Source organism: Crinia signifera, chromosome 2 (genome assembly GCF_055691185.1).
Source record: "Crinia signifera chromosome 2, ASM5569118v1, whole genome shotgun sequence".
NCBI classification, from domain to species: domain Eukaryota; kingdom Metazoa; phylum Chordata; class Amphibia; order Anura; family Myobatrachidae; genus Crinia; species Crinia signifera.
This window is the reverse complement of record NC_139218.1, coordinates 359,903,912-360,048,090: the sequence shown is the minus strand read 5'-3', so window position 1 is coordinate 360,048,090 and position 144,179 is coordinate 359,903,912. Positions and strand designations below refer to the sequence as shown.

At 44.6% G+C, this 144,179-nt stretch overlaps 2 protein-coding genes across 2 annotated transcripts; both read right to left on the bottom strand.

Annotated features, from left to right (window-relative positions):
* Positions 1–55,470: 55,470 nt before the first annotated feature.
* On the bottom strand, positions 55,471–111,069 carry USP12 (ubiquitin specific peptidase 12). Its single transcript, XM_083169876.1, has 9 exons — positions 110,912–111,069; positions 78,658–78,738; positions 74,889–75,102; positions 72,926–73,155; positions 68,469–68,545; positions 64,397–64,480; positions 62,176–62,373; positions 61,331–61,409; positions 55,471–57,577 (listed from the first exon to the last, which is right to left on the bottom strand). Exons 1-9 carry the CDS (start codon positions 110,957–110,959, stop codon positions 57,476–57,478), a joined length of 1,113 nt encoding a protein of 370 aa, XP_083026002.1. The 5' UTR covers positions 110,960–111,069; the 3' UTR covers positions 55,471–57,475.
* A 6,239-nt stretch (positions 111,070–117,308) lies between these two features.
* Positions 117,309–119,110, bottom strand: LOC146059189 (uncharacterized). Its single transcript, XM_083171313.1, has 2 exons — positions 118,767–119,110; positions 117,309–117,716 (listed from the first exon to the last, which is right to left on the bottom strand). Exons 1-2 carry the CDS (start codon positions 118,963–118,965, stop codon positions 117,607–117,609), a joined length of 309 nt encoding a protein of 102 aa, XP_083027439.1. The 5' UTR covers positions 118,966–119,110; the 3' UTR covers positions 117,309–117,606.
* Between the last annotated feature and the right edge of the window lie 25,069 nt (positions 119,111–144,179).

Here is a 144,179-nt window from a genome sequence, read left to right as displayed (position 1 = left end):
GTACCCGTGTGTACACACCATAAGTCAAATACCAATATATAATTATTTATTAATAATAATAATAATAATAACAATAGCAATAATAACAACAATAATAATCACCATATATTATTTCTAGAAGGTGATTTTTGGTGACGACCCCTTTTCTCCCATCATACTTAACCAATATCAATAAATGAGGTACCATTTTAAAGATTAAGTTCGCCGCTTCTGACGAGTTGTTCATTTACAATTGCACAATGTATTGTTTGTTTAACCCTTTGAGTGCCGAGTGAATTTGTCAAAATAGGTGTGAAAATTGCCTAAGCAAACATTTTTATACATCATAATGACCTGCAATGTTTCCCTTATATGGGAAATATAATCTTTTTTGAATGTTTGATTTGATTTTATATAACAAATGCGAGCGACGCTGCCATTTTTAGCGGATATTTTGAACATCTCTCACAGAGCTGCTGGCACTCAAAGGGTTAATCTTCGAAGTTGACCATTGACTTTTGGCCCATTTTTGCACGGGCCATCTAGTAATAATATAATATTTATTATAATATTTATTACGAAATATAAGCTCTTTTTAATTGGAGAGAGAAAGAAAACCTGACCTGATTGAGCAAAATGAGTTCTATTTCTAAATGCACTAAATATGATAGCTATGAAAACCTTAGAAAACCTTGAAAAAAGACCAGTGTCATTTACAGCTTTTTTCTGTATTATAAGATGTTTTTCTTGCTTATTGTATTTTTTTTTCTTTTTAATATACTGTATATTACTACTATTTCGAGCATGCAGAGATTTATGTATTATCATTTTGATTTCATTATTTAATGGATATATACAGTGGCGGTTTTTACCTATGGGCTGCAGGGCTGCAGCCCCCCCCCCCCCCCCAGGTAAAATCCGCCACTGTAGTGAAGCCAAATGCAGTCTGTGAGATTGAACTGGCTTCACTGTGACTGGCAGTGACTTCCTATTGGAAGTCCGACCTGCCAGTCACAAAGGCAGTCCCATTGGGAGGTGTTACCTCCCTCCGGGACGCCTTGCTGCAGGCTGCCGTGCAAAAACAGCAAATGCGCATGCGCTGGTCCCGGTGCCTGTAACTCATATTGTACAGGCGCCGGGACCATGATTACTTCTATGGGCTGCTGCCGAAGCAGCCCATAGAAGCTGCCCATATGCGCAGTACATATGTTTCTACTGCACATGCGCCAGTCATCATAGGACAGGCGCCGGGGACCTGAAGGCAGCTGCGGTGACAGGGGGAGGGGGGTGCCTGCGGCCAGAGGCAGCCTCCCTCCCTGAAAGAGGTAGGAGCCGCCACTGGATATATATAATAATGACTGAGCCTCATGTTTATAAAGATCAGGCTGTCTGAGGTATGAGCACATCCGGAAGCTAATATTGTTAGAGTGTATATATGCAGTATATATGTGATATGATCTAAGCTCAGAACAAACATCTTAAAACCTATTTTATTTGTTCAAGCGATTAATACTTACATCTAATGACTCTATAAAACCTTACAGACACAAGAACTGAGGGAGTTTATAAAATGATCCTTTATAGCCTTATTAGTCAATTTAATTGTCGTTTACTAAAGTGAATCTGAGTGTTTGGTGTAATCTGCCAGTGAAATGTTTTACAAGTGTGTGGACACTTTACGATCTTTATCCACACACAAGTGTTAGATTATAGGCATATTGACGATAAAGGAGCCAAGTGAATGGCTGCTTAGACAACCCTGCTAATATCTGTTTTACTGCACAGTAAAGGTCTATTGCTCTCATTTTGACCATAATCTTCTGTTGATAATGTGTAGGAAACAAGCTCATTATAATGGTAATAGATGACATCCTATTTACTATAATAAAACTAATTACATTGACGAAACACACAGAGCTGTACATAGCGCTAGTCTTCTATCTACTCCGCCGCTCACTTACATATAATACTTGGTTGTATTTCCATGTAGCCAATCAGTAATGACCATTTCTATGGTGTCTGTTACTCCTAAATTCACATACAATTCTCCATTCAATAAAATGATTAAAGAACCCTCTGTCACAACACAAAAGACTTGAGTTTCCTTTTGGACATCATTACAGATATGACTGTATACTCCTATATATGCCATATTAAGTATATAGCAGTAGTATTGTTGTGAGTTGCAACCACAGTTCACAGCGCTGATATAATTAAACAAATAGTGCAAAAAAAAAAACATGAAAAATTGTGCAATATCTGAATCAGAGGTGCACAACAATAAGAAAGGAGACTTCCCTCATATGTATCCAATCAAAGGAAAAGATGAGTTCTTCTGTTCTTTTTCAATGAAGAAGAAATTTTCTCAAAATACGAGGTCTGATGTTTCAGTGAAAGTTCCAGATTTTTCATAAAAATGTGATAAAAACACAATGTGTAATACAGTTTAGAATAAAGTGAATTCCAAATGAAAAATTGACTCTGTTTCTTTAAGTGTTGAACAAAAGGGCATACCCCACTCACGTAAATCAGATGCAAATATTGTATCAAAAGGTTTCTTTTAAGTTGTGAATCATTAGCGATCTGCTTCAGAGGGGCGTACCTCTACTAACATCAATAATACATAGTATGGGCTTATAAAGGTTTCTTTTAGCTTCTTCCTTCTCAGTAATATTAGGATTGTGGGCATACCCCGACTCACTCTCTAATGGATTTTTAGACTCCCATAAAGGTATCTTTATTAGGCCCTTATTCAGATCTGATCACAGTACAAATTTGTTCTCAAAATGGGCAAAACCATGTGCACTGCAGGTGGGGCAAATGTAACATGTGCAGAGAGAGTTAGATTTGGGTGAGTTATTTTGTTTCTGTGCGGGGTAAATACTGGCTCCATTATTTTTACACTTAAAATGTAAATTTAAATTTCAACACACCGCACCAAAATCTAACTCTCTCTGCACATCTTACATCTGCCCCACCTGCAGTGCACATGGTTTTGCCCATTTTGAGAACAAATTTGTACTGCGATCAGATCTGAATAAGGACCTTAGATCGCTGCAGGTGATGTACTTTAGATGAATTTCACTTTGTGTATCACTGTTATGCGGTAACTGATGTATTAGCGTACCCTCACTCACATCTAAACTAGCAGGAGGACACATAAAGGTATCTTTATGTTAGTAGACCAAGAAGAACCCCCATAGAAAAAGGCATATCACACTCACAATGTTTAGGGCTGGAACCAAACACATCAAGGTATCTTTGTATCCTAATCCCCCTGTATTGTAACAGGCTTGGATCTCCCGGTGGAAGTTTATGAAGAATCCAAAAAGAAAAAAGAATTTGGTGTGTACGAAAAATCTATTCACAAAAAGTCCAAAGTTGGACTACTGGGACATACAATACAAAATTTCATAAAAGTTAAATGCAGTAAAAAGATTAAAAAATAGAGAGAAAATAAAAACTGCAAAATGAACCCCAAGCCCGGAGGCAACATAAAGATCCGGACAGGATGAAAGGTGAAAGTGTCCAACGTTACCTCCGTGGCTTGTATAGGTTCAAAGTGCAAACAGTCCCCTGGTGTCACTGATAAATGTGATGCTAAAAGCCTAAGGTCACGCTAAAAAACCTATGAAGAGCTAGATCACCAGTGCTTGGATAAGATGTTATCTCAAAGCGCCGGCAGAAGGGAGACCCGCTACTAACATGGGTCCAGCCTGCGGTGTGAACAGGGTTTCAAGGTGCTATGTCCTGGCTGTGACATGGCTTGAAACCACTTTCAGTGACCCAGGGCAGACCCAAGTTATTGGTGGAAAATGGATATTATGCAGAAGGTTCAATGACTGCCTTTGATGTTTTTTTAAAAACGTTTTCTTGTGCTTCAATTAAATATTTTTTCTCGTTTATTGGTTTTCATTATTTTTATGTTTTCCTTGTGGCCAGTCAAGGAAGGTGTCTGCTTGTTAAAATCCTTAAAGCTGTCAGGTTGCACAAACAATCTATATGTCTGCTTTGTGGTGTTTTTGACCTTGGCTACACATTGTGATTTAATTTCATATCCGCTTGCCCTGACCTTATTTATTTATTTATTATTTATTTACAGTTTCTTATATAGCGCAGCAGATTCCGTTGCGCTTTACAATAGTAGACAGTGATAAAACAAACTGGGTAACAACAGACAGACTTGGAGGAAGGAGGGCCCTGCTGCAAGCCTACAATCTATAGGGATATAGGAGGGAAACACAAGGACAGGCACCAGTAATAGCATAGCGGTCCCACCAAACTGCATGTCCAGACGAAAAGCTATATAATACATAAGTTCCTCAGAGGGTTATACGACCTTGGCTACACATTTCGATTTCATTTGATATCCACCTGCCCTGACCTTGGCTTGTACATTGACTTTATTTACACTTTCTTTTGTGTTCTGTCACCTTTTTAATTGCTTGTCAGTGGTCCTCTAGTAAGATTCCTATGGGGTAAGAATATTGTTAACATAAGCATCCACTATGTCATAATCCTGGTGCATGGTTGTGTTAATACCATATGTCGGTCTCATAATTATTTGATCCAAATGCACCGAGAATGATCCCACTGGTAGTCAGTGCATTTATTTATGTATTTATTTACAGTTTCTTATGTAGTGCAGTTTCTTATGTAGTGCACCAAATTCCAGTGGGTAATAACAGGCAGATATAGAGGTAGGAAGGCCCTGCTCACAAGCTTACAATCTGTAGTCCACAATCGTGCATCACCATAAATTTCAGAGAATATTCAAAGCAAATTCAAGCACAGGTTTTTGACAAGCACCAAGCCTCATGTAACTGAGCAGGGCTGCAGGAGTTCATGTCCACACATTATTGCTACTAAATCTGGTAGCCTCACCCGTATTATGTTACAAATTGGTACAGGGGTGTTTGCTGGTACAGTCCATTAAAAAACTGTATTGTACTGGCCAAACCGATACATGATGTGGCATGATGATATACCAAACCCGCAAGTAAAAATACATATACACCTCTGTACAGAGCTCCTGCACCGCTGGTCCCCCCAATATTGCATGGGATGATTTGGATACAGCCATGCTGACATAACTGTATGCAGGTGGCTAAAGACTGTGGTAGAGGAAATATATACACTGGCATGCACTGCCAAGTACAGGCATATCCACAACACTTTCTGAAATTCAATGTGAGAGGTGACTTGTAACTGCACCCAAGTCGGCCAGGAGGACATGCTGATATTTGTGGTTCGACCAAAGTTAGATAACCACATGTTAGCTACTTCTACTGTATAGAATTCTGCAGATCAATCATTTATTTACATGAGAAAATCCACTAAAGGCAATATAGTGCTGTCATATGTTTTCATGCATAGTTTTCATGCTAAATAAATACTACAGTACAGTAATGAGAATTTTTGTGCTTTTTACTATAAACCAGAGAAAATATTTTGTTTGCATCTCAGCCTTTGATGTTATTTTTTTTGCTGTCCTGTGAAATTTACAGATGACAATGACCGTGGAAAAGTACACAGCATAAAAAAATAATAATCTTCGTTCATGTCTTCATCATGAAGGTAAAAAGTCATCCTAGGATTTGGCAACTTCTTATCCACCTGATCTGAGCCCTGTTGTAAATCCAGGGTGTAAATCTGTTCTTTGATCCTTTGTCAACAGCACAAGAAAGCTGGAGACAGATGTCACCACCCTATGTCAGCAATGCTGCACCCTGGAGCCCATAAACATTTATGGCCCCAGCAATAAACTCTGATTACAGAAACACTGCAAAGATCTCTGCTCTTGAATGATATCCAGGTTTCTGTTATATAAAGACCATGTTAGGGTTATCAAATTAGAAGAGGTTCAGTCTCCAGCACAACACTATTTGGGTCTCCAAAACTACTGGCAATGGTCATAGAGAACTGATACCTGTTGGCCCAAGGCGCAAACAGAAGCAAATGGGCTCCATACTTGCGACAGAACGGGTGTGGTATAATTGACCGACAGTCGGGATTCCGACAGTCATTACTCAGACGTCGGAATCCCGACAGCACGGCGGGGGGAGCGCAATGAAGCCCCTTGTGGGCTCGCTGCGCTCACCACGCTGCAGGGACGGTGGCGAGCTGCGCTGCGCTCGCCACCTATTTTATTATCCCTCTATGGGGGTCGTGGACCCCCATGAGGGAGCAGTCGGAATTCCGACGTCGGAGTAATGACTGTCGGAATCCCGACTGTGGGGAGCCGTCCAGCACCCCTACAGAACATATTCATAATAATAAACTGTAACGAATGTAGAGGTATTTATCACTGATGGATCACAGCTGTATCCCTCTGCACTGTAGACATGCAGGGCTGTTGATACATCTGTGGGGCCTGGGTACTGAAGGGGTGTGGCTAACTTTGGGAGGTGTGGTCACATCAGCTCTAGAATAAATATAAAGTGAACAAAATGTGATTGCTACTCCCACACTCCTCTTTGTGCCCCTGTAGATGTGGTAAACCGGAATGACCAGGCCAGGAACCCCTTTACCTTGCACTCTGTACTTCCCGTCTTCGTCTCTTCTTAACGGACACTGGACAAGAACCAGACCAAGCAAACGGTGCAACAGGGTTTATTTAAGATTAACTAGGATACTTGAGGTCGGGTAGCGGTAGGGCTACCTATAACATAGATTACACTAAAAGGGGTGCACCGTAATATGACACAGCAGATTTACAAGAAATAAATAAGGCACATCTGGATGTCGGAGTACCGACTTACTCTACAGCATAATATGATCACTTTTAGGTCTAAACAAACCTAATATCAATCAAGCACAGTTATCACTTTGCAGCAATATAGGATAATTGGCAATCACAATAACTCATACTTTACTTTGAACAATTCTATGCTTACTGGGTACCCAGGCTTCCAACATGACCTACTGTCTCTGAGACAGACCTGTGCACGAGGGTTTACAGTTCACTAGAGGTCTCTAGTCTTCACTGCGCAGTATTTGTGAAACTTAGAACCGTCCTCCATGGTCCGAAGGGCAAACGTTGGGTTGGGCAATGTCCCGGATAGAAAGGGAAAAAACGGTACTCTTCCTTATAGATCAAAAGGTAGTAACACTATCAAGTTTACACCACAAGGTGGCGCAGTGAGCCTGTGGGCTTCCAAGGTCTTTAATTTCAACTTGGTTTCAAAGCACTTGGATCTCACAACTCAGATGGGGAGTAATGCAGTCTCTCACTTATTACTATGTCGGGAGCCCAAATGTGGCTCTAGGTGGAGGAGCTATAATGTCTTCAGTAAAACACGGGAGTCAGTAGCGCTTTCCTATTTATCACTGTATCCGGATCCCCAATGTGACTTGGGCTATCTGAGTTCCTTCAGCCAGTGGACTTTGTGGCCGAGCCTGGTATGCCTCACAGTTCTCAGCCTATACAGGGAGGCTGCTATAAAGACAGTCAATTATTTCCTCCCCAAACTGCAATTGAAGGGCTAATGGGCGGAGGCCCTGTTAAAGATAGGGCACTAAGGTGAGGGACCTAGCTCTGGATGGGAGTCTGAACCAAGGGGTCCTGTTCAGGTCGTCTATAGGGCCCTTCAGGCACCTCAGCGGTCAGTGCAGTACTCACAGTTGCCCAGGTCTGCTCAGTGATGCTGGGGGCTGCTGCTGTGCTGCCGCGTCTCCCTCTGTTGGTGTCGGGCTGGGCTGTCAATCACCGCCGGCTGTTTCTTTTGTACTGAGCTGGGCGGCTCTCACTAGCGTGGCTCTGCACGCTGTCTGGGCTCCATCTACAGCCCCGCACCCCTCTCCAGCTGGGCTCCACTTTGGCTTGCGCTCGCCACGCTGGGGAGTGCCGGGTGTCTGGCACTGCGGCGCTGGGTCTCCAGTCTTCGGCTCCCGCGGCTCCGGTTCGCCTGGCTGACGTCACACAGGCGCCGGCGTCTCACCCGCCCGCCTGTCACACACGGCCGCTGGTCTGCTCTGCTGCTACACGCCCGGGCTCTCTCTCTTCGGCAGCTCTCGGGCGCGCTGCCTGCCTCCCCCTTTCAGGTAATTGCGCTTCTCTCTGGCTCTCCTTCGCGCCACACCTCACTCCTCCTCCTCAGCTTCGCGCTCTTTCTTTTTACCTAATCACTGGGCACCCTTTCTTAGCCTTATCCTTGCTGGTATGTCCCTCTGCGCTGCGTGCCGTGTTTGCAGGGTGGTTGCCTAGCAACCCCCTGTAGTCTCTGTAAATAGGGCTGCACTGGCCACCAATATAAACATTGGGCAAACAAAGGGAACCCCAGGGTTTCTGGGGTGTCACATGTCCCCCTGCTCGAATGATGCCAGTCCCCGGGCATCAATTTAAGGGTAGTGAAAGTTCTGAATAATAGTCCCGAACCTGAAGGTAAGGACCTAAATGTCCTTGCAGAAATGGGCCATATACAGCATCACGTATTTACAAGTCTTAACACTGTACACAAATTTACATTCTATATCGGACTGGTAACACCCCTTTCGGGTATCGCTCAGACCTCCTAACTTTCAAAGCGGCCCTTCGACTGCGCCCTAGATCACAGCATGCGGTCTACACTGAGCACGTGGTGCCCCTTTTCCACTCTTTCTGGACCTGTTGATGGCCTGTTGTATCATGCACACGAATTCTTCTCCTGTGATTGTCGTGTACTCCTGGTCTGTACCAGTTTTCTCTTCCATGGGACGGGTTTCGGCCTTTTCAGCTGTGTTGGTGATTTCCGTAGTGACCTTTGCTTTGGGCGGTGGCACAGTTGGCTTTGGGCTTTCGGGTTCCAATGGCTCTATTTTCTCTGCCATGGTCATGTGGGCCACCACTTCAAGGCATCTCTTCCGTTCGGCAGTACTGGCACCTGTCTGCTGTAGAGCTGCTGTGTGGTCATCCGTATCTACCATTCTTGAGGGGTACCTGTGTTCGGTTCCTGACCTCACTTCTTTCGGTTGGGCTTTGGCCTTCTCGACTTCTTTTGGGGTTTCCACAGGGAAATTAGGTTGAGGCGGTGGCCTAGTGGGTTCTGGTGATCGTGGCATCTGGTCAGGCCGGGAATGATTACTGATGGGTCGGTCAATCTCACCACAAACATCCTGCGACCTTCTCCTCTTCAGGTGGGGCTGACCATATGGCTGGTGCATGAAGCGTCGATGCTGACTGTGGATAGTTGCATATCTGCTGCCTCTTACTGCAGCACCACCGGGGCCTGTTACGTTGGTTGCCTTGACACCTCTCTTTCCATTGGTCACTTCGAATTCGACCCATTCTCCTTTTTCCAGGCTTCGGAAGTATTTGTTCCTAGGGGTCTTCTGGATACCGGTGTAGTGCACGTATACGGTCTTCCTGTTATCTGCCCTTATGAAGCCATAGCCACGTGCTACACTGAACCACGATACCTGGCCGGTCACTCTTCTTGCTTTGACTCGTCGATCCTCAGTGTTACGTGGTCTTTTCGCCGTGGTCTGACTTTGCATGAGCTCTGGCGGACTGATTGATGGATCTTGTATAAAGCGGGGCCACCAGTTTTGTTTCCGCGGACCTAGTAGTGGGTCTCTTCCCGAGGGTCGGTCCTCCTCCTCGGGGCCTCCTCGTTTAAAGTATTCTGATGACAATTTTCTTCAAAATGTCCGCTCTGTTGGCATCTTTGGCATATCGGCATACCCTCTTCATCAAACTGATCGATTGAGCCTCCTCCCGATTCTCTGACCGTGCTCCAACGTGGTCGGCTTCCTCTCTCCCTTCGCGGGCGCCACTCATTATGTCTGGCTTCGCTCTGCTCCAGCCTTTGTTCCATTCTGGCGATGTTTAGGGCCAGTTCTGTGAGCTTGCTGTTAATGGCGGACAGTGGGTCTGGGCCTGCTGGCGATTGCGCCTCTTGAAGTACTGTTCTCTTCTTTACACTACCAGGTCCCTGGCGTCTGGCTTCCCAGTGATCCTCAGTCTCTTCTTCTTCCGCCGTAGCGCCTTCTTCCGGCTCCTCATTCTGGACTTTTTCCAGCACTTGCAGTGCCGATTCCTTGAGTTCCTCAAATGTGCAGCCTTGTTCTTGCCGCTTTATCATTCGGAGTTGGGCGCGGGTGGTCTCTTCTCTTGCCCCTTCTACGAAGAGGTCTATCAGCATTTCATCCGCTAATCGTACTTCTCTCGGGTCTGCGGCTTGTACTGCCTTCATGGCCTCGTGTAATGCCAGTGCGAAATCACGCAATGATTCTCCCTGTTTCTGCTTCCTGGCATATAACCTGCTCTTCAGGACTGGCACAGTTTTGGCATCGAAGATCTTTGCCAGTTTTTTCAATATCTTGTCCGCCGTCTCCTTGTCGCCTTCTGACCATGATTTGACTTCTCTCAGGGCGGACCCTCTCAGTTGCGCCAGCAATATTTCTTTGCTTTGCTGTTCGTTTAGTTGGTATAGGGTGAACGTCGAATTCATGCGGTCCTTGAATGCCTTAAAAGTGCTTGTGCCTTTCGTCCGTGTATCTCCTGAGAATGTGAGGAGCCATGTGGCCCCGAAGTAGTAGGGCATCGTGATCTGTGCCGCCGCTGCCTTCGGCGGTTCTTTGTCTCCCGGTAGTGGTGGGAGACGTCTGCGGGGTGATGGTGTTGGAGTACCGGCTTCCGACATTTTCCGGTCCTGTTCGTGGACGCCAAAATTAGATGTGGTAAACCGGAATGACCAGGCCAGGAACCCCTTTACCTTGCACTCTGTACTTCCCGTCTTCGTCTCTTCTTAACGGACACTGGACAAGAACCAGACCAAGCAAACGGTGCAACAGGGTTTATTTAAGATTAACTAGGATACTTGAGGTCGGGTAGCGGTAGGGCTACCTATAACATAGATTACACTAAAAGGGGTGCACCGTAATATGACACAGCAGATTTACAAGAAATAAATAAGGCACATCTGGATGTCGGAGTACCGACTTACTCTACAGCATAATATGATCACTTTTAGGTCTAAACAAACCTAATATCAATCAAGCACAGTTATCACTTTGCAGCAATATAGGATAATTGGCAATCACAATAACTCATACTTTACTTTGAACAATTCTATGCTTACTGGGTACCCAGGCTTCCAACATGACCTACTGTCTCTGAGACAGACCTGTGCACGAGGGTTTACAGTTCACTAGAGGTCTCTAGTCTTCACTGCGCAGTATTTGTGAAACTTAGAACCGTCCTCCATGGTCCGAAGGGCAAACGTTGGGTTGGGCAATGTCCCGGATAGAAAGGGAAAAAACGGTACTCTTCCTTATAGATCAAAAGGTAGTAACACTATCAAGTTTACACCACAAGGTGGCGCAGTGAGCCTGTGGGCTTCCAAGGTCTTTAATTTCAACTTGGTTTCAAAGCACTTGGATCTCACAACTCAGATGGGGAGTAATGCAGTCTCTCACTTATTACTATGTCGGGAGCCCAAATGTGGCTCTAGGTGGAGGAGCTATAATGTCTTCAGTAAAACACGGGAGTCAGTAGCGCTTTCCTATTTATCACTGTATCCGGATCCCCAATGTGACTTGGGCTATCTGAGTTCCTTCAGCCAGTGGACTTTGTGGCCGAGCCTGGTATGCCTCACAGTTCTCAGCCTATACAGGGAGGCTGCTATAAAGACAGTCAATTATTTCCTCCCCAAACTGCAATTGAAGGGCTAATGGGCGGAGGCCCTGTTAAAGATAGGGCACTAAGGTGAGGGACCTAGCTCTGGATGGGAGTCTGAACCAAGGGGTCCTGTTCAGGTCGTCTATAGGGCCCTTCAGGCACCTCAGCGGTCAGTGCAGTACTCACAGTTGCCCAGGTCTGCTCAGTGATGCTGGGGGCTGCTGCTGTGCTGCCGCGTCTCCCTCTGTTGGTGTCGGGCTGGGCTGTCAATCACCGCCGGCTGTTTCTTTTGTACTGAGCTGGGCGGCTCTCACTAGCGTGGCTCTGCACGCTGTCTGGGCTCCATCTACAGCCCCGCACCCCTCTCCAGCTGGGCTCCACTTTGGCTTGCGCTCGCCACGCTGGGGAGTGCCGGGTGTCTGGCACTGCGGCGCTGGGTCTCCAGTCTTCGGCTCCCGCGGCTCCGGTTCGCCTGGCTGACGTCACACAGGCGCCGGCGTCTCACCCGCCCGCCTGTCACACACGGCCGCTGGTCTGCTCTGCTGCTACACGCCCGGGCTCTCTCTCTTCGGCAGCTCTCGGGCGCGCTGCCTGCCTCCCCCTTTCAGGTAATTGCGCTTCTCTCTGGCTCTCCTTCGCGCCACACCTCACTCCTCCTCCTCAGCTTCGCGCTCTTTCTTTTTACCCAATCACTGGGCACCCTTTCTTAGCCTTATCCTTGCTGGTATGTCCCTCTGCGCTGCGTGCCGTGTTTGCAGGGTGGTTGCCTAGCAACCCCCTGTAGTCTCTGTAAATAGGGCTGCACTGGCCACCAATATAAACATTGGGCAAACAAAGGGAACCCCAGGGTTTCTGGGGTGTCACATAGATATGGGCATATGGTTTGAGAAGCAAGGTGGCGGTTCGCTTCCTCTCCAAAAAAATAATACCAGAGCTGCCAGTCATTGTACTTAGTCAAGGGGCGCAGTGCGACTGCCATACAGGGTTACCATGGGCAGTGTCAGGGTAGAGATAATAGGCCAGATGTACTAAGCTTGAAAAATGATAAAATGGAGAGTGTTAAACCACCAGCCAATCAGATCCTAACTGACATGATACATGCTGTGTTGTAAAAAATTACAGTTATGAGCTGATTTGTTGGTGATTTATCACTCTCTAGTTTATCACTTTTCGAGGCTTAAGGCCCCCATACACTATGCAATTTGGGCCCGATTTCACCTGATTCAGATGCATCGGGCAGTGAAATCGGGCCAAATCGCATGTCTAGACACCCAGTCTGACCCGATGCGCGGTCCCGTGTGCATCGGATCGTAGTTGGGAGGTCGGACCGGCTGCACATAAGATTTGCTAAATCTCTCTGTGCGGTGGCTAGCGGGGGACACAGCGGTGGCAGACGTCGGTGAGCAGGGAGCTGTCAGTGCTCCAAGCAGGTGGAGGGAGCAGGGGACGCTGCGAGGTGGCTGGTGGGGGACGCTGCTAGTAGGGCGCTCAGCCAATCACAGGCTGCCCATTCATTGTATGGGCTTTTTTTTCCCCCAGCACTGACAGCTCCCGGCTCCCCCTGCCGAACTCTCCGTTACTGCCGCCTCTGTGTTCCCCTGCCTGCTGCCTCTGACCTAATAGCAGCGTCCCCCGCCAGCCGCCTTGCAGGATCCCCCGCCCGCCACCTTGATGTCCGCCACCCCCCTGCTTCCTCCACCTTGCAGCTCCCGTGTAGTTGTATATGATAAATCACATGCGATTTATCATATGCAAAACTTGGCACATCAAGTGCCTAATCGTGTGTCCCCCTCCCTAGGAGCTTCAGGGGAAACCAGATCCGACTTGTCCCTAGGACAAGTCGGAATAATGTATAGGGCCTTTAGTACATCTCACCCAATATCTGTATGCCGTGATGCATACAACAACATATATGGCCATATCTGTATGTACAGTAGGTAGGTGGTGTGGCAGGCAAGTCCAGCTCCCCCTGGTGGTGGCTCCATCCACCAATCAGCATGCTCACAGCCACTCACTGTCTGTCTGCAGGCTGGGAGGAAGGCATGGAATGCTGCCTCGGACTGTGTGTAAGTCACAATCAGAGGGGCCAGGCTGCATTCTCTACTCACCTACCAGGAAGCACCAGAGGCACAAGCCTAAGAGGCATGCATCCAAATGTGCTTGGGTGAATATAAAATAAAATTGGTGTTGGTCCGAGATTGTACTCTTGGGTGTATTTCTCCTTTTTTTAAACTTTGAGATTCACTAAAGCCAAGCATGGTCGCAAAATCATGATTTTAACGGCAAAACAAGGCTGTAGAGGCAAATAGAAGTCAATGCAACATCTATAGAAAATAATATAACACAGAGATTTGTATATTTGATTTGCCCTTGTCTTACACTGCTCTGGGCCCCTATGCTTGTGGGGCCCCTGGGCAGTAGCAAACTCAGCCCAGTGGGAAAGGCAGTTCTGAGCACTGCTGCTGTCAACAGATGACTTTGGATGGTATTGAAAATCCTGGTGCATACCGCATAGTGGGCAGGATGCACTAACACAAAAATGCGGTAAAACCCCTGTTATCAGGATTTTTACCGCTTTTTGGAATGCACTTAAACCTGATCGCCAGATTACCATGAGAGGGGGTTTCGCTAGCAAAAGCTGACGATACCCCATAGAAGCCTATGGGCTTCTTATCATGACCCACACCGACCCCCACCGCTCTGCAACGATGCACACACCCCCCACCTGAGTCCGGGTAGCTTCCTGCTGTGCTGTCCGGACCAGTGACCCCCTCCTCCCTAGCCCCGTATTTCTACTTCCGGGTGCAGGGAGGAAGAGCTCTCTGAGTCCCTGGCCTGCAACAGCAGCAGCCGGGTAAGGGAGGAGGGGGAGCCGCCGGGGGCCCACTGCCACATCGCCGGGTGCATCGCAAATGGCAGCTCTTAACGCAAGAGCTGTCCTTTGCCTTAATAATCGCAAATGTTAGTGCATATGCGATAATTATCTTTGCGGTAGCCGTCGATGTGCGGCGGAGAGGGGTTGCGGATGATAGTGCATCCCGCCGAGTGTGTGGTGTGGGCATCCCTGGACCCCCCCTGGGTGCACCATGCACACTGCACCCATTATAGATGTGCTCACCCCTATTTCATGCCTTGTATCCGTCTTTTTAGCAATATAATAATTAGTGATTTTGTTGTGGGGGGATAGAACTCGTCTGTGTGCATTTTACTGTAGGCAGTAAATTCTTTCTTCATTATTATCTTTAACTATGTTCGATTTGTCGTCATTACAATGAATTCATTTCATTTAATTCCATTCATAAGCAATTTCATCATTTAACATAACAATATCATCTTATGCAGGTTGTCTATCATTATTCAGTTTCCACAAGGTGACACATATAATGACTTCATTCATTTCCACACTGATATAGCATCATTTCTATAATTACTTCCGCCTACACCAGAACATTGATCTGATTACCAGTATTATTACTCCTATATACTCTATATACCACTGGTTTTATATTTATTGTTGTATAAAGGCCTAATTCAGAGATGTACGATATGTACGATATTATTGATATGATTACAGCTGGGTACACATCAGGGCAATGTGTTCCCAGCTGACCTGCTGACTGTCCACATAGAGCCTCCTTCAGGTTGGGACGTTAGCTTCCGAGTTCGGTCCAGTGACCGATGTTGCTGGTCTGCGCATGTGTATAGGCGAAAATACGTATTTGTGCAAACCCGATGTGCGAACGCCTTCGCCGAGCATCGCACTGGCCCAGGCGTTCACATAGACGGGGGTGGGAAGGATGCAGATAGTGGGCTGTCGCATGAGAACACTAAGCATTTTCTGGAAATGCCCAAAAAATGGTGGGTGCACCCAGGAATACGCCGGGTTTCCCCATGTGAACACAGGCGTGTTGAAGCCCGCTCAAGGTGGATGGATGATGTCACATGACGTCAGCTTCCGCTCCGAATTCGGCCATGTCTGTGGCATATAAAAGACAGTCCAGACTTTGGTCGGTGACCATCCAAAGAGTTTTAGCTTGTACGGCCGCATCCAAATGTATGTGTAATGACCACATCCACTTGCATGCATATGTGGTCATTCACTTGGTGAAGGGGATCGTTGGCTCGCCCGACGGGCGGTGGTTACCAGCTTAGTAAGCAGCAAATTTACCTGCTTACTGAGCCAACCTGAATCAGGCCCATATTGTGCTGCCTGGTATGATGGTTTTATGAACCATGCCATGCCGCATCAATGGAGAAATCGAGGATTAAAGGGGCACTAAAACATTACAAGTGGTAATGGTTAGTACCATACTTGCCTGCCCTACCAGAATGGCCAGCAGGGTCCTGAAAATCGGGTTCCCCTCCCGGTCCCCCAGGAAGGTGGGTAAGTCTCCACATGTTGTTACTAATCTGGTACATTGTATTGTTAAGTATTTTTCAAGAAGCCGAGACCATCCACAGCCCTAAACATGGGCTACTACCACTACATTCCCGGCTGGGTCCTTCATACCCAAGTCTGACACTGCTTAGGGAATCTGTGTGGTCTTGCATACCTCCTAACTGTCACGATTACAGCGGGACAGTCCCGATTTTCAGGTCTGTCCCGCTGTCCCACCCGTGGCAAGCATTGTCCCGCTGCGGGGTTGGCAGTTAGGAGACCCCCCAATCTACGCACAGCGTCTTTTCTCGTATGAAAATGAGGTCGCGGCTAATTAGCATAAGCTGCACCCTCATTTGCATACGCCCCACCCCCTTTTCGGGCGCTCGTGCGGCTTCGACGCGTGAGTGTCCCTATTTCCCCAACACAGAAGTTGGGAGGTATGGTCTTGTGGTTAGGCGTGGACACGAGGGAAGGGTAATTGTTGTAGTAGCATACAGGGCTTCCGACAGGGGGCTGCTGTGGGTACAGATGTCCTGGGCCCCGGCCTCTGGAAGGGCCCGTGCAGCTCATTTTGCCCACCGCCCTCCTCCGACTGCCTCCTCTGTGATGCCTGCGCTGCGCTCTGTGCACTGAACGAAGCACTGGCTTCTTCAATACAGGACGCCAGAGGGGCAATTAAAATGCTGCACCGTCTTTTGAGCCAATCAGAGCTCGCGTACCGTTAGCCAATCAGATCGGCTGCCGGTACACGAGCTCCGACTGGCTCACCAGCTGCATTGAAGAAGCTTGTGCTTCGGGACCTGCAGGGGATGATGGAGCAGGAGATGGGGAAATCCACCCCGGGCCCCAAAATTCCTAGTGGCAACCTGGTAGCATACAAGTTATAGTAGTAGACACCAGTAGGATACAGATACAGCAGACAGGTGATTGGTACAGTGAGCAGTGTCAGAGGTGTTTGTACAGCCATACTCTCAGTTATACACTCAGTGGATCTGAATGATCAGTAGGTTAACTCCAACTGGTCAGCAGAGTCAAAAGGTAGGCAGTTCATAAGGTCCACATGTTCAAAAGATCGACATGACAATGGTTGACACTAGTGATGACTCCAGAGTTGGGCTGTGGCACAGTCCAAAGTTGCCAAACCAACTGCCACCCCATACACTGCCAAACATCGAAGTGACCATTTCTATACTAACATTTTGACCATTTGTAACCATCGACCTTGCCTGCTATCTATTGACCCTGCCAAAATTTGGACCTTTTCGACCATTTTGTGTTGACCTGTCTTTTTTTGACTGTAGATTTATTGAATCCTACTCATGTATGAGATTAGTAGTACAGCAATGTACAGGATACTTGCAGGATACAACACAGAGTTAGGAGTGCATCCATGTCCCACTGTGGCATGCAAACACAGTACATCTTGGTAAAGGAGAAGTCTTCAGTTACAGAGCGCTCCTGGCAATAACAGTAGCGCACTTCATATATCAACGGTAATAAAAATCCACATCTCCATTTAAAACTTATTTTAATAGAGTGGCACTCTAAAGAGAGAGACATCATTGAATAAATACTGTACATTTAATGCACCCTTATTAGAATAGGAGGAGGAAGAGGAAAAAGAGAAGGAGGAGGGAGAGTGAAAAGAGGAGGAGAAAGAAGGAGGATGATAGGGAGGAGGATGAAAGCAGTAGCGCACACAGGGGGGTTTCTGAGTACTCTATAGGACAGAGATGCCTTCTGCCAGCATTTGTGATATGAGTGCAGCATCCAAAGCCGCAACATCTGATCCACCATTGGGTTGGAAAACCAGCTTGGGAAGTTTCGGGGAGCAGCCCTCCTAGAGGTGGGGTCTGTTGAATGGGTGGAATCTCTACTCATAGGGCCTGCTTCTGAGCTTGATTCAGTTGCAGCCATTCTTGTGTCCTTTCCTGCAGTTTTGTCTGTGTCTTTATGCTAATTCCACTACAAAGGTCTTAACTGGTATCATGGGCGGATTGGGAATTCAAAGTGGCCCTGAAAAGATTTCCAAAAATTGTTCTCCTTACATGTTCAATTTGCCAGCCTAACACCTTCTACCCATAACAGTGTGCCACCCTCTTCCCCCTAATACACCCACGCCATCAGTCTGTCATCCTCTACCTTTTAGGCACAGGTGGCCCCACGGGCGTGTTGGCCTACTGAGAAACCTCCCTGTTGGCCAACCGCTTTCGTTACCAATCTGCCTCTGACATTGTGACTGATGATATTGGAAGCATCAGTCATCTCAGTAAGCTTAAGATTACTCAGAATAACCACCAGACCTTCTCAACTGGGTCCAGGAAGTTTGCATCCAAAGATGCAGACCCTGTCATCACCACTTCCATTTTCGTAATTGCTTGCTAGCTGCACCTAACCCCAAACACTTGCAGGAAGAAAAAATAGTTCTTCACAATTTTTTCAGCTGTTATTTTTTCTGTACTATCCTATAAGGTCACCCGAAAAAATAGAATTTTCTCTTGAAAACGCCGCCAGCCGTTTTCAAAGGCCACAGCCCCGATTTCGCTCGAAAATGGGGCTGCTTTCAGAGATTTGGTTTTGCCTGCCTGGGGCAGGTAAAGCAAAATCCCTGATAAGCCACGGCTCACACCGGTTTATTGGGTCTTATTGGATTAGGGCTAATTGGATAACCCCCAGCAAGACATTTACCTGTGGATTTGTGACATTTGACAGAGGTAACAGATGGCCAGTCCGGCCCTGACTGACTCCCTAGAAATTAAGGGAGTGTCTTTTATTGCTTTATTATTGAATTTTGGGCTATAATTCATTCACAAGTGACGCTAAATCCATCCATTTATCTATTTGCTATCTGAGGTACCCAGCGTTGTTTGGATTTGGTTGTGCAATTACCATTATTGGAACTTTATCCTTCTCTTGTTTTAAGCTTGACAGGTCTTCCAACAGTCCCAGGAGGTGACCGCCAATTGTCATTTTTTTTATGGGGTTCTGCCTGTAGCCATAATCCCCAGACTTTCTCTGAGCAGCAATTTTTTTTTCAATGTTTTGGGGGTCAATGGCTTTGCCTTTTCCAGTATCTGTCGAATTTTGTAAAAAATGTTTGGTATTTTTTGGAACTTTGTTATTGTTTTACTATTTTTGGGGGGGTTTTGGGGGTATTTTTTGCGAGTCTCAGCTGCTTTTGCTGCTGCCTTTCTTTTAGCATCAGAGATTGATTTAGTTAAGGTGGCATTGTAGCTCACCTGAACTCTCAACCCTCCCAATTTTGCTTCCCAAAACAATTGCCACCCCTCTGTGAAGTTTTCATCAACTTTGTAATATTTATGCAACTTTGTCATATCTTGCTTCCCTGACCCACTTTCTGCAGTGGCTGGACCACTTTTCGGTTTCCCGGGACCCCCATGGGGTCAGGATTGGGGGTCTAAATGGCCGTAAACCTAATCTGGACCAATTAAAGCCACCTTGTGTTGGTTTCGTCCAAATCGGACCAACAGCGTCCAAATGCATACCGTACAAACAAATAACAAACGACAAATATGTAAGAGATTGATATAGTACCAGCATATTCCATTGTGGGTGACAATTGGGAACAAACAGTTTAAAACCTGGGAAATAACAGACAGGTAAAAGGGCCTTACTCACAAACTTACACTGTATAGCACACAATCTACACAACAGCCTAGTCTGGGTTGAATATAACACTACGCAGGGAGTTGAGATAGAAATTTGAAGCAACATTAATCATTAACAGAACTATCACAAACACCTCTGCTGTCATGTTTACAATCTGCTAATACTATGTATGGCATCTTGGGTGGTGGCAGGAGTTCCAGGATAAGCTCAGGTCAAAGTTTTACTGTTTTTACTTGAGTAGTATTCAGGAAATATATGTTTTGCATATTTTTTCATCTTTGTAATGAGCATGCATGCAATGTATGTTGAAGCTGATTTCTATAATCATTTAGGTGCATATATTTTAAAGGTCATGTTTCTCAGAATCTACATCTCCGATGTGGATGGGATATGATGAATTTGACACAATTTGCATTGCAATATTTGAATATATTGCATTATTGGGTAAAAGCTATTTCCCTGTGACTCCCCTCGCTACAATTATCACTGAATTTTTTTGAAAAAAATTCTAGTAATAATGCGTCTGTGAATGCTCACCCACCCCCCCCCCTTCCCATTACGACGTGCGGTGTGAAAGGGCCTTCAGAAAATTCCAGGGTCCAGCAACCCGGCATTCTGACCCAGGTTAAAAGAAGGGTTAATCTAGGGGCGGTCCCAGGTTGCTGTGTAGTGTGAACCGGTAACCTGGGTTGAGTGACCGTGGTCCCAGTCACACTATAGGGAGGAGGCAGCATCAACTCCAAGTACTGCATCCCCCCCCCACCCCCCTGATGATGCGCCGTCGCTCCGCCCCGCGCCCCAATGATTATTTCCAGGTTGCTGTGGGGAGACCTTGCATCGCAAATGTCGGGTCGCACCCGGGACGGACCCGTGTCCAAATCCCAGGTGCGATCAGCATTTGTGCTGTGAAAGGGGTATTATTGTGGCAGTTCATGTCCCAGAAGCTGGACCTTGTAGTTTAAATACAGCCATAGAGCTCCCATTCTCTGGCATTGTATTAGCCAACCTGTGTTATGCTGGTACTTGTAGTTCCTGCTGGAGAGCAGGTGATGAATACGTAAACATTGCTTTTTGGACAACCTTTGGACACAATTTCCATAGATGGTAATGCTCTAATATTATGCAGCAGATTTGAGTCAGCTAAAACGAAATACTAAAGGTCCATACACACGTGGCGATTATGCCCAGTGTGTATGGACATCAGTCAGTAATCGCTATCATCGCTGGGGGTAAAGCCGCTCAGTGCATACACACTGAGCCACTTTTCCCCTGCCCACCACTGTCAGTGGGGGGCGAACGGCTTTCCATAGTGCAGCGATATGCAAAGTCATCCACAAAGCCGCTTATCTGCTGGTAATACCAGCAGATGAACAACTTTCCCGGCAATGATGCGAAGCGCGCATCACCGCTCACCGCCAAGCCGTACACACTGGGCGGCTTTGAGCTGAAACCCACTCAAAACACCAAGTTTGAATGGCTTTCTGCTCAAAATCACCCAGTGTGCTGTGTATGGGCTGTATCACTAGGCTTTAAGAAGCTACTATAAAGATGGTAATAATCTTAACCCCTTCCCGACATTTGACGTACATTTACGTCATGGTCGGGAAGCACTTCCCGACACATGGCGTAAATGTACGTCATGGATTTAAACTGTCACCGCGTCTATAGACGCGGTGACAGTTTCAACATGTCTGCTGTCCCTGACAGCAGACATGTCCGTGCATGCCCAGGGGGGGCTGCGATGCCGCCCCCCCGTCGGCGATCGCTGTGATTGGCTGTTCAGTGTGAACAGCCAATTACAGCGTTTTCCTGTGTCACCGGCGAATAACGTTCGCCGGTGACACGGGATCAGAGGTGATTGGTGCTGTAAAGTACAGCACCAATCACCGCGGGGTGTAAGGGTGACACTGGTGTCACCCCACCTCACCCCGCCCGCCCCCAAAGGCCGTGATTGGTCCGTCGGACCGACGGACCAATCACAGCCAAGGAGGGGGATTTAAACTAACGGTGACTGCACTGCAGACGCCATTCCGGTCTGGAATAGCGTGCAGTGCGGTCACCGTACCCCCCTGCCGCCATACTGACCAGAACCTTGCTCCATACTTGCTCCATACTTACCTGATCGCTGCTTCATCACTGCTTCCTGGATCCTGTTGCTACTTGTGCCTTCCTGTGAAATTGTGCTGCTGCAGTGTACTAGCTAGATAGAGAGATAGATAGAGAGAGAGATAGAGAGATAGAGAGAGATAGAGAGAGATAGAGAGAGATAGAGAGAGATAGAGAGAGAGATAGTGTCAGAGAGTGCTATATTTTGTGCTGCTGCAGTGTGATATAGTTATAGATAGAGAGAGAGAGATAGAGAGAGAGATAGATAGAGAGGCCTAGTGACAGAGTGCTATATTTTGTGCTGCTGCAGTGTGATAGTTATAGAGAGATAGAGAGAGATAGAGAGAGAGAGATAGAGAGAGAGATAGTGTCAGAGAGTGCTATATTTTGTGCTGCTGCAGTGTGATATAGTTATAGATAGAGAGAGAGAGATAGAGAGAGAGAGATAGATAGAGAGGCCTAGTGACAGAGTGCTATATTTTGTGCTGCTGCAGTGTGATAGTTATAGAGAGATAGAGAGAGAGAGATAGAGAGAGATAGTGACAGATTGTGCTATATATTTTTTATATAACTGACTGCTGCCCCCTCCTTTTGTGCTGATCAGTATAAATTAACTGATCAGCAACTTTTTGGGGGCGCAGGTTTTTTTTTATATATAGATATACCTGTCAGTGCTGCTGCTGCAGTGTCATAGAGTGATAGATAGTGAGAGATAGAGAGATAGAGGGAGATAGTGACAGAGAGTGATAGAGAGTGCTAAATTTTGTGTCTGCTGCCCCCGCCTTTTGTGCTGATCACTATATCTGAGGTGATCAGCAACTTTTTTGGGGGTACAGAGGTTTTTTTTTTTTTATATATATACCTGTCAGTTGCACCAAAGGTTGTGCACCTGCTGCACCTCACTGGTAATCAGTGTCGCATCACTGATCACCTTTTTTTTTTGTGTGTGTGCTGTGGGGTCTTTTTTTAATTTTTTTTTTACACACACTGTGATTTTGTGGGTGTCCTGTGGCCGCTGTGCGCTGATCAGTGACGTACATCACTGATCATCTTTTTCGGCACAGGGTTGATCTATTTTTTTTTTTTTTTTATCAAATTCCTGTTGCCTTTGAGCGCTGTTCAGTGACAGACGTTACTGACCAACATCTGTGCTCAATTTTTGGCGCAGGACCTTTTTTTTTTTTTTTAACCCCTTAAATTTTTTATTTTTAACCCCTTCATTTTTTTTTTTTTTATTGGTATAAAGTATTTTTTTTTTTCTGCACCACATACACACTACACACTACATACCCCCCGGATTGAAATAAAGTTTGTACCCCCCCCTACACTATACACGTGTTGAAACATTTCACTACCAGTAACACAAAAATAAAAATGGCATCCCAAATGTCCTCCCAAATGTCCTCCCAAATGTCCTCCCAGTCATCCAGGAGAATGTATTCAGTGGAGGAGGCATATGCCATGCTTGCTTCTGACTCTGACACAGCCAGTGATGCAAGCGGGGAATTTGAAGGATTCGCCTTAAGCTCCTCTTCCTCCTCTGGTGATGAGGGACCCCCTCAAAGACGCCCCCGTAGAGCAGCTGAGACCCCCCCCCCAATAATTGATCTCGTATGGACCCCACCACCAGACAATTTTGAGCCCCAGGTTCCTGAGTTTTTGGCCATGCCAGGAATCCAATTTGATTCCACAGGTCTCAGAGAAATTGACTTTTTCAAATTATTTTTCTCTGATGATTTTATAAATTTAATGGTGGACCAAACTAATTTATATGCCCAGCAGTTTATTGCTCAAAACCCCACGTCATCATTTGCTAGGTGGACCCCTGTAGATGCAGTAGAGATGATGACGTTTTGGGGTCTGGTGTTTCATATGGGCATAGTAAAAAAGCCAGAAATTAGGCAATATTGGAGTACAGATGTTCTGTACAGTACTCCATTTTACCGTATGGCCATGACCCGGACTCGATTTGAGACAATTCTTAAATTTATACATTACACCGATAATGCACAGTGCCCACCCAGAGATGATCCCACCTTTGACCGGCTATTCAAAGTCAGGCCGGTCATTGATCATTTCAGTGCCAAATTTGAAGAGGTGTACATCCCTGAAAAATTTATTTGTATCGACGAGTCCCTTATACATTTTAAAGGAAGGGTTAAATTCCGCCAGTACCTTCCCAGTAAGAGGGCAAGGTATGGCATAAAAATGTATAAACTGTGTGAAAGCACCTCAGGGTACACCTACAGGTTTAGGGTTTATGAAGGGAAGGATTCAAGAATTGAACCGCCAGAATGCCCCCCCTCCCTCGTAGGTGTTAGTGGGAAAATTGTCTGGGATTTAGTGCACCCCTTCCTGGATAAAGGTTATCACCTCTATGTGGATAACTTTTACACCAGCATCCCCCTGTTTAAGGCCCTTGGTTCAAGAGGTACAGCAGCTTGCGGTACTGTGCGCAAGAACCAAAGAGGCCTCCCAAAAACGCACATTGCCCAAGTAATGAGAAGGGGTGAAAGCAGGGGAATATGCAACGAAAATATGTTGTTGGTCAAATATAAGGACAAGAGGGATGTCCTTATACTGACAACAATTCACGGAGACAGTACCACCTCCGTCCCTGTACGAGGTACCAGTACCCACACCTCAAAACCTAATTGTATCCTGGATTACAATAGGTACATGGGCGGAGTGGATCTTTCAGATCAGGTACTGAAGCCGTACAGTGCCCTGCGGAAAACAAAAATCTGGTACAAGAAGGTGGCCGTGTATATCATCCAGATGGCACTGTATAACGCTTACGTGCTATTCCGTTCTACCGGCCAGAGGGGGACATTTATGCACTTTCAAGAGGAAGTCATAAAGGGCCTAATATTTGGGAACCAGCAGGCAGAGGGCCCCAGTACTTCTAGTACTGGCCCCCGTATTGTACCAGGGCAGCATTTTCCTGATGAAATCCCCTCCACTGGAAAAAAGGGCAGGACACAAAAAAGGTGCAAAGTTTGCTATAAAAAGGGAATAAGAAAGCAAACTATTTTCCAGTGTGACACTTGCCCCGACAAACCCGGCCTATGTATAAAGGAGTGTTTTAAAATATACCACACATCTATGGAATATTAGGTTCATAATTTCACCGTGCTTCGGGGGTCTTGCTAATGCCACATAGCACCCACCATTCATTCCACCAGAATCTGAGCCGCAAAATCCAAAAATCACTCCTTCCCTTCTGAGTCCTGCCATGCACCCAACTGGTATTTTTTGGTCACATGTGAGGCATTGCCGTACTCGGGAGAAATTGGGGCACAGATTTTGGGGTGCTTTGTCTCCTTCATTCCTTGTGAAAATGAAAAATTTTGAGCCAGAACTGCATTTTTGTGTAAAAAAATGTAATTTTTCATGTTCACTGCCCACTTGTATCAAAATTGGTGAAACCCCTGGGGGTTTGAAATGTACACTATACCCCTAGATGAATTCCCTGAGGGGTGTAGTTTTCAAAATGGGGTGACTTGTGGGGGGGTTCCACTGTATTGGTGCTTGGGGGGTCTTGCTAATGCGACATAGCACCCACCAAAATTCCACCAGAATCTGAGCTGCAAAATCCAAAAATCACTCCTTCCGTTCTGAGTCCTGCCATGCACCCAACTGGTATTTTTTGGTCACATGTGAGGCATTGCCGTACTCGGGAGAAATTGGGGCACAGATTTTGGGGTGCTTTTTCTCCTTCATACCTTCTGAAAATGAAAAATTTCGAGCCAGAACTGCATTTTTGTGTAAAAAATGTAATTTTTCATTTTCACTGCCCACTTGTATCAAAATTGGTGAAACCCCTGGGGGTTTGAAATGTACACTATACCCCTAGATGAATTCCCTGAGGGGTGTAGTTTTCAAAATGGGGTGACTTGTGGGGGGGTTCCACTGTATTGGTGCTTGGGGGGTCTTGCTAATGCGACATAGCACCCACCAAAATTCCACCAGAATCTGAGCCGCAAAATCCAAAAATCACTCCTTCCGTTCTGAGTCCTGCCATGCACCCAACTGGTATTTTTTGGTCACATGTGAGGCATTTCCGTACTCGGGAGAAATTGGGGCACATATTTTGGGGTGCTTTTTCTCCTTCATACCTTCTGAAAATGAAAAATTTTGAGCCAGAACTGCATTTTTGTGTAAAAAAATGTAATTTTTCATTTTCACTGCCCACTTGTATCAAAATTGGTGAAACCCCTGGGGGTTTGAAATGTACACTATACCCCTAGATGAATTCCCTGAGGGGTGTACTTTGCAAAATGGGGTGACTTGTGGGGGGGTTCCACTGTATTGGTGCAACATAGCACCCACCATTCATTCCACCAGAATCTGTGCTGCAAAATCCAAAAATCACTCCTTCCCTTCTGAGTCCTGCCATGCACCCAACTGGTATTTTTTGGTCACATGTGAGGCATTGCCGTACTCGGGAGAAATTGGGGCACAGATTTTGGGGTGCTTTTTCTCCTTCATACCTTCTGAAAATGAAAAATTTTGAGCCAGAACTGCATTTTTGTGTAAAAAAATGTAATTTTTCATTTTCACTGCCCACTTGTATCAAAATTGGTGAAACCCCTGGGGGTTTGAAATGTACACTATACCCCTAGATGAATTCCCTGAGGGGTGTAGTTTGCAAAATGGGGTGACTTGTGGGGGGGTTCCACTGTATTGGTGCTTGGGGGGTCTTGCTAATGCGACATAGCACCCACCAAAATTCCACCAGAATCTGAGCTGCAAAATCCAAAAATCACTCCTTCCCTTCTGAGTCCTGCCATGCACCCAACTGGTATTTTTTGGTCACATGTGAGGCATTGCCGTACTCGGGAGAAATTGGGGCACAGATTTTGGGGTGCTTTGTCTCCTTCATACCTTCTGAAAATGACAAATTTGGAGCCAGAACTGCATTTTTGTGTAAAAAAAATAATTTTTCATTTTCACTGCCCAGTTGTACCACAATTGGTGAAACCCCTGGGGGTTTGAAATGTACACTATACCCCTAGATGAATTCCCTGAGGGGTGTAGTTTGCAAAATGGGGTCACTTGTGGGGGGGTTCCTAACTTTTAGCATCTTATGGTGCCTTGAAACCTACATGGTGCCTAAAAAATAATCTCATAAAAAGGAGGCTCCAAAATCAAGTAGGTGCTCCTTCTATTATGAAGCCTGTGGTTTGGTCACCGTGCACACTAGGGCCACATATAGGATATTTATGAAAACAAAAGAATTGGGGGAATCAATTTTTAGTCACATTTCTCTAGTAAAATGTACTGTGTTCCTTATAAAAATGTATTAAAATTGCAAATCTGCAAAAAAAAAGAAATTTTGAAATTTCACCTACACTTTGTTTTAATTCCTGTGAAACACCTAAAGGGTTAACAAACTTCCAAAATGCTGTTTTGAATACTGTGAGGGGTGCAGTTTTTGAAATGGCATCATTTATGGGGGTGTCTCACATACAAGTCCCTCAAAGTCACATCAGAACTGAACTGGTCCCTAAAAAAATCAGTGTTTGAAATTTTCTTGAAAATTTGAGAATTTGCTATTCATATTGTAAGCCTCCTAGTGTCCCAAAAAATTAAAAGGAAGTTGAAATAATGATGGAAACATAAAGTAGACATATGGTCTATGTTAGTTATTCACTATTTTGAGTGGTAAGATTATTTGTCTCACAAGCAGAAAATTTAACATTTTGCAAATCGCTAAATTTTCCATTTTTTCACGAGATTTTGGTATTTTTCACAAAAAAACACAGACTGTATCGACCCAAATTTACCACTAATTTGAAGTACAATGTGTCACGAAAAAACAATCTCAAAACCACTGGGATAAGTAAAAGCAAAAAAAAGTTATCCCCACTTAAGTGAGACATGTCAGATTTGAAAAAAAGGGCTCTGTCAGGAACGCAAAAACTGGCTCTGTCAGGAAGGGGTTAAAATACAGAAGATTATGAGATTTTACAATTAGATTTTTTGATAAAATAGAAGTCTTAAATGTTTTATTGTGAAGGACACATGGATAAATACAGAGGTTTATTTTTGTATTGTAGGATTAGATTTCTTTTGTCTTGGACCATTTTCATTTGGATATGAAATTCCGTTTATAAATCCTACTACATGTCCTATAAAAGTTATATGTATTTGCTTTAGAGATTATATAACTTCTTTATTGCTCAGGTTACTTACAGTGTAAATAACCTGTAGTACCTAATCATTCCTGTGCATGGGCCAGACTGAGACAAGCAAGCATTTAATAGTCTGCTGCACGGTAAGTATAAAAAGGGAATATTTTGCAAACAATAAAAATTACATTTCTAAGAAGTAAAATCATTATTCACCAAAAACAGATTTTACTACAGGGTAAGCTGTGCAACTACATATCCCAGCATGCCACAGTTTTGCTGTTAGGGCATGCTAAACTGCAGTAGAGCATGCTGGAATTATGTGCCTCATAACATACATGTCTCCAGGGCCGGACTGGGACCAAAAATCGTCCCTGGCATTTTGAGCACACAGGCCCACCTGCTATGAGCAAGTAAGGAGAAAATCAACCCAGCTGGTCATCGGCCATTCTGGCATTTGCCAGAAGAGCCAGATGGCCAGTCCGGCCCTGCATACCTCCCATCTAAAAGCACCAATGGTGGGAGCTATTCTCATACACACATTCACGTTATGGTAGGGGATTACCCAATGCTCCAAGAGTTGCTTCACAGCTTCTCCCACATCATCCATTCTCTACTATTCAGCTATACAGCGCAACAGTGACAGAGTGTTCCCCCACCCCACTTCCTGGTATACAAGCCCCCTCCTCCTCTGAGCAGGGCCCCGCCCTCTCCGGGGACTACTTAGCAGTGGGCACCTGGTAAACATAAATTGCAATGACGGCCCCCACAGGGCTACACTGCCCTTATTACAGCCCTGCCCCAGATCTCCACATAAAAATAGGCCCAACCTCATGACTGTAAGGTGACTATATGGTCAACCATGAACCAAAATTATGCCATTTTTCTCCTGTTATGTATTTCAGGAAACATTGGAGTTGATTGAGGAATGTACATTTTGAAATCATGTGATGGGCTCCTCCAATCATAGCTCAGAACATGCTCCTCTCACCCCTCAGCAGAGTCTCATTCTCAAAAGAATTATTTCCCAATAGTACATTGCACCAGTAGCTGCAGGACTTCATTACATTGCTTCCACCAGCACTTCAAAACAGCCTTGATGACAGACCAGCAAGCAGCTGCATGTCAACTTGCACCCTACTAGAGCAACAAGCACCATAGGCCATACCATCCTGTGATAGAAGGTGTGGCCACAAAGCATTGGGACCCACAGGGTTTCCCCCCTCCCCCTCCAAATCCCTAATGGTCCAATCCAATCCACCCTGCTCCCAGTGCTTGGCCTGTCATCTGACATTGACTAAACTGGAAATTAGCCAAGGGAAAACTAATTTCTGATGTGGGCAGCTGTGCCACCATTAGTTCCCAGAGGTCCTGGTGCAGTGCACCTGCTGCACCACTAGTAATTCCAATAGGGCATGGTGGGATTTCTCCTAGAGGGCGGGACATACTAAAGGAAAAATGCAATATAACTGGTTTTACCACATTTTTAAATATAATAATACCTGGCAGACGCGTTTTCTGGCAACCTATGGGCTTCTTGATGCCGCCACCACTCCCGGTCATACGTCCTTCTCCCCCTAGAAAACACAGCCAGAGGTCATTCTGGGTGGTGGAGGAGAAAGGGCAAAGGGCTTCTACTTCCTGGCCAGAGAGAGCCCGGGGATGTGACGGAGACCCCCGCACACCACATCACAGGTATCACAGAGGCCTCTGTCACCACACTGCGATGTTGATCGAATATGTTAGTACATATGTGATCAACATTGGTGCAAGGGGCAGCCCACGCTTCTAGGTGCCACATTCACAATCTCTTTTCACAATCTCTCCATATATGGAAATAGACACACCCTGTGAGTAGAGCATGACACGCCCTCTCAAGGGGTGCCGTGCAAAATTCGGTACTTGTTTAGGTTCATGGCGGCAGATAAATCGCATGCGATTGCATCACATGCAATGCAATCGGATGCGATTTGATGCAATTTTGTACCTATTCATAACCCCACTATCCACTATGCATGGAGTTGATTTTATATAGTGTGGCGAGCCACCGAGCCACCGAGCCCGAAGTGTGGCGAGCGTAGCCAGCCCCGTGAGGGGACGTGGATTACTTTACATCTATTCCGTGTCCCCTTGCGGGGCTCACTGCGCTCGGCATGTAATACATGTAAAGTGATCTGTGGCCGCTCGCCACGCTTCGGGCTCGGTGGCTCGCTCCGCTCGCCACACTATATAAAATCAACTTCATGCGTAGTGGATAGTGGGGTTATAAACAGGTACAAAATTGCATCAAATCGCATCCGATCGCATCGCATGCGATATATCTGCCGCCGTGAAAATAAACAAGTACCCAAAATTCTACTACCAACAATAATCTCCCTGAAACTAGTTTTCAAAAAGTAGGCAAGTATGGTTTGGGTTAGGTTGCAGGGCAGGGAGTTAGATTTAGGCGTTGGGGTACAAGGGTCAGAGTTAGGCTGCGGGAGGAGGAGGGTTTGGGTTAGGCTTCGGGGGAGGAGGGCTAGGGTTAGGCTGCGGGGAGGGAGGGTGAACTTCTGTTTCCTTGGGAGCAGGGTGGATGGAGGATCAGCATAAAGAGAGAAGGTTCTTTAGCATTTCTCTGTACGATGAGGCAGGAATACTAACCACAACAATACCATGCTTACATACATCCATCAGTAATATATTTGGTAGTTACATGTCTATTAGGTTTTGTGTCTCTGCCTTACTATGAAATATTTCATTTTTATTTTATTTTAATGAGGAGTAGGAATTCACTGTTATAGTTTACTGTGTATTTATTATGTGGAGGATTAAATAGAACTGGCGCCTTTCACACATGTGTACATACATTAAACGAGTCACAAGCTTGTATAGGCCAACCAATAACATACAAACTTCTCTATTAATGTCAGAGGCGCCTGCCAGTCTGAAACCTGTTACATATTTATCTTGTCCCTTTAACTAGCAGCTAGAAAATGTTCCGGTCCTCTGATAAACAGAAGTGATCACTGCAGCAGTGTAAATAGCCACCTCTCACGTGTCGGTGTGAAAGCGGAGGAATTATGGCTGTACATGTCGATGAAGGAATGACTGCGCCCATAAACACTCTCGTCGCACGTACCACAAGCTTTCAGTCAATATTATCTTACCTGAGGGCAGGGTGCTTTCATTTTATTAGTTGTTAGATTTATTTAATTATTTTTAATAGTTTTTCATTTCACTTGGGAGATATGTACATTAATTAGCAACACGATTAGTCTAATCACATTTGATTTGAGTTATGGTACTGAAAGTGCCAACAACCTCTGGCACCCAGAGGCAATCTATGTCTCTCCAGTTTATGACATGTCCTGCCAACAATGGTAACCTCTACAATGATATATCAGAAGCTGAAATAGGATGCAATTTCCCTTGAACTCCCCCTGGACTTTCCTGGGAGTGATTCCAGACAATTTGGTCCTTTGGAGTAATTTTTTGCATAAGATATTTCGGTACTTGTTTCCTAGAACGGCCACAACGATTTAGATCGTTGTGGTCGTAAGATAAAAAATCGGATCGATCGCATCGCATGCGATTTGGTCGCATACGATGCGACCGATCCGATCTGCCGATTTTTCACCCAATTTTTTTTTTTTTTACACCAGATTTGTTTAAATTGCCCCCCCAAATGTTAATAAGTGTGCTAGACCCCACGATAGACGTGAACCCGAAGCGTGGCGAGCGCAGCGAGCCCGCGAGGGGCGGCGGTGCGCGTCCTCCGACCTTTTCATTTCCCTACTATCCACTAGGGCGTGGAGTGAGAATATAATAGTGTGGCGAGCGCAGCGAGCCACCGAGCCCGAAGCGTGGCGAGCGCAGCGAGCCCCGCGAGGGGACGCGTCTAACTTCACAGGTATACGCGTCCCCTCGCGGGGCTCGCTGCGCTCGCCACGCTTCGGGCTCGGTGGCTCGCTGCGCTCGCCACACTATTATATTCTCACTCCACGCCCTAGTGGATAGTAGGGGAATGAAAAGGTCGGAGGACGCGCACCGCCGCCCCTCGCGGGCTCGCTGCGCTCGCCACGCTTCGGGTTCACGTCTATCGTGGGGTCATGGCGGGCACATAAAAAATGTGAAATGGGTCATATTGGCCCATTTCACCTTTTTTATCATTTTTCCCTATGTGAGATGGACTTAATCAAGTCCATCTCATCTTGTGCCATTATAATGGCACAAGACCGACCGATTTCAATGTTAAAAGATTTTTTAACATTGAAGTCTATGGAAAAATCGGGTCAATCGGTCGGTCGCATCGCGGCCGATTTTAATTGGTCGCGACCGACCGATTGACCCGATTTCTGTCAATCAAAGTGAAAAAATTGTAAAAAATCGGCCACATCGTGAGGATCGTGTCCCTTAATTAAGAGCCACGATCACTCACGATTGTGGCCGTTCTAGGAAACAAGTACCGATATTTCTCATGCGATTGATTAAGCTGAGATAAATCACATGAGATATAGCTTATGGTATACAATTGTACCAAAAAATATATCTGATGGGCTGGACTGGAAACATCAGTCAAACTTCCTGCAATATTTCACATATGATATATCGCATGCGCAAAAAGCACTCCTTTTTTCATCTGATTCCATATGACTCTGATAAACCACAGGTGCAGTACGACCAACCTTGGGGCTCCTATGTGACACTCACGGGACCGCGCATCAGATCGGATCGGATGGAAAACATAAATGATGTGGCACTTTTTAGATGATATATTAGGAATGGCCATCGACCATCGATGATTAGAAATCATCAATGGTTTATGGCTGATGTCGAATAGTTTTGACATTAATGGGGGAGAACCAGATGGTTTCCCACTATCGATGCCAAGCTTAACTGAATAGTTTTGTTTTTCTTTTTTCATCAAGGGGCCGGGACACTGAGCATAGCTCCGCCCCCAACATCTGTGAAGCCACGCCCCCATATTTTGATTGGCCCACAGGCCAATCTTTCAAAGCAAATGGATGAACATCGATATGTAAAAAAACATCTTATATATTCATACTTGGTCAGTTACACTTTTGCAAGAAGGCAACAATGGCCATCCCTACAATATATCATCCCGAAACTTCAAAATCGGATGAAATCGTGCAAAATAGTTTTAGTGTATGGAGGCCTTGACCCTCTAGCATCTCTGAAACTACATGCCTATGGGATGCCTCAGTTTTTGCAGAAAATGCTGGGTCTTCAAGTTCCCCAGTGCTTGAACAGATCTCTTCAGAGCTTTCACAAACTTTAATATGTTTTATAAAGTTTAGAATAACTATACCTCATCTTAAATATAAAAATGTTCTATTTAACTGGTTCAATATATCCTGACTATGGTGCATATTCTTTATGCTAATTATCGGGGGTTGGGTAATGAAATTTAGCAGTGCTTAGTCTGTCCTAGACCAGTGATGGCTAACCTTGACACTCCAGCTGTTGTTGAACTACACATCCCAGCTTGCCCTGCTACAGTTTTACTATCTGGCCATGCTAAAACTGATGCAGAGCATGCTGAGATGTGTAGTTCAACAGCAGCTGGAGTGTCAAGGTTGGCTATCACTGTCCTAGACAGTGCTACTTTGCATTAGTGGACCCTGTGGGGAAGGTGCCTTCCATTGCAGAGAGATCTGAACGGATCCATTTCCGCAACTGGGACTCCTTCCTATAGGGAAGTAGCGGGGTGACATCATTAAGGTATGTGGGAGGGGCATACAATCTTACAGGAGGTGGGGATACACCCGATTAATCGTGAGCCTCCCACAACTCCCGGGAGAGTAGGTAAGTAAGTATGACCAATAATCTCTTGCTTATTGGATTACTACACTATACTGAGACAGTAGCATTTAAGGTTACGATTTATTTTTAGGAATAACTCATTATCTAAAAAATCCCCAAACTAATCTTTTTCCTATTGAAATAGTGTTTTAGGATATAGCCATGCCCACCATGAGACATTTTCAGCCCTGGTATGAATTTACCATATGGGGGGAGGGGTTGGTGTTAATGCCATGTTGGGTATATTGAAGCCTTTCCATAAGTGTAGCTTTAGGTGACATGGTCACTAAGGGGTAGATGTATGGAAGCAGTGATAAGGAAGGAGACGTGAGCCAGAGGAGAAGTGGCCCATGGCAACCAATCAGCTGCTCTGTATAATTTTATATTATGCAAATTATAGATGTTACTTCAGTGCTGATTGGTTGCCATGGGCCACTTCTCCTATGGCTCACTTCTCCTCCCTTACCACTGCTTCATACCCCTAATTGTTTGGCAGAACCCAGCCCTGATACTTTGTACTTTGCAGATGAGTGATTAGGACTTAATCGGGCCCTATATTCTTTATTCAAACAACATGTCTTCAAACAACAAGTCACGCGCCCCACCAGGGAAGGGCGTACCCTTGACCGCTGCTACACCACCCTTAAGTCTGCCTTATGGTCAATCCCCCGTGCTGCACTTGGACTATCTGACCACTGCCTCGTCCACCTACTCCCTACCTATATGCAAAAGTTGAGAGCGGTTAAGCCTGTCGTCAAGACAGTTAAGAAATGGACTAACGAGGCTAAGCCGAAACTCCTGTCCTGCCTCGACTGCACGGACTGGGGGGTCTTTGAAGCCTCGGCAACTGACCTGAATGACCTGACTGACACAGTCACATCCTACATAAGCTACTGTGAGGACATGTGTATACCCACCAAGAGCTACCGCATCTTCAACAACAACAAGCCTTGGTTCAACGCCCAGCTCAGCCAAAGAGGAGGCCTACAGCAGTGGTGATAGAGCACAATACAACCGAGCCAGAAACTCCCTAACAAAAGAAATCAGGCTTGCAAAAAAGTGGTTCTCTGACAAGCTGACAAATGACCTGTCCACTAATGACCCTGTACCTGTGTGGAAAGGAATGCAATCTATAACCAGCTACAAGAAAACACCCAAACCCACCGCCATGTACCAAGAACTAGCTGATAAGCTGAACAACTTCTATTGCAGGTTTGAAAAAGTAGTCCACTGTGAACCAAACCATACCCTCTGTGCTGTCCCAGATGTCGACAGCCAATCCAGGTCACCCAAGCAGAGGTGGAGGAGATGTTCAAGAGGGCTAAACCAAGGAAAGCACCAGGTCCTGATGGGGGTGTCACCATCTGGCCTAAGAGTATGCGTGGGTACGCAAGGTTCCCTTCTGCCTTAAAAGCTCCACTATTGTTCCGGTCCCCAAGAAATCCACAGAATCTTCTGCTCCTCTTCTACTCCACGATTGTGGAGTCTGTACTGTGCTCCTCAATACTGGTCTGGTGCGGCTCCGCCAGCGAGAGCGACAAATGCAGAGTCCAAAAGGTAGTCAGAACTGCGGAGAACATAATCAGAACTGCGGAGAAGATAATCAGGATGGACCTTCCCTCTGTCCAGGACCTGTACCTTAGTGTGTGGTAGTATACCTGCGCACTGAGTGAGTAGGACCTGTACCTGTCCAGAGCAAAAAAGCGGGCAACGAAGATAGTCAAGGACCAACTACACCCTGGCCATGGCTTGTTTAACCTGCTGCCATCAGGCAGACGCTACAGGGCTATTCCCACCAGAAGCCTAAAAAGTTTCTTTCCTCAAGCGGTTCACCTGTTGACACGTGAATTCATTAACACCTCACTGTCTAGTCGCGCCATAACCCTTTGCACATAATCTAACACGGTGTCCCCTCGGAATAACTTTCTGTATGACTGTACATGTTCCCCCACCTGTTTTTATTGTTTATTGTTTATACTGTATGCTGTTTACTTGTTACCCACCTGGCTGCTGCACAGCAAACAGAAAACATATTCCTAGCATACGCAAGTATACCTGGCCAATAAAGCTGATTCTGATTTGTGTCTATTTCAGCACATTTTTGTGAGTTTTCTGAGTACTGTAGTTGCTGTAACCATTGGTGTGTGTAAGGTAAAGCAATAAGACAGAAGGATAAGGTTCATATGTCAACGTAGGAGAATGTCCTTTCTGTTATTGTTAGGCAAGTTCTATTGTTGTGGTTGGTAGAAACTTGAGTACAAAACAGATTTCTTGTTTTAAATTCCTTATGGGTTCTTGGACTGCCCCAAAAGGTCATAGGCATTGTCCTTGAGGGAAAGCTGTCACGGTACTTGTTTCCTAGCACGGCGCCACCGGTTTTGATTGTATCCATCGGGTCTGAAAAATCGGGTCGATCGCATGCCAACCAAATCGCATGCGATTCGATCGACCCGATTTTTACATTGGAATCAATGTAAAATGTTCCCTGAGACTTGATTTTACATTGATTTCAATGTAAAAAGCCCCAAAACTCCCCATTTTAATACCAAACCCCCCCTCATGTTTCAAATGCCCCCCGCCCCATTGTTAACGCCACCCCACTATTGACGCCAACCCGAAGCGTGGCGAGCCCGCGAGGGGCGGCGGTACGGGTCCTCCGACCTTTTCATACCCCTACTATCCACGTCGGCGTGGAGTTGATCTTATATAGTGTGGCGAGCGCAGCGAGCCACCGAGCCCGAAGCGTGGTGAGCGTAGCGAGCCCCGCGAGGGAACGCGGATACCTTCACAGGTATCCGCGTCCCCTCGCGGGCTTCACAGGTATTCGCGGCTGCTCGCCGCGCTTTGGGCTCGGTGGCTCGCTGCACTCGCCACACTATATAAAATCAACTCCACGCCGACGTGGATAGTAGGGGTATGAAAAGGTCGGAGGACGCGTACCACCGCCGCTCGCCACGCTTCGGGTTGGCGTCAATAGTGGGGTGGCGTTAACAATGGGGGGGGGGGCATTACACATACTTTTTAACCATATTCAATGTGAAATGGGCCATATTGGCCCATTTCACATTGTCACCTATGTAAAATCGGGTTGATCGCGTTGATCGCATCGCGGGCCTATGGGAAAATCGCGTTGATCGCATCGGTCGCATCGCGGCCCCTTATTAGGGGCCACGATGGACGCGATCAACCCGATTTTGTCTTTCACCACCAAATTAGCTGGTGATTGACACAAAATCGGGTCCATCGCGTTGATTGTATGCCTTAAGTGCCTTAAAGTTAAGGCATACAATCAACGAGATGGGCGCCGTGCTAGGAAACAAGTACCGCTGTCACAAATGGATATTATTTTCATAGGGGTGGGGCTAAAATTACCTGATTAGCACAGAATTGTGTCATTAGGCCCCGCCCTCATTCCACAGCGACTGCAGATTCCCTGCATGTAGTGGGAAGTGGGCAGAATGTGGGTGGGGTGCTTACTATTCTGGTGCAGGATAAGTGTCTCCTGTAGGAACATGGAGAGTAAGAGGTATGGTTGTAGGGCATATTTTTTTTTTTATTTTTTTTACTAAAATAATATGAAACACACATTCTAACATTATTTAATATCACCAAAATGAATTAATTGGCAATTGAAGCAGAATTTGCTAAATTTTCCTACAAGGGCTGGAAAATTGCATTTTAGCAGTCATCAGATTACTTTTCCTGTACTTCTAATGGAAAATGTAATCTGATAAAATTTACTAAAATAAAATAGTTTAAAAATACTGGATGAAGGATAATAACGTCATCTTTAAATGGCTTTATATAGGCTTATTCCAGCTCTACGACTATTGCACTGCTCTGGCAGGCAGAGCAGAGCGGAGCTCAGAGCCTGTAACTGTGATCACTGAAAAAATAAATTGTTAAATAAGACAATAATAAAATAAAACTTACCTGCAGACTGCCCCAGCTCCTTCACTCTCTGACCCCATTCAGCTTACCTATGCCTGTGAACTGAGATGCTGTGAAACACCTGGCCAGCATCTCAGATTACCGGGTCACAGAGCAGGGCCTAGTGATCAGGTGTCCAGAGTCACAGAGGAGCTCACTTAAACACCTGAGGTAAGTGTTAGCTTAGTGGGGGAGATTTGGGAGAAGAGGGGGCTTTTTTTTCAGTGGCACCTGCGCAGTCTCAGGGTATTTTTTGCAAAAAGATTCCCAGAGAAGTGAAGGCAAGTTCATGGGGACTGTTATGCCAAGTTTTGTCTCCCTGTATTGTTCCTTTGTACGGCGCTGCGAAACACTTGTGGCGCCTTATAAATAAAATTATAATAATAATAATAATAATGGGGACAGAGCTTTCTCACAAGCTATGTCCCTGTATGCTATAACTTATCAGAGACAGATTTACACCTTAATGGGGCCCTAGGCAGGATGGGAGTGGTATACCGCACCGACAGTAGGGATTCTGACAGTCATTAGGGCAATGTTGGAATCCCGACTGCCCTTACTCATACAGTGGGGCAACAAAGCCCCTTGCAGGCTCACTGTGCTCGCCACCTAATGTAATGACCGTCAGAATCCCGACTCTTGGGATCCGGCACCTGGCAAGATACTGGTTTTCCATTTGATCCACTGATTAAAATATATATTTAATGGTATATTAGCCCATTAAATTTAAATTGCATTGTAATATCCCCCCCCCCCCCAAAAAAAAAAGTAGGCATACATACATGGGGGGTGATTATTCAGACCTGATCACTGCTCTTGTTAAATTGCAGAGCCCTGTGATCAGCTATATGCTGCTCAGACAGAGTGAAATCCTGCCCAGTGCCAGCCTGCGAATGGCTTAGCACGGCCTGCAAAAAGTACCTGGAATGTCGATTATCTGCAACAAATTCAGTAGCCACTCACCAGTGGCGTAACTACAAAAATCGCCCCCCCCCCCCCCCCATGCCACCGCCCATGTCCCCCTGTGCCTTACCCTCCGCTGCAGGGTCTTTGGGGCTATTGTTACGGCACTGCCACTCACCATCGAATGGTTTTTCCAGTGTGAGCAGTCTGTGTATAGCCTGGGACTTCCTCAGCTGCTGCTATAGAAGCAGTCGGATTAGGGCCAGAGCTGATATCACATGACTTCCCCTTATACGCCTGTACACTGCTGCGTCTTCCCTGACACTCCCATAAAATGACTTTCTGTCAATCAACCTGCGTATGGCCAGTGAGAAAATAATTTTCAGGATTTTATCCATGGGACGGTCTTGTCCATGTGCGTTACAATCCGTATGCATGTGCAGTCTAGCGATAATCGCCTGACCCACTATTTGAAGCTGTGCAATCAAGTCTGAATAACCCCCATAGTTTTATACATGTCCAATTATCCAAACTACCCTTGGTCCCAACTAGTATGGGTATTCAGAGTTCTAGGGGTACATTTACTATAGGTAAAGGAAGAAAAGAGGTGATGTTGCCCATAGCAACCAATCAGATTCCATCTATCATTTCTCCCTTGTTTCCTAGTAAATGATATACACAATGTAATTGGTTGCTATGAGTGACATCACCTCTGCTCATAGCAGGTTTTTTTCAAAATTCATATTTGAAGGCTGCAGTTAACACTAATGACCACTAGATGCCAGTATTCGCTTGTACAGTACAGAATTCTACATTTACATTCCTAGTTTGAGTTATAAAATTGGTGTACAGCTCTTACTTTACTTAGAAACATACCTAATAATTTGGGTGTATCTCAATCAAAACATATTGTTACAACAGTATAACACGAGATAAAGGTACAATCTGTAAAATGAAATTCATAATACAGTATAACCAGATCTACAATGCAACATTAGAGGAGACTATAGTTTGTATCTCAATTGATAGCAGTAATTATTAGTGTTGTCATACTGTGGAGCATGCCAGTGATTACATGCAGTGACTTCATGTCCTGTGGGATGGTGGGGGAGCAGGGTCAGACTGTGGGGGATCACTATGCTGTGTGGGGATTCTGCATCATCAGGCATCACACAATTCTGAGGCATCTCCTGATGTCTGTGTTGGCGGCTTTTATTAGATAAACTCAATCTGACAAATTGTTCATTTTCATATCTATAAAACACCATTGTTCTCTGCCTTTCCTGCATACGTACACTCATTCTCCCCCTCCTCCCAGGGTCTCTGTTGCTACGGTCGCTCACATCATTGATAAAATGTTTCCCCGGAAGACAATGGTGAGCAATCATGTACACAGAGAAACATGGCACCGTTATTGTGGCCTACTGTCTGACCATATACTCACTCCATGTTCATTATCATTGTGTTGGTGTGGTGTGTGGGTGTGTGTGTGTGTGTGTGTGTGTGTGGGGGTGTGTCAGTGTGCGCGCAGTTGCTGAGCCGTATGAGATGGTTCCTTGGGGGCATCTTTATTCCATAATTGCCGACCCTCCCTGAGTGACCCTGGAGGCTTACAGAAACCAGGTGGCCCACACAGCTCCCCAGAATGGTGCAACAAACAGAACATAGCAGAGCTTTGAATCAATCTATCTACAAGGGAATGCTGAATAAAAGCACTTTACTTACACAATAAATAAATACAATACATATACATCATTGAATAAGGTACTTGTGTACTAGCACGGCGCCCACGATATTTGGTCGCACAACTTTTAATCACATCGATTCGCATGACATGGCATACACCCGATGCACTGCGATGCGATTTAAAATTGTATAAGCCCCCTATACGATGTTAAATTGTATAAGCCCCCTAATGGGGGCTTACAATGTTAAATGCACACCCACGCCACCCCCACTGCTAAGGCATCTATCTATACATTTATTAGGTTTGAACCTTAACACACCCTTTAAGCTATCTTAACTAAAAATAACTCACGCTGACACAATAAAGACACGGACACCAAAGCATTTAGATAGAAAGGTCATATGTATATTTATTACGTGGTATGACCCCTCTTCGTAAAGGGATGGCAATAAGGCGCCACGTAATATCCAGCTCTAGTCACATTAAAATGGCGGTGACTTAAACGTCCCAACTAACCGATATTAACATGGTGACGACTGAGACGTCCCATCTTACTAAGGCACAACCTAATGCTGGGAAGTTTCACCACTACTTATCTGGCCGGTGTGGACACTCCAGTGAAGAAGTGCCCAAATTGTCCCCCGCAAAGGCAGGACACACCTGCCGTCTTTTCCAGGGGCAGTGCCTCCCAACCCCCTCTCATGCCACAAGTGACCGCTGGACCGTGACGCCCTACCGCCACCGCCAGGCTCTAAGAGACAAACTTAGTGGGCTTTAAGAGCCACCGCATGCCACCCAACCTCAAGGAGGTCCACCTTGATCGCCAAAATGACTGAAATGCCCTTCGTCTGGCACAAATCGTTCCCTCCCAGGTGAATTACCACTCAAAATAATAGGGGCAGCAAACCGGACCACTTAAGACCCCTGACTCCGAACCACCTCACTAAACGTCCACCGGACAATTCGAAAGCTTTCCTAGCCACTGGGTGCCGTTCGGCCTAAAATACAAACGAATGGCCTACTACCCACATCTGTCCTGGGGGTATTGAAGGGGAAGCTGAAAGAAAAAGGTCCTAACATCAGTAAGTTATACATTGCAATGATTAGTACGGCAAGTAAGTTAGTACAATGGACCCAAGTGAAGTTGAAAACTTCCGGGGGGGGCGCGCCTGTCCCGGAGCTTCTGGGATCGGGCATGGATGGGCGGGCGGAAGTGACGCTGGCCGCGTCAAAGGCCTGCGCCAGCTGCTGTACAGTGGCGTAGGCCACACGCGGCGGCTGGAGGCCGACTAACGCTGGCAGAGGGGGACCGGGGGCCGCCCGGAACCGGGCCAGATCCCGGTGCATCCGGATCAGGCGTGGGGTGCCAGATGCCAGGCAGGGGAGTCCTGGGCAGGGAAAGAGGTGGCCAGCGGGCTGGGAGCCCCTGACGTGGACGGAGGGCCAGGGGGAGGCACTGCAAGATCCTGGGAGGGGAAGGCCAGGGGGGAGGCAGGAGCAGAAAGTCCACTGGTGAACTGGAGGGGGATGTAATCATCCAGGAAATGGCGGGGGGAGCAGAGCGGCATGGACGGGACATGGTAAATGATCAAGGGACTCAAATATATGGTGTAGAGACAGGCAATTAGCTGAGGATGAGCTTTGCAACGGTGACTGCTCGACTGCAAGCTGAAAGAACTTCTGCAAGAGGAAGTACTTCCTGTAAGGACCTGCCTATATACTCCTCTCCTAAGCTCAGGCCCCTAAGCTCACCCATAGTCTATCAACAAAACTGAAACCAACTTGAAACAACTAGCAGTCATTAACTCCTTCCTGCAAACCCAAAAATGTAAGCCTCTTACAGGGGCAAACGCAGGATTTCTAAAGGGGGGTTTCCAGATGGGATGCGGTCATGATGCCAGCATTCACTTTACCGACTTCAGCATCCCAGCTGCCATAAAAACAATGGCACTAGAACTTCAAAGCGCTCAGAATGCTGATGCCAGAATATCGACAGCCCTCATCCAGAGCATGTATGCTGAGGTGGGTTAGGGTCAGGCCGATGAAGGGGGGTTAGGTTTAGGTTCGGGGGGGGGGGTGACGACTTACGGTTAGATTGTGCAGAGGGAGTTAGGTGCTTACAAGGTGAGGTTGTGGATAGGCTGCAGGAAGCCGCCCTGCCTGGATTCTTCGTATCAGGATGTTGTATTGATCCCTCTGTGCAGGGTAAATACTGGCTGCATTATTTTTACACTGAAATTTAGATTTCAGTTTCAACACACCCCACCCAAATGTAACTCTCTCTGCACATGTTACATCTGCCCCACCTGCAGTGCACATGGTTTTGTCCATTTTCCAAACAAATTTGGACTGCAATCAAAGGGCCAAAGTGTGTCCGGGTTTTTGCCTTCTGGTTAAAACCGGTGTGTGTGTGTGAAACAGTCCTAAGACCATGTGGTCCAGGATGCCACAAGTTTATAGTTCAATATGTTAAATTCACAGTAACGAAAGAAAACTACGTTCCACCATTGAGTATGCAAACAACAACTTCCTGTTACAACATTTGTCCAATCATAGACATAGTTCTCCTCATTAGCCTCATACTCCCAACAAGCAAAACTGCTCCCTTGACCAGAGACCCCCACTATTTGCTAATGGTAGGGATGCTAATCGATGAATCGAAATCAATGGTTTATGGCCGATGTACAATAATTTTGCCACCAATGTTGGAGAACCAGATGTTTCCCCTCATCGATGTCAAGCATAAACTAATAGTTTTTTTTCCTTTTTTCACAAAGGAGCTGGAACACAGAGCATAGCTACGCCTCCCCACACCTGTGAAGCCCTACCCTATGTTTTGATTGGCCCACAGGCCAATCAGTCAAAGAAAATGGATGACCATCAATAAGTAAAAACATTGAGGGTCATCCACTGCATAGTATGCCACTATCGATGGCCAGTTGCACTTTTGCTATCGATGGCAATGGCATCGATGGCCATCTCCAATGCTTACTCCCTCTAGCACTGCACTGAATTATCTCCTCTCATTTACAATGCTGTAGTTAGCACCTCCTCTTTCCATTATTGTTGACCTGGTAATGGCCAATGAAGACAAAGACCCAAAGAACTCCAGAACCATGGCCTTGCAATGAACACTCACATATCTGCTACCTGATGGGCGGCTGGTGAGTAAAAGTAGAACTGGAACTAGTGTTATAGAAGCAGTGGTATTGTGTTTGAGGGCAGCTATATATGTCCAAGCTTTCTGTCCTATGAATTTAAACCTCCCAGAAAAATCTCGGTTTCAGCCTCAGACTAAGCTAATCCGTGCTCACACCTGCATGAGTGTGATGATAAAAGCCTGTCAACCTGGACAGAATGTCTCTCAATTACTTGGGGAGAAAGCTGCTGTCTTGCAGAGAGACGCCATTACTACCTGGAGCGATTGCTGTGTTGAACTGAGCTGGTGAGCGGGATTGTGGGTCCTTCTCACAGATGGAAAGGGAAACCATGTGTATAATTAGTGCACAGATGGGTTAGGATTTAGGTTGTGGCAATAGCTAATGCAAATACCCTGGACTGGCATATTCCTATATGACCTTCTAAGGAAAGTGCCCCGTCTACCCCAGGAGACAACATACCTACCCGTTCTGCTTTCAGTAGTCATATCCAGTTCAGCTGTCAGCATTTTGACTACATTACAGTGTGTGCCTGTCATCGCTGACAGTACAGTAGCTCACACTGCTTCCTCATAGGAGATTACACTGATGTTCCAGAGATTTTCCAATTCTACAGAGTAGGCTACGTAGGCTGAGGAAGTGTTGGTGTTTCCTCGGTTCTTCCCTACATAAACAGTGCAGGGCAGTTCTGCTGACGTGGCTTTGTGTCTGAGCTTTGTTTAAAGGATCTCTCTGAAGTTAGTCAGACATTCTATTACTCGGTTGACGTAAAGCTCTTTATAGTAATTCATTAGCAGAGAGATCCTGAAAACATGCCACAGAAATATTTACAGACAAAATAATACAAGAGTACAATGTTGGTGGCAGCCCCTTTCCCTCTCTTGTTTAATTACAGGACATAAAGAATGTGCGGCATTTTCTGCTACCGGTATGTGTTTGCAATAAATCTGTATTGAAATGCTTGAGGATGGAACAGTGAGAACATTCCATGTTTTATATCAGCATAAGCTCAATGCCCCCCTATGCTGACTATATCAACATACAATGAATAAAGACACATTACATCATACAAATTCCTTTCATGGCATTTCAGGGAGATTTTGAAAGCAATAGCTACTGTATGAGCGCAGCAGTAAACAAAATGTGTAGTGGTGCGTCTGAGAGTTGTGTTAGGAGATGCCCAGCTGCAGAGGTAGTGTTAGCCAAGCAGGAACAGCCACCGTGAGCCAATCATGGCTTGCCGTGTCATAGTTCTGCCCACTAACACCAGGACCGTAACTGGGGGGGGGGGGTTGGGGGGTCACACGCACAGGGCACTGGAGGGTAGGGGCGCTGTCAGGTACGGGGACAGCCAGCGGAGGTCCGGTGACAGGCAGCGGGGTTCCAGGTAGCCGCTATAGCGGCAGCTTGACTCCGTCCGTCTCTCCTACTAGCGCGGCGGCGGGAAGCGCTGGTGATGACTTTGAAAAGACTTACCGGACGCTGATTGGCTGAATTCAGCCAATCAGCGTCCGGCAAGTCTTTTCAAAGTCATCACCAGCGCTTCTCGCCGCCGTGCTAGTAGGAGAGACGGACGGAGTCAAGCTGCCGCTACAGCGGCTACACCAGTCCCCAGAACCCCGCTGCCTGTCCCCGTATGTTGTCAGCGGGGGGAGGGGGGGGGGGTCGCCAGGGGCAAGGCGGTCATTTGCCCCCCCTCCCCCGGGGAAGGCACCAAATGACTGCCTCGGCCCGGGCGCCGGAAACCCTAATTTCGGCCCTGCTAACAACGTCTTATATTAGATGCCGCCTAGCTGGAGTCAGAGCACACTGCACAGTCCAAAGGGGAGAGGGAGCAGTAAAGAGCTCCTGAAGAGATGAAGAGCTCCAGCAGCCGCAGAAGAGGCCAAAAGGCATAGGGATCAAGCCAGAAGATGCAGGAAAGTGGCAGTGGAATGGCTCCTGGTGGCAGGAGCCATTCCTTGTGTATGCCTTGCTTCGTTATTGTATTTAAATGTATGTTTTGGACCAGCGCTCCCCATTGTTTTTCTTTTCCTACATTTGTTTTAGGCCTATATTCTACTTCGTTTTGTGGGTAGCAGAAGGTCACTGCAGGTAATTTGACATTATTGACCGGCCTTATCTGCCCCAAGTATTTATTCAAAAAAAAGTGCAGACAATTAACAAAATAAATAATAATAATTCATAAATAAAAACTCATAAAAACTCATACTGATATGAAATGTAAAAAAAACAAAATGTTCTAAGCAAAGAAACAAAACCATTAAGGAAATCAGAAATATAATTAAAATGGACAAAGCCCATCTACTAAATGTAATATTATAATAAAGAAGCAAAACTCAAAGAATAATTAGCTCCCTTTATGGACATAGTTAAGTAATGGAAAAAGTTATATCCTGTTTAAAATGACGTAGTCTATGAGCCTTTCATTTTCACTGAGGTACAATGTACCTCAGTAACCTAGACCGAAGAGAACATAACCAACAAATATACAATTTTTATTATAGTAGTTATATAAAGTTACTTATACTCCTTTCAGACTTACGACCCATTTAGAGTGCCGGGTCATTTTGCCGGGAGCAGCCTGGCCCTCTTTCACACTGAACAGCAAATTACAATGTAAAAAAGTGTTAACCCGGTAATTTGCTGAATAACATTTTTTTTCTGTGTAAAAGTGTCAACCCGGGTCATAAATCATGGGTCCTCGACCCTGGTTAATTCCATGGATAATTGGATACCTAAGCCTAATGCAGCCCACACACGCACCGATGCCGGCGGTGCGATGCTGTACGATGGGGTGCGCGCTCCCGTGGCACCTCATCGTACAGTACAAAAACTAGCACAGCATCGCATCGCAAGCACATCGTATGCACAAGGCATACGATGCGATGCTGTGTGTGCTAGTTAAGCCCACAACGCACGCTGGAATCGGTGCGTGTGTGGGCTGCATTAGAGAGATATACACTTAACAGAGATACAGTTGCCAGCCAATCAGCTCCTTTAATATTTCAAACACAGCCTGTAACATGGCAGTTAGGAGGGTATCCGGTGGCCGGATCTACGATATCTCATATTATGGTTGACCATGCTTAGTCGAAGCCGTCTATTTAGCCCCTACGTCTAGATCGACAGTAACGGAAGTTAAATGCCAGCATTAGAGCGAAGGGAGAATGATTGATGGTCACATGAGTTTTGCACGTTTCTTTGGTGCCGAATGTCACGGGTCGACTTGGTTCATACTTTACCATTCATGTGAACATAGAGTGAAATTATAATAGTGTACCGAGTGTAGTAGGGCACGTGCCAGAAGCATGGCGTGGCCAGCGAGCTATGCGAGGGGACACTGTGCACATATACAGTGTCCAAGGGGACCCCTGTGACATTCGGCACCAAAAAAAAACACGGAAAACTCATGTCTCTAACACTAGTGTCTAACTTCCGTTACTGTCGATCAGACGTTGTGGATTATCTTTAGGCATCTAACTAGGCCGGTTCCACTAAGGGTGGTCGACCATAACAGGGTTGGTCCAGACAGCTTTGATCCAGGTGGTACTTTATATCTCTCCAAGCAGTACCTAGATATTCGTAGGCCCCATAGAAAAAGTTTGTAAGGGCCCCCTATTTAGCAACTGATGGTGATAAATGTATGTAAAACATATTACTTAGACAGCAAATATTGGCCCCCTTCAGCTCTGGGCCCCATAGCAGCTGCACCCCTTGCACCTATGGTAGTTACGCCCTTGTCTCCAAGGCATAGTACATAGACTCGTTAATGAGCTTGCCTGTCAATGTTCAAAGCAAAACAAAATATCTATAAAACCTCCTTGATCTCAGTGATCATGTTTCCTCAGAAATGAGAGACTGATCCTGATTCGCTGTATCTCTGTTATGTAGATAGCCTCAGGACATTACGTTAGTTTGTGTAGGGTACTCTGGGAATTCCATCTCATACAGATGCTTTTTTATTCTTAGCCAATGGAGGGTCGGATTGTAGATATAAACTTACTGATTTAAACCTTGTTATTTCTGGTGAAGGTAGGCCTAACCCCAAAGGATTCTGCATCAGTCATAAAGTCGATCACATCTCCATCTTGAAAGGTTCCAAATCTAAATGGTTCCGGTTGATCTTCATTGATCAACAGTCACTAGGTGGACACCAAAAGTCAACATGCACTAGGTCAACATTCGCAAAAGTTCAGCATGCATTAGATGGTGTCAGTAAGGGGGTTATTCTAGTCCATTCTTTCTGACAAAATCCTTCTTAGATGGACAAAACCATGTGCACTGCGGGTGGGGCAGATGTAACTTGTGCAGAGAGAATTAGATTAGAGTACATGAATTGCCTCACAAAAATCTATGTATTCTTTTTTATTTCATCACATATAGATGTATGTGCAGTATTCGCCACTGAGCACACGTTACTGAAACCTGAGTTACTGCATTGTGAAATTATTAATTTTCACACTGCTCCTTTGAAATGTTTTACTAAATTTGAATATGAGGAAGGTTTCCCAGTTGCAACTGATTGGTTGAAGTCATCACTGTCAGCGTTTAAGGTGCCCATACATGCATCGATCTCGGCGGTGTGATCTGTGCTTTGAGGTGCGCGCTCCCGTGGCACATCGTCACACAGTACAAAAAATGTGCTGCTCAGACTTTTTGTACTTGCTTTTCATCGCATTGCTTCGTATTGCATGCACACGGCATGCACACGGCATGCACTACGAAGCAATGCTATTTTAGCCCAGAACGCACCCTGGGATCGGTGCGTGTATGGGCACCTTAACACTTCCTCCAGGGTCTGAGGTACAGTAGCACTCAGCTCTGCAAGAGGCCCATCAGGGGCATAACTAACTATTTTGCGCCCCCCCGTCGCACGTTTTTTCGGCGCCCCCCCACCCCCGCACACACCTAACCTGCCCCCCCCCCTTCTTACCCCTACCTGCGGTCTGCGTCTCGCCCGGCTCTCTGCTGGGACCTGCCTGACCGTCACGGTTCCGGCCGGGTCCTGCTGCTACAATGAAAACTGACTCTTAGAAAATGGCTGCCCCCATACTGCAGACAGAAAACTGTCTGCAGTATGGGGGAAACCATTTTCTTATTGTCAGTTTTCATTGCAGCAGGAGCCGGCCGGGACCGTGACGGTCAGGCAGGTCCCTGAAGAGAGCCGGGCGAGATGCAGACCGCGGGTAACTATAGCCCCGCAGCCCCCCGGCGGCGCCCCCAATTTCTCTGCGCCCCCCGCCACCACGGGGGCTGCGGAGCTATAGTTACGCCACTGAGGCCCATCATTTGTACTTCTAGATCTTCTGCTCCTTTGTGGTAATGCTGGGTACACATTATACCATTTTCATGAAAGATAGGCATGGTAACGATATTGTTAACAATGTCATCGTGTATATCATCCACTGGCTACCCACTATATCGTTAGCAATGTGAACTCTTGCGGTTTAACAATAACCGCTACAGTATGAGCAGGCAGTGACTGCATGTTCAGCGAGTGCCACGTGACATCACTGAACAATAGTCAACGATATAATTCAGTGTTTAACTACAGGTAGGTATTTTCTGTGGCGTTAACAATATCGGCAGTGCCGCATATTGTATCATGCAGGCATGTCCAAACGATGGCCCTCCAGCTGTTGTGAAACTACAAGTCCCATCATGCTTTACCACAGTTTTGCTATTAGGGAATGCTAAAACTATGGTAAGGCATGATGGGATATGTAGTTTTACAACAGCTGGAGGGTCATCGTTTGGACGTGCCTGGTATAGTGTGTACGGTGATTAAGAAAGGAAGTTCTCACAAGAATCCATACTGGGTAAGTGAGTCATTGGGCAAACTACATAACCAGCAGCAACACTTCATGGATAATGCATGAAAGCAACTATTCTCCCCAGATAAGTTTATGCCATGCAGCAGCTTAGGGGATTCTATTATTTTCTTATTTGGTTTAGAAAAAATAAATTCTACATAATTTACAATTATTTATTCTCTACACATCTTATTTAACGTTAAATACAGTATTAAAGCCATAAATGTCAGATATTGAGATATTATATATCTATACACATTATATACTGTATATAATAGCAGGTAAATAATACCCCTTTTACATCGCCGCAAAACCCCGGGTCTTCAGTGGGTCAGCGGCAGTGTAAATGGGACATGCTGTGTCCCTTTACACGGGACTTCTACCCAGTTCTTGACCTGGGTAGAGGTCTTAACCTGGGTAGAACACGGCTAGGACCTGGGTAGAGGGCAGTGCAAATGGGTATGCCTAGTCATCCAACCCAGCTCTCATTTACATCAATGAGGGACGTGCAACCTGCGGACCACAGTGTCCGCAGGTTGGACGTGGGGGCACAGGCAGCCTGCGCTGCTGTCTGCTAAACTCTGCAGACAGCAGCGGAAGAGGTGAATGGATGCCTGTGTGCGGCATCCATTCAAGGGCTGGGGGTGCACAGGGGCGACCGGCGGTCCCGGCAGGGATGACCGCGATCCTGGCGCTTGGAGATAATGTCATCTCCAAGCGCCACCTAGGTCTACACTGCGGGTGGGCACCGCAGTGTAAACAGTGTAAATCCCAGAATGGGATTTTTGGTGTAAAAGGGGTATTAATAATCCCTTATTATTCTGTGTTTCAGCATTTGCAGACACCAGTTATGAAAACAAAGCACTTAAAATGCCTTCCAATAATAGTCCACCGCCTAAACCATGTATTATATATACTGTAGGCTTACTATGTATATCACTATACCAGGACACTCATGAAGAACACAGGTTCTGTGGCTAACTAAACCCTGGTAAAACGCATCCTTCAGGTCAGCCAGCCAAAGAATCTGTGTCCCAGTTTAGTAGTAGTACGTTTATTTATAAGGCGCCACAAAGTGTCCGCAGCGCCGTACAGTTTAAAGGGATAGCTATGGAAAGCCTAATATATATAATTATGGCACCACAATATCATCAGGATATGGAAGCCAGCATCATACAAGTATCATCTGGCTTAATGCCAGCAGCGGATATCCCTGCATGGAGGCGTTAAAATCCCTAGATGAACCAAGGAGTTAATATCTGCCAGCATACATATAGCTGCCCAGTAACGCCTTAATCTGATGGGATTACCACCATCCTAAATCATAATTATATTTGTATATAGATTACTGTACATTCCATATAAAACACAGCCTGGATGAGGGGAGCTTGCAGTCCAGTGCATAAGGCCACAGCACTTTTGGCTCCTGAACATGGTTGCACCCACAGGCATGGACTCTACTACTCATGCTTTGTGATGGGTAATCAGTCATCTACTCTTTATCCTGCTCGCACTCTCTCTTTACAGGGTTGGGGAGATACTAGTCAGAGCCAGGGCTGGCCCCAAGTGACCACTAGTCAGAATAACGCTGTACTGAACAGAAGGGACTTTCTTTAGCAGCTCATATAGAGCAGGCGAGTATGGATCATTCGGTCGACCCAAGAAAGGTCTAAACTTTTTCGGTCGACAGGCAGAAGAAGGTTGACAATGCAGAAGGTCACCATGTAGTTTTTTTATTTTTTAGGTGTCTAGATGTAGACATCTAGTTCTGGACACTGTCTAAGTGTATGGCAGCCGCTCGCTATGCTCCGGCACACTATTCTATTCTCCCTCCATGCCCTAGTGGAGAGTAGGGCATGAACTACCGTCTGTTCTGGAACCACAGTGGGGAAAAAATAAAACGTGCCGATCTTCCGCTGGTCGACCCAAGGACCCTGTTGACCTTACGACCGCATCCTGAGGGGACTAGATAACATTTTTGGATACTACAGGTAGAATAATATATGGAAATCAGCCAACCCGCTTCCAGAGTTGCCTACAGGTTTTCCTATAATAGATGTTAAAGCCGGTGTTGTACAAGGTTTTGGTACTAAGAAACAGGTTCCATTAAAGATCATATTCAGGGTTCTATTTGACTTTCATGCCTCAAATTCCAACAAGAGCACAATATAAATATTAGCATTATGTTCCATATGCAATAGTCTGTGAGAGGAGGTGTGGAGCAGGGGAATCCTCAAGTCCTAATCCCGGATGTTTAGTCTCTTTTACAATAACATTCCATATAAGATCATGATAATTAGCCTGACCTACTTTAATTGCCTTTTCACCTCACACGATTATCTCATCTTTAGTGTCTGTGTTCGTCACCGCTTCCCAGTAACTTATTATGGTGACTGGAGTTTGTTATACGCTGTTGGCAACGAACGATGTTCTGTCACTGCTGTCCGAACAAGAAGTTCCTCTGATGTGTATTCCAGGCTGTGACCATTCTGCATTTACTGAAGTATTCCAGCACACATACCTCTGGCAGCCACAGGCTGAACTCTGGGGGAACAGATCATAAAAAAAAGATAGCTATCTATATATAATATAGCTAGATATGGGTGCAATATTGTGCAGGACCACATTGCTTAAATAACGAATTAATTAATTTTGGCTTAGAGCCGAATTAAGGGACCCCATTTTGCTGCAAGTCTTAAGGTGCCAATACACTATTGCGATGTATCGCAGCAGTATATGGGCCATCTGACCACTGGACCACTCTGATACATCGCATGTGCTTCTTTCACATGTGATGTATCGTATGCGACCACTCCGCACCATTGGGAGGGTGGCAGAGTCGGAGGTCGGACAGGCAGCTCAGGTGCGTGCATCGGACCTGAGGGGGGCATCAAACACATCTGATTTGGGACAATTTCTCAGCCCGATCCCTTGGGATCCGGTGAAATCAGCCCAAATCAGACAAGTGTATGGGCACCTTTACTCTACCACCCAGGATTCTAAACATAGCAATTGCTATAATTTTAGAATTAGACTTTAGGTATGCTAACTGCTTTAAAGCTCTTAAGGGGGGCTTTTAAGTGGGACCGTCAACAGGCATATCTGCTGCACTTGTATCAGCCATGTTCTTGGGTATTTTAATTCACAAACAATGCTATGACCTACATGCGGATTGTTAAATGCTTTTCCTAAGTCCTGTGCACAGGTGAGGAACAGTGTTTGCATTAAGCAAAGGGTAGCAGATGGATAAACAGAATATGGGCATTGACTTGTTCTTGGAGCCTCCCCTATATTCGTGAAATACAAACAATTCGTTATCATTTCGGAGCACAGTACCTTTAAAAAAAAAAAAAAAAACTGGTGCCAGAAAATAAGTACAGTGATGCGCAGCAATTTCCTAGTAGAGTTACAACTAAAAGACTCTGATTAGGTCATCTAACCTGTATACACATACCTGCGCAGTCTTCAGTTTGTGGCTTTATATTTTTTTAAACTAAATTAAGATTTCATAAAAAACAAAACAAAAAAAAACATTCCATCGTCTGTTTTAGGACTTCGGATGACATATTGTGTAACGCTAAACCGAAAATACAGCTCTTAACCATTTGAGTTCTAACATCGCGGAGAGATGTTCAAAATGTCCGCTAAAAATGCCAGCGTCGCTCACGTTTGTTATATAACTTCAAATAAAAAAATGTTGTGCAAAAAGAGATTTCCTATATAAAAATGTAGACATTACAGGTCATTATGAGGAATAAAAAGGTTTGCTTGGGAATTGTCACACCTATTATGACAAATTCACTTGGCACTCAAAGAGTTAAACATACACTTTTGTAATTAAAAAGTAAAGAACTCGGAAGATGTAAGAGACACTGGTATACGGATGTGAGTGTACCTCTCCGTTTTACACTGGGCCTTGCTGTTCATGCACAATCCTGGGAGGAAAGCATTGATGTTCCGGATGCTTGTATCAATCACTAGGCATTTAAAAAGTGTCTGTGTGTGTGTGGTTTTGTGCGTGTTAGCAAGTCAAAGGGTAAATTTATTAAAGCTTCTAAAAATGAACACAGGATCTGATTGGTCTCTATTGGCATCACCACTTGTCAATCATTTTCTACGATGCAATATTCTCTCTTTTCATTTTAAGAAGTTTTTGCAAATTTACCCCCAACAGTTGTTCAGTTTGTTACCCACAGATGTTAATAATGGTGGTATTTATAAAATCATGGAGTTTGGAGCTGATTGTTTCTTGCTTTTTTCTCTTGGGGAAGGTAGTCATGGTTTTTTTTTTTTACTGTTTTTTGAGCCGACATGTGCCCGACAGACGGTATTTCATGCCCTACCATCCACTAGGACGTGGTGAGAGTATAAAATAGTGTGCCCAAAGCATGGCGAGCGTATGCAGTGTTACGTTTTAGTGTTCATATTGACTGTGTCGACATTCGGGTGAAAAAAAAATGATGTCGACTTTTTCCATTGTTGTCCTTACCCATGTCAACATAATGACCCCGTCGACCTAATGATCCATACCCTCTCTCTCCATGCTTTGAGAAATAATCACATTGCATGCAATACCCATTGACTGAAGCAATTCTGGATCAAGGAAACAAGTACACGGGAGTTTGTGTTGTTTACACTTTTATTTCTTTAGAACAGGAAATCATAACACCACAACAGGTTATTTCAAGCAAGCCCTTTAATACACCCGCCAAACATCTATAAATCTGTATCAAAAGTGCAACGTTTTATAATTTATAGGTTGTTTAATACATCTAGTATGTTAACAAATAACATACATTATTTAATAAAATTCTTGTTTCCAATATACAAAATAATGAACTGCTGTTCAAATCAACAATTATAGTTACACAGCAATCAGATCCACTATTTACAACTGAAAATTCCCCCATCTTGACTACCCCTAAAAAATATTTCTATAATGCTTCATATGTTGGTCATTTTGCTTGGTTAATATAATTATTTGAATTATTTATTTTTCTTATAAATTGCTAAAATTTCAAGAATTTAATTTTCAGCTGCACTAGAAGTAAAAATTAATGTATTCAGAACCATCACCTCATAATTCGTACAAAACAGACATTTATGAAATGGGCTGCAAATATGAAGTTACAAAAAAAAAAATCCTATGAACAATTAAAAAAAAAAAAATGTGTACTCTCACTGTTAAACTATAAAACATGTCCGATAACAAACCTTGGCTTTTTAATTGTATAAATAAAACTATGATTTAGGAATACAAAGAACTGTCAGTTAATTAAAAAAATAAAATGTTACTCCATAGTGGCATAGGGTACAGAGCAGGATTAGGTTTGTCTGAACATATAGCGTAAGGTGGCCATTTTGAATCACACAACGTAAGTCTACTTCAAACTCTGGCAAGCTACAACACAAAATTCTCTATATAAATGGATCTAAAAAAAAAAAACTTTACATAAATGTAACAAAATAATGACAGAAGTACAGTATATGTAACCAAATGAATTTAGGTAATTCATTTAGTTACATATATACACTGTATAATACACAGCCTGGATGGATACAGACAGAGTATTCTCAATAAGAGTTGTTTTGTATAGAAGACCTACAAACATTTATGGACATAGCCCAGAAAACGGGTATCTGCATAATGTGTAAGTAATCCAAATGGTCCAACTTTTTTGTATTTTTGCACAATTTTTATAATTGTATTTTTATGTGTGACTATGTTATTGTTCATTTGCCAAATGTTGAAATATATAACAGGGCAGAGGTAGTAAGCCTTGGAGAAAGAGAAAGTCCCAACCAGCTCCTAACTGTCACTTTTTAAACAGCTTGTAACATGACAGCTAGAAGCTTATTGACTGGTAATTTCTCTCTCCAATGCTCAGTACATATGCACCCCAGCATATCTGCTGATATATACTGCACATTATTAAAGCGGACCAGTGTTCAAGGTGATGTCTCAATTCAAGCACCTTAAATACAAAAAAAACCACTGTCACGTGACTATCAATATAGTATTGATAATATCAATTACATATAGGGAAAAGTTGCGTGCATTAAAAGTCAGGTTATGTGAAGGAATTCTTTGTGATCAGACTAGCTATGTATGTATGTATGTATGTATGTATGTATGTATGTATGTATGTATGTATGTATGCTTTTATACAAAACAACGTGTGCATTAGATTTAGTAACCACTTAACAGCACAAATTCACAGGTAGTGTATTATACAAGTATCTTGTATTTCAACATCAGCCATGGTTTTCTCTACTAAAATAAAAAAAAAATTAAAAGGGGAAAGAAAATCTTTTAAGGGGGGGGGGGGGGGGGGGGGCAGGAAAGCCAAGGTTTTCTATGTTTTCGAGCATCTCCATGTTCAAATTACAGCTAGTTCTAACCTTCGCAGAACTGGTAAATGCCCCCCTCACAACATTAACTGGACTAAAACATCTGTGTAATCTAAGTGAATTATTGAACCAGAAACTTACAGGTACTGTTCCTGAGCCACTATAAAAGTCTTACTCTAGGTTATATAAAGCATGTGAATAGCAGCAGTGACCTATATTTAGGATCCAGTTGTACTCTCTAACAGCCAACTGGCTTCACTGTTCTCTTACGGTAGAAAATGTTTTTTCTTTAGTAAATACGGCCTTCTATTCTCAAATAGGCCTAAATAGGATTTATTTACAAAACAATCTTTAAAAAAACTATGGTTTAAAGTCTCCCCACAACATGGAAATAAAGGAATGGTAAAGCAGGATGACAAAGATCGATTGCCAACACTTTAGCAACACATTCACCCACTTTTCCAGTTACATTCAGTCACTGTCAGACAATACCACAAGAGGCATGAATACACAGGTAACAAACACACAGGAAAAGAAAAAAAGAAAAAAACACACATGACACTTCATACTCTGGAAACTATGTGGTGTGGTCATTACTATATTACATCTTACCCTAAAATGAAAATACAAATTTGGAAATTCCTTATTAGCTGTTCTTTATATTGGTTATAAAGAAATGTCCTGGTGGGGAAAAAAAAAATGTAGACACTGCAAAAAAAAGTGGCATCATTTCAAATGTGTTTTCCAACATGTGCCAGCATCGAATACACTCAAAAACCCAGGTGGTAGGGAACCTTAAAACACTTTCCCCCGTCTTATCCACCAATGACTGTCTAAGAACAGTGACAGTATTTAGTCAAAAGCTGGAGGAATGAAGGTTGCCAACACCTGCATTCAGTAACCAATAAAGCATCGTATTAGCATCTTGCAATTATAGGGTATGTCATTGGACTAGAACAATCTTAAAACAAAGCACACGTTACTAAAGAGTGAATTGCTTTCCATCATCCGTGGTACTCTCTACAGAACATCCCACTGAATTCTCGCTGTATATTTTGTTTGTGTTGCATATCATGACTGTTAGTCACGTTCCTCTGGTTGTACAAGACCGGCATTCTCGGACCAATAAATTAAACACATTACAAATTTACAATTTAGTGAATAATATATTTTGTTTCTAGAAGCAATGATTTTTGTTTTCTTTTAGCCAATTGCAGACACTAAGAAAGCCAACATCTGTGACCGTGAAAACAAATGAAAGATAATCCTTGATGACCATCAGACCCCCCCAAACAACAGAGGAATAACGGCTGCTGGATATTGTTCCCAAATGTATCATCCGTGTCTACTCTGTAAGCTTCTCCAACTGACTAAAAGATTCAAATGCGACTTTCTCTCCTCTCAAAGAAAAAGGCAATTGCGGTTGCTGGGCGCAAATATATATATAAATATATATTTTTATATTCTCTATTATTCTTTTTTTTTTTAGTTTTTTTTAGGTTTTTAGAATTTAGCATGTCTTTCACTTCTGCTTGTTGCGTGGTCAGTGTGACAATGCCCAGGCTCCTGTCCACGTCTCTGCAAGTGTCCTCCACATAACTACAGCTAGATAAAATAAAAAGGATTGTGGTGAATGACTGGAAGTCCGACCCAACTATTAGTACAGACCGTCTCGGTTCACGTTTAGCAGTATAAGTAGTAGTGATGGGACTGTATGGTGAGCGTGATTCCTGAGAGCAAATTAATCAATTATCGTGATATGAGTGTCTTTGTCTCCTTTATCCGTGTTCTTTGCTTCAGCGTGTGCAAACTGCGCTAATGCCCCCCTGAGCTCCCGCTTCTCCTTTTTATTTGATTTTTTTCCTCCTGTCTCTAGTTTGTTAGATTTATATATACATATATCTAGACATAGATATATATAATCAGTGCTTTCTCCTCGTTCCAAGTGTCCAGAGAAGAAGTGAGGCAGAATGTATGTCTTTGTCACAATTCTCATTCAGTCTCGAGACTGGTAGAAGAGAATATACCCAGATTCAGAGTTCTTGGAGATGTCCGACGTCAACCCGTAGAATTCTTCAATAGCTTGTGCATCAATCTTCTGCATAAACAGATAACATGAATTATACAACACCTTTAGAAGAAAAAGTGTATACTTATAGCAGTACAAAGTACAGGGGAGATAAAGAGTAACTACGATCTGATGGGTGGGTTACTAACTGCACAAATGAATTAATAGAACTAAACGTCTCCATTGTGCCCTCCCCCTCTGTATGTTGAACTGTACTAGGACTATTTTCTTTATTTAGTCATCAACCTTTACTGCCTGTTGCCTACCATCCATTTGCTTACACCGGGCATGTCCAAACTATGGCCCTCCAGCTGTTGTGAAACTACAAGTCCTATCATGCCTTGCCACAGTTTTGCTATAAGGGAATGCTAAAACTATGGCAAGGCATGATGGGATGTGCAGTTTCACAACAGCTGGAGGGCCACAGTTTGGACATGACTGGCTTACACCCCTGGGAACATATTTTCTTGTATATACTTCATATATTTATAAAATAGCATGGTATAATGTCAAAAAACATGATTCTGAACCTTAGATGACAGTGCAATATTGCCCAATGACCATACAAACCCAACTGTAAAGAACAAAAAGTAGGGTGTCCCCGCCTCACTTGCCGTTGACATTTTTTGGTCAAAAATATGTATGTCTATTTTATTTATCTACGCTATTATCCAGCTAAATATTTATTTATGAAAAATAATTCAAATTTAACAGCCTATTCTGAACAATTTTTTCCTCATATTTGGTATAGGTTTCACCCTATTTTGTCAAAGCGGGTGGCATTTTTTAAGATAGATATACCACTCTTGTGTGTGAGGTTGTGCTCTAATATATGCAAACCTTCGGTGGGATGAACTTAAAGGCATGTGTTAGAAGAACGCAACCACACACACCCAAGAGTGGTACTGTAGGTCTCATAGCCTCCAACATGACCCATTCCACCAGTTACAAAATGCTCTGTTTCTGGATTCCATGCCATTGGTGGCCCCAGATGGGGATGCACCACAGTTCGGAATTCAAATAGCGGAGCCACACTAACCACCTCTGCCACACCAGAGCACAATGACAGTTGGTGTGGCTAATCCATTTGAATTTTGAACTGTGCTGAAGCCCCAACTCTGGACCTATCATTGGCAAGGAAGTCCAAGAACAGTTTGTACCTCATGGAATAAGTTAACAGATATATAAAAATGTCCCAGATGTATAACCATAGTGGGGATTAGTCATTTCAATATTAAGGCAGGCATATGAATGATAAATTGTTGCCATGTTCTATCCCAGTGGTGCCCAAACTGTGGACCTAGGCACCCTTGGGTGTCTTGGGACCATTGCAGGGGTGCCTTGGGTTGGTGGTTCAGGAGCAATGCAAATTATTTATAGTCATTGTAATAGGCAAAACCAGTGCTTGTGGCTGTCAATCAAACTATGTGAACAAACATAAGTGTGTCCTGTCCCTACCACATAATTAAACCCAAGGATGACCAACACAATTTATTTAATTTAAGATTTTTTTTTCTACATTTTTCAATAAAATTCTATCCTAGATGTGCCGTGAGTCCCTGTTCTATCCCCATAAATCCACTTTTAATTAGGAAAACATCGCTGCTATTTTAGACCTGTCCTGTTAATTAGAATAGGTCAATAAAGGTTTTTGTGGAGGGAGCAAACACAAAAAGAAATAAACCCAGCAGGTGCCGGGATAGTAGTGTGGAAATATACTATATTTCTATTAGTATTGTAAATGTTATTAATTTACTTAAGGTATTTTATGTGATCATTTGTTTGGTCATTTATCAGCACTTCAGGCTGTAGATAATCTGCGGACCCATCTGCAGAGCTAGCACACAAGCCCCAAATGCCAGGTCACCATGGTAACTAACAAAATGGCCCCTGGTGTTTCTATTTGACATCAGCACAATGTGTACCATATAATGAGCATGAGGAGGAATGACACACTCTATCGGCCCTGTGGGCCTTCATACATGGTACTGCTCACCACTGTGTGGAGAATACATACTTCTAGCTCCCGTGTGTCTTGCTTTTTCCAAGGCAAGTCATTAAGACACATTGCTCATTTTGCTTTAAGGCATATTCTGTACAATATAATTTTCAAAAGAGTCAGCACCGGTTTTGGATACTATTCTTGTCATCAGCAGCCAAAAGAAATTTGGCTTTTATGACACATTTTAAATTAACAGGGTGAACATTTCTCCCTATCTTGTAAATAGGATTTCTTCTGCCAACAATTTACCACTATTTTGGGTTTAATTGTGCCCGATATATATAGGTTTCGGGCACCCAATCAGCTACAAGGATCCCCAGATCCTGGTCACTAAGCGATTCCTTACATACCAAATCAAAAGTTTGGTCTACCAATGCCCTAATGGGCACCAACATCCTAATTCATGGGTTTGCACTGAAAGTGGCCTGCCACGTCTTCTGACTCCAAAAGACAGCCCTCTGAGAGACACACAAGATGGAAGCACAATATCTATGTAAGCATGTAATAAACCCAGAGTCAGATAAACATTCCATTCCCCAAAGGCATAGCAAGCAAATTCACTCAATATTACACAACAGTATAATATGTACAACGGTCTCCCTACCCGCATCTTGATGCCCAACCAATACACACCATTCTATTCAAAAAATGTCAGCCCTCCCTTTCCCAAGATGCTCTGACCAATTTTAATTCTCTTGGAGAATAAGCCGCAATGTAAAAAGCTGATCAAGGCTCCCCTGAAAGCTAATGCTGGGTACACACTAGGCCAGTGATGGCTAATCTTGACGCTCCAGCTGTTGTTGAACTACATATCCCAGCATGCCCTGCTACAGTTTTACTATTTGGTCATACTAAAATTGATGCAGGGCATGTTGGGATGTGCAGTTCAACATGATAAGTAAGTGCACCCACACTTGATGATCATCGTCCCGAAGGCCATTTCCATGTGTCTGCAAAGTTGTGATGTCAGTCAACAAGTGTACATACAGCACCTGTATACACAGCAGGATGCTGCAGGGCCACCACAATATGCTCGAAAGACATCGGTCATAGGGTAGCCTTCTCATTAGAACCGATGCTTGCATTGCAACCCTCAAGGCCACAAGTATCCAGTAGACCACAGACCAAGGACAGCTACTACTCAAGCATGGCCATCTCAGGACACAATCCTACTCCACCAAAGTGGGGATGGATGAATGTATCCTCCAATACCCTTTTGCTTCAAAATCATGTATTTCACAATCAACCGTGATATTTGCCTCTATTACAATTCAAAATATTACCCTTCCCCTTACCTTTCTAGACGGACATTCTCATTGGCTTCCTACTCCTATTTAATACACATATACATTTTGTAGAAGTCACTTCTGAATACTAGGACTCTCTATAGATTAATCAAAGTGGTGGAACCGGTCACCTGTATATAATTAGATAATGACCAGGGGTAATGTCATCCATTGCGAAAGCATATGTTTGTGTGGAACCTTGCTCATTTGGTTTTAGGATTTATCAATGACCCAGTGATTAGATCCAACTTATACTACACCAACACGAAAAGCTTCCCAAACACTGCTAAATCAACCAAGATGAGCATAGGAACAATACGAATGCTACAAGGTACGTTCATGTCAGATACGACTTACACTAGATAGAGTATATTGCTCTGTATCTGAGATCAATGAGCCAAGATAATCAAACACCATTTTATTCTGGCAAAATGAAAATGTTTTTCTTGTTACCCCTGAAATGAGAATAATCAGCACCGGCGGCCGGTAACTCACCTCTACGATGTCGTCATCAAACAGTAGCCAAAAGTCATGACTCTTCACTATTGCAATATAATGTCCTCTGTTTGGACCACTGTAAAAAAAAAAAAAAAAAAAATAGAACGCACTTTTTTATAATAAACATAATGTAAATATCATTGTTTATTTATATGGTGCCACAAGGGTTCTGCGGAACCTAACAAAATAAATGAGAAAAAACAGGAATATTAATTACAGTAAAAGGGATTTTAGATGGTTCTGGTTGATCGACCTACAGTGTCTAGATCAATGCTGGGCAACACCGGCCCTCCAGATGTTGATGAACTACACATCCCAGGATGCTTTGCATTAGTTTTGCTATGTGGCCATGCTGAAACTGATGCAAGGCATGCTGGGATGTGTAGTTCATCAACATCTGGAGGGCCGGTGTTGCCCAGCCCTGCTCTTGATAGACAGTCAATGGATCTACCCCAAAAGGTTGACCGGGTGAAAAAGGTCAACATGAAAGAGGTCGATGGGATGGAAAGGGTCAACATTGAAAAGGTAGACAGGGTGAAAAAAGGTCGACATGAGAGGTCAACACAGGGTGAAAAAAGGTCAACAGGTTTTTCGCGATTTTTTTTTTAAGCCGGCTTGCTCTTATTTTTACCATGCATGTCGGCACAGAGAACATAATAGTGTGCTGAGTGTAGTGATGCACCGACCCCAAAGCATGGCAGCAAAGCGCCATCGTTCAGAAGGGCCAAAATGAACGAAAATGGTCAAAAAAATTGTACAGTGTGTATGCACCTTAAGACAAAGCCATGCTTAGTGCATTATAGCATCGGTACAGCATTAATAGTCTCATTTCCTGAACTTGCCTTCCACAGTGGACAACCACAGCTACGAGATCATACATTCTGTCTGGGTTGGTGGCATCGCCCGATGTGTTAAAAAGCCTTAGCTCTAAAGGAAACACAACTCTGTACGAGAGCTTCGTATATCGATGCAGCTGATCCATGTATTTGAACCTCTTTAGATGGAGAGCTAAAATCATAGGAAGCTTTTTTACTTTCATCCTAAAACAAACAGAATAAAGTGGCATTTAATAATGGGTTGTGATTTCAGCATAAAGATTATATCATACAGCAACACGTGGGAAGTGGATGACAGTTTCTAAATGGCGTCTTTCAATTGAAAAGAAAAGAAAACAATCACATTAGAAGATATTAAAAAGTTTGGTTTTGTATTTTGTTCCTTTGAATAAATTTGTATGTCAATTAAAAAGCTAAAATTAAACAAAAGTAAAGTTCAGAGGGATACAGTTTATTTTAATGAAGCATCAAACCTTTCTTTGTTAAGAAGACAGAAGATCCTTTGTGGTATTAATCTGAGTAGTTGCTGTAGAACAATTAGTCCCCTAATTACACAAGCAATACGTGATGGTAATGTCACTGCCGCAGAGCATCGACTCAGATAGATACGCAAGAATATGCAAACCAAACAGTTATATAGGTCTCTGTCACTAAATTAGTAAAAGGAGACACTTATGTGTCCTGCGTATTGGTTCCCAGAAGAAGCCTGTAAGTCAGGCATATCCAAACTGTGGCCCTCCACCTGTTGTGAAACTACACATGATCCCAGCATGCCTTGCCATAGTTTTAGCATTCCCTAATAGCAAAACTGTGGCAAGGCATGATGGGACTTGTAGTTTCACAACAGCTGGATGGCCAAAGTTTGGACATTCCTGCTGTAAGTGCTTTGTGAACCAGCAGATTACACAGGACCAGAAAGTGATCAGATGACTCTACCACTTTCCTGATCTCTGTCTAACATAGAACAGATTATTCCTTAGTCTACAGAACACTTTCCATTTAATTTGGTAGGATAACAGCATAAAGACATTTATAGACAGTAAGATTTGGACCTGTCGTATCCCCTGGACTGCTGCTACTTACCCTGTATAATTGGCTCAGGTTCGTGTTTGGAGGAGGCGAGTCCTCACACCCATTCTGCATGTCAGTCCCAGGACAGTGCCTTGAGTGCTAATATGTAGAATAGTAATTTTGGTCCCATTGTAGGTTTGGCCCAAGTCTCCCCTGCTATACTCATAGGCCAGTGCTTCTCACTCTGTCCCTCCTCCATTGCTGTGGTGTCGGATGTGCCGGAGGGGGGGGGCTCACTACTACACCACATGCCGGAGATGAAATAGGTCATATCGAAAGATTACATACAGTCAGATCCATAAATATTGGGACATTGACACAATTCTCATGTTTTGAGCTCTATACACCACCACAATGGATTTAAAATGAACCAAACAAGATTTAACTGCAGACTTTCACCTTTAATTTGTGGGTAAATACATCCAAATAAAAAATCCAACGGATTCTATATTTGCTCCCACTTTTTAAGGGACCAAAAGTAAAAGGGACACACTAAACAATCCTAAATAAAACTTTCACTTTTTAATACTTTGTCCATACATACATACACTTGTCCATGAAATAGCTTTTGAGTCCATTGTCCCATTACTTTTGGTCCCTTGAAAAGTGGGAGGCACATATAGAAACCGTTGTAATTCCTACACCGTTGCCCTGATTTGGATGTAATACCCTCAAATTCAAGCTGAAAGTCTGCAGTTAAAGCACATCTCGTTGGGTTCATTTCAATTCCATTGTGAGGGTGTATAGAGCCCAAAATATGAGAACTGTAAATGCTTCTATGATGTTTTAAACTGAATTATCTTTTCAGAATGATTTATACAAGTACAGTATAGCATACACTATGCCATATAGTTTTCCAATAATAAATAAACTAATATTAGGGCTAATAAAGCAATCTTCCCCTTAAGTTCTATACACACTGGGCGATTTGGAGCTGAAAGCGGCTCCGAAGCCGCGCAGTGTGTTTGGGGCACGTGATGAGCGGTGAGCGCTGATGCTCGCCGACCACCGCCGTTCATTTGCTGGTATTACCTGCAGAGATGGGATGGATGGCTTTCCATAGTGTCCTGCGACGGAAAGTCGTCCACGCACCGGGGAAAATCGCTATGTGTATAAACTATAGCAAAGAAGAACATTGAGCGGTTCGGTTATTTACCTTTTGTGTGCTTCCTGTTTACTGCGACATTCTTCACAGTAATATTTGTATTCACTACAAAGGGTTTCTGTGTTGCTAAAACCCCTAAAAAATATAAATGAAAAAAGTATATAAGGTTAATAAGGAATGGAGGATCACACAAAACCAGGGCCAGGTTTAAAGCACGTGGTAATACACTGCCTATAAAGAGTATTCTTTTTCGAATACAAAGGTTTTAGTTTTAAATAACTGTAACAAATGAAAGAAGAAACCACCACAGTTAACCTATACTACAACTGACAGGAACCCCAGGTCCCGGGCCCTAGGCTTCTATTCTCCTGGGTATGGTTGATGGATGTCGTCTGCTGAATGAGTTCTGTCTGAGTAAATTACAATTTGCTCAAAGTAAAACAATTGTAAGGCCACAAACTGGCTGACAAAATCTGCACGTATCGTTTTATTACCTAAAAATATACATAGTATAACATTAATGTACACATTTGCCTGTTTGCTATTTTCAGTTTCATCAAAGATGGGATTTAAAGGATCCTTTCTAAATGCAATTAAACTACAATCTGACTTCCCTGGGAACAGATCACACTGTATATACATACAATTTCAAACCTAGAATTTGATGATAGATAAGAACCACATGGCCCAGATAGTCTGCCCTAAACATATGCAAGCTCACAATCCAGGGTGGATTTTTTTTTGTTTTGTTTTTTCGTTGGGAGCCATTTAACCTACCAGTATATTTTTGGAAGAAACCTGCAGTACCTGGAGCAAACCCACACAGGTACGGAAAGTATATACAAACTCTGCACAGTTAGGGCTGTGGTGGGAACTGAACTGACAAGACTATTTTTCTATTCGATTTACACTACATGGGAGCGCGCATTGGGATCGAATCTGTCAAATGTAGAAAAACCATTCGATTTTCTATTCAATTTTGCTTCTATATGCAAAAATGAATAGAAAAATAGTGCATATCTCGCTGTGTGTACCCTCTATAAGACTCAATATTTTTAGATTTTATCAATTTTTTTGTATGTTAATAAAAACACCTAATTAATATATTTTGGGAGAAAATACCTTTTATATTTGCAAGTTCTAACTCTCCATTAAGAGGTCTGTGAGTGAGGGAGATAACAAATGGAAGAGATTCTATCTGCACCATCCGGGTACATTCTATAGCTGTGGATTATTGCTGATCAGTGTACGATTTATCATAGTGGACAGATTTGATATCTTTCGAGATGGCATTATTGTACCAAGATTTCCAACAAAGCTAAGTAATCTAAACCAGGCTTGCCTACTCTCCCGCATTCAGCAGGAGGCTCACTACTTTTGCCTGAGCCTCCCACTGCCCCGCAATCCCCCTCAGCCCTTCCAGTTTTTGTGACCCCTATATTGCAATCCAGACTGCGCGTGCGCGCATGTCCGGAAATGGCAGGGGTCGGGGTGCACAGGGAGGTCACAGCCTTCCACCGTGGGGTTGTGGGTAGCGTGGGTCGAGCTGCTGTGTGTGCTTACAGGAAGTCACTGCTGCATCAGGAGGAGCTGGAGAGCTGGCAGCCGGGGCTCTGTTTAACTAAAGCTGGCCCCACCCACCACACACAGAGCAGGATCTGGGCTGGCTCCGTGCATCTGCAGATCAGGCCAGCCCTGCTCCTCTCCCTGCTGAGCTGCCTCCCTCACCACGCTGCCGCATCCCTGCATCTCCAAAGAAGAAGCAACACAGAAAGGTATAGACTTGGGGAGGGAGGGTTCTGCTTAATGTAAGGGGGGCTGTGTGTAATATAGTGTGTATAGGCTGTAATAGGGAAGGGGGGTGACTGCATGTACTTTGTGTATAGTGGTGTGTGTACTGAGAATAAAATGGGGGCTATGTGTATTGTAATATGGGGGGCTGTGTGCTATGTTATATCGTTTTGTGTGTGTGCTAAGAGTAATATGGGGGAAGTGTGTATTGTAATGGGGGGGGGGGTGCGGTGTATAGTGTAATATAGTGGTGCATGTACTGGGTGTAATATGAGGGGGCTGTGTAATGTATTATAGTGGTGTGTGTACTGGGTGTAATATGGGGGGCTGTATATAGTGTAATATAGTGGTGTGTGCACTGGGTGTAATGTGGGGGGGGGCTGTATATAGTGTAATATAGTAGTGCGTGCACTGGGTGTAATATGAGGGGGCTGTGTAATGTATTATAGTGGTGTGTGTACTGGGTGTAATATGGGGGAGCTGTATATAGTGTAATATAGTAGTGTGTGCACAGGGTGTAATGTGGGGGGGCTGTCTATAGTGGTGTGTGTACTGGGTGTAATATGGGGGGCTGTATATAGTGTAATATAGTAGTGTGTGCACAGGGTGTAATGTGGGGGGGGGGGGCTGTATATAGTGTAATATAGTGGTGTGTGCACTGGGTGTAATATGGGGGGGAATGAGCCATCTGCTGCCTCGCACTTTAGTTTTAGTGTATTGCTCCCCTAAAATACGGACTTGCAGATGCGCAAGTCCAGAATGCCTGGGGAGGGAGGAGTGGTGCCTGCATGAGCAATGTCATGCGCTGGTGTCATGACTGCCACCGCTATGTTCTGGGTAGCTGTTGCCGCAGCATATGGGAGTGGAATGGTTTGCGTGTGCAGAGCGCCTGGCAGGCCCGTCAGCAATTTTACAAGCGGCAGGAGAACAGGTGCTATGTTAAACTGAGCTGCTGATTCATGTTTCTGATCTGTTTTGTTCTGCAGTGGACCCCTGCAGTGAATTGGAATCTGTCGCAGCCAATTCTCGCTGGCTGTGTTCCTGGGACCAGCCTCGGACGCAGCCGCTGCAGTAGAACACAGATCAGCAGGACAGTAAGTGCTCACCAAGCAATTGTAAGGTAGGTAAAGGTAGTGCTAGAACCCTTAAGCCCTGAGCACATGGATCTCCTGCGCCCTGTATGGGAAGCGGGTGGGCAGCTGACACCCGCCGATGTCAGCTGCCCGCACGCCGCACCTGCGTCACCGGTGAATTACCATGGGAACGCCCATGAAATGCTGGGTGTTCCCATGGGTGCGATCACAGCCCGCCACCCCATGTTCCCCACTCGCTGCAGAAAATTCTACCCGCTCAAATCTCCCTGAAAATTATTTTCAAAAGTAGGCAAGTATGACCTAAACTAAGGCAATTAGATGAAACCAACCTGTCTTCAAAGTTAAGATAATTAATGTCTATGGGCAGTATTCAATATAAAATATCGCCGTGTGCAGCGAATACTGTTTAGGATTCGCTGCACACTCGCTGTGTTCCGGAGGGCTGGCTGCCACTCGCTCTCCCTGTATTCAATGTCGGAGGGGCGAGTTGCCCCTCGCGGCGAATCTTAACCCCTGCAGCGGACGAGCGTCCGCGGCAGTGAGCCGTGGGACGGTGGCAGGAAGGGAGAGTGAAGTCTCCCTGCCTGCCCCAGAACTTTTGTGGAGGGGAGGAGGGCTCCCCGGGACCCAGGCAGCAAAAGCTGCCCCCCCCCCAGAGCCAGCAGGGGACCGGGTATAGTCACTGTTCCCGATCATGCATATGTAATGATCGGGTGCAGTGAATATATGAATATCTAATGAGCGGCTCGGCTACCATGTGTAAAAAAAAATATATATATATATATTTTTTTTTTATTCAAATAGCATGCCCCTTCACAGAATAAAATTCCTGATTTTTTGACACCAAAATTAAAACAAAATTTTTTTATTTAAAAAGTTCACATTTCACTTCTCCATGAAAAGATGGAGAATTGCTACACGGAGAGACACGGCGAAAATCACTCAGAAAGACGGCGAGAAGTGCACATTGAATAGGGTTGCTCGCTTTTTGAGAGCAAAAGTCTCCATCCAACGCGAGAAAAGCACAAACTCGCCATAAAACATGGCAAATTTTTCTCATTGAATACTGCCCTATGAAGAGGATCAATGTCTACAATGTAAAATATATATCACAATAATTAGATGGCACTACTGTCTGTGTAAAATTAGTTCTGCTGAGTAATAAAAGACATCCATGCGAGTGAATGCACGGGCAAACGTTTGTTGTAAATCTAAATTAAAATAAATGCAATAATTACCTTAAACAATGAGTAATCGATGTATTTTGTTCAACATCAACGGAAAGATCTAAAAAGTCCTCATCTTTACTGCTTATCTGTGGAAATAAGAAACAGAACTTTGTTTTACATTTATTTTGCTTTCCCCGGACAATATTTAGCTCATTTGTGAAGGCATAGTTTTGCGAAATGGGTTAGGTCTTCGTAGGATTAGGCTTCCTGATCTTTAATTCTGGTTAATTCTAGCATAGAATACGCTCCTCAACGCAAAGTAAAGATTTTTTAGCATTTTGGCCATGAGCATGACCTGTTCTGTCAGAGGGCGAATGGGTCCTGCGGCACCGGATGCAGGATGACATCAAACGGTCATGGATCCACAGTCTGTAACCATTTCGGGGGGAGTTAACTGGCCCCGTTTGGGAGAATGGAGGAGTGTTGACGCCGTTGGTGGTATGAATCAGCTTGCATATTCTCAGAGATATCCAGGCACTTGGCTATTACTTGTAGTTTTTCTCATCTTTTGCATGTCTAACTTTACCTCACTTAGAATATTCTCTGGTCTTTTTCATAGCTTTTCTTTAGATACACAGAACGTCCAATGTTATAATAAAAATCTATTCGGTTTCATCACACAAAGAGACTAATTGAAAGCCAATAGATAAGGCAACTTCGTCTAGGTAAACTTGGAGCTTCCACAACACAGCGGTGACATACTACGAGCAAGCTTCATATTCAAGATATAAAAACAAAACCTGCAGACAAATGACAGGAGTGTGACTTTACTTTGAGCTCACAAATTTGAAATAAAAATAGTATTTGATAAAGGCTCCAACCATACGGTGAAACGCGTTAGCCTGGGCTAAGACGGGTGCCTTGGATCAGACCAGCTCAATAATCCTGTTATACCAAAAATTGTCTGTAGTGCAACTGATTGTTGTAAAACAACAGAGCACTGGCCGCAAGTCCTGGATAAGAGCAGCCAGTGGGACGTACATGTGGACCACCATCGGCTGATTGCACTCACGGGTGATTCTAGGTCCATCATGCAGACAGCTGCTACTGGGCTGAATCCCCAGTGATCCATTCACGGTGTCCGCTCTACAAGCTCACAATAATACATTGCTTATAGGGTGTGGGGCAAAAGAAGTGAACATTGGATATTGTACTCTATAGACCAGTAATTCACTCATACATATAAGCTGAAAAGCTCTGCGCAGAGGTACCTTCGTGGTAAAGGGGCATAAACACAGTGCAATATGAACTACCGATATGGACTATATAGTCCATACTGGTAAAAAACATAGCACATATTGCACCAAGTATATATATCGCTTGTGATGGATGCCGATGTGCGTGCGCCGGTAATACAAAAAAAAAAACAGACTGTGCAGAAAGCTCAATATATGACTAGAAAGTGCACAATATACTGCATATCAGTACGTGTGTGTACAGAAGTGACCAACAAAACAGGAGAAATGGGTATTTAGGCAGCGCGAGAAACTGGGTGTTCAGTTATATACAATCAAAATAGCCAATTGTGACTATGTATAAATAAAACTATATTTAATAAAAATAGACAAAAAAAGAATAAGGAATAAAATACATATAGATTATATACACTTGCAGGTGAATTATAAGATGCCAATGGCTAGTAAATCCTAATTTACTAACAGACACTTTGCACTCCATGATTTTATAAGGTTAGTAGGTAGTCCGTCAGGGGTTAATCATATATCTGTCCCCAGTCTCTGGTTAGTAAAGACAGTCCGTTTAGTTCATAATAGCACAATAGCCTTTTCTATATAACCTCTGTTATCGTATCTGGTATCGTCATTACGTTGGTGTAAAACAGATAAAAACAAGGGGGAATAAGCCTCCAGATTCTAACACCAGCGGTCTCCAATCCGCTTTGAACTCAGCAGTAAAATGTTTATACTTGTAAATCACCAGCCGGTGTGTATAATCTATGTGTATATTATTGACTGTATATTTTATTCCTTTTTTGTCTATTTTTATTAAATATAGTCTTATTGATACATTGTCGCGATTGGCTATTTTGATTGTATATAACTGAACACCCAGTTTTGAGCGCTGCATAAATACTCATGTCTTCTGTTTTTAACCACTGGGGATTGAGTACCCCCATCTAGACGGCAGCTGAAGCGGGCCAGATCCCCCTAGCGCTTAAGGGGTGAAATTTAATAGGATGAGAGAAGCAGAAAGTGAGAGATTTGGTAAGAAATCTCCATGTATTTTTTTTAAAGCAGCAATAATTTGCACTGCAATGCCAGTTTGATTTTGCAGTGTAAATGATTGCCGCTTTAAAAAAAACCTGGAGATATCTTACCAAATCTCTCACTTTCTGAATCTCTCATCCTATTACATTTCACCCAACATTTTCACATTTTTGTGACCGATAAAAGCCTGCGATATTCGGTCAACGCTGTCTAGGTCAACCGTCGACCACTATTGGGTCAACAGTCAATAGGTCGACACGTGAAAAAAGTCGAAATGCATTAGGTCCACAAGGTCAAAAGGTCGACATGAGTTTTTTTTTACCAACTTGTTCATACTTTACTATTCCAGTGGACACAGAGGGAGAATATAATAGCGTGCTCAGCTATGACTAGCGCAGTGAGCCATGCGGTACACTTATGTGGTATCCAAGTCGACAGACCCCCAAAACCCATGAAAAACTCATGTCGGTCCTTTACGCCATGTTGACCTAAGGCATATCAAAGTTTATGTGTCGATGTTATGACTGTCGACCAATAGTGATTGAACTTTTGACTGTCGGCATGACAGCCCATACCCTAAAATACCAACCCTGCATTTAAATGAGCTATTTCTAGTATAGTCAAAATCAGCCAAAGCCAAAATTGAAAGTGTATGCACCTAAAGGAGAGTGCCCCGGATTACATAGAACACAATCCGCTAATAGTGTTCACTCTAGGAGTGACACCGGGCAGGGCGCTGGGGGGCAGACCGGGCACACTGACGTCACAGCTGGGGGCGTGCCCGGGCCGCCGCCGTCATGAAGGGGGCGTGCTTGGGCCGCCATTGTCATCAAAGGGGGCGGGCCCGGCCCATCCGAATACACAGTGCTGCCGGGGAAGCGCCAGGCATCGCCGTCAACGGCGACGCTGGGCTTCCCCGTGAGGCTGTTTTAGCGGGGCGCTGCGAGACGGGCAGGGTGCATTTTGCCCTTTAAAAATCGGGCAGGGCGCAGCGCCCCGCTAAAACAGCCTAGCGGGAACACTAGCTAAAATCAGTTCTAGAACACTAACTGGTGCCAATAATGAGGACATACAGCTTTACGGATACAACTCAATGGGGTAAATGTATGAAGCTCGGAGAAGTTGTATCTTTCCCCATAAAGAACGTTATGTGCAAGGTGATAATGCACCAACCAATCAGCTCCAAACTGTCAATTTACATATTGGAGCTGATTGGCTAGTGCATTATCACCTTGCACATGACGATCTTTATGGGGATGGATACCACTTATCCAAGCTTCATACACTTTACCCCTCTATTCTGAAAAGGCATCACTCTGATCTCAAGGAGACCGCTCTGATCACACATCCCAGTCACCATAGTGACTGTGGTATAATGCAGCTTTTATTAGAAATCCCACATTCTATTGTATCTGCAGTCAATACATTTTATATTGTACATTTATCAGAGTTTTCAATTACGTTTGGGCTATTTTCATTGTTAAAATTTCAGTATACAGCACAGATCCCACCACTGTTTTTGTCTGTCTCCACAGCGTTATTCGTAATACCGAGAAATGAATACTATTGCAAGCTACTATATGTACACACTGGTGTCTGGGCATCAGCTAGAGCACACGTGCCTGCTGTCTAATCAGGTGTGTATCCCACACTCTGCTATATGTACACACTGGTGTCTGGGCATCAGCTAGAGCACACGTGCCTGCTGTCTAATCAGGTGTGTATCCCACACTCTGCTATATGTACACACTGGTGTCTGGGCATCAGCTAGAGCACACGTGCCTGCTGTCTAATCAGGTGTGTATCCCACACTCTGCTATATGTACACACTGGTGTCTGGGCATCAGCTAGAGCACACGTGCCTGCTGTCTAATCAGGTGTGTATCCCACACTCTGCTATATGTACACACTGGTGTCTGGGCATCAGCTAGAGCACACGTGCCTGCTGTCTAATCAGGTGTGTATCCCACACTCTGCTCTGTAATAGAGCAGTCTACTGTGATGAGACCACATGGGGAGCGGATTCAAATTGGTATGAACATTTCCGTTCCATCTTATATTCACATGCACTTCATTAAAAAAAAATATATATATATATATATATTTTTTTTTTAAGTGAATCTGTATTTTAAAGAGACTGTATAGGATTGTTGAAGCCCAGCAATACTATAGAGAGAAAAAATAAAAACAAATCACACAAACTAAACGGAAGAAATGGCGGTAAAACCAGACGACCCTTACCGTCTCACATGTAAGACATCTGGTTTCATTAGTTAAAGTTCCCTGAAAGATCTCATGAACCCAGGTGGGGTCTGGCGTGCTGTTATTGTTCTCATTGTCAATGCTCCCGTTGGGTATCCGCCCATTTTGTTTCTCTTGTTTCCGCTCTTCTTGTAAAATATCCGCTATCGTGTTGAGCAGATAGTTTAAGAATTCGTGAGCATCCTGCTGCATGTAGTTGTCGAACAGTTCTGAAAAAGAAATAGCGTTTTACTACGTACTCTACATCCATGGTAGCAGCCAGGAAGCCGCACTACAAAACCTCACACTGGTATCGCTTGTGCAATTATTTGGGAGGTTATGGGTTCCTAGGGAGAATAATATGTCACCGATACATGTCCTTGTGGTTTACAACACTCACCTTGGATATAGAATGTAAATGTGCCACGTTTTAAGCCTTTCCATCTATGCAACATTTTGATCTTACCATAGATAACCGCCTGTCATTGCATAACAGTTTTTAGAAAGGTTTGTTGCACCCTTTCACATAGCAAAAATAACCAGAGTCGATCCGGGTGTCTGTGTGCGGTGTGAAAAGGCCCTTTTCAATTTTCCAGGTCCATCAGCGGCGAATTCCGACCCGGGTTAAAAGAATGGTTAATCCCGGGTCAGAGGCGTGGTGCTGTGCAGTGTGAACGGGTAACCCAGGCTGAGCGACATATGTAGTCACCGAGAAGTGGTAAACATAATTGGGTTCCAGTGTGGGGTTAAACCGTGTCTAGGTTAACTGTCAATAGCTTGATCCCATATGGTCAACATGATTCGTTGACATCAAAATGGTCGACACAAATGAAACACAGGTTTTTTGGGAATTTTCTTCATGTTTTTCCTGATTTACTAACCAGGTGTACTGTGATTGGGAATAAGTAAACTGTGGCAAACGTTGCAAGCCCTTGAGGATACAAATTTCCAGTTATTGTTCTTAGATTTGACCCCCCCCCCCCATGGTATGAACTTTTTGTACGTGTTGACCTTTTCCACTACCTTTTGACCTCACCCATTGTCTACCTTGCACCTGTTGACCTAATGCATTGTCCACCATATGGTTTCCATCTTTCTATCTAGGCAGAGCTTTTGTACCTGTAAAATCAGCGCCATACTATGAACAGTTGGACCCACAGAGAAATGCGCTTAGCACGGTGACAAGTGATGAACGACTGAGAATTTAAAGCCAACTACATCTATTTTACAATAAACTCCCATAACTCAGTAGTAGACACAACACATTTCACATCATGACATTTGCTGGAAACAGCAGCGTTGTAGATAGAACAGATGTGTACATCGCACAACCGCAGCAGGCTCTGATTACAGTGATAATCACCATTCTGCCTCGGCTGCAGCCAAAACCCAAATTCCATGTTTGAAGCTCATAATTGTATTATAAACATGCACTAGACGGAGCCTTGCAGTCCAAGATCCACTCGGAAACCACATGCTTCTACCAGGAAAGGTGAAACAGGGACACAAAAGGTGGTAGAATGAAAATGTCCAGAATAGTATACTGTAAACAGGCAGCGCTAGTCACCCTTCTGCTCCACGGGAGGTTTCTGTCCTCCCTGAACTTGCCTTAGGACACTGGGGCAGGGACTGCTGTGAATGTTCAACTATTCTCTGTAAAGCGCTGCGGAATATGTGTGCGCTATATAAGAAACTGATAATAAATAAATAATAAATGCAGAATGCTCATTACACAGCTCGCATATGACATTCGGTTTTCCTTTAATACCATTTCTAATTGTATAGTCTGCGAGTGTTACCAGTACGTCATGCATAGTCCCTACTGAAAACCAGCAGCTAGCTGAATACGCCCCATCACATGTGGTTTTGATGTAAAATGGACATTAGTAATGAATGTGGTTTACCCATCAGTTCTGTGCATTATGTCTGATGTACAGGTGTACTTATAAATAACAGTATTTACCATTTTCTTTGCGTAACCGGGTAATAAACTTCTTTGGAGGGATCACACCGACCTTCTTCTTCTGTGTGGCTATGCTGTGGAAGAGATCAGCTAGGCAGGTCAGGAGATTCTCCTTCTTTCTAGGTTGGCTTTTGTAGGAGAGAACTTTTTCCCGAAAAGGACGACAAAAATAAAGTGCTTGTAGGACAGAGTTGCAGTAGCAGGTGTTCCCAAACTGAGGAGGAAAATGAGAGGGGCAGAAAATCATTCCATGTCATCAGTGACTTCCAGTGTCCTACACACGAAACAGTGTTCTAGTCCTGCTGCCAGACCCAGATATCAGCATACTTTACTTATATTTACTCATGAACAGAAACACTGCGGTGAGGAACACCTTTACAGAAGAATCTCCCTATGTTATCACAATCGCTGAGGGCGTGCGTGCCAGTCACATAATTTATAAATAACGAGGTAAAAGCCTGTCAAAATGACAGCTTAGTCCCGATCTGCTCCTACCTCCAATACCGGTCTTCACCGCCCCCTCTCTCCATATCCAGCAAGTTTAAAACATATAATTTTGTTTTCACTTTCTGTTAAGGAGTAATATGGTCAGTCGAGTGGCCTCTAGTGGTCACTGGTGGTACTTCACCTAAAAAAAAAAAAAGGCTAGGCTGATTTAGCCTTTTCGATACTTGTGTATTATCAAGGCGCCCAATTAGCAGGGGTGCCGGACGGCTCCCCGACAGTCGGAATTCCGACAGTCATTACTCCGACATCGGTATCCCGACTGCTCCCTCGTGGGGGTCCACGACCACCATTGAGGGAGAATAAAATGTGGCGAGCGCAGCGTTCCCCACGCTGTGCAGTCAGGATTCCGACGTCTGACTAATGACTGTCGGAATCCCGACTGTCGGGTAATTATACCACACCCATTAGCAGACATAAGCTAGTGTAGGGAAATGGCATTGCATGGGCCGTTGTAGTGGCATGTGATGCAATTTTTTTTACTAATTTATTAACTGCTCTTATGGCCCCAGGGGATCACATAGCATCGCACCTCCCGCAAAATCGCATGGGACGGCGATACCTGGACGCGTACCCATTTTTTTAAGCTTTCTATCCCGATTTGATGCCGATGCACACTCCCAGGACAGCACAAATCGAAACCCAGATAGACAGGGCAGCAATGACTATATATTGCAAATCTAATGCAGATAGCATGAATTGTATGTAAATAGCACATGAGTTAGCAAAGATTGCATAGCAAGTTGAATAGCAAAGGAATCTCACCGTGTGTACACACCATTATAGACTCGATTGCTATGCAATCTTTGCTAACTCATGCTATTTACATACCATTCATACTATCTTCATTAAATCTGCACTATATAGTCATTGCTGCACTGTCTATTTGGCTTTTCGATTTCAGCTGAATGGGAGCGCGCATCGGATCGGGCTAGAAACATGATCTATCTCCATTTGATGTCTATGCAATCCCGATTCGATTTTGACTATATAGTCAAAATCGAATGTCAATTTGTACCGTGTGTACATAGCATTAGTCGAACTGCAAAGGAATCTAACTGTGTGTAGACACTTACAATTTTAGGTCATATTTATTAAACAGAACATTAGTTTATTTTCTTTTATAAGCTGATTTTAAATGTTCATACAAAAAGGAGGGACCTTGGTGCTAAATATAAGATGCATGTGGTTAAGGTGATAGGTCTGCAGTCTCCCGCTGATGCGGTAAATGGATTTCTAGCCTAAAACGCAGACAGCCATTTGTAATGGAAGATAATGGCATAGCGGGGGAACAATTTAGGTAGGTGAAAGATCTATACATAGAAAAACAAATTTAGCAGCTAAAAGAAAAACACTCTAAATATGATTTAAAAAAAAACAAACAGCGTCAGGCAACTTCGTTCTGCAATTGAAGCGATCATTTGAAATATTCAGTAAATATATAGGCAACCTCAAAAGAATTAAAAAAAGACAACTATGTAGATATTCTGTTATTCCATGCAATATATGCCCCCTCTGTTCCGTGTCGTATGGGTCCTTATTGTGTGGACAGAAACGTACAGCAAACCCAGGCCAGCAGGACATCTGACCAACTTCCGAGCAATTACCAGCGTCCAATAATAGTCCAATCTGATTACTGGGCATGGGGTAGTTTTGGGAATGCATAAACGGCAGTATTGGGCCAGTTGGCAGATGTGTGCGGTCACACTACACAAGCTCATCCAACATGATCTGTGTCATGAATCATCCAATTTGTACATCATCTATGACAGGGATGGGGAACCTATGGCCCTCCAGCTGTTGCTGGAATACACATCCCAGCATGCACCGCTACAGTTTTGCTATTTGGCGATGCTAAAACTGTGGCAAAGCATTCTGGGATGTGTATTTCAACAACAGCTGGAGGGCCGAAGGTTCCCCCATCCCTGATCTATGAGAATCTGCAAGACATTCGCTGTATTCTATGACTGTTTTCGTATTTACAAAACCGATTCAAGTCAAAAACTTTAATATTGATTTAGGAGGCTCCTAAACTGAGAATTTAGCGGCATTTACTACAGAATAAAACAAAAAAACATGTGTTTCCTGTTCTATAACCTTTGAACATGTGACCATAGGCTGATTTTACACTTGCATTAGAACAGAGACTCCAGTGACACTACATTTCAATTGTGAACACATTCAATGTGCATGTACAGTGCACTGAGATATAACAGGAGCTGCCAAACCACAGCCCAAATGCAGACTGTGCCCTGCTGCAGTCTGGCCCATAACACTGTCTGGGATTCCTTCAGAATGGGGGACACTTCTTTAGAGACTTGGGAGTAGCATAAATTCTTTGCAAAGCAGTGATGGCCGTTAGCTATTTTATCAGCATAGAACTCATAGCTGGGAGGAGAGCGGATAATATTTTCTTTTTCTTAACATGGTATTCCAAGATAAAGGTTTGGACACCACTGACCTACTGTATATACTGTTGCAATTAATGCAAGAAATAGAACAGGCATAAAAAAAAAAAAAAAACAATAAAGGCTGCAACACAGTTTACATTGCACACTGCATTTTCTATTTATTACAAATGGGAGTGGACTTGGAAAATTTCCTTTGATGTTCTCTCTGTTTGCCTTAAAAACCACACTACAGCATGTAATCTCTACTGGACATGGCCAGTTGCCTTTTGAATGACACTACAGTGCCTTTGTTTTTGATATGTGTGTAATGTAAAGCTATTTTTAGTGAGATACTGACACCAAGCCGTTTTAGAGGCGATAGAAAAACCATTGCTCGTGCATGCACATCTAATGAGGCAGCAACTGAATGGCGGGCGAGGGGTCAATTGTTTAAATGCTCTGCGATGTTCCGCCGTGCCGTTCACATCCCTAAGAATTGTGGTAGCACAACATCCCTAAATCTGCTACGAACCTGAATGGGGTGCAAAGGAGAATTGCCACTGTTGGTAGCCAAAAGTTGCCGGTCTACCACAGCACTTGGCAGACATTGCAGAGAATTAAACGCCCTGTAATATGATGTACTGAAAGCAGTCACTGATGCCCAATGGTGGTGGGATATGGCTGCTGGCTACAGCTGTGCTGGTATACAGAATTCATATATCGCACGTCTTCCCTGTCCACTGCAAACTATTTGTGTTGGGGGTGGGTTCCGAAGAGTCTGCATTTGTTCTAATTCAGCAGTCTGTACAGAATGTGTTCCAGAAGTTAGAACTTTAATGTGTGCAGAAGTACAATGGAAAAAGAGAACTACTTACATTTACTAAACCAAAATAGTGCTCATTCACTGGAAACTGTTCCGGACCAATCTCTTTCTCTAAAGCCGAGGCATTGGCGCCCTGGAGAGGAGTGAGGGAGAAATCGGTTATAGGGGACAGTCATAGTACAACCATAAAGTAAGCGGAACAAGTAACCAATCACGCGCAGAACAGGCATTTCTTTATTTTCCCAGTACCAAAAGCTGGTAAGAACTGCTGCAACTTGTTGTTCATCAACAGCTAAAGAACCCCACGCGTTCATTGCAAGTACCCTATCGAGTCACACTGCTCATTTGCTTCTGACGAGAGAGATGTGGGATAAAACACTTAAGCAGCACGCAGATCGGCTTAATTATCATGCACACAGCAAGAGGGCAATTGCAACACAAGCGCTGTAACAGCCATTGATGTGTCTCCCGCTGTGACAGCAAAAATGCTCAAGAGATGGGAGAGCACTGTAACATTTTAAGAGCTTCACATTTCTTTTGCGTTCTGCTAAGCAGTCACGGATCAAAACTGCTCTGGATGAGTCTCTTTTGAACTCTCGCTGATGTATGCTGCTGGGCTGTCTAGACATATCCCACTAACATGGCCGTCCGAGCCGCTCCCTAGAACCAGTCAGTTCACGTTGTGACCAGGAGGAGAGAACTGAAACATGAAATTGTATATGAAGTCGACGTGTAACAGTACAGAGAGAAGCAGCAGGATTTACTCGGGAAGTTTCTGAACTACAACACAAGTGATGCACAATGCCGCTGGACCCGTGTCTCTCTCTCCCCCTATGCTGCAAGTATAGGACTGGGCAGGGTTTTGGGGCACATGGGCCTGTTCTAAAACACATAGCTATTAAAAGTGGCACTGTATGGATTAGCAAAGTTGCCATACCTACAAACTGGCAAAGAGGGTGGGGGGGGGGGGGGGGGGGACATGTCCTACAAACTGGCAAAGAGGGTGGGGGGGGGGGGGGACATGTACCAGTGAAAACTGGTCTGAAAGGGTTTCCCTAAATATTGTTTCAAGTTAAAAAACGGCTTTTTAAAGCTGCTAAATGCTTATTGGCCGAATTCTGCTTCTGAGCCATTTCTAAAGGTACATTAAAGTGACACTGTACATATTCAATTTACAGTTGTAGTGATTATTTATTAAGTCAGTGTGATGCTGTGTACACATGGTGAGATTTAACATTAGATTTTGACTATATAGTCAAAATCACATTGGGATTGCTTATATATCGCATGGTGATCAAACAGGCAAATCTTATGTGCAGCCCGTCCGACCTCCCAACTCCGATCCGATGCGCACAGGACCGTCTATATGTGCGATTTGGGCCGATTTCACGGCCCGATTCATCCAAATCGGGTGAAATTGTGCCCAAATTGCATAGTGTATGGGGTCCTTAAGAGCTGCAAATCTTCCAGTATTCCATGATTTTGTAAATAAAAACCATTCTGGATGCCAATCACTTGCTTTCTTGACCCACAGTGGATGCGGCCTGCGCGGAGCCAGCCAACCACCAAACAGCCTATCCCAACAAATAAAGACAACCTTGTGTTTTACCAATGGCAGAATAGAGAAGCAGCTGCTTAGCCTCAGTACTCTGGATGTAACACTTTCTGTATTGTGTGGGGCTGACACTCAAACGTGTGATTAGCAGGATGAGGGAGATCAGCCATATTTAATGTCATCCCGCCAGATCGCTCTTACTAATGTTTCTGGGGGGATTCTGCGTTCAACAACATGGCATCGCCAGCAACGTCCCCAGATTGGGTATGGGATATTGAGTCGACCAAATTAAGGTCGACATACATTTGAATCGACCACTGAAGGTCAACAGGCCTTGGGTCGACACAGGCAAAAGCTTGACATGCCCAAGGTTGTCAGGGCCAAAGGTCGACACAAGCATTAGGTCGACAATGGGAAGGTCGACGTGGGTTTTTCACGGTTTTGTCCTGATTGTGGATAGACACCGTATCGGTGCACCATGCTTCCGCCACGGTGTCTTGCTATCCTCGGCACACGATTATATTCTCCCACCACGCTCTAGTGGATGGTGTCGGCACATGTTGGCTCAAAAAAAGTGAAAGACCCATGTGGACCTTCTTTCGACCTTAGGCATGTTGACCTTTTGTCTGTCGACCCAACGACCATATATCCCCAGATTGAGCAGCATGTACAAACAACTGGGGCTGTTGCTACTACACAGCAGCCTTAACCTGCACAGCACAGGCCCATACGGCTGCATACACAACTGTGTGAATTCAGGCTCAGAGTGGGCAGTACCAGAATGTTAACACCGCAGCAACTTGTACCTTTCACGGTTAATTAGCTTGATACCACCGAGTGCAGTCTCATATGTACTTTAGAAAAAGGAGTAACATCTTTACTGGGAACAAGTAGCGAAATAATGCAGAATGGCAGAAAGGACTCATTAAGCCGATAAGGTCTTTTTCAAGATACTAACCTCATATGACAAAGTAATGAGATCCCAATGGAAATGCCATAATTACTAACCATCTGTTTACCTCAAGCCAACTCCTTTATAAAATAAGCTACAACACGACATTACATGTACTGCGCAGTAAAAATGACAGAATACAAAACCACAAAATAAATAGAATCTAAAAAAACAGATTACAGCATTAAACATTAAAACATTGCTTGCTCTCCAGACATTGGCCCTAACTCTGGTTGGCGCGGTAAGCCGAGACGCTCGCAGCTTACCAAGCAGTTGTTGCGCCACACAACCGAATCGCAAATAGCAGGATCCTGTCATTGGGGCAGATGTATTAAGCCTAAACAATAGATAAATGCAAGGGTGATAAGGAGAGATAAACGTCCAGCCAATCAGCTCCTTACTGACTTTTTTCAAACACAGCCTGTAACATGGCAGTTGGCAGGTGATTGGCTGGACGTTTATCTCTCTTTATCACCCTTGGATTTATCTCTTGTTAAGGCTTAATACATCTGCCCCAATGCCCTATGTGTGGGAAGATCAGTGTTCTAGTAGTTGGGGAAATGGATTTCTCTATAAGGTGTGCCTTAATTTTCAGAAAAACGTTCATATCCCCTTTCACACTGCAGCTATAACACTGTATTTTGCGGATTTCAAAACCGTTATAGCTGCAGTGTGAAAGCGCCGGTTTTAAATTACTGTTTCAGGAAAACTTGTAATTCAAAATGGTTAAAAAGAAAGATCCTACAAGGTTCAGACCTGTTATGTTTGCAGTGTGAATGGGTCTGAACCAGTATTTAGTACCCCACATCGGTCCTCCCCTCCCCTGGTACCTGGGAGCCTGCTGTGGGGACCCCCCTCTCTCCCTGCCAGCAGCTGGCTCAGGACACCGGGCAGGAGAGGGGCGCACCGGATCTACTGCTGTGAACCCGAACCACTTGTTGGAGCTGCACTTACTAAGGGATTACACCCGGACCCCTGCCCTGATTTGCGGGCGTGTATGGCTTTCTATGGGTGAAACGGATTGAATCTGAAAGGTACATAAACTGTACTGAAACGTTAATATACCGTTTAGTACATGCAATGTGAATGGTGTTTAACTGGCTCAGATCCGTTTTGAGAAACATTTACAATACTGGGTCTAAAGAAGGTTTGCATTGTGAAATCAGTATCAGATTGCTGTATAAACCTGCAATCGGTCTCATTTCCCTCTTTGCCAGTTTCCATCCTTGGCTCAAAATCAAGATTACTGCAAAGCAATATAACACATTGAAACCAAAACATACAGTTCCTTGTTATGCACAAGGATTTCTGAACATGATACAAAAAAGAAACATGCGGACTGAGTACAGACAAGGGACAATAGTGTCCAACTGCTCCTTAGTTCTATCTTTCTTCTACGGCTGTATAAATATTACGTGTATGGGGATAGCTGGCTTGCGGTGTGGATTTTTGATCTGATAGACTTTATGGCACACTGCTCACAATTTAGTTTTGCTATAACACCATGGATAACTTGCAATGCTTCTTCTGTCACGTGTTTACTATGTGGGAGATTTAACTGAGAGTGAAGTTTAACAAGGATATCGTGCTCCTCATTCCTGAAGTATAAAAAATTTAATTAAAAAGCTTTTAATTAAAAAAAAAAAAACTTCTGAGCAAGCACAAGGGCTGCTGGGAAATGTAGTATTTGAATTGTGCACCTGCAACCTTGACTTTGTATGCAGTACATAAAGGTCTCCGCATGGTCATACCTCTTAATTGGTGTGCACCCCAGGACCCCGCCCCTGTACACCTAATGCTGTGTATTTACATACACAATAGAAGGCTAAAGACCCCTTCTGCCTGGTGGTAGCACCCACGCCCATCTGTCCTCTAGATTTGTTTAAATTAGGTTCCTGACATTTTTTAGACTGCATGCAGCACATTGGATTATCAGATGGGGGGTACATTTCTGGGTTGCGGGCACCCCTGGACTGCTGTGGCTGTGTGGCCTCAGGAGCAACACAGATTAACACTTATTTCCATATTCACTTTCATCCCTATTGTGTGTTTTGTTTCAATGGAACTCATTTCCCGACTTTACCTCTCACGACTTTATCTCTCATTTTGTTACCGCTCACTTACCCCTGCTATTTTTTAGCAGCCTCTACCACTAACCTATCCTCACTTTTTTCACTATATATTTTCTTCACTCTTGTGTTGCCCTGGGGTCACTCAGCTGTTTCATTTTGGGGTGCCCTGTGACTTGCCCGACTAATGAGGTCACCTGGACGCGGTGGGCAAGCTGTTACTTATGGCCATAACTATGCGAAGAACCTCTCTAAAAATGCTACATTTTATTGCAACGTTTATTATTAAGGAATTGGGGAGTTTGAATTGTGCACCTGCAACCTTGACTTGCATGCAGTACTACTGAAAGGTCTCCGCATAGTCGCACCTCTCAATTGGTGTGCACCCCAGGACCCCACCCCTGAATAGTTTTCCCAGCAGCAAGCTCCAGTGGAGATTATTCTACTTTTTTTATGTGAAGGGGGGGAGGGGGGCAATAACACACCCTGGTGATTACTAACAGACAGTCATACACACTTGCAGACATACTGTTAGGTATAAGATGCACTTTGGAAGATGAGTAATTACAGACTAATTAGGCTGATTGGAAACTTCCAATTATTTAATCATTATTTAGGGAGAGGAAATAGGGTGCCAGAGCAAGCACTGGTGCATGAAAAAAAAAAACACATATCAGTCCTGCAGGGTTCACACACTGTGGGGTTTAGTGAAGTTCCGACCGGCAACTGAATTCCTATGTATGAATGTATGTATGTAAGAAGATCAGATTAAGGAACAGTTGAAAAAATGTTCGGGATCAGTGGGATCCTGGAATTTGGGCCAAAAAATGCGGGGATTTGAATTATGGGATTGGAGACTCCAATCCTGGGAATTACGGAATTAAACTACATATGTGCAGTTGTGCCAGGCGGTAATGAGCACTAACATACTTGGCTGAGACGCTGCCCGGCTCGGGAAGCATTGGTGTATTTGGCGCTTAGACGGGCAGCCATAGAAACAGACAGGGCAAGCAGCCAATCTGGGAAGTGGCTGCAATAGCAGTTACTGACTGGCTGCCGGGCGGCACTATATTTGAAGTGAGGCCCGTCAAATAGTAAGTGCCACGTACACACTACCTACATGCACCCTGCCTGTTTTCCCCACACTTCCATCTATTCCCACCCTACCTCATTGTTCCTTGCACCCTTCCTTACTGCTCCCTACACTGACACTCCGTAGCTACTCCCTACACCCCTTCCTCACTGTTCAATCCCGAATCCTGAGTTTAAAAAAAAAAAAACATGGCCTGGAATTGGCCACCTTCACATGACTGATACATTATTTCAATGGAGGCAAATTAAAAATTAGGGTTATGTCCCCTCACGCAACACGAGGCAGCACCTTCCCAATTGCATTGTGACATTTAATCGAGCAACTCTTAAACCTTTAGATTAATTGTGGCGAGAAGCAGGTGACCCACAGAGGGCCAAAAGCAGCGAGCACGAGAGGTGAAGGGGTAATGGATAAAATAAGTGTTTGGACGGCCAGAACTAATGAAGGAATGATTTCCTCGAATAAACAAATCCCTTAAGAGTTTAGGTGATGAGGCTTTCTCTGGTTATTAAAAAAAAGAGATCTGCTGTCAGACTGTATGTGATCAGATATGCAGAGAGCTGGAATGAGGAGGAAACAATTGTGTACGTCCATTTGGAAGGGGAAGTTCATGATTAAGGAATTAATAAATGAATAGAATGCGATAATCTGGAAGACCTTGGGAAGGAAATAAAGGTTCATTTAGAAAGAGCTGATATGAAGGACAAAGCAGAAATATTTGGATGTCTTGATTTAAAACATCTACAGCAGTACTTGAAGGGTTAAATGATGAATAAATGCAGCTTGAAAACTTACTGACGATGGTAGTTCTATAGACTGTAGTAAAGCTGGTTCCAATGAAATACATTTGATTTAGATGTGGTTGGAGGTGCTATAGCTGCTGCTTAAGGCCCCATCCAGTAGTGCGATACGGCACTTACCATGCGATTCCGACGCATTGTTGCATTGGATCGCATGAAAAGGGTCATATCACAGGTCCTTCTCCTGCGATTTCAATGTGATCCTGTGTGCCTCGCATCAGACAGAATGCTAAGAATATTTATCACGGCCCTTGCTTGGATCACATAGGAAACATCGGGGCAGATGTATTAAGCCTGGAGAAGAGATAAACTCTAGATAAAGTGAGAGGAGATAAAGCACCAAATGAACTGTGTTTGAAAATGACAGTTTGGAGCTGATTGGCTGCTGCGTTATCTCCTTTCACTTTATCTCCTCTCCATGCCTAATACATCTGCCCTACAGTATGCAAAAGGACTGCATACAATGTACCATATGCAACCCATAGTTGGTGGGGTATCGCATGTGACACCTTCCACTAGTGGATGGGGCCTTTACATGCTACCAATACAGTAGTGCAGCAAGAGGCGTCTGGTATAAGTATTGCATTAGTGATACCTGCTACACCCGAGGACGCAGCACCGGATCAACCTGTTACTCCATCAGCCGCCTGTGTCAACCATGGGCTGCAGATCCAACAAAGAGGACAGGAAATCTCCATCCTCTGACAGAGATCCTGCTTCCGTAATTTGCGGTATGGGTCCAGTGAACATTAGTGCTTTGCGGCACGTCTGTCATGACCTTAATCATGCCTAAAATCAAAATAATTTACGATTTAAACAGAAATGTTGCCCAAGTACAGCCCTTACTAATTTCTCTATGATACAGGAGAAGCTAATCGGTGCATTGATTCTGAACACTGTGAGGAGGTAAAGGAGAAAACCCTAGAGTACAGGTCTTCTACCTATGGCCCTCCAGATGTTGTGGAACTGCATGTCCCAGCATGCCCTGACAGTTTTGGCATGCTCTTATAGGAAAAAATGCGGCAATGCATGTTGGAACATGTAGTTTCACAACATCTGGAGGGCCACAGGTTGAAGACCCATGCCCTAGAGGCTACCAGGTAATAATGACCATAGGAAAACCAGAGAGAGAATTGCTTTGGGTGGGGGCAGGATGAATGAAGCCAAGGCGACTGGTAAGGCCGGCAGTGTATCTGTAGCCTGGTCCATCTGATGGCGGTTGGTGCTGCGACGATATGGGGCGTATTCAGGTTTTTCCTTCGCTCCCAACCCTATGGGTGCAATTTAAACCGCACACTCCAAGTTTGTTTAATGGACAGGCACACTGCAATATGTGGAACTGGTATCTCAGAATGTGGTTACTATGACCCCCATGTCCAATAACAAATATATCCTCTATTGGCCAGCATTTCCAGCCATTATCCTACCGCCCTAATGTGTTTAGAGTAGACCCAATGTGGACACGGAAACTCACTGTGTGTGGGCGGCAAAAGCAATGATAGAATTTGTCTACAGTTTCCGATACGTCTATAATTAGAAGGTAAATTGGGAAGACCATTGCTAATATCACCTCTCTGTGCAGCAGTTTCCAGGATTACAGGCTGCATGACGACACAGCGGGGTCCTACCTGACCAGCATGCTGCTTAGAACCAGTTCAGGTACTTGTTTCCTAGCACGGCCACAACGATTTAGATCGTTGTGGTCGTAAGATAAAAAATCGGATCGATCGCATCGCATGCGATTTGGTCGCATACGATGCGACCGATCCGATCGACCGATTTTTCACCCGATTTTTTTTTTTTTTCACCTGATTATTTTTAATTGCCCCCCCAAATGTTACTAAGTGGGCTAGACCCCACGATAGACGTCAACCCGAAGCGTGGCGAGCGCAGCGAGCCCGCGAGGGGCGGCGGTGCGCGTCCTCCGACCTTTTCATTCCCCTACTATCCACTAGGGCGTGGAGTGAGAATAGAATAGTGTGGCGAGCGCAGCGAGCCACCGAGCCCGAAGCGTGGCGAGCGCCGCGAGGGGACGCGTATAACTTCACAGGTATACGCGTCCCCTCGCGGGGCTCGCTGCGCTCGCCACGCTTCGGGCTCGGTGGCTCGCTGCGCTCGCCACACTATTCTATTCTCACTCCACGCCCTAGTGGATAGTAGGGGAATGAAAAGGTCGGAGGACGCGCACCGCCGCCCCTCGCGGGCTCGCTGCGCTCGCCACGCTTCGGGTTGACGTCTATCGTGGGGTCATGGCGGGCACATAAAAAATGTGAAATGGGTCATATTGGCCCATTTCACCTTTTTTATCATTTTTCCCTATGTGAGATGGACTTAATCAAGTCCATCTCATCTTGTGCCATTATAATGGCACAAGACCGACAAGATCCTCCCGATTTCAATGTTAAAAGATTTTTTAACATTGAAGTCTATGGAAAAATCGGGTCAATCGGTCGGTCGCATCGCGGCCGATTTTAATTGGTCGCGACCGACCGATTGACCCGATTTCTGTCAATCAAAGGGAAAAAATTGAAAAAAATCGGCCACATCGTGAGGATCGTGTCCCTTAATTAAGAGCCACGATCACTCACGATTGTGGCCGTTCTAGGAAACAAGTACCCCACTTCCATCGTGCCTTCAGTTCTAACCTGTACGCACAGCTCTGTGCTTTCCCAATCTAGTCAGTTCTGGATTTATCTTGCTGTGCTTACTGTTATACATCGGAAAATTACAGTCATTTTCTAATAGCTGCACCTGACTGACACCATTACGCAACAGTCAGTAATAGCCAGGACTGTGCATGTCACACAAAGCATATAACAGGGCAGCCCAATATTCTCCATGGTCCATCAGAGTGCAGCTTTCTCATTGGCTAATACAGAAGATAAAGAGAGCTACAGAACAGACACCGGGGTAAGAGGGAAACCATGCTCAGGGGCTGACATTGGTGCACCAGTAACAAAAATAATATTTACCAAAGGTCAAATTAGCAGAATATGATTTGTTAAATTAACATTGATCTGGTTTCCAGTGATCGGGCTGGAAAACAATCTTGTGAAACCAATGGAGTGCAATCTGCCGCTTACTGGGTCCGATTCAGAGATGGACGTAGTAGCTACAACCGCTGCCTTTTTGTGTGCACAAGCTGTGCCAATATATGCTAATGATTTGCTGCGGAGTCGGAGGATGCAGCATCAGGTCATGCATGTAAAAATCAGACAGACAGAGTAAAGCCCCATATACATATACACACACACACACACACTACATGAGTCCATGGCTGATGTGGATATTGGCGGGGCCAGGAACCCGGCTGGGTGCCAGCATCGGTAAGTGCATACATACTTACCGATGCCTGGGGGAAAAGAGCAGCGGCAGGGGGAGCGTTGAGGGTCATGCTGCAGCCCGTTGTAAATGATGTGGAGTGTACACACTAGGGTATATTGTACACAATAGCGCTCAGAAAGTCCTTTCTTGTAAACAATATCAGCTAGTGTGTATGGGGCTTAATCCTGACATGCAAAGTACAGATCCAGTACATGCACATATCAGCAACCATCAAAGCTGTATGTATGTATGTATGTATGTATGTATGTATGTATGTGTGTGCCCATACACTATGCAACTTCTCCCCTCGGATAAGTCTCTTCCAATCCCTTTCCAGCCGGGCAGCAGTATTGCATGCAGTGCTTCTGTATGCGATGTATCACTTGATCCCCTTTCCCTGTGGCCAGGAGGGGTCTGACTCCGAGATCTTACATGCAGCAAGTATGATCTCCGGCTCCGATCTTATGCGCACAGGACCACACATCAGATCTGATGTCACGCACATGCTATTTGGGCCGATTTCACCCCATTTCTCGGGCCAATACACCATAATTGGGTGAAATCGGGCACAAATGTATATGGGGGCCCTTAAGTCATCGGGTTGGTTAGCACACATCTCTCACGAGGCCCATAATGCATCAGCCTATCGGTCAATGCGACAGGATGACCTTCTCTTTGTGAGAAGGTAAAATGTTACAATGACAAATCAAAGTTAAAAGAAAAATTCTAATTAGCAGAATAGTACAGGCAATAAAGACGGGAAAACATGAACATTGCCTCGATATGATCACCATGACCAGGAATAGCCCAAACTGACTTTCAGGAACACCTACATATATCTGCCGATCACATTAGCACGCCCTGTGTAATTTGCCTACACCAGCTGCGCTTCAGGTGGTCCGTTCAGTCTAATTTAGTGTTTCTCAAACTCGGTCCCCAGGACCCCACACAGTTCATGTTTTCCAGGAAACCCGGCAGGTGCACAGGTGCATTCAATACTCTCCGACACTTTTTAAAAGATCCACAGGTGGAGCTAATTATTTCACTTGATTCTGTGAGGAGACCTGCAAAACATGCACTGTGTGGGGTCCCGAGGACCGACTTTGAGAACTTATGGTTTAATTGATCCTGAGGTTTAATTGATCCTGAGGTTTTATGAAGTCACCTGTGCTCAGGTATTGCGAAGCTTAAAACTTGGACTTTTAGGTTAGGGGACACTGTTATAGAGAGGTTTTTAAAGTTTAAATAATGTAGAGTAAAAATCTGCTCTATGATTTAAAAGGTGGACACAAATGAGGTCTATCTCCTGGCATTAACATGCTACTATATATCTCTAATATTGCAACATTGTTATAGTTATTACATTCTAAAGGGGCATACACGGAGTGATTTTGTGCTCTTTTCTAAGCAATCTGACTAGATTGCTTAGAAAGTAAGCATAGATCTCTGCGTTTACAATGCACGGTCCCGCATGTCACTATCGGCTGCTAACTAAAGGGGCATACACACGTAGAGATCTGTGCTAAGCAATTTTGCCAAGCAATTTTTCTGGTGTCAAGACCTCCCATGGAGAGCACATACACACGCAGACATTTGTGCTAAGCAATTTTGCTTAATCAAAAAAAGGCAGGGTAGTGGTTCAGAATGAGAGATTGCGATCAGTATCTCTCATTCTGTACACACAGACAGATTTGCAGTCATTTGCTAAGCAATTTGATTAGATTGTGACTGCATGCACTTGGAACATACACAGAGAGATCCGTGCTTCTAGTCAGATTGCTTAGAAAATAGCACAAATTTGCTCCGTGTGTACACCCCTTTAGTCAGTGCATGCAGTCAAAGTCTAGTCAAATTGCTTAGCAAGTGACTGCAAATCTCTGTGTGTACAGAATGAGATATACTGATCGCAATCTCTCATTCTGAAACACTACCCAGCCTTTTTTTGCTTAAGCAAAATCGCTTAGCACAAATCTCTGCATGTGTATGTGCATCCCATGGGAGATCTGGACACCAGGAAATCACCTATCCTAAATAGCTTAGCACAGATCTCTACATATTTATGCTTCTTAAGGGGTAAACGGTCTAATTCTGGCTTTTATTGGATCATGTATCAGCCAATAACACAAAAAAAAAAAATGATCCCGTCCCAATGAATAACATAAAAGTATAGTATAAGAAGCATGCAAAATCCTAACACCCCCCCCCCCCCCAAAAAAAAAAAAACACTATATTACTATCACAAAACGTCTGTTTCATTGGGCACAGGGGAATTTGAACTTATAGAGGGTACACACGGTGATATCTGCACTATTTTTCTATTCGATTTTGCTTAATCGAAAAGAAAATCGAATGGGCATCAAATGGTCTTTCTACAGTCGATGCAGATTCGATCCCAATGCGCGCTTGGCAGGCAAGACTATATAGTACAGATCTGTATTATATAGTCAAATTGAATGCATTTTGTGTACCATTCGATTCCAAGCAAACGCAGCGTGTGTACCCACTATTAGATCAAATCTGCTAATCTTCCTCTGCACTCAGTAAAACCTTCATTCCTTAATAGTGTTCATTCTAGCACCCGCCATTTTTGAAAACCCATGCAGTTCCTGTTCCCTGCCTGGGGAGTCGCTGTCTGCTGGTTTCTCTACTTAAACCCCGTACACAAGGTGAGATATTGGCTAATGGACAATTTTGACTTATAGAGGGTACACACGATGAGATATGAACTATTTTTCTATTCAATTTTGCTTATAGAAGCAAAACTGAATAGAAAAATCGAATGGGCATCGAATGGTTTCTCTACATTCGATCCCAATGTGCGCTCCCATGTAGCGTACATCCAAAATCAAAATAGTCTTGTCAGGCAAGTATATATACAGTACAGATTTGTTTTATATAGTACTATTCGATTTGATCCCAATTTGATCAATCGGGATCGAATTGCAAGCAAAATTGCAACGCGTGTACCCACTATAAGTGATTTGGTCTAACTAATGATGGTCTATTAACATGCAGACTAATTAGCACTACCATAGGAACCAATGCTAGCCTTTGTTATGTTTAACTAGTCATCCGTTAATATATTGCATTACACCAGAACAAAAAAGGGACAATGCCCTTAAAGTCTCTTTAAAAAAAAATTCAAAACCAGTAAAAAAAAAAAAAAAAAAATAATGAGACAATTTGGAATTGTTTGTGTAATGTGCAATTTACCCCCGAACACATCATAGATGGGGATACGAGGATGTTACAGCGGCTGAATCTTGAAATACCTCCGTAACAGCCACATTATCTTTATATCCCTACAGAATTCTCATCCGGTAAATACACCCACTACATTCTACTGTAACATATCCACTGTTATATAGAGAAATAAATACATTGAGAGATTAGACAGGAAAATCACTTTGTGTAAATGTTGTGCATTGTGTAAGGCAGTTAGGAGCCAGCCATGCTCCTCTAAAACGTTGTTGAAAGACAGTTCCAAAACAAAATATAAAAACCTTTTCCCCGCTATAAATAGTGCATTAGAATTCCTGTGCCCCAAAGTGCATATGCAGAATAATCAACTATATAAAGAAACGATCGTTTGCACAGAATGCCGCTGAGAGCTTGCGGGAGATGTCAAACTTGCTAAAGAGTGAAGAAGTTGCCCATAGCAACCAGCTCTAGCTAGAATTTATGAAGTAGAGTATAGGCTATGGGCCAGCTGCACCAAGCTTCAAAAGGGATACAATGAAGAGTGATAGACAGCCAGCCAGTCAGATCCAACCAATCAGCTCCTGCCTGACATTTTTCAAACACAGTCTATGACATGCATAGACTGTGTTTGAAAAATGTCAGGCAGGAGCTGATTGGTTGGTTGTTTATCACTCTCTATTTTATCACTTTTGAAGATTAATGCATCTGGCCCTATAAATCAGATTCAGCTTTATTTGGCCAGGTATACTTGCGTATACTAGTAATTAGTTTTGGATTGCTGTGCAACAGCCAGGATAGGAACAAGTAAAACATTGGCAGTACAGATATACTGTATATCACACATACAGATATGCCTATACTGATAGGGAGTAACAAGACATTGGTTCCCCTGGCACACTGAATAGTTTTAGCAACCAATCTTGAACACTACATGATAATAGAATTCAGAGATATTGGTTACATATACCTGCGCAGGTGTATGATATGCCCCCACCGCACCCCACACCACTGTTACCCTAAATTGGGTTTACAACCAGTATTAACCCCTCCCTTGCATGCACCTGAGTAATATTACTGAACTAATTTGAGCATCTACCACTATCTGTATGTATGTTGTTAGAGGCAGAAAGGAGCTTGCATTAGGAGGAGATGTGGGTCCTGATATGCCACATGGAGTAGTCTGGGGTTGCTCCAAGGTAGGTAGCTCTTAGTTCAGATATACCAAGTAAGGAGCCATTATCATGTGGCTCCTTACTGACTAATTGTAAACCCAATTTAGGGTAACAGTGGTGTGGGGTGCGGTGCCCCCGGACTGGTTGGGCTGGGTGGCTTTAGTGCGGAAATGCCCTTACATACTATTAACACTTTTCCCTCACTAACACTATCGATCTCTTATTTTAATTACATTTCATTTATTTCTCTCTTTATGTATAGCTTCGGCATCCTATCACTAATTATTAACACTTAGTACAGGTTGAGTATCCCGTATCCGAATATCCGTTATCCGAATTATTCCGAAAACCATACTTTCCAGAAAGTGAAATTTTATTTATTTTGTTTACTAAAAACTCACTTTTGTACATTTGTAACAGCACTACTGAGGACATGATATGTAACTGCCACTATATGTACAAGAAAATGATTGCTTGGCATTCAAATTCAATATCTGAGATAGTACACAAATTTTGTTTCATGTTTTGAAACCTTGTTTTTTGAACAAATAAAATATATTTGTGTGTATTTTATGCGGTAATAAAATATATTTGTGTTTATTTTATGTGTTTATACAGCATAAATGCAAGATACTTAAAAATACATCATTGAAATATTAAAATATTCCGAAATACGGAATAATTCGTTATCCAAAATTCTCCTGGTCCCGAGCATTTTGGATACGGGATACTCAACCTGTATATCACTGGCATGCCGCACTGGGCCTCCTAGCTTATGATAGTTTTTGGGGTGCCACACCCTGCACCTAGATATAGCGCTAGGGACCCCCAATATACAGAGAAGCCTTGACGTGGCTTGGGGGCATATCATACACCTGCGCAGGTATATGTAACCAATATCTCTGAATTCTATTATCATGTAGTGTTCAAGATTGGTTGCTAAAACTATTCAGTGTGCCGGGGGAACCAATGTCTTGTTACTTACTAAGTATTAACCCCTCCCTTGCATGCACCTGAAAAGTTTTACTGAACTAATTTGAGCATCTACCACAATCTGTATGTATACTGATAGGGACACAGACATGGGGAACATATATTTGATGAGCTGCACAGCACCCAGGCAGCCAATCAGCAGCGCCACTGAAGTCGTTGCAACAGCCAGCTAGGTAAACAATAAAAAAAAAAAAACAGTACAGATATGGAACATTACAGGGGAGACACAGGGTACATATTTTAGGCTGTGTGGCACAGAACCTGGGCAGCCATCTGCGGCGCCACTCACAGGGCAGCAGTGAAAAGGCTCAAACAGGCCAGCGTGGATGGGTCCAGAGGCTGTCATTCTGTGGGGCTGAGGGAACACTATAGACTCTATCTTGCGATCTGAAGGGTCCTTTAAGGAAGCGGCCCCTAGGACTGGCAACGTTGTTTTCTTTGACAGCCTGGATACGGAGGCGTCCACTGGAGGTGGGTTTTCCCATTTCTCCAGAGCTGCGGGATCAAATGGATATAGGGAAGGGAAGTGTTTAGAAATATGGAAAGGTTTCTCTGGGTTTTTTGCCATGTAGCCAGTAATTTAGGTACTTGTGTAGTTTCACGGCGCCACCGCGCGCACAGTCTGTTTCAGAAACTTGGCAGCCTGCCAGAGTCTCTGTTTAACTGTGCGCGTGCCGCTCTAGCTGTTATCCTAGCTGTTCTCAGCGCTATGTTACCAGCGTAGCGTGTGCGCGTGCCACTCTAGGTGCGATCAGCATAGCGTAATGTACACGCTGCAATTGAGACGCTTTAGCATCTTAATCCCGAGACCCTGCAAGCCGCTAAGAAGGTGGTTATCTGGATTCAGCCGGTAATGCGTCTGAATTTGGTAGGGTGTAGGGGTACATAGGGGTGCACTGTTCAAAACACTCCTAAACCTGTTCACAGTGACACTAGTCGACATAACAGCTGTCGACCTTGTTAATTCCACTATCCACGTCGACTCGAAGCGTGGCGAGCGCAGCGAGCCCCGCGAGGGGCGTCGGTACGCGTCCTACGACCTTTTCATACCCCCACTATCCACGTCGGCGTGGAAAGCGCAGCAAGCCCCGCGGATACCTTCACAGGTATACGCGTCCCCTCGCGGGCTTCACAGGTGTCCGCGTGCACTCGCCACGCTTCAGGCTCGCCACACTTTCTATTCTCAACTCCACGCCGACGTGGATAGTGGGGGTATAAAAAGGTCGTAGGACGCGTACCGCCGCTGCTCGCCACGCTTCGGGTTGACGTGGCTAGTGGAATTAACAAGGTTAACAGCTGTTATGTCGACTAGTGTCATTGTGAACAGGTTTAGGAGTGTTTTGCACAGTGCACCCCTATACTCTACCAAATTCAGACGCATTAGCGTCTGAATCCAGATAACCCCCTTCTTAGCGGCTTGCAAGGACTCAGGATTCAGACGATAAAGCGTCTCAATTGTAGCGTGTACATTACGCTACGCTGATAGCGTAGCGCTGCAATGAGAACAGCTAGAGTGGTACGTGCACACACTACGCTGGTAACGTAGCGCTGAGAACAGCTAGGATAACAGCTAGAGCGGCACGCGCACAGAGTCTGGCAAGCTGCCAAGTTTCTATCAGACTGTGTGCGCGGTGGCGCCGTGAAACTACACAAGTACCGTAATTTATCCTGGTTTGGACAAGGGAACACCACCGACAGCTTAGGAGCCTTCCCAAACAGGTCAAACTCCTGTGGCTCAGAAGTAGGATCCTCAGGTAGGTTGAGGATCTGCTTAACAGCCATGATAAGAGCCTCAACCCCCACCGGGGAATGTCTTGCACCTCCTCCCACTCCCCTTCTTCCATTTCATTAAGTTGCTAGCAATGGACGCTTCTTGCCACCCAATGTGGTAGGTTTTGCCCTTTGCATGGAAATGGCTAAGGTTTCCACTGATTTAGAAAGCACCAAGGCCCACGCCAGTTCAGATCGGCGGGACTCTGCTAGTTCCGTGGACAGTTTTGACATGGACCCTGCCAAAAGAGCAGCCCACTGAGGTGTGGGCGGTCACACTGGGAGAGAGATGGGGAAGCTGAACATGCATGACATAGTGTCGCCTTCCCATTATAAATATAAACTAAACACAAGGGACCTGCAGGAGCAGGAAAACTGTAACCAGCTCCCTTGGCACAATTTTCAAACTGGGGGCTGATGGGTGTTAGAGGGGAGGAGCCAGCCTTCCCTAAAAGAATTAGCAGTGCCTAGCTCCCAGCATTCCACACTCTAAACCCGATGTAATCACCAGTGTCCCCTGCTGCATGCTAGAGAAATATATCTTGCTAAAGCCCCCCCATACATTACTGCAATTACGGCTATTGGAGAAACCGCAGCCAATAGCCCTTGAGCCACCCAGGAGCTTCCCGGGCAGCAGGATTGCATGCTGTCCTTTTGAATGTGAAATATTGCATGCAACCCCATTCCCCCGCTGATGGCCAAATCAGAGGTCGGACGTGCAGCAGGTCCGACCTCCGACTCTTATGTGCACAGGGACCGTGCATTGGATCGGATGTCCAACACATCCCGATTTCTCAGCCTGATCCGTTGGAATTGGGTGAAAAGTGGCCAAATCAGACTAGTGTATGCAAGCTTTAGAGGTAGCTGCCAATTCATAAACCGGAGGCTCAATGTGGTGGTTCCTGCCTCCTGTGAGACACTGTTACTATAGATAACAAGTGATACATTTTGCAACTCATGTGATATAGACGGTCTGTGTTCTACAGAATCTGCAAGGTCCAAACCATGTTAATATGTTTTAGCCCTAAGGAAAAGTGATACATTTTTATGTATCAATGTAGAATTACTTCTGCCCAAAAGGAGGGGAAAAAATGAAAAAAAAAATGGTAGATTATATTGTAACAAATGTATTAAGCCTCATAAAGTGGAAGCTGACCATGCAATCAATCAACTTCTAACTGTCATTTTTCAAACACCATCCACCAGGTTTAATACAATGGAATATGAAAATGAATATTAACTCTAAAAATATCATTCCATAAGTTCTTTTATAAGAATTACTTGATATATAAGGGACAATAATTAGAGGAGGGGGGGGGGGGGGGGGGGGAGACAAGCCAAAAATGAAAAGGTTTACTACCCCTATTATACAGGCCTATAATCTAAGCATAACTCCAACCTCTGCACTGTTGATCTTTCCAGGCTCAGCAGATGCATTTTCCTACAATGAACTAGTTAATACTCAATGAACACAGAATGAAGACAATTACTTCAAAGGGAAAGACAAAAGCACAGGGAGCGTTTCTACAAAGGCATATATGCTTTGAACTAATTAGGTGAAAGTCCCAGGCCACTAATTGGGGCAATGCTGAGGCAACAATTAACTCTGTTATGCATCTCAGGAGAGAACGCCACTAATGTGGATGGCCAGGTGACCCCTAGAAAAAGCTGAGCTGGCCAATCACAGCATTCCCTGGACAGTATCCTGCCATACACGTTTTTTTTCCTATACAAACATTTTCTTAAGGGTTTCGTTCACAATGCAGAAACTGCCCATTCATTCAACTTGTGCGCACATGATAAAAGGCTGTCACAGTTGAATAAAACTGTTATGTGTAGGTTTCAAACACAACAGTTAGGGCCCGCTTACGACAGAACAAGGTTGTACCCAAGCGTACAATCTTGATGGTTTGTACGACGGATTGTATGCACATTGTGTGCACACAGTCGTGCAATGTGCGGTCCTGTGGGTCAAATGGTTGGTCCTCTACAGACGTGCTACAGGTTTGATCAGTCATGATTGGGAGCAAATTGCATGTGCTTTTAATCACATGCAATCTGTCGTTCGGCGGCTCATACGATTGTCATCATCGAGCGGCAGTTTTCAGGTAGTTTAGGTGCATACAAATCGATTGTGAGACGACCAGTCATATGCAGCAGCTGGATTGTACGACGGATTGTGTGCACATTGTGAGTAAATTGTGTGTACAAAAACCACCAATTCATGAGTCTGGGACTGCCGGGGAGTTGAATGGAAATCTAGACACAATCATGATTGTGAGCAGGTCGTCCTGATGTATGGCCAGCATTACACACAAGCTAAAATGTCCACAAGTTATAATGAAGTCACTACATAGAATGATGGGAAATATAGAATAACCTTTTGTTATTATTGCTGGGAAATTCCAATTCCAGTTTAGGTTATTCATCGTGAAATGTATAGTGTATATGTTCCATTGGACACAAGATTTATCTATTACTATTATAAAGACAAAAAAATTGAAGCTGATTTTTTAATTGTAACAATGATAGAATTTTTTTTAAGCAAATAAATTCCCTACTTATTTTAGGGTTGCCTTAAAATGCCAGATTTGTTTACAATAAAACCATTTTTTCTTGCTTACTATTCCTATTGCATAACGTATGTTATACAGTTAAATGCAATGTGTTTGGTATATTTTTTTCTTTAGATATTCGGGGTCAAAAGTCATGTGACCTTGAAATGCAGTAATCAATATTTAAATATTATTTTGTTGATGAAAACTATGGTCCCTAGCTTTAAAGCATGACCAACATGAAAATTGTACCACAAAGAGAAGCAAAGTTACGATTTGTTTTAGTTCGCCTCGCAAGCATAAACACTTTTTGTCATGTTTGCAATCCTGCTGCATAAACACCAGGTATCACTGATGGCTGTTACATATGAAACTTTAGGTGGCCATATACTACCGCGATGTATCACAGCGGTGTACGGCCATCCGACCCCCTGAGCCGCAGGAACGCATGCGATACATCGCATGCAGTCCTTTCACTTGCAACCCACTCCCCTGCCACTGGGAGGGGCCGAGGTGGAGGTCAGACGAGCAGCGGGTCCGATGTGTGGTCCTGGTGCAGGGGACATCAAACACCTCCAATTTGGGCCAATGTATTGGCCCAATCATTCAGGATCGAGTGAAATTGGCCCAAAATCGGACCAATGTATGGGCACCTTAACTTTACGTCATCTACCGTACTACCAAACTTCATGAAAATTTGAGATGGTTGGGTTGAATAGTGACTTTTTGTGATTATTTGCATGATAGGGGAAGCAGATGTGGGCGGGCTTCTACCCTCCTTATCTCTCGTGTATGAATTTAATGCATTGGTCCAGCTCTCTCTCTCTCTCAAGACCATAAGCAACAAGAATGTGACATAATGTCAGGGGAATTACCTTATAATAGCCTTTTTTTTTGTTTGTAAAGAAGTCACTGCGCCATGAATAGGTTTTCCTTTTAAAAAGAAAAGATGTATTTAAGAAAAAGTGGTTTAAACCAGCTAACTTTGCTATAATATAAAACGTTGGGTGACTAATAATCGTCCCAGGGAGTGGAGTATGACAGTGACATTATCAGAGCTACACACTAGACAACCCGTGGCACCACCGATATTGTTAACGAAAACTGACCTGCAATGCGGAGGGAGGATAACAATGCACGGGAGCATGCATCGTTAATTATTTTGAGCATTTCCTGTTTGTTTTTTTTAAAGATTTTGCTCACACAGACCCTTCTATGGCCTATCTTTTTCAAAAATTAAAAAGTTGCATAGTGTGTATGGGCTAAAGATCTACAAAATATCTGTTAAAAATGCCAAAAATAAAAAAAATAGCGACTGTTCTTTTTTTGGGTGCAATATTTAACTAAACTTCAATTAATTGGCTTGGCTGGATTTGTATTTATTTAAGAACAGTCGCTGTGAGCGATGCTGCCATTTTTAGTGGATATTTTGAGGCATATTCAATGCCGGTGTGAGCGGCCGGCGAGGGGGTTAATCTGCGAGGATCACAGAAAACCAGTGATCCTCGCAGTTTAACCCCCGCGCCGGCCACTCGCACTATGCAACGTTCTGGGGGAATCCTCGCTGTCACAGAACGGCGAGGATTCCCCTAAACTGCGAGAGCCGCGGCTAGTGCAGCAAACTCGCTGTAATTAGCCTCGATTCTCGCAGTTTTTGGAGGCACATTCGCAAATTCCCCCTCGCTCAAAAAACGGAGCGAGGGGGAATTTGCGAATGAGGGGGGTCAGTTGAATACTGACAGGGTGAGCGGTGACTGCGAGCAAAAAGTCCTGCTCGCAGTCACCGCTCGCCCACGGCATTGAATATATGCCAAAGGGTTAAGACCAGACAATAGGCTGCTAGACAGATTATTGCATAGTGTGTACCCAGCTTTAGATGCAAGGGAGTTTGTGTGATTTCTGATTAGTCTGCCCATATTTTCTAAAGCACCAATCATAGACCAGGTTGTTAGAGCAATTAAAAGAAGCTAACCAATCCATGTGACAACCCTGACACAGCGTTCATAAAGTTTGTTGAGGACACTCAATTTCCCAAGTTAATATAATAAATCAGCCATGTGAACGTTACAAGTAATGCTCCGCCATGACTTAGACCGAGCACTTCCTGAAAAATGTAAAAGGGAAGAAGGGGAGGGGGGGCATGTGCATTGCATCTGTGATTATATTATTTATAGGAGAAGAGATGGCTTTCCTGGCTATCATGCAGGCTCATAGCGCAAGTCTATACATCAAAGCGGATTCAAGGCTGGTATCTGAAAAAATGCATAATCTGCAGAGATTAATAGAAGTTATAAAGCGGCGGAGGGAATGTGTAACTCGTGTTCTTACATACTCACTGCAGGATATGTAAATCAGCATGGCACCAAGATCTAGCAGTGGGGACACTGCTCATTTATTCAGAAATATCGTTCATGTGGCTGCCACCTGCTGTCTTCTACCTCTAGCTTTCCTTGGATATTTCCACCCAACAAACCTGGAGGAGACTTTATACATCATGAAACAACAGCAGGGGGCGGGGAGTGAAGCACCGCGCACACCAGCAATGGGGGGAGATGGTACCGAGCACACCAGCAAAGGGGGGGGGGGGCCCAAGCACACTAGCAATGGAGGGGGGGGGCAGAATAAGTGAAGGCTCCAAGCACAACAGCAAGGGGGGTGGGAGAAGAGGCGGGACCAAGCCACCTAGCACAGGAGTACTCATCCTTAGGTCCACAGGTGGCGTTAATTATTTTACTTGGGATTCTTTTAGGTGACCTGGAAAACCTGAACTGTTAGAATTTAAAGACCTACGGTTTATTGTCTATTACACAAGTGGACATTGGGGCTGATTCCACTCCACATGATGTGATGCCCAGCTACGCACTTCTAGGCCACTTACATTAGCTAACATGGAAAGTTTCCCTTTGCAGCTCTATGGGGGTTGGGGGGGACTTGCAATGAATCTGGGCAAGATGTGCTGTTTTTCTCTGGAATGGTACATCATGCCCATCGCTTTTAATTGAATTCCCCCCCATTGCGGTTTAAATAGGGCAAAAGTTCAGAAAACCACAAAATGCCCCCATTTCATTGTACATGGCGCAGCAACAATTAGCCAATCGACAGCTCAGCACAAAGCTGGCGTTAAACCTGCACTGTAATAACAATGACAAAATAAAGACTGACTTTAAATACAAGTGTTGATGGGCCTGGGTTACATACATGCTGACAGATTTGACGGTTATGATTGAACTTGAGCTCATGGGATTAACAAGCAAAAATAAAATGGTTTTATTTCCTTTTTTAATCTTGACAGATTTAATCTTGCAAAGACCCAGAAATGTCTATTAAGAGATTTATAAAACAAAATGCAGATGTGCATGGCTTCACATCGGAACCAAGTCGTGCTAGGAAACATCTGGATGAAGCATCCGCTTTGCTTGTTACACACTTACCGACCGTAAACTTGGAGCAGGTTCCAGGTTTTACCAAGAGCAGTTCATGGCCTGGTCCGGTGGAGAGGGTTTGATTTTCTTACCAACAGTCCTTTATCTGTGATACAGGCTCAATTCCCATCACTAGAAAGGCAGTGGTGGGTATTCAGTGTTACATGATGGACAATGTGCTGTTCTGGAACAGTAATCAGCCATACAATGTTTCCTTCACACCACATAGAGGTTCTAGGGAAAACTGTAAATGCCCAATATGTGCACAACCGGGAACCACAGGGGTGCCAGTTGGCACATCACAGTGACCCCTTTGAAAGTTCGGTATACGTCACCTCTATATTTGGGTCTACTGCAGCAGAAACCAAATTATAAAACAGGAATTACCGATCCCAATGGAGACCAGCGATAAGAAGCCAGTGAACTATGTTGGCTGAATATCAGGTGACTGTATCAATCATCAAAAAATTATATGTTTAATAGTATAATTGCAGTCTGTCTGCTTTTAGCTGATGTCATGGAACTAGGATACAATGAATATGTATTGGTTTGTTTATGGCCTCCTGCAACTTAACCCTTCTAACTGTTCTTTATCAAAGCCTCTCTATCATATCAAAGCCTCTCTATCATCCACGCAGAAGCGTTTGTCTGTCTTTCACTGACTGCAGGCAGGCAAACTATTAGGATAAGCTTTTATGGAATACATGCAATTATGCCCCCAGTCCAGTTACTCTGCAATGCTAACCACTGCGCCTCCCATAGTCTCCAATAAAACAAAAAAATATGAGAGTCATAATTGCAACTAAAACTAAACAGCACATAACAAGCTAATTGAGACGATTTAGGAAATTTAACATAAGGAAAATGGTTTATAATCATTGCCAGGCAACAGACTCAGCATTTGTGGGAGTTGTTACTCTATCACTCTGAGCCAGAGAAGTAAGTCATTTTATTAAGCAATAACAAAAGGTTCAATGAAGAAACTTATCTCAATGGCCTCTCTATCTCTATCAACAAGATTTCTACTACTACTTAATGGAAAAAGATCCCACTAGAGCAGGGCTGGGCAACACCGGCCCTCCAGATGTTAATGAACTACACATCCCAGGATGCTTTGCATTAGTTTTGCTCTGTGGCCATGCTGATACTGATGCAAGGCATGCTGGGATGTGTAGTTCATAAACATCTGGAGGGCCGGTGTTGCCCAGCCCTGCACTAGAGGGTCCTGTAGGTCAGTCAGCCCAAACTCCTGGCAATGAATATAGGGCAACTGGTCGAATCTGCATGAGAGTGGATCATACAAGAGATCTTATGTTTAGCACCATACACACTACACGACCGATATAGTTAACTAGTGTTCATTCTAGCACCCGCCATCTTTAAAAACCCATGCAGTTCCTCTTCCCTGCCTGGGGTGCCGCTGTCTGCTGTGGTGTTTCTAGCACAGGTCTGGTTTGGATATCAGTGCTGATATACAGACCACACGGTGCTAGAAGCACAACAGCAGACAGCGACACCCCAGGCAGGGAAGAGGAACTGCATGGATTTTCAAAGATGGCAGGTGCTAGAATGAACACTAGTTTACCGTATGGGCCATGGGTGGCCAATATTGCCTGTACACACATGGAATGGTATCGGACACCGATACTGGTCAGTGACATGATCCGGGACCTGCTGAACATGCAGGTCATTTGGCTATATTACCAAATTGACCTGCATGTTCAGTAGATATCGTTACTCATCATTAACGACATGCGGGAGCGCGCATCCTTGACGATATTGAGTGTCCACACTAGACGATATCGTGAACAATATCGCTCAGAAGCCCCTTTCTGAGCGAGATTGTTATCAATATCACTTAGTATGTTATGCGGCTTAACCCATAGAGATCTCAGCATCTGTTTTATACAAGTGGATCAGGAGCAGAAACTCACCATGCAATCAGCGAAAATAAGCAACATGAAAGAAACAAGGACACAAGGGGGGGGGGGGGGGGGGGAGGATAAAAGCAGGAAACTTAACGAAACTAACGGCTAAGACCCAATCTCCGTTTGCTCAAATTATTCCACCAATTCAGAATGTGTCAGTCTAAAACCATTCAAGACGATCAACTGTGTCCTACTTCAGTCATATCTGTTTACAACCTTCTACTGTGTGACAGCTCAGCATGGCAGGCACCGGGATATAGCAATGCTTGCTTCTGGCAGTGTAGGAACATACAATATATATATATATATATATATATATATATATAGTTCATGGTTACAAGTAGTACAGCTATTGCAAAATATTCCATATAGTCCCCATAATAGTATAGTGCTCTTCTCCATGCGAACCAAAAGAAACCAGATTACAAAGGAGGCAGCCATCTTGAATGCACTACAAAAGGACACAGTGGATGAATATGAAATATGTCATGCAAATATAGGATACAAGATTTGTCATACTACAACAAACGTACCAGTCTAGGCAGCTATGTTGTTATTGGCAACCAATCAAAATCTACGTATTTATTTTACTTCTAGAAAATAAGAGAGAATCCGATTGGTTGCCCATGGCATCATCCCATCGGAAACAGAACTCCCATCTTAGTAAATTTCCCCCATAGGGTCCAGTTCAATTGTAGTGTTCATTCTAGCACGCGCTATCATTGAAAACCCATGCAGTTCCTGTTCCCTGCCTGGGGTGTCGCTGTCTGCTGTGGTGTTCCTAGCACAGGTCTGGTTTGCATATCAGTGCTGATATACAGACCACACTGTGCTAGAAGCACTACACAGCAGATAGCGACACCCCAAGAAGGGAAGAGGAACTGCATGGGTTTTCAAAGATAGAGGGTGCTAGAATGAACACTACAATTGTTGCTGTGCATCTATTGGAGCGATCAGACCCCCATTAGCATGTTACACGTGCGACAGCGCTGCGTTTAGTCACACAAGGCGGCCAAACCAATCTAATGCTGCCTCATGGTAGTTATTTACCATCTGGGTTTGTGTGCTTTGAACACTTTCTCGCACTTTCGAAGGCTTATCGATACCTACATTATCCTCATATCCATGAATTGTACACAAGCGCTCTCACAAGCATACCACATGAGGCATCCATCTTGGGCACTCTACACGGGTTACAATGCGGTGGGGGGGAGGGTATTCGGTTAGGAGTAATAGTAACGTTCGTAAAAAGCATCTATGCCTACTAATATTATTCACAGTCCTGTCCTGCAGGTTATTCATAATCACTGGCACCCTCCAAGCTATCCTGCATTGTAAAAAGCATTACAAGACCAAGAAAGATAAAAATGCAGTGACGTGCAAATAAAAGGTAATTGGTGTATAGGTTTCATCAATTCAGTGTATGTTCTATTGGGTCAGTTGGTGGTGGTAGTTGGGGAGGATGGACTCCATTCTCTTCACACTAATTTATCTCATAGCTTAAGTGCCCAAGTTATTCAAATGACTGCATTGGGCACTCAAGTTGAAAAAAGCAGTTTACCGCAACTAAGGCCCAGGAATTAATCGCAGTGCACTGCATTTCCAAGTTAGCATCAAGAATGTCATTTATACCGCTTGCACACTGCCAAAACGTTTCAAAACCAATATCTTTAAATGGTATTAAAAATGGGTCTGAGCCTTCACATTGCAGTAGATTACCGTTTAAGTACCATTCACATCAGTCAACCCGTTTAATCCCCTGAACACGTTTAAAGGCAGAATACAGGGGACAGCCTATCACAGGTCTGTAATACCCCTTTCACATCGCACTTTTAAAACGGTATATTGCCGTTTTTTTCCCTTTTTAAAACGTTTAAGGGTGCACTGTGAATGCACCACAGGCAATTTACCGTTTTAAGTTAACTGGCATTTCGAACCGTGTAAAAAGCAGAGTCCTACACGGTTCCTTGCCGTTTTTTGTGCAATGTGAATGTGTACAGTTTGTCTGAAACGGTATTTCAGGCAAACAACACAAGCACAAGCACAATCCCACTGCTATACAATAGGTGCGCGCCAGTGGTGTCCAGGTGTGCACCACTGGCGCAGCACCTGTACGGGACACCCCTGTGACCACCTTCTGTCCCCCCAGTCATTGTCCCCCCCCCCTGTACCTGTGCTCCGGCGATTAGATCTCTGGCATTCAGGCGAGGGAGAACAGAGAGCGTGCTTACATACACCAGCACATTTCTGCAGCAGTATCACGCTCTTATCCTGCTCTTAAAGTGTGTGCACTGATATACCTGCACACCCTAGGAGCTCAGCAGCCACGCATTGAACACCAAAAAAAACTACTCATCCTGTATGATAATGCGCCTCTGGGATACCATCCGAGGGTTAAACTAGGGTTAAACACACAATGTGGGTGCATACATTGGCACATGCCTGCTGTACTATCACGCGCTGCAGTGTCTGAGCATACATGGTCGGCCAGGCTCGGGGGGACTCGGAGTCCTTCCGAGCAGCGAACATCCCCCAGCCTGCCGCCGACGTCACTGCTAAATATGACAGGCGCCGCGGCTTAGGCAGGGGGGACTCGGGGAGAGAGGCAGCAAGGAAGCTCCGGCGTACTAATGCCGGAGCGGAGGTTGAGGGGGGCGGGCTGCTTCTGGCTTTCTGTGGTGGGTTTTGCTGGGGCAGGATAAACCTGCCCTGGTAGGTTTGTCCTGCCCCAGTAAAACCCACCACTCAAGGGGTTAAAGGACGCCTGTACCCCAAATTCTTAGCACAGGCAAAAGGCACACATAGCACTTGAAACGTGTTCTGGATGAAACGTTTCAAGTGCTATGTGAATGACACGTAACCGGTATTTAAAACGGTAATCTGGGTCACTGTTAAGGCTCTGACCCGTTTTAATTACCGTTTTAAAATACCGGTTTTTAAACCGTGTCTGCGATGTGAAAGGGGTATAATCTGTTGTTTTTACTAAAAACCGTTTCAGAGCCATTCTCACTGCATAAACAGCAGCTCTGAATCGTGTAGGACTCTGCTTTTTAAACGTTTTGAAATACCGGTTATCTTTAACCGGTAAATCAACTCCCACGTTTTGAAATGGGAAAAAAATGGCAATATACCATTTAACAAGTGCGGTGTGAAAGGGGTATTAAAATAATAATAACAATTCATGGTCAGCATATCACAGGTACGCAAACTTATATGTTACAAGTAACATTTCACTGTCAATGCAACATTGTACATGTTTTAAGAATTACAATGATTTGATAGTATACACACAAGGGAAAAAAAGGTCGCTGGTCTTGGAAATGGAGGAGAAAAGAAAAAAAAAAACTTTACAGCTGAACATTTTCAACAGACTGAGCTTAAGTGACTGGAGCATGAGTAAATGGAAGTTTCAGAACAGTATAAAACACATCAAAGCTTAAATACCAACTGTAAGTGCTGATAATATCAGTAGGACACTTGGTTGCCTTGCGCTCTAGCCCCCATGCAGGGAGGGGGGTATGATCATAGGGTCGACAATTAAAAGGTTGACAGTCAGTTGGTCAACCACTGTTGGTCGACAAATAAAAAAATTGGACATGGTCAAAAGGTCGACATTAAAAAAAGGTCTGTAAGTTAACATTTATTCCACTTTGAGAAGGTTAACGTTCCACAAGAAGTGCATGCCTTTAAGGTCAGGAAGTACATGCTTGCGTGGTTGTACTGGCGCATGTTCTAATAATTGTCTCATGACATTATAGCAAGAACTGCCCAAAATGCATTAATCTCACAGTGATGCCAGAATGTTCTTCATTTATATATTATATTTTAAGCAAATAGCTAAAGACTATGCAAGTTCCAGGAAAAGGAGTGTCAATTTGTCATCTGTCAATCTCATTAAATGAGTAAAATAATGGTATTCAATGTCAACATGCTTCTCATTCAACCGTTGCCAAGTCAATCATTGTAGTTACTGTGTAGAAGAATGTCATGTGCAGTGTTCCGCAGTTATTTTGTGCAAGTTGTATTACTGAGGAGAGACTGCACTGCATTGTGCTGGTAACACTATACATTGTGCTGGTAACATACAGTATACAAACAGACTTTCAAAATCTGAACAGGTCAGTCAATCACAATGGCAAAACATCATTATATTGTATTTTAAAATGTTATTTTCATACTTTGCTAAAACAAACACCAGATTTAAAATGTGCTTGTGTTAGGAGGGCCTGATTAGGTTCCAGGCGCCCATGCCTAATCCATGGCACCTGGGACCCCTTGTAATGCTGCTGAACGTGTGTATGGGCATTTAGGCTGTAGCCTAATCACACTATTGGTTGATAACATGATCAAATACATAGCTTCAGCATTCAGATGCGAACACTGGCCCTGACCCGTGATTAATTAGCTTTATCAAGCATGCTTGACATTAATTGCCGGGCGATAATGACGCTCTGGGCTGCTCATCGCTATGGCCACTACACATGGAGAGATGTAGGGGCATTTTCTAAGCAATCTGAGACTTGACAACAACGGCACAGAGGCAAATACCTGCTCCCAGACTTAAGAAAAGGTCATTTGTGCACAAAGTGTCTTATTTCAACCGAGGTTAAATCCAGGTGTCAGGTAAGGGATCCACGGTTTAGTTGCGATTTAATACAGTATATATATTTTTTTATTAAACTCCTTTCATACAGAAAAAGCAAATTACTGAGTTAAACATCCGATAATTTGACATTCAACACGGGTCATTTTCTTGTGTGAAAAGGACAACCCGGGTCAAAATTCCCGGGTCTAAAGGTGCCCATACACTATGCGATTCTGACCCGATTTTGGCACTTTGGGCCGATAAATAGGGTGAAATCTTCCCAAAGTCACGTGTGTGACATCCGCAGCGCACGAGACCGTGGTGGGTGTTCAACAGGACGGGCAGCGGCGGGTATTAGAATTATAAAATAACCGGTCAAATGACGGTCCAGCCTCTGATTCACCGGGACCTGAAAAAGGCTAGGGAGGTCAGGCAGGACAACTGTCGTTCTCCAACTTAAGTGCCCTGCTCTAGGGCACAAAACAACATTGCGGACCTAGTTTTGCCAGATTTCTGCTCCCACACCCGGAGGAAAGCAAGCAGGAATCCAGTAGTCGGACTTAACAGAGCAGTGATTTGATTAGCTCCAGACCCTCCCTCCTGATGCTATTCCCAGTGCCCTGAACTTAATAAACCCCAAATACGCCACTCTAGTCAATGTGTACCAAGTGTGACATTGTGGGCGATGGGACACTAGCAATGTCTCCTCTCAGTCCTGCATGCACGGATGATAACGTGAGGGAATGCGTAAACGACACAGCAGGTAAACACAATGCACCCCATATGTCACTCTGATTTGCCAGATCAGGGGACATATCATCTAGTGCAGGGGTGGCCAAACCTGTCCTCAAAATCTACCAACAGTGCATGTTTTCCAGGCAACCTGTGGATCTATAGTAGGAATGAATGCAGCAGGTTTGAAAATGTGACAGTTAGTAATGACTTCAGCTGTGCACCAGCTAGGTGATCTGGAAAACATGGACCGTTGGTAGATCTCGAGGACCGGTTTGGCCACCCCTGATCTAGTGTGTACCCAACTTAACAATCAGCAACATAAAAGCTGTAGTCACATCCATTCTGTTTCATCCTTTTATCTGGATCCAGGTGGGACAGAACCAGATATGGAACAAGAGACCCTGTGCACACACATACATATAACAGAATGGATGAGCAGAAAAGGAGGACAAAAAATGTGCAGCACATTTAGCGTACTTCCTTCTGTGTTCACAATCACTATCTTGTATTAAAATGTGAACGAGTTTCTTTGACGGAATCAATGATCCCTAAAGAGCTCCCACCTCTCCACCTCCATCTCTCCCGAGTCCAAGCACAGGAAAGAACGAAGGGAACACGTGGTAAGAACTTGCCCGCTGTAATGAAAATAAATGTGTTTAAGATGCCAATCATTTACAGCAAGTTTTTTTTGCCAGTGGAAAGTTTATAAAACTCCAGTAACACTGCAACATTATTCTCTATGGCAGCAATTCATGATATCCCACAAGGTCAAACGCTATATGCTTTACACCCTTGTAATATCGGTCACAGAAGCTGAAGTAGCAATGCGAAAGACTTCCAAAAAGGCAACATGAATTTCTGGTTTCTGCAGTGAATCCGTACACAGCTCAGACACCACACGGCAACAACCCCTAGCCTACTGTATACAGCCCGCATTAGTAATAATGTGCCTGGATCATAATAACGATTCAGCATATGTAAACATTCTATAAGAACAAGCTATAAAAAAGTTAATGACTGCAATCTTCCAGTGTGTAGCATCAATAAAATAATCCTTATTTCACATTCCTGTCATTTCGAGTTAAGATTTACACACGGGCAAATACTGGAAATCATTGCACAAATGAGCACATTGATAACAAAAATACAAGCAAAAAAAAAACACATCCCAACATGCCCTTTGGGCTGCAGGATTGTACGGCTCACGCAGGGACACCTTGTGACACCTGCGGCTGAGCCAGACAACCAAAATGCACCTGACAGGAAGAGAATCACTGCTCCAATCTGTAACCTTTGAACCCAAGTCTTCCAACAGCTGTGTTATGTTTTGAAATAAACTCCAGGACACATACTGCAAGCTGTACGCAATATACTGTACATCCATTTAAGCAACCACAGATCAATAACACCAATGCATACAAGTGCTTCTTATCACCGCATTTTGTCCATGGTGTACAGCGGCATGTTACAAATATGCATATATACCCAACAAGAATAATGCAGAAGCATTACAGAACGCTGCATGTCTGGTTTGCAAAACTGGTTAATGTGTTGCAGAAACCTGGTTACCTCTGCAGGTTATCAGACAATTAATGGGATTTTTTCTGGAAACACTGCTGGTGTGACACTAGCGTGAGCTGGAGTGTGCCACACTGTGCACCACATGCTGTGTATGCACCATTGCATTTATTATATAGATAGGAACACCTACAGTATACCCAATAGCACCAGGTCCACACCTGCTCCATAGCGCTGATCCTGCCTGTTAGCATGACTGGGGACCACCTGTGGCCATGGCATGTCAGAAGGCAAGTGACAGCAGCATGCATGGGTGCAGGTAGTCTATGCCTAGGACTGATGCTGTGATTGCACACCTGCAGCCCCTCTACCTGCGTGTGCGGCTCTGCCAGGCGCATGGGGTGAGAGGATGGCACAGTTCAAACAGCAATGCACAGGACTACAGCCTTATAGGTCACTGCACCGGTCAGATCAGGTCTAGCATTAGGCCGCAGTGCATCCCCAGCCTATCCTACAGCTGCGTCCCGCAGAGCAGGCGCGCTCCCCGGAGCAGCCCCATGTCTCCCGGACCCGGGCACCGAAGCTGCACGTTCCCCTTCCAGCGGCTCCGACTCGCAGGGCCTCTGACACCTACCATGGTACAGATAGAAGCGATCCTGGAGACTGTCATTAGGATTTCCATCCGCCCGGCGCCATCTTCACCCGATCACCGCCAGCAGCAGACAGCAGCAGGGCAGGCCGGAGCTAGGCGCGCCCCCTGCTTATTACCTGCGCGCCCCCGTCTGCCTGCCCGGCGCGAGTCTTCTGTGCGCGCTCCCGGAGTGTAGTAGGGCCTCTGTGGGGTGTTGAGGGAAACAAAATGAATAATACTCTGTTTTAATATTTTTTTAGTTTCAATACTGAGTTTATGTTATAATATTTAGTAAAGGGAGATATAGGACATCACTATTTGATTTTTACTTTGCCCAATAACTAGGCATTGTTTCATTTTATTTCCAGTGCTATTTGAAGTAGTTATTTTATCATTTTATTCATGAACACAGCACTGACTATCTAATACCCCTTTCACACTGACAAATATTTCCCTGGGTTATTGCACATGAATGCGCAACCACCCGGGAAACTGGTCAGTGTGAAAGGGTCCTGGAAGATTGTCCCGGGTCCAAGTCGGTCCTGGGATTTCATCCCGGGTCTTGACCAGGGTTGGACCTGGGACGGTCATGGGTCCAGGGGCAGTGGGAACGGGTATCCCGGGTCGACGCGACCCGGATCCCGCTCACTGTACTTTAAAAGCGTCGCTGGGAGATATTGACATCTCCAAGCGCTGCCCCGGCCCCATTTCCCGATTACATCACCCACCTGGCTTTATGCTGGGTCGGGCAGCTAGTATGAAAGCGCTTGCAAGATGAGTCGCACCTGGGACTTTGTACCCGGTTTGCAACCCGGCTTGCACCACTTTCCAGTGTCAAATTGGTATCCATTGCTTTTCTGTATAGAATATACACTTATCTTGTTCTGCGACAGATAATAATGGTTGGAGGGATGGTAAATGGGTTCACTTTAAAGAGGATACACATGTTATGTTGGAGTTGAAAGTGTTAAGAGTTTAATAATGTCAACATGTACTGTATGTCAAGAGGACATTCTGATTAGCACAACATCAACGTCATTGTTGATATCTAAAGGCCCCAATACGCTAGTACAATACGGCCCTTTTTCAACCCGTCAGGTGGAACAATCTTGCAAAAAATGCCCTTACATATTTATTTATTAACAGTTTCTTATATAGCGCATACATATTATGCAGCGCTTTACAGAGTATGATTTACCTCCAATTCCGATCAATAGGTTCGGATCCGGAGATTGTCAGGGCCACCAGATGGATCTGTCGTATCCCACAGCCATAACTGGGATCACATGTAATACATTGTATGGAAAAGGATCGCATAAGATATATAGCATGCAATCCTAGCTGCCGGAAGTTGCCCAGGTATCCCAGGCGTTGCTACATTCGATACCTTGCACAAGTGTATAGGGGGCCTTAAAACCCACCCCTGTGCAAGCCTGCGAATGGGCTGCTAAAATATTGTAGCCCCAGCAAATAGCTGCAAATCCATATACAAGCACTCACCATCTCTGGGAAAAACACCTGGGGGTGCCTGTGTTTTCCCTGACACGCCGACTAATGGCTGGTTATCAGCCTCCAAATGTCATCAGCCTGTCAATCAACTTGCCAGCAAAAAAATTAAAGCAGGATTTTTTCGCAGAAAGGCCCTGCGGATGCATGCTATGATCCGTGCACATGCATAGTCAATCAATAATTGGATGGCCTGCAAATTCGCAGCCCTCCGATCAGGTCTGAATAACTCCCTATGTCATTGACATGTCAACATAGTCTCAATGAGAGACTATGAGATGCCATGTTGGCATCGTAAGACTTAACATTATAAGTGTCGACTTGGCTAATGTATACACTCTGGGGCCAGTATTCAATTATCCCCCATCATTGGTCGAGGGTCATTATCACACAGGTTTCACTGCCACTGTGTGCTTTCAACTGAAAATTCTTGAATTTTTTTTTTCTTTTTTTGCCCAATTTGCCTTAGGCTTAGCAATCCTTTTTTTTTTATAAAAATATGTAAAAACTTTTGTTGGCAGAATGTTTGACTTATCTACTTAAAATCATGATGGACCTCGAAGGTTCTACCACCAATGTTCTGTCTTTTTAAACAATAGATAGCAGAGATCTGTGCATGAGCAGACATTTGCCATCAGACTGATGCTGCCAATGTATTCTTAATGTACTGGATGCCAACAATGGTGTAGCATCAATGGCAAGTCATCGATGGGACACACAAACAGACTTGCCATTGGCCACAGAGCCTCAATGGTTGCAAAACCATGGATGGAGATGAACCACCAGGATAAGTAAATTGTAACCACTTCTTTGTTTTTAGTATCTTCGCTTGCTCTACTTTGCAATAAATTGTTTCATTGAAGTACTTTTCATTTATAATCACTTCACATCTCAATTCATCCTGTTCTCATACTCATACTATGGAGATCTCCATCTCAGTCTTTTGCGCTACAGTAGTCTTTTTTTTTTTTTTTCATTCTTTTTATTAGAATATTTTCATTTACAGAAAAAAAAAAGAAAAGAAACAAATTGGTAGGCACACATGCCCAATGACTTGCTACACAGTCGTTTTTTCAGTTCGTTCCATTGCACATTTTCGCTTCAAATAATGCAGAAACAAGTATATTCATCAAAGGGAATTGCGCAGGATCATATGGGCAAGGTGCAAACAATTATGTTCAGTAGCATGAATATCAATACAAACTATAACCACAACAAGACAGAAGGGTTGGGAAAGAAGGGATAGGGAAGAAGGGAGGGATAGAGGTTGCATAGTGATTGGAGTGACCTATATATTGAAATATTAAAATATTGACAAAACACAGGCATCACCTTAAATAATCTTAGCCTAGGGAGTAGTCCAGAGATGAGGTAATTTTGTAGTTTCATCTAACGTGTTTATAAACAACGACCATTTCAAATAAAATTTGTACACTCCATTATGAATGTCTAATGTAGGGTACACACCACGACGACCCGCTCACGATGCACATCGTGAGCGGGTCGTCAGTGCCTCGTCCGACCCGCTCACGGTGACGCAGGGGGGCACGACCCGCTCACGATGTGCACCGTGAGCGGGTCCGATCCGATGGCGACCCGCACCCGGCTGTATGGTCGTTCTTCAGATCCTACCTGCAGCAGGTAGGATCTGAATAACGACCGACCCGCGGGGCCGCGCATCAGATCGGGATCGGACCAGAACAGGGAAAAAAGGGCCCAATCTACCTACAATCTACATCCAATTGGTCGGAATTGGATCTAGATTGAGGGGATGGGGCCATAGTCGTCCTGGTGTGTACCTACTCTAAGCGTGCATATTTTCTCTCGAAATACAAAATTTGTATTAACTTTCGCTTAACAGTGGACAGTTGAGGTGCTGCTTTCTTTATCCACATAATTAAAATTAATTTCCTTGCCAATGTGCAGATCGTCAACAGAAGTGGCAAAGCTTGAGTGTCAATCTTTTCTAAGTTCCGCTTTTGAAAATTTAGTCCCATGCACGCTGAGGGATCTGGGGTAAGATTTACTGAAAAAAGTCACGTTAATGAAAGATAACTTGGCACCAAAATCTCCTTATTTTATAGCAGTCCCACATACAATGTGAGAAATTAGCCTCTGCGGCTCCGCATTTGGTGCAGCGGCCTGTTTCCTCTAGAACCATATGTCGTCGTTGGTAGGGTGTGATGTAAGCCCGATGGATAGTACGTAAATGTACTTCTTGGAGGTAGGAGGATTTGAGAGACTTCATGGACAACGTATGTAGCTGTATAACGTCATCCCTTGTTTTTACGAATACATGTGAAGTTATGCGCGTCCCCTCGCCACGCTTCGGGCTCGCCACACTTTATAAAATCAACTCCACGCCGACGTGGATAGTGGGGGTATAAAAAGGTCGGAGGACACGTACCGCCGCCCCTCGCGGGCTCGCTGCACTCGCCACGCTTCGGGTTCACGTTTATACTGGGGGGTGGCGTGGGGGTGCATTTAACATTGTAAGCACCCATTAGGGTGCTTATACAAGTTATAATCGCATCCGATCGCATTGTATGGCATTGTATGCCATATAAAATGTCATACAATTTTAAAATTGTATGACATTGGGGAACATCGCACGATATCGCATCGCATACCATCGCATGCCTTATGGTCTGCGATGCGATGGGCGCCGTGATACTACACAAGTACCGACTGTTTTTTTTTTATGCGTTTATTTAATGTTTTCAAAAAAGTAAGTAAACAATAGAGCAAATATATGCTTACAAGAGACATAAGTATATAATGTACATGTCAAACAAGATGATATTTGTGGCATGTCACTGGTACAATTAGCTGCTCAAATTCAACAGATTGTTTTAAACAAATTAACCGCTAAGGATTTGGAATATTGCAGAATAACCAATTACTCGGTCAGGAGAATTAAAACTCAAGAAATCCTGACAGCGTCAGGAAAACAATCAAAGATTTGGATACTCTTAAACAAGGGGGGAGAGCACGGAGGGGGGGGGGGGGGGGGTAGAGGGAAAGAGAGGGAGTGGAGAAAAAAGAAAAATAAACAGAAAGATGGAGTATTGAGGAGGTTAGTCGAGATAGAGAAAGGCACACCTAATAGTAGGCCCAGGGCAGATAAAGTGATAGAGATACAAGAAGAGACCTAGGGCCAGATTCTCTAAGCTTCAAAAGTGATAAAATCCAGAGTGATAAACAGCCAGCCAATCAGCTTCTACCTGCCATGTCACAGGCTGTGTTTGAAAAATGTCAGGCAGAAGCTGATTGGCTGGCTGTTTATCACTCTCTATTTTATCACTTTTGAAGCTTAGAGAATCTGGCCACTAGACCGGGTCCTAGATACGGCTACACCGATCAGATTAGGTGAAAAACAGTGACGTTTTCATAGCATTAGTAGTTATTCGATCAAAATGTGTGTCAGAGCAAGAGGTCTGAAGTGGAGTGGGTGTGGGGATCCTGTAGGGTAGTGCCATTATAACTGAACCAGTTAGACCATATCAGGAGGAATTTGTGGGAAGCGTTATGAAGGTAAGCCGTAATTTTTTCCATGGCAGCAATGTACCAAATTTTATTAATGAGCTGCTGCCGGGAGGGGGGGTTCGTGTTCTTCCAGTGACTGGCAATGAGACAACGGGTGGCACAAAGAATATGTGTTGAAAGCTTGTCTGCCTCTTTGCTCATATCGTCAATGGGGAGGCCGAGAAGGAAGGACCATGGCGATTTAGCTATAGGGCGGGTAAAGACCCCACTGAGGAGGTGGGTCACCTCATTCCAGAATTCGTCTAATTTGGGGCGTGACCACCAAATGTGTAGGAAAGTACTCTCTTTCCCGCAGCTTCTCCAGCAACATTCGGAGGTGGAGTTAAATATTTTGCGCAGACGTGTTGGGACTAGGTACCATCTAAAGTACACTTTTAGTGAATTTTCTTTTATCAGAGTCGAAATAGAGGATTTGGCGATTCTTTCCCGAATCAATTACTAAGATTCATCATCTGGCGGATCAAAACACAAAAAGTGTAGAAAAGTCCCAAGGCGCTATCTGTCCTTGCAGCCACCGACCCAAATGGAGGAGCACTCGGAACTCCTCACTGGCAGATGCTTTGGAACAAAGAAAGGTCTCGATGGCGCTGAACTGGTATGTCTCTCAAAATATGTGTTGCTCGTGATTTAGGGCAAATAAGTATATGAAAAAAACGTATTAGAATTTTCAAAAAATTATTTTAAACGAAGGTGTTTACAAAAAACACTTAGTGGGGGGGATTCGTACCCAAACTCACTGGTTAAATATGTGGTAAAGGTGTATAAAGGTATCTGTTTAGGGGGTCCACCCTTGCAGATAGAAATAATTTGAATACCAAGGTAGTTGAACAGTGTCCTAAATGGCGTACCGTACTCACTGTATATACAGGAGCTTGACGCCTATAAAGGTTTCTTTTGTTGACACTTAATACGAAAAATGTTCAAATATCACAAATCGGTGCCTACCGTACTCACTGTGCAGGTAGGTGGGATAAACATATAGTGGTTTCTTTGAATGGAGCCAGGTCTCTCAAATTCTTATCAACCCCATCCCGGGGGTGTACAGTATATACAAAGGCCCTTATTCTGATCGGTGCGGATATTCCCGAATTCTTACGGTACAGTCCGCACGACACGCTGTGCGGCGGCGTGCGGGCATCGTCCGTAGAAACGCCCACGTGTCCTCCGCATTCGGACGGACTCACTCTTTAAGAACAGGGCGTGTGTACGGACGACATACAAACCGTGCGTGTGCGGTGGAAACGTACAGATTCTTGCACGGTCTTACCGCGTCAGAACGAACGGAAAGCTGTCCGTACGCCCCGATGCGGAGTATTTACACACAATCCAACACTTTTGTACTGAGTACACACAGCGATCACATGACCCACTTAGGCTATTAGGCAACCTCCTGAAAAAGGGATTGTTATCAATTTCAATCAATTAAATGCTCATCTATACTAACCCACATTCCTACTTCATTCATGACACACATTAACCCTTACAGCATGTGACCCTAACATACATCTATATACACTATGTACATTTTGCTTATTTTAAACATTTTAAACAACTTACACATATACTTTAGCATGTTAGGAAAAAACACTGACAACTTTGAACTTTAAATAAATATTTATTCAGAAACAAGAATAAAAAAGTGACAATTAATTTTCTGCATCAATGATGCTGTCCATGAGGCTTAACATTTGCCGCATCAGGCCTCGTAGACGAAGGAGAGCCCCACGGCGACCCTCCTCTGCTTGGGCAGGCTCACCTGTGGAGGAAATTCAAATTTAAAAATGACTAATGATATTCATGCATACATTTAACATAGTCAAACCTACATTTTAAACATGCATTGTGACAGGTGTGTGTGTATATATATATATATATATATATATATATATCTATATATAAATATATATATATACACACATATCTAACTATATATATGAGACATACACCTATACATACATGCATACATACTACATGGAAAGCCTGATTTTGGCCCTCTACCCTTTACTCTGTAGAACACCTCACAGTCATACTGCTCCTTCTCAATCCAAACCCACCCATGACTAAGCTCTGAGAAGCATGCCACGCGCTGCACCAATCACAATTCGGCAAACAAAGTTCAGTGTCTGTTATATGATGGAGCCTGGCAGGGGAGTTACACAACTCTCAGGAATGCTCAGTACATTTGTGCAATCAAGCATGGCTTGCCTGCTGATGGTCTGCTCCAGAAATCATTGTCAGAATGCCAGTTAGGGGAGGCTGCAGCACTAACCCACTCCCATGCTCAAAAGCATTACTAAGACCAAATCCACACACAATTATGGTGCAAAACATACATGCAGACCGCAGGGGGTGGTTAGCTAGAGGAGGGCCCAGGGGCACTGACCACTTGTTACTCCAGTATAAGCCACGCCTGTCCATACTCCATTTAGGCCATACTGAATCTAGTTTACAAAGATCATTCACCAGTAAACTCTACTCACCTATATGAGGCTACAGATTGTATGCAACCAGCAGGGACATGTAACCCTTACATGAGCAAGCCATCCCTTTCTTCCTGGATACAGATTAACTACACAGGTTCAGTGGCACTTCAATTCGACCTGAAAGCCATCCGCACAACCTGTGTCATTAATATGTGTCCAGGATGAAAGGGATGGTTTGGCCACCCTATCTAACCGCAAAGTGTGTCTGTTGCTACCCAATTTGTTGTTTGCCTTTATAGTATTTTTAAACACATTTGAATCAACAGTGCTACATATCAAATAGTGGATGTCAAAAGGAATAACGATTCTTTATGTATACATACCACTTTCGGCCGGCTGCTCCACCTCACAGGCCTCCTCATCCTCCCCCTCTTCCTGGGCCTCCTCGGCTGGCACGACCTCCTCCTCGGCTGCCACCTCGTGGTCGAAAGCCACCACCTCTGCCTCCACTGGCCACACATCCTCCTCCACTCCATCCCTTTCTTCCGCCACCCCTTCTTCATTTTCTTCCTCCTCGCCCATAGCTGGCTCCGCCTCCTCCTGGGCCTGGGACGCCTCTGCCTCCTCCTGGGCCTGGGACGCCTCTGCCTCCTCCCGGGCCTGTCTTGCTCGTGCACGTGCTGTGTTTGGGAAAAATCAAAAAAGTGCCAATTAGTGGTAATTTGTATTAAGCCTTATCAACCTATAAATGCAAAGGTTATAAGTACTGAAAATTGTACATGCAAACAGCTCCTCAGTGGCCTTTACAAAACACAGCCTGTAACATGGCAGGTATGCTGTGACATTTGGCCCATTGTAAGCATCACAAGCATTAATCCTCCCCAATAACATATTTTATGACCATTACAGGGTGTCAAACAGGAAGTAGCACTCATATATTGTATGCCATGTTTAACTCATGATCAGGCTGGTGACCTTAGTGGATTAAATAATGTCAGGTAAGCAATCATGTCCAAATCCACATTTACTGTTGAAATACTCACATCTAGCAATTCTGGCCCTTATTGATTGCAGCCTCTCTGGCTCCCTGCGCCGGAGGTCGGACCACCGCCGCTCCAGCTGAGCGATGGTCCGCCGCACCTGGGTGCGTGCGTATATACGGCGGCGGGCCACCGCATAGGCAGAGCGTTTCTGCCTGTTCGTTATAAAGGGGCCCGCCTGCCCCAGCCTGGTCTCCATAACGGAGACCAGTGTCCTCAGCTCTGCTGGCGAAAAAGGTGCTGCTCTGCCATAAGCCGCCATCTTAGCAATGGCACAAATCAAACAATCATGTGCTGTCATTGGTTGATCAGAGTGATATTTGGTATTAACTTTATTGTTCATTTTTACACTAACAGCGTGTATGCGCCCGAACAGACGGCTAACCCATTGCATCGCACACCCATCCTAAACAGTGTAAAATAAGATGGAAACACATTATATCTAATCTATAACATTCACCAAACATGGGTATAAGCAACAGGTGAAATAGTCTGCATCACTAGACACTTACACCTAACTCAACAAGGTACTAAACAGCTAATTTATAATGAAAGCTATGCAGCAGAAACATAGCAAATAGTGGCAGACCTTTTCCCAAAATTAGGCCATGCTGCCATGTGTACACTTACCTTCTACTGGCCCCTACTACAGAGGTGGAATGAAAAGTAGCTAGCATCTAACCTGAATTTGGAGTGCTTTCACATATGATTTGGATGCTAGCACTGATTACTTGTGGCTAAGTGGTGGACTGGATTGACATATGGAATGGGTAGTGTCAGTTGTACTACATAGCAAACAAGTGCACAGTACAGAAGTACATTCAAATATACATTTCATGTGTGACCTCAGTTTTATTTGGTCATTGGTGTTGGAATCTGCATTTAGCTAATAAATCAGACTTACTGAGTTTGCCAGGTTTTTTGGAAATATTTTTCAACACCAAGGGGCGGCCCGTATGCGCCGCACGGTTGACGCTGGCGTACGGGACGCGGCCGTACGGAACGCAGGTTGCAGCTGATTAACGCCAATTACAGAAATAGTATTTAAAGTTGTCCTAGTGCAAACACTTGTTGCAAACATGGCTGGCTCAGAGTCAGAGGAAGAGCAGGTGGTGCAGAATCTCTTGTCCCGCATGGAGGCCAACACCACCTATGTCCCCCTCAACCCAGAGCACCCAGATGGCCCATCAACATCAGGCCAATCAGCAGCTGGCCCATCCTCAGCATCAGCAGAATCATTGGGAACACAGCAGGTGGCTTCCCAACAGAGTAGCCAGCCCAGCACTTCAAGTACAGCAACCGGTGGCCGTGCCACTGGCCGTGCCCGTGGCCGCAGTGGGGCAACAGAGGAACCAACCACAAGAAACATGGCATATGAACCGCGGGAGCTTGATATCCTGGTGACCCGGGCACGTGATTTAATAGAGTGCCCAGCGGTCAAGTTGACACACACAAGGAGATGGAAGATCTGGGAGGAGATAACGGCGGAGATTAATGCAGTGGCTCCACAAGTTCGTCAGACGGAGCATGTTAAGAAGAGGCAAGTACATGTGTGTTACATTTGAGTAGTACAAGTCCAGTAATGTTTACATTCAATATTAGATGGAGTTGGGCAATGGGTGTTCATGTTGCTTGGAGGCACAGACATGTTGGCCATGACATTGAATTGATAGTTATTGGAGGGTGACTGTTTTTGTATCTTCTAAGGGTTGGTTTGAAAAATGAATATAATGTAAGTTTGGTGTCAGTAGGCACATGTTGTATTATGTTTCATATTGCAATGGGTGCTACAGCAAACATGAGGAGTTACATGTATTAATATGTACACTTTGATTGCAGGTGGCACGACTTCAAAGGCAATCTCAAGAAGAAATTGACCCAGCGGTGGGAACACAGCCACACCTCTGGGGCTGGCCCCATGCCATCAAAGCTGGAGCTCACCCCCCTGGAAGAGATGGCCCAGTGCTGCATTGCAGTGGAGGAGGTCCGGGGGGTGAGTACTATAGACAGCGAGTCCCCAGCGGAAGTGATGGCTTCTACGCTTGAAGGTAATTATTTGCCAGGCCATAAGTAGATGTTTTAAATTTGGCATGGAATGTGTGGTAATCATAGGCGTGCGCACGGGGGGTGCCAGGGGTGCACAGGCACCTCCTAATGATCGGCATCCCCAACATTTGCAGCACCTCATTTTCACCGGCAGCAGCAATGACGATGCTGCTCGGCCGGGCTGGCTGCTGATAAGTGCTGCTGCGGCAGCATATTGAAGTGGTCCCCGCTGCAGCCTGCCCACCCGTGTCCAGCAGCCTACTTCATGTCTGCGCACAGCCCCCTGTTGATTGGCGTCCCGCTGCTGTTGATCTGCAGGAGCTCAACAGCAGAGGGACACCAATCAACAGGGGGCTGTGCGCGGACACGTGCACTCTTTTCTTATGGGCGTCAGACTCGCCTGCTATGCTGTGCTGTCTGTCCCTCTCCGTGAAGGTGTGCAGAACGCTTCTGTGGCTGCTGGAGGGTGAGTGTGCCGTGGATGGCCACCAGGGAGCCGGCGTGTTTGTTCTTGTTGACGCTGAATACACTGGGGGTCAGGAGGTGGGGGGAGGGTGTCTCACGGTGGATAAAGCCAGCGCTAGGCATTAGCAATTGCCTAGGGCTGATTCAGCTCAGAGTTGGATTATGCCACCAGCAAACTCTTTCTCAGATATAATCCCTTCACATCCTGTTTAAATGATCCCCATCCATGGCTGTAATTGTGTCTGCGAGTATGTCTCCCGGGGCACAGGGCTGGGCAATGAGAACATAATCCCCTGATGGGCAATGAGCATATAATCCCCCCTGGGCAACAGGCATGTAATCCCCCTTGCGCAATGAGCATGAATTCTCTGGTATCAAGCATGTAACTCCTAGCAACGAGCATATAGGTAAGCTGTACTTATATGGCATTATTTGTATTAGGCATTACGGTGTGTGGCATAATGTATAATGGGTATCAAATTATGGGTAACTGGCATCACAGTGTGTGGCATAATGTGTAATGGGCTTCACAGTGTGAGGCGTAATGGGCATTATGGTGTGTGGCATAACGTGTAATGGGCATTGTGGCATGTGGCTTACTGGTAATGGGTGTGTGACGTGTATTATGGATTACGGTGTACATTTTTGGCGTGAGGGAATAAATCATTTTGAAGTGCAAATACATAAATAAGTTACCTTCTATTTAGTTTGTATTGATGCTCAATAGGTGTTGATAGACACGCCAAGTAGGCGTGATGGACACGCCCAGTAGGCGGTGATAGACACGTCCCTCCATTGGTGCACCCCCTAAGAAAATGGGCTGCGCACGCCTATGGTGGTAATTGGTAATTTCTCGTTCAACAGCATCCCCACCGCTTGGTCCAGATTCTCTTGAGGAGGTTGTGGAGTCTGTGCCACCTGGCCCCAGTAGCAGGCCCGTGCAGCAGCAGCCTGGATTGTCCGCGGCTGAATTGTCCATGTGGGGCCGTGTGCTGGATAGTATTGTGCAGCAGGGAGAGTCAGCATTCGAGCGGGTGCATAGGGCCGAGGAGGTGCTGCAGGGTTTGACCACCAGCCAGCAGAGTATTGCTGCGAGCCTGCAGGCTATGAGTGCCAGCCAGCAAGCTATGAGTGACAGCCAGCAAGCTATTGCTGCTAGCCTGCAGGTGCTGGCTGATCAAGCCCTGCGGCAAAATGACCTCCTCCTCCGCCATAATGAACTTATGGTGGAGCTAGTTACCAGCAATAGGGCCCTAATGTCACCCGCTTCGGGTGCATTACCAACACCATCACTCCCTGCTGCCAGAGGGGGAAGAACATCCACCCCCTCACCAGCATGTGCTCCACATGAGCCACCATCTGACTCTGGCCGTGGACGAGGCTGAAGAGCTGCTGCACGTGGCAAGGAGCCTGCCAGGGGCAAACGTGCCCGCAAATGAACTTGTGTCCCCATTAATCTCCACCGTTATGTCTTCCCAAATCTTCCATTGAGCTGTGTGTGTCAGCATCCTGTGTCCAAATCCGTGCCGAGGGTCACCACTTTTGGCAGCGGTTCAAATGTCATGTTTGGTTCCCCTGTTGCCCTGTTTCGGCTACCATTACTGTGTGCTGTACTTGAAGTGTTGGTGCTGTACTTTTGTTGTGAAGCCACCTGATGTGTTCCTAATGATTCTGCTGTGGCTATTTATTCTATATTATTTCTTTTTAGTCCTGTTATGGTACCATTTTTTTTGTGATGTTTTTGTAATTTATTCAAAAGTTTCTTTAATAAATGTTATTTTGGCCCCACAAATGTCTATATTAATTGATACATGCAGAAGTGCCATGTGTATTAGTATTATTAATATTAAGTTGTGTGCATTATTTGCAGTGTAAAAGTGTGTGACAAGTGCAGCATGTAATGTTCCCTTTAAGCTGCAATGCTTCCAATTGTAGCAGTGAGAAGCGTGTAATTAACAAGTAATGGGTAAAGTATGTGATTGTATTTGGTTCAGGTGACATTGGTTGAGGTGCGTCCGTCCTGATTAGGCGTTCCGATTGCCTAGCGCATGACCGAGTGGTGTCCGCAAAGCAAGAGTAGCCTTTTGGACACCGCACATTTCTTCCCTTTTTGTTCGCGTGCATTCGGCGTGCTGTCCGAATGCACGCCTACCAAAATATGTGTACTCCCCCGTGTCCGCCCATGTTTCCGCCCAGTTAAGCCCACTTTGAAACTACGCCCCTGTGTCATTCCGCATGACGCCCATAACACACCCATATTGCCCGAGTGATTGCGGTGCACATTTCTGTACGGTATTAATGAGAACAAGTACGGAGACCATGCGTGGCACATGCGCGTCGCGTTCTCCACGCATGCGCAGACAGCTAAAAAACGCCATCCGAAATAATTCGGAAAAGTACGCACCGATCAGAATAAGGGCCAAAGGCCCTTATTCTGGTTGGTGCGGTCGAGCCGCATATGCGGCTCCGACCGCACCAGACGAATCCCCGCCTACAAGACGGATCGGCACGGCCGTCCGTACACGGACGGCTGCCGATCCGCATGAAAATGGCGGGGCGTACGCCTCCACCATGTTGGGAGCTGCCCCCTGCATTCGATGGTCGATGACCATCGAAGGCAGGGCCGCACGCTCCCCCCGCTCACGCAAGCTTAGAGCACACGGACAATCGTCCGTGTGAAAGCTTGTATTGGGGCAGGCAGCTGACATCCGGCGATGTCAGCTTTCCGCCCCCATCACTGGCGTCATAGACTCATTACCATGCATACGCCCCGCATTTGCATGGGAACGCCCATGAAACGCTGGGCGTATACATAGGGTAATGAGGCTATTAAGCCCCTCACACCCCTATACGCCCCCTTTGCGGCGTCTAAATTTTTTACTCGGCGAATTCCCCTGCACATGCGCAGAGTGACCTCTGCGCATGTGCAGAGTGTAAACATCGGCGGTACGGCCGCACGCGGTCCGTACCGCTCAGATCAAAATAAGGGCCAAAGAGAGGAGGACCGGTCTCAGTAAAAGGATTTATTACTGGTACAACTGATATGTGGCCAATTGGCCAATAGCCACAAACAGATAGTCCAATAAACACAATAAAAACAAAGATTAAAACACTCACTTCTCTGCCAACATGTTTCGGCTGTCACAGCAGCCTTTTTCAAGGTAGAGAGTGAGTGAACTGACAGTGATTAAGTAGCATATGGAGAAAACACTTCCGGGTTAAAATGATTAAATATCAAAATGTCAAAAAGGATCTAATAAAGTGCATAAATATACTCCAGTGATACCGCTCTAGTGGCGGATAGGCTGGGAGAACTTACTTTAGAACGCTTATTGCTTAATAGATGTTTGTTCACAAGGTTTTAACGCAGTGGAACGCACAATAGCGTATGACTTCCGCAATGTGGAACGCAAGACCGGAAGTATCGTTACTTCTGGCCAGGTCATTCTCCAAGTGCCTCCCATACCATCTCCGGTCTGTGCGGCGCACAGCCGGAAGCTAGATGGTACAATAGTATATATCTATCGCAATGTGAAACGCGGATGTGTCTCTCCCAGCCGGGTAATTTTAGTAAATGCACCATAACACGCTTCCGGTCTGTGGAACGCACAGCCGGAAGCTAGGTAACGCTATGGGACATCAATAATGAATCCTTCATATATATATAGCGCACCATAAAAGTAACAATATTTATACATAATGCGGCTAGATGGGCATAAATTACCAATATAAATATTTAAATATTAAAGATTGGCAAATATTAATGCCGCAAATGTAGAACAAGGATATCCAATTTATACTGTGTTTTCTCCAATCACAAAAAATATGGATAATAAATACATTTATAATTACAAATGCAAAAAGTATACAAAAAATATTTTATAAAAATACAAAAATACTAAAATTACAATAATTCCAGTATAAAATAGTTTAAAATGGTATAAAATATTTACAGAAACCACTTCAATTCAAAATTGTGGTTCAAGCCATCAGGGGATAAAGTCGACAGATTAAAAATCCATCGCATCTCATGTTTGTGCGAGACGAACATCTCTATTATTATACCTCCAGTTAGTTTTAACCATCTCCAACCCCCAAAAGCCTGTAATAGACTTTGTGGAGCTATTGGCCCTTATTCTGATTGACGCGGACTTTACCGCATACTTTCGGATCGCGTCTTTACGCCGTCTGCGCATGCGTGGAGAACGCAACGCGCATGTGCCAGGCCTTGACTCCGTACCAGTTCGGCCAAATCCCGTCCCAAACTGTTCCCCGCAATCAGTCGGGAAATATGGGCGTATTATGGGCGTCATGCGGAATGACACATGGGCGTAGTTTCAAAGTGGGCAAAACGGGGCGGAAACATGGGCGGACACGGGGGAGTACACTTATGTTGGGGGGCGTACATTCGGATACCACTCCGAATGCACGCGATCAAAAAGGGAAGAAATGTGCGGTGTCCACAAGTGTACTATTGCTTTGCGGACACCACTCGTTCATGCGGTAGGCGAACGTACGCCTAATGACTACAAGCATTAACACCTGAACCCAATAGAATCGACTCCTTTACTCATTACTCACTAATAGGACGCTTGTCAGTGCTTTAATTGAAACCATTGCACTTCAATTGCTGTAAGGGTTAATGTGTGCAATGCATGTGTTAGGCATGCTTGTAAGGATATATTGGCATCTAATTGATTCCAATTCCAAATAAGAAGTTTTTTATGAGGATAGGTAATTGAATAAGTGGGTCATGTGATGTATTGCAGAAGATACATAATAGTGGGTTGTTTGGCGTAAATACTCCGCTTACGGGCGGTAGCACCGCTTGGCTCCCGGTCGGATGCGGTATTTCCGAGCATACTCTGTAATACTCTGTAATACCGTGCAGAATCTGAGTGTTTCTCCCGCACACGCATGGTTTGTATGTCGTCCGTAAACACGCCCTGTTCTTAAAGAGTGAGTCCGTCCGAATGCGGAGGACACGTGGGCGTTTCTACGGACGATGGCCGCATGCGGCAAAACACCGTGGCGTGCGGACCGCTCCGTAAGAATGCGGGAATATCCGCACCGATCTGAATAAGGGCCATTGTGTTCTTCCAAAAAATGTTGTGAAAACGGATGTTCTTTAAAACCTCTTTTAATATTTCGAACGTGTTCGGCAAGGCGAACTTTAAGACTCCTTTTAGTCTTGCCGATATATAATTTCTCACAAGAACATCTGATGGTGTAGACCACGTAATTTGAATTACACGTAATGAATTGTTTCGGTTTAACAAGGGAATGATTTAATTCAATCGCTGTAAACTTTCTAGTGGATAAGGGTAATAACGGTTTTCACCGCTGTGGCGACTGTGCTATGTGCAAATCATGTCCCTCATCCACTAGAAAGTTTACAGCGATTGAATTAAATCATTCCCTTGTTAAACCGAAACAATTCATTACGTGTAATTCAAATTACGTGGTCTACACCATCAGATGTTCTTGTGAGAAATTATATATCGGCAAGACTAAAAGGAGTCTTAAAATCGCCTTGCCGAACACATTCGAAATATTAAAAGAGGTTTTAAAGAACATCCGTTCTCACAACATTTTTTGGAAGAACACAATAGCTCCACCAAGTCTATTACAGGCTTTTGGGGGTTGGAGATGGTTAAAACTAACTGGAGGTATAATAATAGAGATGTTCGCCTCGCACAAACAGAGATGCGATGGATTTTTAATCTGTCGACTTTATCCCCTGATGGCTTGAACCACGATTTTGAATTGAAGTGGTTTCTGTAAATATTTTATACCATTTTAAACTATTTTATACTGGAATTATTGTAATTGTAGTATTTTTGTATTTTTATAAAATATTTTTTGTATACTTTTTGCATTTGTAATTATAAATGTATTTATTATCCATATTTTTTGTGAATGGAGAAAACACAGTATAAATTAGATATCCTTGTTCTACATTTGCGGCATTAATATTTGCCAATCTTTAATATTTAAATATTTATATTGGTAATATATGCCCATCTTGCCGCATTATGTATAAATATTGTTACTTTTATGGTGCGCTATATATATATGAAGGATTCATTATTGATGTCCCATAGCGTTACCTAGCTTCCGGCTGTGCGTTCCACAGACCGGAAGCGTGTTATGGTGCATTTACTAAAATGACCCGGCTGGGAGAGACACATCCGCGTTTCACATCGCGGTAGATATATACTATTGTACCATCTAGCTTCCGGCTGTGCGCCGCACAGACCGGAGATGGTATGGGAGGCACTTGGAGAATGACCTGGCCGGAAGTAACGATACTTCCGGTCTTGCGTTCCACATCGCGGAAGTCATACGCGATTGTGCGTTCCACTGCGTTAAAACCTTGTGAACAAACATCTATTAAGCAATAAGCGTTCTAAAGTAAGTTCTCCCAGCCTATCCGCCACTAGAGCGGTATCTCTGGAGTATATTTATGCACTTTATTAGATCCTTTTTGACATTTTGATATTTAATCATTTTAACCCGGAAGTGTTTTCTCCATATGCTACTTAATCACTGTCAGTTCACTCACTCTCTACCTTGAAAAAGGCTGCTGTGACAGCCGAAACATGTTGGCAGAGAAGTGAGTGTTTTAATCTTTGTTTTTATTGTGTTTATTGGACTATCTGTTTGTGGCTATTGGCCAATTGGCCACATATCAGTTGTACCAGTAATAAATCCTTTTACTGAGACCAGTCCTCCTCTCTTTGTATATACTGTACACCCCCGGGATGGGGTTGATAAGAATTTGAGAGACCTGGCTCCATTCAAAGAAACCGCTATATGTTTATCCCACCTACCTGCACAGTGAGTACGGTAGGCACCGATTTGTGATATTTGAACATTTTTCGTATAAAGTGTCAACAAAAGAAAAATTTATAGGCGTCAAGCTCCTGTATATACAGTGAGTACGGTACGCCATTTAGGACACTGTTCAACTACCTTGGTATTCAAATTATTTCTATCTGCACGGGTGGACCCCCTAAAAAGATACCTTTATACACCTTTACCACATATTTAACCAGTGAGTTTGGGTACGAATCCCCCCCACTAAGTGTTTTTTGTAAACACCTTCGTTTAAAATAATTTTTTGAAAATTCTAATAAGTTTTTTTCATATACTTATTTGCCCTAAATCACGAGCAACACATATTTCGAGAGACATACCAGTTCAGCGCCATCGAGACCTTTCTTCATTCCAAATCATCTGGCGGATCGCCTAAATCTTCTTCCCATTGGGATTCATGTTTAGGGTTTGGGGTGGGGATTTAGCGAGAAGTAGGTGGTTGTATAGTGATGAAATGATAGCTTTACGGAGAGGTTGGTGTAGGCAGGTGTAATCGATAAGAGTTAGGGGTCTGGTGATAGAATAAGCTGGGAGCGAATGAAAAAAGTGACGGATTTGAATATATGTGAAACAACTTAAAGCTGGGATGTTAAATTTGTCTTTGAGAAAGTCTAGAGAGGCGCAAGCGTTGGTGTCTAGGAGATCATGAATCACTTTCGGTAAGACTGGTTTTAATCTTTCTGCAAAGATTTTTGTAAATAATTTATATTCAACGTTTAAAAGGGAGATCGGGTGGTATGATCCGGGTAAGTTCAGATTACGTTCGGCTTTCGGGAGCACTTTAATAATAGCGTCAGAGAAATATGCCGGTAGAGATTCATGCTCTACTACGGTGTTGAAGCAAGCAGTTAGAGGGCCAGCTATAAAAGGCGCCATGAGTTTAAAAATCTCATTCGAATAGCCGTCTGGGCCTGGTGCTTTTGCCAGCTTCAACTGTCCAATGGCCCATTTCACTTCTTCTACTGTAATTGGTAGCGTCAATGACCTTAGGAAATCGCTTTGGACTTGGGGCAAAGGAAGAGAGTCCCAGTACGAAAGAGAGGGGGGAAAGATATGTCCGAGGGCGGTACATGCTGATCAATCAGATCATCTGGCGAAGACATCGGTGATGTATACAGGTTTTGGTAGTAATTCTTCAAAACCTCTGCGATTTGTATGTCTGATGTTGTTAGGGAACCATCCTCTTTTATTAAAGGTTGAACGGTCGTATAAGGCCTTGAACCATGCAAAAGATTAGTAAGTAGTTTACCTACCCTGTTACCGAATTTATAAAACTTAAAAAAGAATTCACATTAACACATATCAATCTCTTGGAGATAGTCATCATAATGTGATTTAGCAGTTAAATATGCCTCCCTATTTACTGGAGTGGGGGATTGCTTGAACATTTGAAACGAGGCGGTCAGCTTAGATTGTAAGTCTAAATATTGACCTGATTGCTTCTTTTTTTAATGCTATGATCTCACCTCGGAGAACAGCTTTCGCTGTCTGCCAAAATATTTCTGGTTTATCTTTCTCGTAACCCACGTTTTCTAACTGATAATTTTTCCATACTGCTGTTTATTACACAGGTCCTGAGACTGCACTAAGTGGGAGGGGAATCTCCATAATGGTTTAGTGGCTTCAGATTGTTTGAGTGTTACCGTAATGGTGACCAAGCCGTGATCAGATAATGTGGGGGTGGGAGATAGTCGGGGAGATCATTTTTGAGAACAGCGGTTCTGCAATTAAAATGTAGTCTATCCTAGACCATGAGTTATGGGTAAGTGATAGGTATGTGTAGTCCTTATTGATCGGATTATAGGCTCTCCAGGTGTCAATTAAGTTAAGCGATCTGGATAGATACTCCAATTTTCGGGAGTGTAACTACTTTTTTTTTTTGGGGGGGGGGGAGACTTATCTAGTACAGGTGAGAATATCAAATTTAGATCTCTGAGACGCCTTAGACAAGATATCTACCCTCAGGACCAGAGTACATCGACTTTACCTGGTTACAGATCGATTTCCTTGCCAAAATGGCTTCTCCACATGATTTAGAATTCAAAGACGCTGAGCCTAGGAACACCCATCCTAACATCTGTCATTTTTTACCCCCTGGCCAACAAATGGGTCTCCTGCAAGCAAATAAGATCTATGTTCTGTTTGTTTAAGCATGTAAAGAGTTTTCGTCTCTTTGCTGGGGTATGTATCCCCCTTATATTTAGTGAGCCTAGTTTAATCTGCATAAATATTAACCCCTTACCGCCGCAGCCTGTTTTTGCCTTCCTGACAGAGCCCTTTTTTTCAAATCTGACATGTATCACTTAAGTGGGGATAACTTTTTTTTGCTTTTACTTATCCCAGTGATTTTGAGATTGTTTTCTCGTGACACATTGTACTTCAAGTTAGTGGTAAATTTTGGTCGATACAGTCTGTGTTTTTTTGTGAAAAATACCAAAATGTCGTAAAAAAATTGAAAATTTTGCAATTTGCAAAATGTTAAATTTTCTGCTTGTGAGACAAATAATCATACCACTCACAATAGTTAATAACTAACATAGACCATATGTCTACTTTATGTTTCCATCATTATTTCAACCTCCTTTTAATTTTTTTGGACACTAGGAGGCTTAAAATATGAATAGCAAATTCTCAAATTTTCAAGAAAATTTCAAACACTGATTTTTTAGGGACCAGTTCAGTTCTGATGTGACTTTGAGGGACTTGTATGTGAGACACTCCCATAAATGATGCCATTTCAAAAACTGCACCCCTCACAGTATTCAAAACAGCATTTTAGAAGTTTGTTAACTCTTTAGGTGTTTCACAGGAATTAAAACAAAGTGTAGGTGAAATTTCAAAATTTCATTTTTTTTGCAGATTTTCAATTTTAATACATTTTTCTAAGGAACACAGTAGATTTTACTAGAGAAATGTGACTAAAAATTGATTCCCCCAATTCTTTTGTTTTCATAAATATCCTATATGTGGCCCTAGTGTGCACGTTGACCAAACCACAGGCTTCATAATAGAAGGAGCACCTACTTGATTTTGGAGCCTCCTTTTTATGAGATTATTTTTTAGGCACCATGTAGGTTTCTAGGCACCATAAGATGCTAAAAGTTAGGAACCCCCCCACAAGTGACCCCATTTTGCAAACTACACCCCACAGCAGCACAGATTCTGGTGGAATGTTGGTGGGTGCTATGTCGCATTAGCAAGACCCCCGAAGCACCAATACAGTGGAACCCCCCCACAAGTGACCCCATTTTGCAAACTACACCCCTCAGGGAATTCAACTAGGGGTATAGTGTACATTTCAAACCCCCAGGGGTTTCACCAATTGTGGTACAACTGGGCAGTGAAAATGAAAAATTAAATTTTTTACACAAAAATGCAGTTCTGGCTCAAAATTTTTCATTTTCACAAGGAATGAAGGAGACAAAGCACCCCAAAATCTGTGCCCCAATTTCTCCCGAGTACGGCAATGCCTCACATGTGACCAAAAAATACCATTTGGGTGCATGGCAGGACTCAGAAGGGAAGGAGTGATATTTGGATTTTGCAGCACAGATTCTGGTGGAATGTTGGTGGGTGCTATGTCGCATTAGCAAGACCCCCGAAGCACCAATACAGTGGAACCCCCCCACAAGTGACCCCATTTTGCAAACTACACCCCTCAGGGAATTCAACTAGGGGTATAGTGTACATTTCAAACCCCCAGGGGTTTCACCAATTGTGGTACAACTGGGCAGTGAAAATGAAAAATTAAATTTTTTACACAAAAATGCAGTTCTGGCTCAAAATTTTTCATTTTCACAAGGAATGAAGGAGACAAAGCACCCCAAAATCTGTGCCCCAATTTCTCCCGAGTACGGCAATGCCTCACATGTGACCAAAAAATACCATTTGGGTGCATGGCAGGACTCAGAAGGGAAGGAGTGATATTTGGATTTTGCAGCACAGATTCTGGTGGAATGTTGGTGGGTGCTATGTCGCATTAGCAAGACCCCCGAAGCACCAATACAGTGGAACCCCCCCACAAGTGACCCCATTTTGCAAACTACACCCCTCAGGGAATTCAACTAGGGGTATAGTGTACATTTCAAACCCCCAGGGGTTTCACCAATTGTGGTACAACTGGGCAGTGAAAATGAAAAATTAAATTTTTTACACAAAAATGCAGTTCTGGCTCAAAATTTTTCATTTTCACAAGGAATGAAGGAGACACAGCACCCCAAAATCTGTGCCCCAATTTCTCCCGAGTACGGCAATGCCTCACATGTGACCAAAAAATACCATTTGGGTGCATGGCAGGACTCAGAAGGGAAGGAGTGATATTTGGATTTTGCAGCACAGATTCTGGTGGAATGTTGGTGGGTGCTATGTCGCATTAGCAAGACCCCCGAAGCACCAATACAGTGGAACCCCCCCACAAGTGACCCCATTTTGCAAACTACACCCCTCAGGGAATTCAACTAGGGGTATAGTGTACATTTCAAACCCCCAGGGGTTTCACCAATTTTGATACAACTGGGCTGTGCAAATGAAAAATTACATTTTTTTACACAAAAATGCAGTTCTGGCTCAAAATTTTTCATTTTCATAAGGTATGAAGGAGAAAAAGCACCCCAAAATCTGTGCCCCAATTTCTCCCGAGTATGGCAATGCCTCATATGTGACCAAAAAATACCAGTTGGGTGCATGGCAGGACTCAGAAGGGAAGGAGTGATTTTTGGATTTTGCAGCTCAGATTCTGGTGGAATGAATGGTGGGTGCTATGTGGCATTAGCAAGACCCCCGAAGCACGGTGAAATGATGAACCTAATAATCCATAGATGTGTGGTATATTTTAAAACACTCCTTTATACATAGGCCGGGTTTGTCGGGGCAAGTTTCACAGTGGAAAATAGTATCCTTTCTTATTCCCTTTTTATAGCAAACTTTGCACCTTTTTTGTGTCCTGCCCTTTTTTGCAGTGGAGGGGATTTCGTTATGAAAATGCTGCCCTGGTACAATACGGGGGTCAGTACTAGAAGTACTGGGGCCCTCTGCCTGCTGGTTCCCAAATATTAGGCCCTTTATGACTTCCTCTTGAAAGTGCATAAATGTCCCCGTCTGGTTGGTAGAACGGAATAGCACGTAAGCGTTATACAGTGCCATCTGGATGATATACACGGCCAGCTTCTTGTACCAGATTTTTGTTTTCCGCAGGGCACAGTACGGCTTCAGTACCTGATCTGAAAGATCCACTCCGCCCATGTACTTATTGTAATCTAGGATACAATTAGGTTTTGAGGTGTGGGTACTGGTACCTCGTACAGGGACGGAGGTGGTACTGTCTCCATGAATTGTTGTCAGTATAAGGACATCCCTCTTGTCCTTATATTTGACCAACAACATATTTTCGGTGGATTGTGCCCTGCTTTCACCCCTTCTCAGTACTTGGGCAATGTGCGTTTTTGGGAGGCCTCTTTGGTTCTTGCGCACAGTACCGCAAGCTGCTGTACCTCTTGAACCAAGGGCCTTAAACAGGGGGATGCTAGTGTAAAAGTTATCCACATAGAGGTGATAACCTTTATCCAGGAAGGGGTGCACTAAATCCCAGACAATTTTTCCACTAACACCTACGAGGGAGGGGGGGCATTCTGGCGGTTCAATTCTTGAATCCTTCCCTTCATATACCCTAAACCTGTGGGTGTACCCTGAGGTGCTTTCACACAGTTTATACATTTTTATGCCATACCTTGCCCTCTTACTGGGAAGGTACTGGCGGAATTTAACCCTTCCTTTAAAATGTATAAGGGACTCGTCGATACAAATACATTTTTCAGGGATGTACATCTCTGCAAATTTGGCACTGAAATGATCAATGACTGGCCTGACTTTGAATAGCCGGTCAAAGGTGGGATCATCTCCGGGTGGGCACTGTGCATTATCGGTGTAATGTAAAAATTTAAGGATTGTCTCAAAACGAGTCCGAGTCATGGCCATACGGTAAAGTGGGGTGCTGTACAGAACATCTGTACTCCAATATTGCCTAATTTCTGGCTTTTTTACTATGCCCATATGTAACACCAGACCCCAAAACGTCATCATCTCTACTGCATCTACAGGGGTCCACCTAGCAAATGATGACGTGGGGTTTTGAGCAATAAACTGCTGGGCATATAAATTTCTTTGGTCCACCATTAAATTTATAAAATCATCAGAGAAAAATAATTTGAAAAAGTCAATTTCTCTGAGACCTGTTGAATCAAATTGGATTCCTGGGATGGCCAAAAACTCAGGAACCTGGGGCTCAAAATTGTCTGGTGGTGGGGTCCATACGGGATCTATCATTTGGGGGGGGTGTCTCAGCTGCTCTACGGGGGCGTCTTTGAGGGGGTCCCTCATCACTAGAGGAGGAAGATGAGGTTAAGACGAATCCTTCAAATTCCCCGCTTGCATCACTGGCTGTGTCAGAGTCAGAGGCAAGCATGGCATATGCCTCCTCCGCTGAATACATTCTTTTGGATGACTGGGATGACATTTGGGATGACATTTGGGATGCCATTTTTATTTTTGTGTTTCTGTAAGTGTAATGTTTCAACACGTGTATAGTGTAGGGGGGGTACAAACTTTATTTCAACACGGGGGTATGTAGTGTGTAGTGTGTATGTAGTGCAGAAAAAAAAATACTTTATACAGGAATTTGATCCCAATAAAAAAAAAAAAAAATTAGATCAACCCTGTGGCAAAAATGCTGATCTGTGATGTACGTCACTCAGCAACTTCAAGGCAGCTTTTGGTACAACCTTGAAGGGGTAAAAAAAAAAAAAAAAAAAAAAGGTCCTGCGCCAAAAATTGAGCACAGATGTTGGTCAGTAACGTCCGTCACTGAACAGCGCTCAAAGGCAACAGGAATTTGATCCCAAAAAAAAAAAAATAGATCAACCCTGTGCCGAAAATGCTGATCAGTGATGTACGTCACTGATCAGCGCACAGTGGTCACAGGACACCCACAAAATCACAGTGTGTGTAAAAAAAAATTAAAAAAAGACCCCACAGCACCCTCAAAAAAAAAAAAGGTGATCAGTGATGCGACACTGATTACCAGTGAGGGGCAGCAGGTGCACAACCTTTGGTGCAACTGACAGCAACTGACAGGTATATATAAAAAAAAAACCCTGCACCCCCAAAAAGTTGCTGATCAGTTAATTTATACTGATCAGCACAAAAGGGGGGGCAGCAGGGGGGGCAGCAGTCAGTTGCACAGGCAGCACAACCTTTGGTGCAACTGACAGGTATATATATAAAAAAAAAACCTGCACCCCCAAAAAGTTGCTGATCAGCACAGATATACTGATCAGCACAAAAGGGGGGGCAGCAGACACAAAATATAGCACTCTCTATCACTCTCTGTCACTATCTCTCACTATCTCTCACTATCTCTCACTATCTGTCACTCTATGACACTGCAGCAGCAGCACACAGGAAGTCACAAGATCCAGGAAGCATCCAGCTGCTGGCAGCACGCTACCAGCGGTGATCAGGTAAGTATCAGGCAAGGATCAGGTCAGTATATCACGACAGATTGGCACGGTGACCGCTCTGCACGCAATTCCAGACCGGAATGGCGTCTGCAGCGCAGTCACCGTTAGTTTAAATCACGCGTCATGGCTGTGATTGGTGACCACCGGTGACCCACTCACACCCCCTCACACCCGGCGGTGATTGATCCCTGTGTTACCGAGCGTCTGATTCGCCGGTAACACAGGAAAACGCTGCGATTGGCTGTTCACATTGAACAGCCAATCACAGCGATCGCCGACGGGGGGGGAGGCATCGCCGCCCCCCCTGGGCATGCTTGGACATGTCTGTTGTCAGGGACAGCAGACATGTTTAAACTGTCACCGCGTCTATAGACGCGGTGACAGTTTAAAGTCATGACGTATATATACGTCATGTGTCGGGAAGTACATCCCGGCCATGACGTATATATACGTCAAATGTCGGGAAGGGATTAAAGCATAATAGTAATATACCAATCACTAAACAGGTGGAATAAGGAGTGGTGGGAAAACACATGTCAGCTTTTTAACATTCTACATGCGTTTCATAGAAATTTAGCCCAGTACAGCTCCCCTTATAAGATAGTAAAATTAACTTTCCAAAAAAGGAGGCCCAAGAAACAACTGAGACCATGAAACATATGTAGGATACACAGCTATTCCTCAAAGGAAATGCAGATTAAACCAGCATCCAGTACTGTGGTATCACCCATTACGGTCATCTGCGATATTGTCATCTTTATGCTGTTGATCTTCTCTAGCGAGAAAACCCTCAGCTTCCTTGGGGGAGGAAAAGACCTGAAAAAAAATCTTAAATGTGCAGGATAGCAAGCGTTGAGCATAACAGGGCATAGGACCGTCTGGCTTTTGACAGCTCCTATGAAAAATCTTGGAAGATTCGCAGTGTATGTCCGTCCCATTTAATGGGATTAATCTTTTGTGATGTAGTCCAAATAGCTTGCCTGTGTAGAAAATTCAGCATTCTGAAAATAACAGCTCTTGGTCTAGACTGCATTTGCATTTTGAACTGACCTAGTCTATGTACTCTTTCGATTACGATATCAGAGCATTGGTGTGTAATCTGTAGGAGGGCAGGGACAGTATTTCTTATAAAATGCGGCAGTTACGTAGTTTACGTAGTGCTGTATTGACAATAACAATACAGCACTATCCTGCCTATGTAAACTACGTGACTGCTTCTGGAGCCCTGAAACTAAACAATGGTTAATATCCCCACTATCCACGTCATACCCCCAGTATCCACGTCGGCGTGGAGTTGATTTTATAAAGTGTGGCGGGTGCAGCGAGCCCGAAGCGTGGTGAGGGGAAGAGCTCGCCACGCTTCAGATATTGGATAGTGGCGGTATGACGTGGATAGTGGGGGAAATGTATGTGTGTGGTGTGCGTTATACTTACCCTCCTCCAGCCCCGCCACCGCGTCCACTGGGTCCCCGCGATCCACCGATGGGTCCCCCTCCTCCGGCAGTCACTCGCCGGTGCCATTGTTGAGTCCCCCTCCTCCGGCACTGCTAGTGTACAATGTACGCAATTAGAGTAGTGCCGCTGGGGGAGCAGGGAAACCATGTGATGCAGTGGCGTAACTATGAATTGGGGCCCCCCCCCGCCGTTAATGGGGGGCGCCCCCCGCCGCACCCCCCCGCCCGCAGCATTACCTGTCTTGCTGGTCCCGTCCCGGCTCCCTTGCTGGCTTCATTCTTCTGCTAGTGAGACGGACCAACAAAAAAAGGCCGCCCCCATACAGCAGACAGTTTCAGGGAACTGTCTGCTATATGGGGCGGACATTTTATTGTGGTCCGTCTCACTAGCAGAAGAATGAAGCCAGCAAGGGAGCCGGGACGGGACCAGCAAGACAGGTAAGGCTGCGGGCGGCGGATTGGCGGGCGGCAGATGGGCGGCAGATGGGCGGACGGGAGGGGGCTAACTATAGCACCACAGCCCCCCGGCGCCCACACATGCACAGCGCCCCCCCCGCGGCCGCGGGGGCTGCAGTGCTATAGTTACGCCTCTGATGTGATGCTCCCCCAGCGGCAATGCGCTGAATTACGTAGCACCTCATGTAAATCGGGTGTGCATTCTAAGATCCGCCCATAAGCAAACATTGTGTACACCTGTACACCTGAAGGTTGGGACTCCTTCAACTTAGAGTAGCACCCGCCCACCTGATGTGAACATTAGTTCACCAGTTTGGCCCCTGGTAGCCACAGACTGCAAACTGAGGGCACAATGAAAGTAAGACCTAAAAATTGACACTAATTGCTAGTCTTGGAGATGGATTTGGGGCGTGGCTCCCCTTGGGTTGGTGTAACCGAGTTGCTTTCGGGGTGGCACACCCTAACATTTATTTAGCACTATTTATTTTCACTAATATTATACTTCCTAGCACTACACTTTTTAACCTCCAGCTACTGCTTCTTTCTTATTAACACACTTTTATAGCTTAGTTTTTCACTTGTGTGCTGCCCTGGGGTGACTGGCTTATGCTGGCCTTTTTGGGGTTTCGCGCCCCAGATTAGGGACCTACCAGAAATTAGGTCACTGTGAAGCTGGTTGGTGGGCAAATATTTCTTGGCCAATGAATATACCAAGAACCTCTATTATTGATTGATTTGAGTAATAATATGGAGTGTGCATCTGCACCACGTGCTCTTCTTTGCAGAACTACAAGTCCCAGCATGATAGCAGCTCATGTAAATCGTGTTTGCATTCTAAGACTCCCCCCATAAGCAAACATTGTGTACACCTGAAGGTTCCTTCAACTTAGAGTAGCACCCGCCCACCTGATGTGAACATTAGTTCACCAGTTTGGTCCCTGGTAGCCACAGACTGCAAACTGAGGGCACAATGAAGGTAAGACCTAAAAATTGACACTAATTGCTAGTCTTGGAGATGGATTTTGGGCGTGGCTCCCCTTGGGTTGGTGTAACCGAGTTGCTTTCGGGTGGCACATCCTAACATTTATTTAGAACTATTTATGGAAACCATGTGATGCTCCCCCAGCGGCAATGCACTGAATTACGTACATTGCTGGCGCCGGGGAGGGACTGAAAGCTGCCGCCCGTGACCGTCGCCCGTGGGGATCGGTAAGTATACAACGAAGCACCCATCCTGCTTCCTCTGCCACCCACCACCCTGCTCCCAGTGTAGTTTCACGTCGGCGCCTGCTACGCTGACAATGTAGCTTAGGCTACGTTGTCAGCGTAGCGTACAGCTGCCGCCATGGAACTAAACAAGTACCAAGGGCTCCAGTTGTGAGCCTTTCATTGATTCCGGCAGCCCAGTGATCCTAAGATTATTACGTGTAGCTCTGTTTTCTGCATTTTCTAGACCTTCATAGACGCTTGTTGTCAATTTGTAAGGTATGAACTGCTTTCTGCAGATGAACAATATCGTCTTCATTTTTCCCTATACGAGTCTTTTATGAGCTGGCGTTCCTTGGGAGGATTCTGCTGTTGCGCATGAGGTGTTTTAGTCGCCGGAGGAGAGCCCAGGAACTTCTCCATCACTGCGGGGGTATGGCAGGTTGCCGGGACCTGTTTCTACGTATCGCTGACAGCGTGGGAGGTGTTTGGGCCGAGGCAGGCAGCGGAGCTGTAGACGGAGGCTGCTTACTCCGCTATGCCGGAACCGGAAGTCGCACTACAGTAAATATCTTAAATCCCATGGTGCAATCACACTACTTCTGAACGTCACTGTATGAGCTCAGTAAGCACACCCATCACCAAGCTGGCAGGCAAAATAGAATAGGAAACACTGGAGACATAATGATAAATGTCCCGAACCAAATCCTCACTTCCCAGGCTGACATTTATACCATGAAATATTGCAAAACAAATCACATCTCACGCCTCAGAGAATCACAGGGCTTACTATACTAAGATGGGAGTTCGGTACTTGTTTCCTAGAATGGCCACAATAGGTAGTAATCGTGTACCTTAAGTTAAGGTACACGACTAACGCGATGGACCCGATTTCCTTAGAAATCAGGTCCATTTTGCCGGCAAAGGCAAAATCGCAGTGATCGCGTCGGTCGCGTGCACTAACATGGCACGTGATCGACACAATTTTGCCATAGGGTTCAATGTTAAAATATTTGTAACATTGCAATCGCATTGATCGCGTCGATCTTGTGCCATTATAATGGCACAAGATGCGATGGACGCGATTAACAACATTTTACATAGCAAACAATGGGAAATGGGCCAATATGGGCCATTTCTCATTGTATATGCCCCCGTCATGGCTATAAATTCATGCCCCCCCATTGTGAACGGCACCCCACGATTAACGCCAACCCGAAGCGTGGCGAGTGTAGCGAGCCCGCGAGGGGCGGCGGTACGCGTCCTCCGACCTTTTCATACCCCTACTATCCACGTCAGCGTGGAGTTGAGAATATAAAGTGTGGCGAGCGCAGCGTGCCACCGAGCCCGAAGCGTGGTGAGCCCCGCGAGGGGACGCGTATACCTGTGAAGTTATGCGCGTCCGCTCGCCACGCTTCGGGCTCGGTGGCTCGCTGCGCTCGCCACACTTTATATTCTCAACTCCACGCCGACGTGGATAGTAGGGGTATGAAAAGGTCGGAGGACGCGTACCGCCGCCGCTCGCCACGCTTTGGGTTGGCGTCAATCGTGGGGTGCCGTTCACAATGGGGGCATTTGAGCCATCAGGGGGGTTAAAATTGGGGTCTGGGGACAATTTTACATTGAATCCACTGTAAAATAGGGTCCCAGGGACCCTATTCACATTTGAATCAATGTAAAAATCGGGTCCATCTGGAGTCTGGAGTACTGGAGTCTGATTGGTTGCTATGGGCAACATCACATCTTCATTAGAGCTCTCAACTTAGTAAATTTACCCCACAGGCTCTTAAATTCCCCTGAGGTAGTTAAGGCCCCACACACAAATCGCATGTATAGGACATCCTATCCGATGCACAGTTCCATGCACATTGTACTGGAGTTGCAGGTCGGACCTGCAGAAGATAAGATAAATCGGAATTGGACAAACATCCAGCGGTGTAGCTACGTGTCATGATGCCCGGAGCAAGGGCATGTTTGTAGCAGCCCCCCCCAATTTGTAGCAGCCCGCCCCCTCTCTCCCCCCCCCCCCCCCCCCTACAAACTACATTACATTACACTACCCTTATACATGTCCTATCCTCCATGGGTGGTAATTAATATTTGTGGTTACCCAGCAAACTTGGGTGTTTATTTACATAGCATGTCCTGCATGAGAAAGGAAAATAGCAGGGCAGCAATGTGCAATATACTGTAGATATAAATACAGGAGAGATAATCCGATACAACTCTATGTACAGTGTATGTTATAATATGTATATGGAAGCACAGGGCAGCCGCACAGGGGTCCTTGCTACTCAATGTCACAGCACCGCTCCTGCTGCCCCATGTGCTCTGTGTACAGGACTGGCACGGGTGAGCGGCACAGGTGCCTTTTGCAGTGCATGGATCCGGCGCCCTATTAACTCTCGGCGCCCGGAGCTCGTGCTCCACCGGCTTCGCCCTCGCTACGCCCCTGTGCACATAGCGGATGCTTTTTCACACCCGAAATGTATCATGACCGATCCTGTCTGTAGGTGTTTGCCAGCAGTGCTTCGTTAGCTTTGTTCACTACAGAAACCTAAAGAATGGGGAAAGAGGGTAATGAAGGCCAGGTGCAATAGGTTGCGCTTTTGGGGAAAGTGCAATATTTGGCAAATGGACAGGTTTTCCTCATCACGCAAATGTAACAGGGTGTGGTTAGGGTTGAAACTGCAAGCATGGGTGCACATACACATCTCATTCCCACGTTCTGAGTCAGAGTGGTAGGACCCAAGGGTAGATTTCTGTTGGCTCTCAGCATTCACTAATGTGCTGGGAGACATAGATTGGACCCACATGGGTTACAACACTGCACTTGAGGGGGCATGCCTATGTGAATACTCATGGCTACCACTCCCTTCATGTGCAGGTGGTGTGAGATGCTATCCAGGGACTTGCCATGAGGCCTATATCCTGCGTCACTCATCCCTGTGGAAGAGATTTCAAGGAGTCGACATGCCAGAGGGTGGTGTGGGGTACAGGAGCTTCTGACCTGAGTGTCACTTAGATATGCGTGCACCTTCCACATCATTTGATGGTCGGCGACCATCGAATGATGTGGATGTTTCCCCATAGGCTACGAATGGATGTTTATGCTAAACACCCATTTGCAGCTGTGCAGGGGAATTCACACTGCAAATGGGGGTGGCAGCATATGCGAATGGCGGGCAGGCGAAAAATGGCATGCAGTGCTGTGAACGAAGCAGCGCTGCATGCCAAACAGAACAACACCCATTATTTGGGCTTACAAAGTAGAACACAATAAACAATAAAAAGAATGTGTGCTAACACATAACTGCTGTGTTGGGCACAGTACCATTTTATTGCTACAACAAAATGTACACATATTTGACCATGACCTTTCACCTCCGCTACCTATGCCTTTCACTGTTGCACATAGAGTGCATAAGCTGCGTGGGAGAGGGGTTTGGGGAGGTGATGCACAAAGTGGTTTAGAGAATACAATATTGCAGTAGATGCTGATAGTCACAGTTGGTCTTTGTCCCAAAAAATGCCTTAGCAGGGACACGGGCATCAGCTTGAGCACAAATTGCATCGGTTTGCCTCAGTTAGCTGTGAGCCTCACATTAGTCGCTCCCCCCCCCCAGTACCTGGTTGGTCCATCCCCGGCTCTCAAGTCCCGCAGCCCGACTTAGTGCCTCCACTTGAATGGTTAGCCTCTCCACCTGCTCCTGTAGCCACCAGTCCTGCAGGTCAGTGATGGAGGAGTGGAGCCGAGCCAGCACTTCTTCGGTTCCAGCTCCTGGTCTCTACAGCCGGCAGCTGAGCAAGGGGTGAAGTCAGTGCTGCCGCTCGGTCATCCGATGCCGCTACCAGTAGAGACCCGTAGCTAGTGACATGTACTGGGTGAGGGTCCTGGCTGCCTGCCGTCCTTAATTTGTGCCGCCCCTAGGCCCGTGCCTTCGTATCACTTGTTTAAGAGGAGTTGGAATCCTGCCTCCACTCCCTGTCCTGCAGACTTCTTTCGCTGCTTTGTAGGACCTTTTTCTTGGCCTGAGTGCAGTGAGCCTGCTCACCAAGCAACCAGTGCAACATGGGCACCATGGCTCTGATCGCAGCACAATTCTCTTCATAAGAGAACCACATGTTGCACCCACTGCCCATCCTCTCTGGCAAAGATGTAGATGTTCCTCCTCCTTCACCTGTGGCTCCTGCTCCTCCTCCTGTCAGTTGTAGGAGTCTCTCCCTCCTCCCATTTCTTCACAGTCTTCCTCAAAAACACCTCCTTCTCCAACTCCTCATCTACGCTTTGCCATACTCGCTCTCTAATTTAGCTTACTCTCCATCCAAACACCTCACTCCCAGGGGACAAAACGTTGGGTGTGTGATGCCTAATTTAGTGGACTTCTACGTTCCCATAGGTGACTTTGGGGATTATTCTAGTTCACTCACAAAGGCACAATCACTGTTATGGACAAAACCACATGTACTGCAGGTGGGGCTGATGTAACTTGTGCAGAGAGAGTTAGATTTGGGTGGGGTTTGTACTTTAAACTGATATCTATATTGCAATGTAAAAATAAATCTCTGCACGTTACATCAGCCCCACTTGCAGTGCATATGGTTTTGTCCATTAGAGAGTGATTGTGCCTTTGCGAGCGAACTAGAATAACCCCCTTTGTTTCATGGTGCAGCATACCTATCATGAAAGTCACATTCTGATTGGTCTAAAACTCACGTTTCCTGTTGTAAAATAT

Coding starts and splice junctions, on each gene's coding strand:
- USP12 (XM_083169876.1), bottom strand. CDS start 110,959: ATGGAAATCCTAATGACAGTCTCCAGGATCGCTTCTATCTGTACCATG. Junction 78,739..110,911: donor TCGCTTCTATCTGTACCATG/GTAGGTGTCAGA, acceptor ACTCCTCTCCAG/GGCGCCAATGCCTCGGCTTT. Junction 62,374..64,396: donor AAACAGGAAGCACACAAAAG/GTAAATAACCGA, acceptor TGTTTGTTTTAG/GATGAAAGTAAAAAAGCTTC.
- LOC146059189 (XM_083171313.1), bottom strand. CDS start 118,965: ATGGGCGAGGAGGAAGAAAATGAAGAAGGGGTGGCGGAAGAAAGGGAT. Junction 117,717..118,766: donor GGAGCAGCCGGCCGAAAGTG/GTATGTATACAT, acceptor TTTCCTCCACAG/GTGAGCCTGCCCAAGCAGAG.